The following is a 139622-nucleotide window of genomic DNA, read 5'->3' as shown; positions in this document are numbered from 1 at the left end:
ACAAGGATATGAGAGGGGGCTCCAGCACTGACTAGAAGGCCTGCCCCCTGCCCTCCCTGAGGGCACCTCCATTATAGACCCTGAAGACAGGGAGAGCAGAACTCCTAGGTCCCAGAACAGTCTCTTTAGAGCTATTCAGAACTACCTCGCTCCCCACCACCCTTCCCACAGGCACAGCCACCAGGAGCAAGCACCTTCTGCACCCAGCAAGCATCCAGGCAGGGGACAAACTCCCAAGGGGAAGGAGGTTTTGGTGGCCAAAACAGACCCTGAGTTAGCTTAGCGGCCAGAGAAACTGAGATCTGCAGAAGGCCAGGTGGGCCTGGTCAGCGCACCTGAGCCGCCACAGGCCTTGCCGAGGTCACCCCTTCAACTTTTGAAATACATTTTCTGCATCATCATTGTGAAGACCTCTCAAAAGTGACGATAGCTTCAACACCTGTTTTTTTTGTTTGTTTTTGTTTTTGTTTTGAGACAGAGTCTTGCTCTGCCGCCCAGGCTAGAGTGCAGTGGCCGGATCTCAGCTCACTGCAAGCTCGGCCTCCCGGGTTTACACCATTCTCCTGCCTCAGCCTCCCGAGCAGCTGGGAACTACAGGCGCCCGCCACCTCACCTGGCTAGTTTTTTTGTGTTTTTAGTAGAGACGGGGTTTCACCATGTTAGCCAGGATGGTCTCGATCTCCTGACTTCGTGATCAACCCATCTCGGCCACCCAAAGCAACGCCTGTTTTAGTTGATGTGTTTTGCTTGCAGAAATGTGAAAGTTTTCTGCCTGAATATCACAGTGTGCCATTCTCAAGTGCTATGATCAGACTAGCTCTCATGCTGGCTGAGTCAGGGTATTTAACTCTGGTATTAAATCTGGATAAAAGCCATCCATCATCTCAGTTTGGGGCTCTGAAGAATCGGATAGAAAACAGCCCTCCCTGGCCGGGCGTGGTGGCTCACGCCTGTAATTCCAGCACTTTGGGAGGCCGAGATGGGCGGATCACGAGGTCAGGAGATCGAGACCATCCTGACTAACACGGTGAAACCCCATCTCTACTAAAAATACAGAAAAAATTAGCCGGGCGCGGTGGCGGGGGCCTGTAGTCCCAACCACATGGGAGGCTGAGGCAGGAGAATGGCGTGAACCCGGGAGGCGGAGCTTGCAGTGAGTGGAGATGTCGGCACCGCACTCCAGCCTGGACAACAAAGCGAGACTCTGTCTCAAAAAAAAAAAAGAAAAGAAAACAGCCCTCCCATGCCCTGTGACAGCCTCCTGGGCAAAAAAGCAGTGGACTCAGTAAGCCAGCTGGTAGAGCTCCCGCCTGGAACCAGGGCTCCTTCTGTTGTTGCTCATGAGTGGGTTTCAGGTTGTGACCCCCTGAAACGGAAATGTATAGGTATTTACTAGGGAGAAGTTTCCCAACTTTTACTGGCATTTTCAAGGAATCTATATACAAACCAATTTGGAACTACTTCCCTAGGAACTCCCATTACCCACGAGTAAAATAGTAAACCGATTTTTCCTGAACTGTAAAAGGTTCATCACGAAACTAGAATTGTTAGCAATGAAAGCAAAAGCTTTAAACTTGACAGTGCTCGATTTCCCAAGCTGGGCCTTGAAATTCCTGTCAAGGTTACATATGTGGATTTATAAAGTGCAGTCTGAGCCCCTGTGATCACAAAATGGCAAATGATTTTGTCCTCAGGGGCCTGGTGTCTCTGATGGGTACTCAGTAGTAGGGGTGTCTATTCCCTTAGGGAGGAGGGTGGACCTTGGTGGATCCATGGACTTGGTCCCAAGATTGTTAGAGATGTTAGATTTGTCCCTTAGAAGGTCACCTCTATATGTCGGAGGTAGTGGCTCGTGCCTGTAATCCCAGCACTTTGGGAGGCTGAGGTGGGCGGATCACTTGAGCTCAGGAGCTCGAGACCAGTCTGGGCAACATGGTAAAACCCCGTCTCTACTAAAAAAAAAAAAAAATAAATAAATAAATAAATAAATAGCCTGGTGTGGTAGCACACACCTGTAATCGCAGCTACTCAGGAGGCTGAGGCATGAGAACCATTTGAACCTGGAAGGCGGAGATTGTAGTGAGAAGAGATTGAGTCACTGCACTCGAGCCTGGGCACGGAGTAAGACTCTTGTTTCAAAAAAAAAAGAGAAGGTCACATCTATAGAAGGTTTTTGTTCACTTCAGCCAGAGCTAAGTGATGGCTGACAATTTCCACTTGGCTGACGCACTCATAATATTTTTTTGTTTTTGTTTTTGTTTTTGAGACGGGGTCTTGCTCTGTCACACAGGCCAGAGTACACTGGCACAATCTCGGCTCACTGCAACCTCCGCCTCCTGGGTTCAAGCAATTCTCCTGCCTCAGCCTCCTAAGTAACTGGGATTACAGGTGCCTGCCACCATGAATGGCTAATTTTTGTATTTTTAATAGAGGTGGGGTTTCACCATGTTGCCCAGGCTGGTCTCGAACTCCTGAGCTCAAGTGACCTGCCCACCTCAGTCTCCCAAAGTGCTGGGATTACAGATAAGAGCCACTGTGCCCGGCTTCAAGATGTTTTTGATTAGGACCCAAACTGTCCAACTTTCTCTTTCTCCCATTCATCTGACCCTAATCCTCCTCTACTCTTCACCCTTAAAATATTTATATCTGCTTAGACTTCAGCAAAGCGAAACTCTGCATCCTGAAAACCTCAGCAGGCGTTTTGGGCCACATGTTCATGGCAACATAATCTGGATCCTATTCGTGGGGTCTGCGGTAGGGAACATTCTCACTTTGCATTAAGAAAAGGACAACCAGATACCAACTTTTATAGAATGAAATTAGGAAATTTTAGCAAAGCATTTAAACTATTTTCTTTTCTTTTTTTTTTTTTTGAGATGGAGTCTTGCTCTGTCACCCAGGCTGGAGTGCAGTGGCGCAATGTTGGCTCTCCACCTCCCAGGTTCAAGCAATTCTCCTGCCTCAACCTCCTGAGTAGCTGGGACTACAGGCGTGTGCACCACGTCCAGCTAATTTTTTCATATTTTTAGTAGAGATGGGATTTTACCATGCTGGGCAGGCTGGTCTCGAACTCCTGACCTCAAATGATCTGCCTGCCTCGGCCTCCCAAAGTGCTGGGATTACAGGCATGAACCACCGCGCCCGGCCTAAACTATTTTCTGAAGTAGATTTCCCCTGAAGCCAGAGGCTCCTCATCAGACATTTATTCTTCTCTAACTGACGAATGTGGCTTTTACTCTGGGGAGAAAAGCCTCTTTGTGGGCTGTGACCATCTGCCTCCAGCCACCTGGCTCCTCGTATTTGACAGGCTGGCGATCATGTTATGCTTGTACCACAGAGGACTGTGCAGATATCTGACCAGATAGTCTCGCTGCTTGGAAAGCGCATGTCTGACGCAACCCCGCCTGATGCCGTCATGAACCCTCCTCCCCAGCCAAGCCGTATGCATGGATGTTAGTGTTGGTGTGCTGTAGTGTCATTGTGTGCCCCCAATCTCCCTTAAAGACCACGGTTATTGCCAGAGTTATTAACCTGGGCCAAGGAGGAACTCCTACAACTCCCACTTCCAGGGCAGTGAGGGAATTTCAGGCTTTTTCTGGGCCACAGTTGATTTGCACCCTTGAGGGTGGTCCCAACAGGTACAGAAGAGCTTGGCACAAAATGCCCATGGATAGCAAGTCCTGGCTGGGGGGTTCTCCCTGCCATTGCCAGTTTTGGGTCAATAGGGGCACGGAGGGCTGGATGTGAGGCGGGAGGCAGGATGTGACCCTGAGCCCCCAGAGAAAAAGGACACATGGTTTGGATTAAGGCCCAAAGGAAGATCTGGCCTTGAAGTGTGCTGGTGTCACGGCCTGCAGGACGGAGTGACTGCGATTTGGGAGCAGGGTGTGGAGAATACCTGGATTCTAGGGCTGCTCCCTTTTGGGGTGTGTGAGTGTCCCTGGAAAGGCACGGTGGTCATGTGAGCTCCCTCCTCTGTTTCACATGGGCAAGTCCTTGAGTATTCAGGATCCTCCCAATATCCGACAGCTCTCAGGAAGCATCCCCTCCTGTCCTGAGGTGGGCAGAGGAGATGGAGAGAACAGGTGAAGGCAGGTGAGAGGGAGCCGTCACAGAAGCAAGACAGGATTGAGATGCACCAGGGCCTGGCCGGACGGTGGACCTCAGACTGAGGACAGGCAGAGGTGACCAGGCCAGTTCAGTCCCGATAGAGCCAACGCCGGGGCCCAAGAGACCGTCAGGCAAAACTGAACCCTGGAGAGCTGTGGCGCCGCTGAGGCTTTGCGTCTACCCTTTAATCCGGGGTAGCCCAGACTGCTGGCTGCCTCCAGCCCTGCCATCTAGCCTGACATCCAGCTTTACTGCAGTGGACTGACTTCCCTGGGAGGACCATGCTCTTAGATCCAGGTGGAACCAGAATCTGGTGGGTTTGAAATGGATTCAATCTCTTTGTCCTCATTGAGCTCCACATAGTCAGGCCAAAGTGGGTAGCCAGGATCTTGTGAGGAGACCCCCAGGTCTTCCTCTGCAGTCTGGCAACCCACTGGGGCCCGGGCACAGGCTGTAGGAGAGGGGCTGTTCACCAGGGCTGTGCATTCAGCAGAGCAGACTGTGGGCTGCTTAGCCCCAGAGAGTGCCATTCACCCGATGCAGATGTGAATGACATCCCTGGAGCTGAGCCACTCATCATCCCCGCTCCTGACAGTGACAAAAACACCCCGCTGAGGGCTAGAGAGAGTCTGGTTTAAAATTAGCCCTTTCACTTTCCTATTGAGTCATTACCCAAAAAAAGAGAGATTTTCTGCTTCCTTCTCTGAAGAGGGCAGTTGAACTTTTTATCCTGAAAATGGAAGTGTGCCTAGCCTCAGGGGAGAGTTGAGTGTTTTGTTTTTAAAAGCCTAGACTTATAAAATAATAATAATACAGGAGGTTTGGAATCAAGGAAGCCTCCGTGGACTGAGACCTAAAAATAGCCCAAAGATGGAGGAGGCTGATGGGACAGGTGTTCCCAGAGGGTCTGGGGAGGCGGCAGGCCCCCAGACTGTGGAGGGTGTGAGTGAAGGCTGCCTGTAGGGGGTGGCCCTGAAAGTGTGGGCAGGTGCAATGGCTGTCAATGCCACATAAAGGGCATCTACATCCTAAAGAGTGAAAGACTGGTACCCAGAAACTACATCTACATCAGGCAGAAGAAGCAGCAAAATTCTGACCCACAGCCCAAGAGTGAGCATCCTTTTTCAGGACGTGAATAAGCCCTGGGGTCCTTGTTTACTCTCTTGGGAAGAGGTAGCACCAGAATGCACACATTGTGGAGTTCTCATGTATCTTTATAAATGAGGTCTGGAGCTGGATACAGTGTAACTCGGGGAAACAGGGAAGGTGACATTTCTCATACCTGAGTGTTAAGAAGCACATTGCTACTCATCAGTGACTTTTAGGAGCCCTGTCCACCTAAGGGACAACAGTAATGCAGAAATAGGAGAGGAAGTTGATAGGATTCAACCAACAAATAGTTCATCTCCAAAGCTGTTTCCTAAGGTTCGGTGGGGTTGGACTTTAAAGAAAGTGAGGTTGGGGCCGGGCGCGGTGGCTCAAGCCTGTAATCCCAGCACTTTGGGAGGCCGAGACGGGCGGATCACGAGGTCAGGAGATCGAGACCATCCTGGCTAACATGGTGAAACCCCGTCTCTACTAAAAAATACAAAAAACTAGCCGGGCGAGGTGGCGGGCGCCTGTAGTCCCAGCTACTCGGGAGGCTGAGGCAGGAGAATGGCGTAAACCCGGGAGGCGGAGCTTGCAGTGAGCCGAGATCGCGCCACTGCACTCCAGCCTGGGTGACAGAGCCAGACTCCGTCTCAAAAAAAAAAAAAAAAAAAAAAGTGAGGTCGGGAGCCAGGCGTGGTGACTCATGCCTGTAATCCCAGCCCTTGGGAGGCTGAGGCAGGCAGATCACTTGAGGTCAGGAGTTCGAGACCAGTCTCGCCAACATGATGAAATCCCGTCTCTACTAAAAATACAAAAATTAGCCGGACATGGTGGCACACGCCTGTGCTCCCAGCCACTCGGGAGGGTGAGGCAGAAGAATCGCTTGAACCCAGGAGGTGGAGGTTGTAGTGAGCTGAGATCGCGCCACTGCACTCCAGCCTGGGTGACAAGAGCGAAACTCCGTCTCAAAAAGAAAGTGAGATCAGGGACATCAGGGATAAGCACGTTGCAGACATGATGGTTGAGCTAGGAGATCTCCCTTTAAAAACTCTCCCCTGGCTGGGCAGGTTGGACAATACCTGTAATCCCAGCATTTTGGGAGGTCAAGGTGGGAGGTTCGTTTGGAGGCCAGGAATTTGAGACCAGCCTGGGCAACATGACCAAGACCCTGTCTCTTAAATTAAAAAAAATAAATAATTAGCCAGGCATGGGCCAGGCGTGGTGGCTCACGCCTGTAATCCCAGCACTTTGGGAGGCAGAGGCGGGCGGATCACAAGATCAGAAGATTGAGACCATCCTGGCTAACATGGTGAAACCCCGTCTCTACTAAAAAATACAAAAAAATTAGCCGGGCATGGTGGCGGGCACCTGTAGTCCCAGCTACTCGGGAGGTTGAGGCAGGAGAACAGCGTGAACCCGGGAGGCAGAGCTTGCAGTGAGCCAAGATCGCGCCACTGCACTCCAGCCTGGGCGACAGAGAGAGACTCAGTCTCAAAAAAAAAGAAAAGAAAAAAAATTAGCCAGGCATTGTGCTATGTCCCTGCAGTCCCAGCTACTCAGGAGGCTGAGGCAAAAGGATTCCTTGAGCCCAGGAGATAAAGGCTGCAGTTATTATGATTGCACCACTGAGCTGTGATCACACCACTGCACTCTAGCCAAAGTGACAGAGCAAGACCCTGTCTCTTAGACATAAATTTAAAAATAAATTTTAAAACTCCCTTAAAAATCTCTTGCTTAAAAAATGAAGCACATGGGCTGGGCACAGTGGCCCACGCCTATAATCCCAACACTTTGAGAGGCGAAGGCAGGTGGATCATCTGAAGTCAGGAGTTCAAGACCAGCTTGGCCAACATTGTGAGACCCCGCTGTACTAAAAACACAAAAATTAGTTGGCAGTGGTGGCACGCACCTGTAACCCCAGCTACTTGGGAGGCTGAGGTGGGAGAATCACCTGAACCTGGGAGGCAGAGGTTGCAGTGAGCTGAGATCATGCCACTGCACTCCACCTGGGTGATACAGCAAGACTCTGTCTCAAAACAAAACAAAACAAGGCCAGGCACCATGGCTCACGCTTGTAATCTCAGCACTTTGGGAGGCCAAGGTGGGCAGATCACTTGAGGTCAGGAGTTCGAGACTAGCCTGGTCAACATGGTGAAACCCCGTCTCTACTAAAAATACAAAAATTAGCCAGGCATGATGTCGCACGCCTGTAGTCCCAGCTACTCGGGAGGCTGAGGCAGCAGAATTGCTTGAACCCAGGAGGTGGAGGTTGCAGTGAGCCAAGATCACGCCACTGCACTCCAGCCTGTGTGACAGAGCAAGACGCCATTTCAAAAAAAACAAAACAAAAAAGCCAAAGCAGATGGTCACCAAATCACACATATATCCAAATACAAGATCATTCATATAAGGTGGGGGAGATACTGCAGCACGGCCTCTCCTTCTACCTGCAGGGAGTTTTCTGAAGGGAAGAAAGAGCCATGATTAGGCGGAAGAGGAACTGGAGAAATCACAATAGATGAGGGGACCCCAGTATGAGGCAGTAGCACTAAGATTACAGGAGAATAGTAAACTCTAGACCAAGCAGGCAGGATCCCGTCTAAGGGGCAAGATTGAGTGGATGGTTTTCAATGGCAGGTTTTCACAGCAGGCTAATGGATTCAGCTTTAAATGAGAGGGAAAAAGGGAAGGGAATGGCCAGGAACTATGTTGGGACAGACAACTGGGCCAAGCTTCAGGTGAGACTGACCTAAGGAGAGTCTGGCAGGATATGGAGTCCAGGACCTGGGCAGACTGGCCCTATGCTCAGGGGTTAGACAGGGAAACTGCTGTGTGTTGAATGTATTCACCAGAATTCATGTGTGGGAAATTTGGTCCCCAACGTGGCAGTGTTAGGAGGTGAGGTTAGTAAGAGGTGAATAGATCATTAAGTGAAATCAATGCCTCTCTTGAGAGCATAAATGGGTAAATTATTCACTCACTTGCCCTTCGCCTCTGCTGCCATGTTATGGTGCAACATGAAAGCCCTTACCAGAAGCTGCCGCCATGCCCTTGGACTTCCCAGTCTTTAGAACTATAAGAAACAACTTTCTTTTCTTTTTTCTTTTTCTTTTTTTCATTTTTTTGTTTTTTCGAGACAGAGTCTCACTCTGTTGCCCAGGCTTGAGTGCAGTGGCATGATCTTGGCTCACTGCAGCCTCTGCCTCCTGGGTTCAAGTGATTCTCCTGCCTCAGCCTCCTGAGTAACTGGGATTACAGGCATGCGCCACCACACCAGCTAATTTTTGTATTTTTAGTAGAGATGGGGTTTCACCATATTGGCTAGGCTGGTCTCGAACTCCTGACCTCAAGTGATCTGTCTGCCTTGGCCTCCCAAATTGCTGGGATTATAGGCATGAACCACTGCACCTGGCCTTTTCTTTTCTTTATGAATTACTCAGTCTCAGAATACCTGGCAGGTGTTCTGCTAAAGCAACAGAAAATGGACTAAGACAGAAGCAGACGAGAGACTCCCAGCCACCTGCACATTAGTGGTGAAGGACCCCTGATACTTCCCAGGCCAGCTCTCCCTCCCATATTGGCTTAGGGCTTCAGTGTTAGGAGCCTGGCAGTGGGTGGCATGGATCAGGCATGGGTCCCCTGCATCTCAGGGAATCAGAACATCTTGTGTCTCTCTATCTTAGGCAGTGCTAGAGAAACTTGCCAAGGTCTTGTTATTTCGGAGACCTTATATTCTACTCTTTTCTCCACTGCTCCCCACTTTTCCCTGAAAATGATTGCTTCATGGCTTTTTTCCTGATTATATAAATAATTACCACCTTTGTCTTAAAACACATATGAACACATATCTATTAATATATTTGATTAGACTACAATTTTCTAAATTTAGTCATGACTTTCTGGTGGTGTGTTCTAGGCCCTTTAATTAGATGTTTGCAAGGCCTGTTTGATATGGGGGATCCCTAGGCCTCAAGACTCTTGGACTAGCAAATCTCATTCATAATGATTTAGTTCAAAGGAGAAGAGAATACTATTATCCTTAAATCTGGGGCCTCTTCACCAAGGTGCTCCTGGGCACTTGTGTCTCCTCCCTTTGCTACCCTCAGTCTCTGGTGACAGGAGTCCCACACAGCCTGGCAGGAAAAGTCTGTTACATACCTGTGATGCGAGGAAGTGCTTTTCCTGGTCTTGTATATCCAAGCCCAGTCCTACTCCATTGCTCCCCCGGGTCCCCTGGTCCTTCTACCTGCTCCCATCTAAGTCTTTCCAAGTGCTGAGCCCCAGACTCAGCAAAGTCAGCTAAGGCTGGGGACACTAATCCAGAGGAGAGCTAGGTCTGCCCCCCATATCCCTGAGTCACAGCTGTCTATCCACACCATTATAATCCCACAAGTGCTGCATTGGACAGGAAAGGATTCTGGGGATGGAGTTCCTAAAAGGGAGGGTTTTGTTTTGTTTTGTTTTTTCTTTCGATATGGAGTTTCACTCTGTCACCCAGGCTGGAGTGCAGCGTCACCATCTCGGCTCATTGCAACCTCCACCTCCTGGGTTCAAGCGTTTCTCCTACCTCAGCCTCCTGAGTAGCTGGGATCACAGGCGCCTGCCACCACGCCCAGCTAATTTTTGTATTTTTAGTAGAGATGGGGTTTCACCGTGTTGGTCAGGCTGGTCTTGAACTCCTGACCTCGTAATCTGTTTTGGTTTTTTGGGGTTTTTTTTTTGTTTTTTTTGTTTTTTTTCGAGACTGAGTTTCACTCTTGTTGCCCAGGCTGAAGTGCAATGGCACAATCTCGGCTCACTGCAACCTCTGCCTCCCGGGTTCAAGTGATTCTCCTGCCCCAGCCTCCTGAGTAGCTGGGATTACAGGTGCACGCCACCACGCCCAGCTAATTTTTGTATTTTTAGTAGAGATGGGGTTTCTCCATGTTGGTCAGGCTGGTCTCAAACTCCTGACCTCATGTTCCTTTTTTTTTTTTTTCTCGAGATGGAGTTTCCCTCTTGTTGCCCAGGCTGGAGTGCAATGGCGTGATCTCAGCTCACTACAACCTCCACCTCAAGGGAGGGTCTTTGTTTCAACATGCAGATGTCTCAGGGAGCTGTTTTCCTGCTGGGCCACGGCTCTTTTCCAGTTCTCCCAGGATAAGCTTGCGTGCATTCAGGTGGAATGTTTTCTTAGTCCCTGCCTTACCCACACTCTCGACTTAAAGCCACCTTTTGTTCCTCTCCTAGAGCTGCCTAGCTCTCTCCTCTGCCTCGCCCAGCTGCAGGTGGATCCTTCACTAAAATGAGGTTGCCTCGTCACTCCCAATGGGTGACTGATGTCTCGGAAAGTTACAGGGGTGTGGTGTGGCTGAAGGAACTGGAAAGCGAGGCTTAGTCTGTTGAGTAACAGGAGCAACATCTATACCTCTGCCCCAGCCCATGACCTGCAAGGACTCCATCAGTGGGAGACGGGATGAAGCATTCGGGGAACCAGGAGAACTAGGGGAGCATAAAGCAGCAAAAGGGAGAAAAGATGTGTTTGGGAGCCAGAGCTGCCCAGTGACGTGCTGGCGTTCCCACTTAGGAGCCATGCAACCCTGCACGAGCTCCTCAACCTCTCTGAATCTCAGTTTCCTCACCTATGCAGTAGGGATTTTGTTATTATAAAGAGTAAATGGACCTAACAGTCAAATGTAATGCGTGAACCCTGATGGGAACCTGGTTGGAAAAAAAAATAGAAAAATTTAAATTTGGTTTCTAGAATATCACCTAGCTTGGCGTTACTGTTAATTTCTTTGGTGTGAGAATGGTATTATACTTCAGGAAAACACGTGTATTCTTAGCAGATGCACGCTGAAATACTGAAGGGTGAGGGTTCATGAGGTCAGCAGCTCACACTCAGATGGTTCCATAACAACATACAGAATGTTTGTACAGAGATGGAGAGAAGGACAAGAACAAGGTGTGAAATGCTAACTGTTGAATCAAGGCGAAGGGTGTTCATGTGATCACTGTTTATTCTTTCCATTTTTCTTAATGTTTAAAAATGTGTCAACTAAAGATTAGGGGGGAAAAGATAGACCAGGTGTGTGAAGCACTCTGTGCAATGCCCCATTCAGCGTAATTTATTTAATAAATATTCACTAATTTCCTGGCGGAGATGTCAGTCAAGAACCAGGAACGGAGTGCCAGATACTGATCTGGGGATGCAGTGAGGATTTCTAGGGGGCCAGAGACAAGCATTAAAGGATGAACAACCGTGTGCACGTGTTGACCACAGACAGCGGAGAGTGCTAGAAAGACAGCTGACAGGTGAGAGACCAAGGTGGGGGCTTAGGCAGGGTGGGGGATGTCATACTGGCTTGGGTACCCTCTGAGCCTCTGAGCAGGTAGAATGTGAGCTGGGGATGGGCCTTGCCAGGGAGATGGCTGTGCGGAAACCTCTCTCCTTTCTCATGTGTGTCTCCAGGGCCCCTAAAGGGGCCCAAGCTACCACGGGATGACATCAGCCAAGAACCAGGAGTGGGAATGTTTGCCTCCTCTCTGGGGAATTAAGCTGCAGTTTAATTTATGCTTGTAGAACTCCTCAGTCTGTTCGGGCAGACCAGATACCATCAGCCACCCTTGACCAGTGAACTTCATGGTGTGGGGCAGGAAAAATAACGATGATTCCTGCAGGGCCACCTCCTGGAACCAGCCAGTGATCTGGAACTGGCATTAGAGGAAATTTTAGTGATATTTTACCCAGGTCCTGACAGTGTCCAAGATACTTCTCAGTAGCACAATTAACAAACGAAATGATGTTCAGCTTCATTCATAGTTAAAGAAATGCAAGCTGGAATTCAATATTTGTGCCCATCAGATTGGTAAGGACTAAGAAGATTGATGATACGGAGCGATGGGGCGGCCATGGGAACAGCCCTCTCATCCTTTGTTTGTTGAGACTCTTGCGGGTAATTTACCAGTACCCATCACATCCGAAATTCTGACCACCCTTTGGCTCAGCAATTTCATTTTAATGATTCTATTCTGAAGATATTATCAGAGATGTGATTTTTAAAAACAATATATACAAGGATGCTCACTGAATTATACCTATATCATGTACAGCATTGCAGTAATTATGTCACCCAAATGGAAATAACTCAAATATCCATCAATAGGAGACTTCTTAAATAAATTACATATAGGAAAATGTTTAATGTGAGTGAAGTTTTGGAAATAAAGATATTTTTATATATAATAACAGTACAGGTTAGCATATACATTTGTTTAAAAATCTTGAATACTGCATACCAAAATGTTAATAACAGGGCATAGAAAACAGGTGACCTTTATTTTCTACAGTATACACTTTTGTAATATCTACATTTCGTATTGCAGGCATGCATTGCTGTTGCAAGCAGCAAACAGGATTTTAAAAGCGAGGGAAAGCGAGAAAAGATGAAAGGAAGGATCACAGTAGGTATTTGTTCCCTTTTGCCAGCCAACATCTGAACCCCCTTGAAACATTTGGGTAATTCACCTCTCTTAGGATGTCCACTTTAGAAGTTGTAAATGGCCTTCTGGTGCCAGGCTGCTGTGCTGTGTCACAGGAGGTACCGAGAGACGTCATCGAAGCCTGGCCCTCACCCCAAGAGAGACGTGGAGCCCAGTGGGACTTGGGTTTTCGGCCACTTGCAATCAGAGTCCTCCTTCCTTCCTTTTATCCACCTTCCCTTCCCTCCTTCTCGCCCTGCGCTTCCCTTCCCCCTCCCCCTCCCATTCCCTTCCCCCTCTGCCTCCTCCTCCTCCTCACCTTCACCTTATCCTTACCCTTACCTCCCCCTTCCCTTCACCCTTCCCTTCCGCTTCCCCTTTCCCTTCCCCTTCCCCTTCCCTTCCCTCCTCTCCCCTTTACTCTCTTTCTGTCCTTCCTTCCTTGCCTTCCTTTCTTTTTTTTGAGACAGGATCTCACTCTGTTGCCCAGGCTGGAATGCAATGGCACAATCACAGCTCACTGCAGCCTCAAACTCCCAGGTTCAAGCAATCCTCCCGCCTCAGCCTCTCTAGTAGCTGAGACCACAGGTGCATGCCACTGCACCCAGCTAACTTTTTGCTTTTTTAGTAGAGACAAAGTCTCCCTATGCTGCCCAGATTCAAACTCCTGGGCTCCAGTGATCCTCCTGCCTTGGCCTCCCAAAGTGCTGGGATTACAGGTATGAGTCACCATGCCTGACCCAGTCTTAAATGATAAGGCAAAAAGTGGAGGAGGTATGGGAAGGATACTCAGGGTCTCATGAAATCCACAGAATTGAACAAACAAGCTTTAGGAAGGGCTGAGACTGGACAAACTCTGGGGCCCAGAGCCGGAGTTTCTGGGCCTTCTCTCTAGGGAGCTGCCCTACTAGGAAATCTGACAACATTCAGCTCTGGGTCTTTCAGATCTAGTGTCAAATTCCTGCAAAGAAGAACCTAAGCTCAGGAGAAAGATCTGGGCTTGAAGGTCACTCATATATGGTGGGTGAGAAGCTCTGCAGCAACTTTCAAAGGAACAACCAGGGAGGCAGAAGGAGAGCTGGTAGAGGTGGTGTCAGGAAGCCCACAAGCCACAGATGAGTGGGTTTTGAGAGGAGGAAGAAATGATCATAATGTCAAAACCTGAGATAAAACGAGCACTGAAGAGCATCTGCAGGCCGAGCACAGTAACTCACATCTGTCAGCCCAGCACTTTGGGAGGCCGAGGCGAGAGGATGGCTTAAGGCCAGGAGTTCAAGACCAGCCTGGGCAACATAGCGAGACTCCCCCATCCTTATAATGTGTGTATATATATATGTATTTTTTTTTCCAAAAAGGGAAAAAAAGCATTTGCTGGGTGACTGGTACCCTTGCCAAGGAAAATTTTGGCAGACAAATGGGGGCAATTACCTTGTTAAAGAAGGTTGGTCATGGCCCGGTGTGGTGGCTCGCGCCTGTAATCCCAACACTTTGGGAGGTTGAGTGGGCAGATCACCTGAGGTCAGGAGCTCAAGACCCTGTCTCTACTAAAAATACAAAAATTAAGCAGTTGTGATGGCGCACACCTATAATCCCAACTACTTGGGAGGTTGAGGCACGATAACTGCTTGAACCCGGGAGGCCATGGTTGTAGTGAGCCAAGATCAGACCACTGCACTCCAGCCTAGGTGACAGAACAAGACTCTGTTTCAAAAAAAAAAAGTTGGCCATTGTCAGGCCTCTGAGCCCAAGCTAAGCCATCATATCCCCTGTGACCAACACATATACATCCAGATGGCCTGAAGCAACTGAAGATCCACAAAAGAAGTGAAAATAGGCCGGACGAGATGGCTCACGCCTGTAATCCCAGCACTTTGGGAGGCTGAGACAGGCAGATGACAAGGTTAGGAGATCACGACCATCCTGGCTAACACAGTGAAAACCCGCCTCTACTAAAAATACAAAAATTAGCCAGGCGTGGCAGCGTGCGCCTGTAGTCCCAGCTGCTGGGGAGGCTGAAGCAGGAGAATGGTGTGAACCCGGGAGGCGGAGTTTGCAGTGAGCCGAGATCGTGCCTCTGCACTCCAGCCTGGGCAACACAGCGAGACTCTGTCTCAAAAAAAAAAAAAAAAAGAAGTGAAAATAGCCTTAACTGATGACATTCCACCATTTTGATTTGTTTCTGCCCTACCCTAACTGATTAATGTACTTTGTAATCTCCCCCACCCTTAAGAAGGTTCTTTGTAATCTCCCCACCCTTGAGAATGTACTTTGTGAGATTCACCCCCTGCCTGCAAAACATTGCTCCTAACTCCACCGCCGATCCCAAAACCTATAAGAACTAATGATAAGCCCACCACCCTTCGCTGACTCCTTTTTCAGACTCAGCCCGCCTGCACCCAGGTGAAATAAACAGCCTTGTTCACACCAAGCCTGTTTGGTGGTCTCTGTACATGGACGCATGAGACTGCCATGACAAGGAAGAATAGAGAGGGTGTTAGCAGGAGGAGGGTGTTGGGCCCAAAGAGGCATTTAAAATTTGAGCATGTTGAATGATGCCCTTGACTGATGAGGAATGAGCAGAAGCCTTGTGGTGGTGGAGAAGGACCCTCCTCCCTGGAGGTTTTCTGCTAAAGCTTTGACTTTCTCAAAACACTCTCATAATAAGCAGATGGTATTGCTCTTTGGCCCTCTAGAAAGCCAACAAGCAAAATGCCTTGAGCCACCCAAAAAACTGTTGCCGTGACTGTGACTTCTGCTCTTGACCTGTCCACTTTTGCTGTGACTGGGCCACTTCCACCTCTTGGGAGCCATTGCTTTGTGCTTTGTCTTCAGGATCCTACTGGTAAAGCCATGTTCCCATCTCCTGTTACAAATCTTCAGAGAAATGCTTCAGGATCTTGATCCTCCTTGTTTTAAATTTCCATTGAAAGTTCTGCTCTTGGCTGCAGTTGATCTGGACACAATGGTTTTCCATAGAGTGGAAACTTTGCTCAACTTTAATCTTTCAGTCAGAAAAGTGTAAGCTGAACCAGCTGAGACGTCTCTGGTGTTGGCTGTTGTTTGTGCTGTTAATCATTGGTCCTCTTCATTAGGGCACAAACAAGATTAATTATTTTACTCAAAAATTGACATGGATGGTCTGCCACTGAGGGTTTTATCCTCAACATTGTCTCATCCCTTCTCTTTTTTTTTTTTTTTTTTTTTTTTTTGAGATGGAGTCTCCTTCTGTCACCCAGGCTGGAGTACAGTGGCACAATCTCGGCTCCCTGCAACCTTTGCCTCCCGGGTTCAAGCAATTCTCCTGTCTCAGCCTCCCAAGTAGCCAGGATTACAGGCGCCCACTATCACGCCCAGCTAATTATTTGTACTTTCAGGCACCTGAGTAGCTGGGACTACAGGCGCATGCTACCACGTCCAGCTAATTTTTTGTATTTTAGTAGAGACAGGGATTCACTGTGTTGCCTGGGCTGGTCTCGAACTCTTGAGCTCAGGCAATCCACCTGCCTCAGCCTCCCAAAGTGCTGGAATTACAGGCGTGAGCTGCAGCGCCTGGCCTAATTTTTGCATTTTTAGTAGAGACAGGATTTCACCATGTTGGCCAGGCTGGTCTCAAATTCCTGACCTCAAGTGATTCACCCACCTCGGCCTCCCAAAGTGCTGGGATTACAGGCTGAGTCACCGCACCTGGCCTCATCCCTTCTTAAAATGAGTTATCCATTTGCAAACTGCTGGTTTCTTCGGGGCATTGTCCCCATGAGCTTTTCATGAAAACATCACTGATTTCGCCATAAATGTGATGGCTATTCTTGTTTCAAATTTAGCAGAATTCTTGTTGCTCTGACAGGAGCTCTTTTCAAACTGATATCTTATCCTTCTTAGTGCTTCAAACTAGATCTCGTTCAGACATGTGATAACAAGTTAGTACAAATTTATTTTGGTGCCAAAAATTTTTGAAATCCATGCATAGTTTTGCATTTTTCATGCATGCATAATATGCATTTTCCATGAACCTTTTGAAGACCACTTGTATAGAAAAAAAACAGTATATATAGGGTTTGGTGCTATCCAAAGTTTCAGGCAATCACTGGGAGGTCTTTGAACTATCCCAGTGGATAAAGGAGGACTACTGTGCTAAAAACTATCCCTTGTTTAACTGAAATTCAAATTTAACTGACTGACCTGCATTTTGTCTATCAACCCTATCCTGGGGGCACTTAAAAATACCAGAGGACAGGCCGGGTGCGGTGGCTCATGCCTGTAATCCCAGCATTTTGGGAGGCCGAGGCGGGTGGATCACGAGGTCAGGAGATCGAGACCATCCTGGCCAACATGGTGAAACCCTGTCTCTACTAAAAATACAAAAATTAGCTGGGCGCGGTGGCGGGTGCCTGTAGTCCCAGCTACTCAGGAGGCTGAGGCAGGAGAACCGCTTGAACCTGGGAGGCAGAGGTTGCAGTGAGCTGAGATTGCGCCACTGCACTCCAGCCTGGGGACAGAGCAAGACTCTGTCAAAAAAAAAAAAGAAGGAGGAGGAGGAGGAGGAAGAGAGGAAGAGAAAGAGGGGAAGAGGAGGAAGAAGAGGAGGAAGAGGAAGAGGAAAGGAAGAAGAAGAAAAGAAGGAGAAGGAGAAAAGAAGAAAAGGAAGAAGAAGAAGACAAGGAAGAAGAAGGAGAAGGAAGAAGAAGAGGAAGAGGACGAGGAGGAAGAGGCAGAGGAGGAGGAGGAGGAAGAGGAAGAAAGAAGAAAGAAGAAGGAGAAGAAGAATTGCTTATCTTTTATCTTAGCGTTACTCAGTGGAGGGAGTCCTCCCAGGTGTGATGGAGAGTCCGTTCGAAACTCCACTGGATTGTTAGGACAACCAGGTGAGCTACTTTTCCACAGGCCGCCCCAATTCCTTTGGGTTCTGATTTCTCTGAGGTCCCAGGATCCAGACAGGCTTGGCCAATCCTTCCCCGCCCAAACTGTAACTCTCAGAACCAACACCCTGGCATAGGGCTGGAGGGGAAAATAGGTGAGGTCAGAGACAAAGAAGAGGGAAAGGTCAGGTGGGGCTCCGGGTTCCCTGCCACACGCCTCCGCTCACGTTCTGCTTTTCTCCGGAGAGCTCCCGCCCACCCTGCAACCCTCGCCTAGCCCGGCCGCCCTTGCCAGCTCCCTCCCAGTGCCTTGTGGAGGCGGGGCAGCAGAACCGCAGCCACAGCCAATCACAGCGGGGGCCTTCGAGGAGGGGCGTGGCCTGACAACTTCGGCAGCTCGGCTGGAGCAATCTGGACGCTGGAGAGCAAAGCTCCTCTGCACCTGACCCCAGGTGCGCCCCTCAGCGTCCCCGGCTCGCGGGGCGCGCGGGATGGAGCGGGTTTGGGAGGCTGCGCGCGGAGGCCAAGCCGGGGCGGAGCTCCCAATGGAGACCGTGGGAAGCCTGGTCCCCGGGCTGGAGCAGCCGCAGGTCCTCGAGAAGGCGCGACAATCTGAAGGTCCCGAAAGCAGCCCGAGTCCGTCCAGGGCCATGAAGAAGGCGGCGGGCGCAGGCCGGGAGCCCTCGAGCGAGAAGCAGCTGCCTTCGCCTCGCCCCGGGACCCCGCGCGTGCCGCCGCTCAGCCTGGACTACGGCGCCTGCCCCGAGCCACCGTCGCCGGGACCCGCCTCGGTCAAGCTGCCCCGGAATGGCGAGGCGCCCGGGGCTGAGCCTGCGCCCGGCGCCTGGGCGCCCATGGAGCTGCAGGTAGATGTGCTTGTGAAGCCCGTGGGCGCGGCCGGTGGCAGCCGCACGCCGTCGCCCAGGCCCTCCACGCGCTTCCTCACGGTGCCGGTGCCCGAGTCCCCCGCCTTCTCCCGCCAAGCGGACCCAGCGCACCAGCTCCTGCCGCGCGCATCGTCCCTGAGCGGCACGTGGGGACGCGGCTCGACGCTGGCTGCAGCCGGGACGGAGAGCGGCCGCGACGCTGAGGGCCGGGCCAGCCCAGTGGAAGGAAGCTCCCCGGGCTCCCCAACGTGCTGCCGCTGCAAGGAGCTGGGGCTGGAGAAGGAGGATGCGGCGCTGCTGCCCCGCGCGGGGTTGGAGGGCGACGAGAAGCTGCCCCGGGCAGTAACGCTTACCGGTGAGTTGCTCACCTGCGCCGGCAGCCGGCGCCGCCAGGTCGGGTGGACGTAGCCGAAACCCCCACACGCGCCCAGTCCTGGACCGCTGGGTAGCTGACCGACTAAGGGACCCAGTGGGCCATCCGGATCCCCCACCCGATCTGGCATCTCGGGCTTACAATCAATAACATTCCTGCCTACGTAACTGTAATCCACATTGTTGCGGTGGCTCACGCCTGTAATCCCAGCACTTTGGGAGGTCGAGGCAGCTGGATCACCTGAGGTCAAGAGTTCGAGACCAGCCTGACCAATATGATGAAACCCTGTCTCTACTAAAATTACAAAAATTAGCCAGGCATGGTGGCAGGCACCTGTAATCCCAGCTACTTGGGAGGCTGAGGCATGAGAATTGCTTGAACCCGGGAGGTGGAGGTTGCAGTGAGCTGAGATCATGCCACTGCACTCCAGCCTGGGTGATAGAGTAAGACTCGGTCTCAAAAATAAATAAATAAATAAATAAATAATAAAAGGGCTTGGCGCGTTGGCTCACGCCTGTAATCCCATCACTTTGGGAGGCTGAGGCAGGCAGATCACAAAGTCAGGAGTTCGAGACCAGCCTGGCTAACATAATGAAACCCTGTCTCTACTAAAAATACAAAAAAAAAATTAGCCAGGCATGGTGGCGTGCACCTGTAATCCCAGCTACTCGGGAGGTTGAGGCAGGAGAATTGCTTGAACCTGGTAGGCGGAGGTTGCAGTGAGCCGAGATCGCATCACTGCACTCCAACCTGGGCGACAGAGCAAGACTGTCTCAAAAAAATAAAAAAAAATAAAGAATATCTGACTTCTTTCTCCAGAATATAAAGTTGGAACTTAAATGTTGCGGTTTATGTTGGCATCCCAGGCTGAGGGGTTGGGTGCTGGGGTGAGGTGGGTGCGATGCTGGTGTGCTATGTCTGTGGTTCTGAGTTGGGTTGGTTGGGATGGTCTCCGCTAACCTGACTGTCCTGTTTGCCCCTGTCCCAGGGCTGCCCATGTATGTGAAGTCCCTGTACTGGGCCCTGGCGTTCATGGCTGTGCTCCTGGCAGTCTCTGGGGTTGTCATTGTGGTCCTGGCCTCAAGAGCAGGTATGGTGTCTCCCGCAGTCCTCATCCCTTCTCCCTGCTGCTCCACTACTGGGACTGTGTTTCCAGCCCTTAAAACACCTTAGAATTCGAAAGAGACACTGGGAGAGGCAACATGAAGACATGGTACTTGATGAGCAAAGTTAAGGAAAATTGGTGCCTTCCTCCCACTGGACACAGCTTGTGCCCTGATAATCAGATGCCAGCCGTCACCCCAGGGACTTTGTGCACTGCACACACTATAAAACCTCCCTGGGGCCCTGCCCACCCTGAGGTTTGCCAGTTCCATGCCCCTTCATTTGAGGTGGCAACCAGGCTTTGTTTATTTAATGCAGCTTACCCTGCAGCTCACCAGCAGTCTCTGTGCTTGCAGGAGCCAGATGTCAGCCATGCCCCCCAGGCTGGGTGTTGTCCGAGGAGCACTGTTACTACTTCTCTGTAGAAGCGCAGGCCTGGGAAGCCAGCCAGGCTTTCTGCTCAGCCTACCACGCTACCCTCCCCCTGCTAAGCCACACCCAGGTGAGAAGGGGGTGGCCAATCTAAGGGGGTACAGATCCTTCTAGACCACAGAATCCTAGCACTGGAAAGAAGCTTAATGATTGAATCCAGCTCTTCATTATAGAAGTCACCAAGATATGGAGGAATAGCATGACCATAACTTCGTGTAGCCTCTAACTCCTGTGCTCAGGCGATCCTCCTGCCTCAGCCTCCCGGGTAGCTATAGGCATGTGCCACCATGACCAGCTTTAAAAAAAAATTTTTTTTTGGCCACGCACAGTGGCTCACGCCAGTAATCCCAGCACTTTGGGAGGCCAAGGCGGGCGGATCACAAGGTCAGGAGTTCTAGACCAGTCTGACCAACACGCTGAAACCCTGTCTCTACTAAAAATTAGCCAGACATGGTGGCGGGTGCCTGTGATCCCAGCTATTTAGGAGGCTGAGGCAGGAGAATGCTTGAACCCGGGAGGCGGAGGTTGCAGTTGAGCTGAGATCACGCCACTGCACTCCAGCCTGCGCAACAGAGCAAGGCTCCATCTCAAAAAAATAAATAAAAATAAAAATAAAAATTTTTTTAAGAGACAGGGTCTCACTATGTTGGCCAGGCTGGTTCAAACTTATGGCCTCAAGTGATCCTCCTTCGTTAACCTCCCAAAGTGCTGGAATTACAGGCATGAGCCACTGCGCACAGCCAAGCACTTATGTTTTAATCGTTGGTCTCTGGGTCATCTTTTGATGGGCTGGGTTTGGCTGGACAGCTTAGCTTTAGAATGCAGATTGCCGGGCTTGGTTTGAGGCTGCAGGTTGGGTTTGTGTTTGCCCCAGAAGCCTCTCATCTTTCTACCTGAGAGAAACTCTTCATAAGAAAGATGGCAGACGTCTGAGAAACAAGCCAAACTGTGCAAGCATCATTTGAAGCCGCCACTCCTGTCACACAGGCCAACGTTTCAGTGGTCAAAGCAATAACATGGCCAAGCCGAATATCAAAGGGCAGTGTAGAATAGTCCATTCCCATGGGAGAGGGAGAGGAGTGGATAGCTGAACAGTAATCCAGTCAGTGGGTTTGAGAGCACCTACAAAAAGGGACCAATAGACAGGATCCAGCCCTTGGCATAATTTTTATTTTCATTTTTATTTATTTATTTATTTTTTGCGACAGAGTCTCACTCTGTTGTCCAGGAAGGCTGGAGTGCAGTGGCATGATCTCGGCTCACTGCAACCTCCACCTCCCAGGTTCAAGGGGTTCTCTTGCCTCAGCCTCCAAAGTAGCTGGGATTCCAGGCATGCGCCAGCACACCTGGCTAATTTTTAAATATTTAGTTGAGACAGGGTTTCTCCATGTTGGTCAGGCTGGTCTCGAAATCCCCACCTCAGGTGATCCGCCCGCCTCGGCCTCCCAGAGTGCTAGGATTACAGCATGAGCCACTGTACCTAGCATTTTCCTTTTTTTTTTTTTTCTTTTGTTTTTTGAGACAGGTCCTCACTCTGTGGCCCAGGCTGAGTGCAGTAGTGCAGTCATGGCTCACTGCAGGCTTGAACTCCCAGGCTCAAGCAGTCCTCCCACCTCAGCCTCCTGAATAGCAAGGACTACAGGCATATGCCACAACCGGCTACCTTATTTTTTGTAGAGACACAAGTCTTGCTATGTTGCCCAGGCTGGTCTCAAACTCCAGGACTCAAGCAATCCTCCCATCTCAGCCTTTCAAAGTGCTGGGATTACAGGTGTGAGCCACTGTGCCTGGCTTTTTTTTTTTTTCCCATTTAAAAAAATTGTGTTAAAATACACATAACATAAAATTTACCATCCTAGCCATTTTAAGTGTACAGTTGAGTGATATTAAATACATTCATAATGTTGAGCACCCATCACCACCATCCATCTCCTGAAATCTTTTCATCTTGTACAGCTGAAACTCTAACGCCTCTAAACACTAATTCCCCATTGCTCCCATCCCCAGTCCCTGGCAGTCACCATGCTGCGTTCTCTCTTTCTCTTTGGTTTGGATTACTCTAAGAACCTCATACAAGTGGAATCACACAGTATTTGTCTTATTGTGACTGGCTTATTTCTTTTTTTTTCTTTTTTGAGACAGAGTCTTGCTCTGTCACCCAGGCTGGAGTGCAGTGGCACAATCTTGGCTCACTGCAAGCTCTGCCTCCCGGGTTCACGCCATTCTCCTGCCTCAGCCTCCCGAGTAGCTGATAGTATAGGCGCTCGCCACTACGCCTGGCTAATTTTTTGGTATTTTTAGTAGAGACGGGGTTTCACTGTGTTAACCAGGATGGTCTCGATCTCCTGACCTCGTAATCCACCCGCCTCGGCCTCCTAAAGTGCTGGGATTACAGGCATGAGCCACCATGCCCGTCCATGACTGGCTTATTTCACTTAGCATCATGTCCTCAAGGCTCACCTGTGTCATAGCCTGTATGAGAATTCGCTTCCTTTTTAAGGCTGAATAATATTCCATTGTATGTATGTGCCACATTTTGCTTATTTATTCATTGGTCAGTGGACAGACCCTTGGGTTGCTTCCATGTTTGGGCTGTTGTGAGTAACGCAGCTATGAATTTGGGTGGACAAATATCTCTTCAAGACCTTTTTTTTTTTTTTTTTTTTTTTTTTGAGATGGCATCTCGCTCTGTCTCCCAGGCTGGAGTACAGTGGCACAATCCCGGCTCACTGCAAGCTCCGCCTCCCGGGTTCACGCCATTCTCCTGCCTCAGCCTCCCGAGTAGCTGGGACTACAGGCGCCCGCCACCTCGCCCGGCTAATTTTTTGGTATATTTAGTAGAGACGGGGTTTCACTGTGTTAGCCAGGATGGTCTCGATCTCCTGACCTTGTGATCCGCCCGTCTCGGCCTCCTATAGTGCTGGGATTACAGGCGTGAGCCACCATACCCGGCCTGTTTTCAGTTCTTAGAGTATATACCCAGAAGTGAGAATTACTGGATCATATGGTAATCCTATTTTTAATTTTTTGAGGAATTGCCGTACTGTTTTCCACAGGAGCTGTGCAATTTTACATTCCCAGCAATCCTTGGCTTAATTTTACCTGGGGGCAGGTGCCAGGAGTTTATATTAGCTGTTCTGGTACGTATGAAAACGCAGCATTCCTTCTTTCAGTGCTTTAAGGAGTGTGTATTAAGCACTTACTCCGTGTTTGGCATGGGGGATTCAGTAATGAGCCAGAATAGCACAGCCCCCACCTTGACAAAGCTAAGAGAGCAGTGAGGGAGGCAGACATCAATCAGGAAATCATAGAAATAGATGTTTAATGACCACACTGATCTGTGCTGTGAAGGGGCGGTGCACAGTGCTATGAGAGTAAATGACAGGAGGATGTGTCCTGAAGGTCAAGGTGAGCAAGGCACCAGGTGCCTTTCAAAACACTTTCAAGAAAAGATAGTGAGGCCAGGCGCAGTGGATCACACCCATAATCCCAGCACTTTGGGAGCCTGAGGAGGCAGGCGAATCACCTGAAGTCAGAAGTTCAAGACCAGCCTGGCCAACCTGGTGAAACCCCATTTCTACTAAAAATACAAAAATTAGCCAGGCGTGGTGGCATGCACCTGTAGTCCCCACTACTTGGCAGACTGAGGCATGGGAATTGCTTGAACCCAGAAGATAGAGGATGCAGTGAGCCAAGATTGCGCTACTGTGCTCCAGTCTGGGTAACAGAGTGAGACTCGATCTCAAAAAAAAAAAAAAGATAGTGACACTGGGCCAGACAGCCTCCTGGAATCCTCTCTTCTCTGTTCCAGTCTGGACCAGTTGCTCACCAGGTCTGCTGCACAGCTGTTCCAGAATTTCTATTTACCTGCATCCTCATTATGCCTTTTGCCTCTCTCCTTGGTGGGATTCCCTGTTTCACAGATCGCTTGTCTTTTCATTGGTTTCACCTCAGTCTCCTGAGTAGAGTCAGGGTTTTGCCACCTTGCCGAGGCTTGTCTTGAACTCCTGGGCTCAGGCGATCTGCCTGCCTCAGCCTCCCAAAGTGCTAGGATTACAGATGTGAGCCACCGTACCCGACCTCAATTTCTTGAGACCTTTTGTGCTTAAAGAACTTTTATTCTAACCTCCAAGCTACCAATCACTTGGCTGGTGTGTAGGAAAAACACTCAAGCTGTCTTTCCTCTGCTCTCACACAACAACCACCATCAACCCAGAAGGCTTCTGTGACCACATGTGTGTTTTGTTTTGTTGTTTTTTCTCTTATGCACCAAGCAGTGGGCACCAGCTGGGTGTCCTGTAATTTAATTCAACTCCGATGCTGTCTTCCTGGAGATAGCTTCAGATCCCACAGTTTGAGGGCTCAGTCCCTAAGGCTGCCCAGCTTCAGACACCAGTCATAAGTCCAGGCCTCTGGAACTTCTGACTGGCTGGCTTTAAATTTGGGCTCCCACGTTCCCCCTTTGGGTTTGATTAATTTGCTCTAGCAGAGATGGGCCAGGACCTTCCCTGGAATAAGGTCTTATGACCCACAGCAGATTAGAGTCCTGCCTTGGGCAGAAGGTCGGAGAGAGAGATTCTATTTCCTAGGCCTGGGACTGCGTCTGAGGCCTGGAGCACCACAGCATTATAACAAATCATGTGGCAAGGGCTATGGGAGTTATGAGCCAGGAACTGTGGACAAGAACATTATTTTATTTTATTTTATTTTATTTATTTATTTTTGAGATGAAGTTTCACTCTGTCACCCAGGCTGGAGTGCAGTGGCGTGATCTCGGCTCACTGCAACCTCTGCCTCCTGGATTCAAGTGATGCTCCTGCCTCAGCCTCCCAAGTAGCTGGAATTACAGGCATGTGCCACCATGCCTGGCTAATTTTTTTGTATTTTTAGTAAAGACGGGGTTTCACCATGTTGGCCAGGCTGGTCTTGAACTCCTGACCTCAAATGATCCACCTGCCTCGGCCTCCCAAAGTTCTGGGATTACAAGTGTGAGCCACCATGCCCAGCCAAAAACATTATTTTAGTTAGAGATATGGAGATAGAGACATAGATATCATAATATCACATCTGAGTATAGAATTCTAGGTAGAAAACCGCTTTCCCCCAGAATTCTCCGTGACTGTCAGCTCTTAGTCTTGCCATTAAGAAATCTGAGCCAAGGTCAGGCACAGTAGAAAATTATTAGCTAGGCATAGTGGCGCACACCTGTAGTCCTAGCTACTCGGGAGGCTGAGGTACTAGAATTGCTTGAACCTGGGAGGCAGAAGTTGCAGTGAGCCAAGATTGTACCACTTGCACTCCAGCCTGGGCGACAGAGCGAGACTAGGTCTCAAAAAAAAAAAAAAAAAAAAGAAGTATGAGCCACTCCGATTCCCAGTTCTTTGTATGTCACTCATTTTTATTTCTTCTCTGGAAAACTTCAGTGTCTTCTTTGTTCTCAGTGTTCTGAAATTTAATAATATGCCCTGTGGGTCTTTTTCTTCATTTACAGTTTTGCTGCTTTGTTTCTAATTTTCAGAACTCTTTTGACCTTCCAAATGTTCCTTTTTTATGCTGTCCTGTTCCTGTTTCATGGAGGCCATCTTTTCAGTCTTGAACTCCCAACCTCAAGTGATCTGCCTGCCTCGGCCTCCCAGAGTGCTAGGATCACAGGTGTGAGCCACCACACCTGGCTGATGCCATCTTTTCTTATTTCATTGTGGATGCTGGTGGTTTTGAAATTTTCCTCTGCTCCCTGCATTAGCTCTGATTTTTTGTGTGTACTTTTTATTCTGTTTATTGTCTTTTTCATGTTAGAAAATTTCCTCAAATGTTGCGATCCCCAGCTGCTGTCATTGAGAGTAAAGCACTAAATTACAGATTAAGTGTTCTATGTCAGGTGGGAGGGTGGGGGTGAGGCTGAGCTTTTTTAGAGGCAGGCTTTACCATATGGAAATCAGGCAGGGACGCAGTCATTTTCTTAGTGAGTGCTGAGCTGTCATCATTCTAGGGGTAGGAGGGGGTGGTTTCACCTCTAAGTGTGTAGCACTTAAATATCCTTCCTATTTATTTATTTATTTATTTATTTTCCAGACAGTCTCGGTCTGTCACCCAGGCTGGAGTGCAGTGGAGCAATCTCAGCTCACTGCAACCTCTGCCTCACAGGTTCAAGTGATTCTCCCGCCTTGGCCCTCTGAGTAGCTGGGATTACAGAGTCGCACCAACACACCCAGCTAATTTTTGTATTTTTGTAGAGACGGTGTTTTGCCACGTTGTCCAGGCTGGTCTCAAACTCCCGGCCTCAAGCGATCCACCCACCTTGGCCTCCCAAAATACTAGGATTACAGGCACGAGCTACTGCATCCCCTTCCCGTTTTAGTATAAACACCTTCACCCTTAGCTGAACCTGATATCCTGGATTCTAAAAGCCTCTGTGGTTCATCTTTCCAAATAGCTCGCTCCATAGGGAAGATGAGTGGATCTTTGGGCTAGAGGTGGAGGATCCTAACTGCTTCTTTTACAGACTTTCAACCAGTCCTTTTTCCCATACTTTGGCCTTCAGAAGGACCCGTTGTCTCTAATACTTAAGCTTTGGGAGCTTCTCAATACACATTGGGGTATTTCTTGGCTTTCTCCCAGCTGTCTATCTGTCCTTTCCTTGAAAACCACTGAGCTTTCTCAGCTCTGAGGCTGTTACGGTTGTCCAGCTTCCAAAATATTGATGTTTCTCATCTGATGTTGGCTCTTCCCATTCTTTTTTTTTTTTTCTTCTTTCTTTCTTTTTAATAGACACAGGGTCTTACTATGTTTCCCAGGCTGGTCTTGAACTCCTGGGCTCAAGTGATCTTCCTGCCCTGGCCTCCCAAAGTGCTGGGATTACAGACATGAGCCAACCCACTCAGCCTCTCTTCCCATTATTTTTGTCCTTTTTTCTTTCTATTTTTATCATTTAAAAAAAGTTCTACTCTTATTTAAGGTTTTTAAATATGAATGAGTTTAAATCATTGAATGCTTTTTATGCATCCAGTGGGATGATAATATCTTTTTTGTTTCTCCTTTTAATCTCTTGTGGTGGTTTGTTTTATTCCTGGCTTCTTGTGATCAAGTCTACTTAGTCATGATTTTTTTTCCCCAAATATTTCTGGACTTGACTTGTTAATATGTCACTGAAGATATTTACATGCATGACATTTTGTCGGACTGTCCCTACCTGGAGTCAAAGTTGTTCAGCCCCACACAGTGGGGAGGGGAGGGAGTGCCTAGCTTTTTATTCCTGTGGGATTGTTCCTGCAAGTGCCTGCCATGCATTACAGAAGGATTAGGGGTCCAGGCTTTGCCCGGGGATAGGGGTCAGGAACTGCCACGTGTCAGGTGACAGCTCTGAAACAGTCTGCGGTCTGGTATCCCCACCTTCTGTATTGGGCTTCCCAGCCCTTTATCCCACCCACTTTGGCTGTCATATCCACACCTCTCTGAGACACACGCCTCCTCTGAGACTCACCTCTGTTCGTGCCGCCTCGCCTGGGGACAATGAGAGTGAGAGTGGAGGGACAGAGCCCTGAAGAACTGGCCACTGGGCCTGTCCTGTCAGCTGCCTGGAGTGCCTGATGTCTCTTGCTCTGGAGGAGCCAAGAGGAGCCCTCCTGAGAACCCCTGAGGACCCTTGTGAGAGCAGGACAGGAAGTGAGTTCCTTTTGTTTTTTTTTTTTTTTTTGAGACAAGAGTCTTGCTCAGCCGTGCAGGTTGGAGTGCAGTGGCGCAATCTTGGCTCACTGCAACCACCGTCTCTCAGGTTCAAGCGATTCTCCCATCTCAGCCTTCCAAGTAGCTGGGATTACAGGCACCTGCCATCATGCCTGGCTAAATTTTGTATTTTAGCAGAGACGAGGTTTCACCATGTTGGCCAGGTTGGTCTTAAACTCTTGACCTCAGGTGATCTGCCCACCTTGGGCTCCCAAAGTGCTAGGATTACAGGCGTGAACCACTGCTCCCAGCCAAGAAGTGAAGTCTTGAACACACATACCAGTATCTCTTATTGCTATATATTTTTCTCACTATTAATATGTTCACTGCAAAAAGTTTGGAAAACATAAACATTTAGAAAATAAATTTTACTCATTATCTCATATCTAAAGATAAGCACTAACAAAATACTTTGGAATAGCTACTGCCAGGCTTTTCTATGATATGTAACTTTTTTAAAAAAACAAAAATGGAAGACCGGGCCTGGTGGCTCATGCCTGTAATCCCAGTGCTTTGGGAGGCCGAAGCAGGTGGATCATCTGACGTCAGGAGCTCAGGACCAGCCTGGCCAACATGATGAAACCCTGTCTCTACTAAAAATACAGAAATTAGCCAGGTGTGGTGACGGGTGCCTGTAATCCCAGCTACTCAGGAGGCTGAGGCAGGAGAATCACTTTAACCTGAGAGACAGGGGTTGCAGTGAGCCGAGATTGTGCCATTGCACTCCAGCCTGGGTGACAGAGCAAGACTCCGTCTCAAAAAAAAAAAAAAAAAAAAAAAAAAAAAAAAAAAGAAAAGAAATGTACTGTTTCATAATCTGGTTTTATTTTGTTTTTTTGTTTTGTTTTGTTTTGTTTTTAGAGACAGGTCTCACTCCGTTGCCCGGGCTAGGGCGCAGTGGTGCCATCATAGCTCGCTGCAGCCTCGAACTCTCCTGGGCTCAAGCAATCCTCCTGCCGCAGCCTCCCGAGTAGCTGGAACCACAGACATGTGCCACCACACCCAGCTAATTTTTTATTTTTTGTAGAGATGAAATCTTACTGTGTTGCCCAGGCTGATCTCAAAATCCTGGCCTCAAGCGATCCTCCCACCTCAGCCTCCCAAATTCCTGGGATTGTAGTCATGAGCCCCTGTGCCTGGCCAATTCTTTTTCTAACTTTTGTTTAAATCTTTGTCAGTTTGACAGGGGAAAAAGAAGACTGGCTTTGCATTTCTTGTATTTCCACATAAGGCCAGACCATGGCTCATACTGGTTCGGCTGTCTGGGAATAGTCTTAGAATTGCTTATCCATAGCTGGGTGCGGTGGCTCATGCCTGTAATCCCAGCAATTTGGGAGGCTGAGGCGGGCAGATCATGAGATCAGGACATCGAGACCATCCTGGCCAACATGGTGAAATCCCATCTCTATTAAAGATACAAAAAAATTAGCTGGGCATGGTGGCATGCACATGTAGTCCTAGCTACTTGGGAGGCTAGGGCAGGAGAATCACTTGAACCTGGAAGGCGGAGGTTGCAGTGAGCCAAGGTCACACCACTGCATTCAAGCCTGGCAACAGAGAGACACTCCATCCAAAAAAAAAAAGAATTGCTTACCCATGCCCTGTTTCTTTTCTCTTAGCATTACTCAGTCTTTTTCTTGTTGGTGTGTAGGAACTCTTTCCTTTGGTTGTCCGCTTGTTATATAGGGAATATCCTTATGCCCTTAGGCACACTTGTGCCATAAGGAATCTCTACTCCTTATACCCCACAGTGTCCTGACGTTGTGCTGGGGACTGGGCATGCAGGGGTGCGGAAGGCATGGCCGGGCCTCACGGTCCAGTGGGAGCCCTCAGATCTTCCTCCTAGTCCTGTAGTCTTCCATTTATTAAAGAAGTAAAACCTTTTTTCAAATCTTATTGTATTAGCTGGGCGTAGTGGCTCACACCTATAATCCCAGCACTTTGGGAGGCTGAGGCGGGTGGATCATCTGAGGTCAGGAGTTTGCGACCATTCTGGGCAACACGGCGAAACCCCATCTCTACTAAAAATACAAAATCAGCGGGACATGGTGTCACATGCCTGTGATCCCAGCTACTTAAGAGTCTGAGGCAGAAGAACACTTGAACCTGGGAGGCAGAGGTTGCAGTGAGCCGAGATCACGCTACTGGGTGACAGAGCGAAACTCTGTCTCAAAAAATAAGTAGGCTGGGCATGATGGCTCACACCTGTAATCGCAGCACTTTGGGAGGCCGAGGCAGGCAGATCACTTGAGATCAGGAGTTTAGGACCAGCCTGGGCAACATGGTGAAACCCCATCTCTACTAAAACTACAAAACTTAGTTGAGCATGGTGGCACATGCCTGTAGTCCCAGCTACTCGGGAGGCTGAGGCAGGAGACTCGCTTGAACCCGGGAGGCAGAGGCTGCAGTGAGCCAAGATCGCGCCACTGCACTCCAGCCTGGGTGATAGAGCGAGACCCTATCTCAAAAAAATAAGTAAATAAACAAATCTTATTGTATTAGTTTACTGGGGCTACTATAGCAAAATATTGCAGACTGAGTAGCTTCAACAAGCTGACGTTCTCACAGTCCTGAAGGCTGGAAGTCTAAGATCAAGGTGTCAGCAGGTTCCGGGTTTCCAGAGGCCTCTCCTTGGCTTTCAGGTAGTGGCCCTTCTCCCTGTGTCCTCACCTGGCAGTCCTGTGCCCTCCCATCTCTAGTGTCTCTTGGTATGTCTAAATTTACTCCTCTTGTAACAACCCCAGTCACATTGGATTAGGGGCCACCTGAACAGCTTTATGTGCATTTAAGCACTCTTTAAAGGCGTGACTCCAAGTACAGTCACATTCTGAGGTACTGGGGGTTAGGGTACCCACGTATGAATTTTAGGGTGACAGAATTCATCCCGTCACACTTATGGAATCCCAACACTTAAAAGACTGACACACGTGACATTTTGATATGTATCAAATTGTTTTATAAGTTCAAAAGAGAACACTATCCTTAAGTTCAAAGGAGAACACTATCCTTTTCACTCGTGTCCGTGTGAAGAGACCACCAGACAGGCTTTGTGTGAGCAGCAAGGCTGTTTATTTCCCCTGGGTACAGGCGGGTTGAGTCCGAAAAGAGTCAGCGAAGGGAGATAAGGGTGGGGCTGTTTTACAAGATTCTGGTAAGTAGTGGAAAATTACAGTCAAAGGGCGTTGTCCTCTGGTGGGCAGGAGCGGGGGACACAAGGTGCTCAGTGGGGGAGCTTTTGAGCCAGGATGAGCCAGGAGAAGGAATTTCACAAGGTAATGTCATCAGTTAAGGCAGGAACAGGCCATTTCCACTTCTTTTGTGATTCTTCAGTTACTTCAGGCCATCTGGATGTGTATGTGCAGGTCACAGGGGATGTGATGGCTTAGCTTGGCCTCAGAGGCCTGACATTCCTGTCTTATATTAATAAGAAAAATAAAACAAAATAGTGGTAAAGTGTTGGGACGGCAAAAATTTTGGTGGGTGATATGGAGAGATAATGGGCGATGTTTTTCAGGGCTGCTTCAAGCGGGATTAGGGGTGATGTGGGAACCTAGAGTGGGAGAGATTAAGCTGAAGGAAGATTTTGTGGTAAGGGGCAATATTGTGGGGTTGTTAAAAGGAGCATTTGTCATATAGAACGTTTGGTGATGGCCTGGATGCGGTTTTGTATGAATTGAGAGACTAAACGGAAGACACAAGGTCTGAATAAGAGAAGGAGAAAAACAGGTATTAAAGGACTAAGAATTGGGAGGGCCCAGGATATCCAATTAGAGAGTGCCTAAGGGGGTTCAGCCTAATTAGTTGCTTGGTTAGCAAGTTTTTAGGCTCTATCTTTGAGTTTTTTTTGTTTTGTTTTGTTTTGTTTTTTAATGTTGTCATATACCAGGCCAGATTGATTTAGGTAAAAACAGCACTCTTCATTTAAAAATATACAGAGTCCCTTTTTTTTTTTTTTTTTTAGCAGTAAGTCAAGGCCTTGGTAATTTTGGAGGAAAGAGAAATGCAAAGCCAGCAATTGTTTGTTAAAGAAGGATTAAGGCCGGGCGAGGTGGCTCACGCCTGTAATCCCAACACTTTGGGAGGCCGAGGCGGGTGGATCACAAGGTCAGGAGATCAAGACCATCCTGGCTAACACGGTGAAACCCCATCTCTACTAAAAATACCAAAAAATTAGCCGGGCGTGGTAGCAGGTGCCTGTAGTCCCAGCTACTCGGGAGGCTGAGGTAGGAGAATGACATGAACCCGGGAGGCGGAGCTTGCAGTGAGCCGAGATTGCACCACTGCACTCCAGCCTGGGCAACAGAGACTCTGTCTCAAAAAAAAAAAAAAAAAAAAAAGGATTAAAAAACGGCTAGGAGGCCGGGCACAGTGGCTCAAGCCTGTAATCCCAGCACTTTGGGAGGCCGAGACGGGCGGACCACGAGGTCAGGAGATCGAGACCATCCTGGCTAACATGGTGAAACCCCGTCTCTACTAAAAATACAAAAAACTAGCCGGGCGAGGTGGCGGGCCCCTGTAGTCCCAGCTACTCCAGAGGCTGAGGCAGGAGAACAGCGTAAACCCGAGAGGTGGAGCTTGCAGTGAGCTGAGATCCGGCCACTGCACTCCAGCCCGAGCGACAGAGCGAGACTCCGTCTCAAAAAAAAAATGGCTAGGAGAGAGTGAGTGAGATTGATAGTGTGGTGGAGATAGTTGGGGCGAGGTAGAGGGTGGCATAAGAACGGGAATGAGAATAAGAGAATATAAAAGTAAAGAATAGGACTTCATCAGGGTGAAAGTATTGGAGTGTACTTTGTCACTGAAGATCTTCTATCCACTTAAAGAGAGACTTAAGGGTGGCAGTTTGAGGTAAAACCAGGCACCACTGAATACCAGGAGCCTGAGAAACGGCTTGGGTGGTTTGACTAATAAAGGCCGGTCCGTTATCAGACTGTATAGAGGTGGGAAGGCCAAACCGAGGAATTATGTCTGACAGAAGGGAAGAAATGACAGCGGTGGCCTTCTCAGACCCTGTGGGAAAGGCCTCCACCCATCCAGTGAAAGTGTCTACCCAGACCAAGAGGTATTTTAGTTTTCTGACTCAGGGCATGTGAGTAAAGTCAATTTGCCAGTCCTGGGCGGGGGCAAATCCCCGAGCTTGATGCGTAGGGAAGGGAGGGGGCCTGAACAATCCCTGAGGAGCAGTAGAATAGTAGATGGAACACTGAGATTTTTTGAGGATAGATTTTTACGATGGAAAGGAAATGAGAGGTTCTATGAGACGGGCTAGCGGCTTGTAACCTACATGGAAGAGGTTATGAAATGACGACGGAATAGAATGGGCCTGTGAGGCTGGAAGGAGATATTTTCCTTGGTCCAAGAACCATTTGCCTTGTGTGGGAAGAGATTGATAGGTGGAAGTCTGAGTAGGGGAGTAGGTGGGAGTGGCCAGATGAGAAGGAGAAAAGCTGCCATGAGGGATAGAAGTTGGAATGCTAGCTGCTTTGTTTAGCTACATTATCAGCGTATGCATTGCCCTGAGCGATGGGATCTGATGCCTTTTGATGGCTGCTTGCAGTGAATGACTCTAGCTTCCTTTGAAAGTAAAGTGGCTTTGAGAAGAGTTTTTATTAAAGAGGCATTAATGATGGAGGACACTTGCATAGTGAGGAAATTTCTTTCTGCCCACATAACAGCATGGTGGTGCAGGATATAGAAGGCGTATTTAGAACCAGTATAAATATTGACACATAGTCCTTTTGCAAGAGCAAGGGCTCAAGTTAAGGCAATGAGTTTGGCTTGTTGAGAGGTAGTGGAGCGGGGCAGAGCAGTAGCCTCAATGATAGGTGTGGAAGATATGATAGCATAGTCTGCCTTTGCTGGTGAGTGGCAATTAGGTCTGGTGGAACTGCCATCAATAAACCAAGTGTGTTCAGGGTGAGGAACAGGAAAGAAGGAAAGATGGGGAAATGGAGTGAATGTCAGGTGGATCAGAGAGCTACAGTCATGGGGGGTCAGGTATGGTATCAGGAATAATATGGGAGGCCGGATTGAAGTCCAGGCCAGGAACAATGGTAATTGTGGGAGACTCAACAAAGAGTGAGTATAGCTGAAGGATCCAGAGGGCAGAAAGTATATGCGTCAGGTGTGAGGAAGAAAATAGATTTTGGAAGTTATGAGAACTGTAGGGAGTGAGTTGAGCATAGTTTGTGATTTTGAAGGCCTCTACAAGTATTAAAGCAGCGGCAGCTGCTACATGCAGACATGAGGGCTAGACTAAAAGAGTAAGGTCAAATTGTTTGGACAGAAAGACTACAGGGTGCGGTCCTGGCTCTTGTGTAAGAATTTGGACCACAGAGTCCTGCACTCAGCTGTGTGTAATGAAAAAGATTGGGATGAGTTAGGGAGAGCTAGTGTGGGTGCAGCTTTTAGGGCTGTTTTTTAAGGAATGGAAAGGGGAGTGGGGAAATGATTTAGGATTTATGGGGTCAGCTAGGTTTATCTAGAATAGAATAATGGCTTGTGGAGGGAGGTATTGAGGATAGGAGAGTATATGGGTTTGGCACCACAGGGAGGATAGACGAAACAATTTGGTTAAGATGCAGATCCTGAACTAACCTGTAAGCCTTGTCCTGTTTTTGGACAGGTAAAATGGGGGAATTGTAAGGAGAGTTTATAGGCTTTAAAAGGCCATGCTGTAACAGGCGAGTGATAATGGGCTTTAATCCTTTTAAAGCGTGCTGTGTGATGGGATATTGGCGTTTAGTGGGGCAAGGGTGATTAAGTTTTAATGGGATGGTAAGGAGTGCATGATCAATTGCCAAGGAAGGAGTAGAGGTGTCTTATACTTGTGGATTAAGGTAGGGAGATCCAAGGGCAGCAATGAGGTGTGACTGTAGCCCAGGAATAGTCAGGGAAACAGATAATTTAGTTAAAATGTCTCGACCTGATAAGGGAGCTGGGAAGGTGGGGATAACTAAAAAGGAGTGCTTAAAAGAATGTTGTCCAAGTTGGCACCAGAGTTGGGGAGTTTTAAGAGGTTTAGAAGCCTGGCCGTCAATACCCACAACAGTTATGGAGGCAAGGGAAACAGGCCCTTGAAAGGAAGGTAATGTGGAGTGGGTAGCCTTTGTATTGATTAAGAAGGGGATGAACTTACCCTCCACTGTAAGTTACCCAAAGCGTCTGTGATGGTCTGGGAGGCTTCCAAGGTGATGGAGCAGCGTCAGTCTTAAGCCGCTAAGCCGAGAAGATCTGGGAAGGAGTCAGTCAGAGAGCCCTGGGCCAGAGTTCCAGGGGCTCTGGGAGTGGCTGCCAGGCAAGCTGGACAGTCTGATATCCAGTGGGGTCCCGTACAGATGGGACATGACTTAGGAGGAATCCCAGGCTGCAGGCATTCCTTGGCCCAGTGGCCAGATTTCTGGCACTTGAAGCAAGATCCTGGGGGAGGAAGTCCTGTAGGAATCCTTGACTGCTGCAGCTTAGGCATTTTGAAGTTCTTGTGTGCTGGAGGTGCGGCTGGGTTTTTTCTCACAGCAGAGGCAAGTAATTGTAACTCAGAAATGCGTTGCCGTCTGGCTGCCTCTACTCTATTATTGTACACCTTGAAGGTGAGGTTAATGAAGTCCTGTTGTGGGGTTTGAGGGCCGGAATCTAATTTTTGGAGCTTTATTTAATGTCGGGAGCGAATTAGGTAATAAAATGCATATTGAGAATAAGACGGCCTTCTTTTTGACTTTTCAGGGTCTAGGGCTGTAAACCGTCTCAGGGTTGCTGCCAAACGAGCCATGAACTGGGCTGGGTTTTTATATTTGATGAAAAAGAGCCTAGGCCAGGTGTGGTGGCTCACGCCTGTAATCCTAGCACTTTGGGAGGCTGAGGCAGGTGGATCACGAGGTCGGGAGATCAAGACCATCCTGGCTAACATGGTGAAACCCCGTCTCTACTAAAAAAAAAAAATACAAAAAAATTAGCTAGGCGTGGTGGTGGGCGCCTGTAGTCCCAGCTACTCGGGAGGCTGAGGTAGGAGAATGACATGACCCTGGGAGGCGGAGCTTGCAGTGAGTAGAGACCGTGCGCCACTGCACTCCAGCCTGGGCGACAGAGCGAGACTCCGTCTCAAAAAGAAAAGGCCGGGCGCGGTGGCTCAAGCCTGTAATCCCAGCACTTTGGGAGGCCGAGGCGGGTGGATCACGAGGTCAGGAGATCGAGACCATCCTGGCTAACATGGTGAAACCCCGTCTCTACTAAAAATACAAAAAAAATTAGCCGGGCGTGGTGGCGGGCGCCTGTAGTCCCAGCTACTCGGAGGCTGAGGCAGGAGAATGGCGTGAACCTGGGAGGCGGAGCTTGCAGTGAGCCGAGATCGCGCCACTGCACTCCAGCCTAGGTGACACAGAGCGAGACTCCGTCTCAAAAAAAAAAGAAAAGAAAAGAAAAAGAGCCTAAACGCTAGCCAATTTGAGAGAGATTGGATAAAGAAAAAGGAGCATTAACCTTGACTATGCCTTCAGCTCCAGCCACCTTTTAAGAGGAAATTGCTGGGCAGGTCGGGGAGGGCTAGTTGCTAGTTGCAGAACGAAGCTGTAAGCCAGACCAGGTGTGAGGAGGGGAGGTGATAGAAAGATTATAGAGTAGGGGAGCAGAGGCTGAGAAAGAATTGGGACCTGGCTCGGCCTGGTGAGGAGCAGCCTGGGGAGGAGGGGAGAGGTCAGATGGGTCTGTAGAAAAGGAAGATTGGAAAGACTCAGCAATACTTGGGGTTGGGACTAAGGGGACAGGCGAGAGGGAAAGAAGGAGGATTTGGGACGAGTTGCATTGGGAACAGAGACTAGGGAGGGACCCATGTGTAAAAGAATGCCTGGACATCAGGCACCTCAGACTGTTTTCCCATTTTATGACAAGAATTATCTAGATCTTGTGGGATGGAGAAATTGAAAGTGCCATTTTCTGGCTATTTGGAACGATTGTCGAGTTTGTATTGGGGTCAGGCGGCATTGTGGAAGAAAATAAGGCGTTTAGATTTTAGGTCAGGTGTGAGTTGAAGACGTTTTAAGTTCTTGAGAACACAGGCTAAGGGAGAAGAAGGAGGAATGGAGGGTGGAAGGTTGCCCATAGTGAAGGAGGCAAGTCCAGAGAAAAGAGAGGGTGGAGACACAGAGAGAAGGGGTGGGGGGTGCTTGCCCCCCAGAAAAGCAGTACTTGCTGCTAAGGGTGAAGGACCAAGGCAGGTGTCCCCACATGATCAGACACCTCTGAAACGTGGGTGAATAATCAAGCAGGCGTCCCCACATGATTAAACATCAGGGGAAGACTGTCTTCCCGAGTCCGTGACCGGCGCCAGAGTTTTGGGTTCACAGATAAAACGCGTCTCCTGTCTGTACCAGAAAAGCAAAGGAACTGAAATTAAGAGAAAGGAGAGATTGAAAGATAGCGCCAAGATTGAAAGGAGAAAGAGGTTGAGGAATAGTGAGAGAGGTTGGAGAAAAGAGTAAAAAGAGGCTGCTTATCCGATTTAAAATTGGTGAGATGCTCCTGGGGCTGGTTGTTCTGAGGACCAGAGGTCGTAGGTGGATCTTTCTCACGGAGCAAAGAGCAGGAGGGCGGGATTGATCTCCCAAGGGAGGTCCCCCGATCCGAGTCACGGCACCAAATTTCACTCGCGTCTGGGTGAAGAGACCACCAAACAGGCTTTGTGTGAGCAGCAAGTCTCTTAATTTCACCTGGGTACAGGCGGGCTGAGTCTGAAAAGAGTCAGCGAAGGGAGATAAGAGTGGGGCTGATTCGGGTAGGTAGTGGAAAATTACAGTCAAAGGGTGTTGTTCTCTTGCAGGCAGGGGTGGGGGACACAAGGTGCTCAGTGGGGGAGCTTTTGAGCCAGGATGAGCCAGGAGAAGGAATTTCACAAGGTAATGTCATCAGTTAAGGCAGGAACAGGCCATTTTCACTTCTTTTGTGATTCTTCAGCTACTTCAGGCCATCTGGATGTGTACGTGCAGGTCACAGGGGATATGATGGCTTAGCTTGGGCTCAGAGGCCTGACAGTTCAAATAGCCCTGTGATGTGGAGATGATGGTTCCTTTTTCTCTTTCATTGATAAGGAATCTTGTGGCAAAGAAAAGCTGAGTAACTTGTGCTTGATCAGAGTGTCAGAGAAGATATTTGCACCAAACACCTGGCTCAGAAGCCCCACCCCAACACTGCTGCTATGGTTTCAGTGTGTCCCCCACATTTCTCTTTCTCTTTTTTTTTTTTTTTTTTAAAGATAGAGTCTGGCTCTGTCACCCAGGCTGGAGTGCAGTGGTACGATCTTGGCTCACTGCAACGTACCTCCCAGGTTCAAGCAGTTCTCCTGCCTCAGCCTCCTGAGTAGCTGGGATTACAGGTCCCACCACCACGCCTGGATAATTTTTGTATTTTTAGTAGAGACAAAATACAGGCTGGTCTCGAACTCCTGACCTCAGTTGATTCACCTTCCTCAGCCTCCCAAAGTCCTGGGATTACAGACGTGAGCCAACTTGCCCAACCTCTTTCTCTTTTTTTAAATTGACACAGAGTCTTGCTCTGTCACCCAGGCTGGAGTGCAGTGGCAGGTCGCCACTTGGTTCACTGCAGCCTCTGCCTCCCAGGTTCAAGCAATTCTGGTGCCTCAGCCTCCCAAGTAGCTGGAATTACAGGCTCCTGCCACCACATGCAGCTAATTTTTGTACTTTTAGTAGAGGTGGGGTTTCGCCATGTTGGCCAGGCCGGTCTCAAACTCGTGATATCAAGTGATCTGCCTGCCTCGGCTTCCCAAAGTGCTGAGATTACAGGTGTGACCCACTGCACCCAGCCCTCTTTTTTTCAGACAGGGTCTTGCTCTGTTGCCCAGGCTGGAGTGCAGTGTGGTGATCATGGCTTGCTGCAGCCTCCACCTCCTAGGCTCAAGCAATCCTCCCATCTCAGCCTCCTGAGTAGCTGGAACCACGCCTGGCTAATTTTTTTGATTTTTAGTAGAGGCAGGGTCTCACTCTGTTGCCCAGGCTGGTCTCAAACTCCTAGCCTCAAGCAACCTCCCCATCTTGGCCTCCCAAAGGGCTGGGATTACAGGCATGAGCCACTGCACCTGACCCAGCCTCCAAAACTGTAAGAAGTAATTTATTTTCCTTATAAATTACCCTTTCTGTGGTAATCTGTGACAGCAACAGAAAACAGACTAAACAGACCAAGACGATGACATTGGAGCCACCACCAACACTGGGGCCAGGTCCCCTCACGACCCCCATGGCAGGCTCAGGAAAGGGTGGCTGGTATCTTCCCATTTTTCCCATATAAAAATCTGCTGGAGGGCCAGGCGCAGTGGCTCACGCCTGTAATACCAACACTTTGGGAGGCCAAGGTGGGCCGATCATCTGAGGTCAGGAGTTCAAGACTGGCCTGGCAAACATGGTGAAACCCAGTCTCTACTAAAAAAATGCAAATATTAGCCAGGCGTGGTGGCACGTGCCTATAATCCCAGCTACTCAGGAGGCTGAGGCAGGAGAATCGCTTGAACTCAGGAGGTGGAGGTTGCAGTGAGCTGAGATTGTACCACTGCACTCTAGCCTGGGCAAGAAGAGTGAAAATCCATCTCAAAAAAAAAAAAAAAAATCTGCTGTAGGTAATTTTTTGTTTTGTTTTGTTTGTTTCACCGTGTTAGCCAGGATGGTCTCGATCTCCTGACCTCATGGTCCACCCGCCTCGGCCTCCCAAAGTGCTGGGATTACAGGTGTGAGCCACCGCGCCCAGCTGGAGGTGATGTTTTACAGTAAGCACAGATTACTGTGTAACCAGGAATAACATTTATTTCTAAATGTTCCACAAATAATATAGGCTGTGACTGGGGGAATATGCCAGGGCACCAGTAGCCCATGAGGGCAAGAGGAGCTCAGTAGAGAACGGTTTCTGCTCAGCTCCTGGGCTGGGCCCTGAGGTGTTGTCGTTGAGATGGGAATGGGCTGTGCAAAGAAAGCACCCCAGGCTCCTGTACCAAGACTGTACAGACCCAGACTGGTTGTATCTGCAAATTGAAGGCCTATAGGAATGTAGGTGGGTCCAAAGGTGGTCTCCAGAGTGCCTGGAGTTGGGGCCAGGAGCCAAGCAGGGCACGGATCAGATTGTTGCAGGGACATAGTTCATCCCATTACTTACTTATGGAATCCCATCGCTTAAGACTGATGAACATGGCATTTTGTCCTGAGACAGACCAACTGAGCACAGCAAATGCCAGCAGGAAGCCAGTAAAACGGGCCTCGCGTCAGACAGGTTCACCTCAGATGATTTTAGACCTCCTTGTTGCCAGTGTGGGGAGGTGGGTTTAACTATCCAAATTGGAAACAGAACCTGAGATAAAGAATTTAACAAAAAAAATGCATACAGCATCAATCATTTGAAACATAAGTAAATCTACAGAAAACATATCACATTCTGGGTAAACCCCTTCCCTGCAAAAAGAACAATGCTAAGATTCAAGATCCAGGCAGTTAAAATCTGGAATATAATGGTTGTGGAACTCTGGAATTTTCCTGAGTTCTGGACAAGGACCGGAAGCTCCCGAAGGTGCTAAGGCAGGGTGGGGAGGACAGGACACACACATAGAAGCAGCGCACACAAACCCCAGGAACACACCAGGGCCAGGGCGCCCGGGGGTACAGGATAGACGTGGCTCATCTTCCCCAGAAGCCTGTTTTGCTCAGGATTAGTGAAAAGTAGGAAGTTGTAAGTGCTCACCATTAGTTTACTAACAGCTTTGCTTTGCAGAGTGGAGGAGGGAGGAAGCTACCTTAACAGCACATGCTGAACTCGAGCCCGATCCTAATTTCAAAAAGTTTAAACCATGAATACATATACATCCTAGGATTAAGAAAAGTAATTTGAAACATTTTAATATTAAAACAGACATGGGTGAAGATAGAGAGTAGAATGGCGGTTGCCAGGGCAGCGGGGGATGGGGAGTTGTTTAATGAGGACAGCTTCAGTTTGGGGAGGTGAAAAAGTTCAGGAGATGGATGGTGATGACCGTTTCACAACAATGTGGATATACTTAATGCCCTTGAACTCAACACTTACCATAGTTAAAATGGTAAATTTTATGTCATTAAATTTTTTTTTTTTTTTTTTTTTTGAGTCAGGATCTTGCTCTGTCACCCAGGCTGGAGTGCAGTGGTGCGATCATGGCTCACTGCAGCCTCGACCTCCCGGGGTCAAACCATCCTTCGGCCTCAGCCTCCTGAGTAGCCGGGACTACAGCAGTGTGCTGCCACACCTGGTTAATATTTGTATTTTTTGTAGAGACAGGGTCTCACTATGTTACACAGGCTGGTCTCAAACTCCTGGGCTTGAGTGATCTGCCCTCCTCAGCCTCCCAAAGTGCTAAGACTACAGCTGCGAGCAGCCATGCCTGGCCGTGAATCTTTTATCACAATTTTTTAAAAAAAAAAAATGTATGAAGGCATAGGAAATAATTTTCTATAATTTTAAGATGTAAAAGATGAGATTTTCAGTCCATTCTGCACAGGATCACATTCCCTCTTCCCATATTAGTGGGAAAGTTGGAGAATCCACAGTTTAAGGAGGCCTCAGAATCTTTTGCACAGAGCAGTCCTTTTAGCCACAAATTACTTAGTAGTTCCTGGAGTTTATTTATAACTCTGAACAACACCTTCCCCACACCACCATTTTTGCTAACAATGAGATCAGGAGTCTCAACTGCAAGGAAAAGAAGAATGGAATGGAGTGGGTGGGTCTAGGCGGGGTTGGGGCTGGGGGAGGCCTTCAGCTCCTGTCACCAGGAGGCCCAGAGGGGAAGGGAGAGAGAGGCAGATGGCTTGGGGCTCTGACAGAAGGGCAGGGTCCTCTTGAGGTTGCTGTAAGCATCAAAGGGGCTCATGTGTGTCGGAGGCAGGTCACAAGCTTTGCCCACCACACATCAGAGGCAAGAGGACTGGGATGAGTGTGTACTAGGTAGCCCTGGCTTTATGTTAGTATCTCAAGCCTCATCACAAGCATCCTCATTTTACAGAGGACCACCCAGCGGCTCTGAAAGGTTGGGTAACTTGTCTAAGGTCATGTGGCTCACAAGTCATGGAGCCAGAATTTGCATATGGGGTAGCCTGGCCCCATCTCAGCCCTGGAGAGGCACTGAGCCCTGGTGTGCCTTCCCAAACAGGCAGCTGAGGGCTCCCAGGAAGACGCTGTTGGGCCGCTCAGCCCTCTGACTCACACCTCAGAGCAGCTTGGGGCCCTCCCATCCTCTCTAGGGTTCCCCGCCCAGCCCCATCCTGGGCCCCAGTGTGTCCCCGAAGCACCAGCCAAGGAACAGCTGCCCAGTGTACCTTCTCTGTTCCGCCCACTCACCACTCTCCATTTTCCTGTGTGCTCTTTAGGATTCAAGAAGGGTAAGATTAGCAACCTTCAGCCTGGAAGTTGCCCCTGGCTTCTCTCTGGGCTGCTGACTGACTGGTACTAACCTTGAGGGGCAGAAGATGGGTTTTCTGTGACACTTCTGGGACACGCAGTGGCCTGATGGCCTGGGTTCACTGTGGCTCTTGCTGATTTTTGGCAGTGAGCACGGGGAGGCAGTTTCACTGAGCTGACCTACTGTGTGCTGGGCTGTCATAGTGCAATGCTGAGTAAGACGAGCTCCTGGCCTGCACCAGGTTCACCATCTAATACAGGAAAGTGACAAGGAGGCAAGCCATTAGGAGGTAGCACATGAGTGCTGGCACGTACCAGCAGTCCCAGCTACTTTGGAGGCTGAGGTGGGAGCATCGCTTGAGCCCAGGGGTTCAAGGCCAGCCCGGACAACGTAGTGAGATCCTGTCTCTTAAAAAATAAAAAAGAGAGGCTGGGTGCGGTGGCTTATGCCTGTAATCCTAGCACTTTGGGAGGCCAAGGCGGGTGGATCACCTGAGGTCAGGAGTTCAAGACCAGCCTGGTCAATATGGTGAATCCCCATCGCTACTAAAATGGGCATGATGGCAGGTGCCTGTAATCCCAGCTACTCAGGAGGCTGAGATGGGAGAATTCCTCGAACCTGGGAGACGGTGGTTGCAGTGAGCCAAGATTGTGGCACTGCACTCCAGCCTGGGCAGCTGAGCAAGACTCCGTCTCAAAAATAAAAATAAAAAAGAGGCAACTTTATTCTGTGAAAGTTGTGGAAACCAAGGGGAGAGAGGAGCACCTAGTTCACCTTGGAGAGGGTCAGCCCAGTGTCCGTAAAAAAAGCAACCTTTAGCTCAGATCTGAAGGATGGAGGAGGTGGCAGCAATGGGACAATCATCAGTCCAGTGCTGGCTTTCTGAGTCCCAGGGCTTGTCTTTGTTGACCTACACCATTTTCTCAGGGAAGAAGAATTCAGCGTACACGAAATTCACGTATACCACTCTGCTCCTAACCTGCCTCAGAGGGAACATGTGCTTCTTGACGTTGTGAGCGATATGTACTTTCTAGTATAGTCTTTTTTTTTTTTTTTTTTTTACTTGGCATGATTTCATATTTACATTTTCCTGCATAATGACATTTTCTATACACTTGTCATTTTTAATAGCACTATAATTTTCCGTCACGTCGACATCCTATAATTTGCCTTGTTATTTCTCGGTTGCTGAGCGTTTGGGGAGTTTCCGGTTTTTCTTCACAAATGGCACCGTGTTATCTTTAGATAAGTTCATTTTTCCCCTTTATATTCTCGGATTTATTTCCCAGCGAAATCACCCATTGGAGCAGGAGCGGTGGTGCTGCTCTTGTTACATAGCGCCAAACGACATTTCAGAAAGAACAAGCTGATGCGGGCTGTGCCGGCATCGCTGCCCCTCCACCACGTCCGACCCTGGGGCTTAAAATATTTAAACTTTTTTTTTCCAAGTTAAAAAATCTTGGCCGGGTGCAGTGGCTCACACCACTAATTCTACACTTTGGGAGGCTGAAGTGGATAGGTACTTGAGGCCAGGAGCTCCAGACCAGCCTGGGCCAACATGGCAAAACCCATCCCTACTAACAATATGAAAATTACCTGTGCCTGGTGGTGCATGCCTGTAGTCCCAGCTTCTCAGGAGCCTGAGGCAGGAGAATCGCTTGAACCTGGGAGGCGGAGGCTGCAGTGAGCCAGGATCGTGCCACTGCACTCCAGCCTGGGTGACAGAGCAAGGCTCTGTCTCAAAAAAAAAAAAAGAAAAGAAAAAATCTTAAATATATACTTTAAAACATTGTCTTTTTTGCTTTAATTCATTGTTAAAAATAATGTGACACTGAGGGTAAATATTTAAAAGAAAAAAAAAGTCTCCTCTAGTACCTCTCCAACATACTTTGGTTTTTGTTGTTCCTGCACGTCTGCATGCATTATTATTATTATTATTATTATTTTTTTTTTTTTTTTTTTTTTGAGATGGAGTTTCCCTCTTGTCAGCCCAGGCTGGAGTGCAGTGGCACAATCTTGGCTTACTGCAACCTCTGCCTCCTGGGCTCAAGCGATTCTCCTGTTTCAGCCTCCCAAGTAGCTGGGATTACAGGCACCTGCCACCATGCCCAGCTTTTTTTTTTTTTTTTTTTAAATAGAAACGGGGTTTCATTTTGTTGGACAGGCCTGTCTCGAACTCCTGGCCTCAGGTAATCCGCTAGCCTCGGCCTCCCAATGTGCTGGGGTTACAGGCATGAGCCACCGTGCCTGACCACCTCCCTCATTTTCTGAGCTTCCTTGTTTCTTTGCCCACTCAACGCCCATTGAGCATCGCTTAGTAGTGTTTGGCGTTCACATCCCTTTGGCTGAGACAGGGTCACCCCCATTCTGGCCCCCAGCCCTGAGCACAGCGCCTGGCACCCGGCAGGCATCCAATCCAGCTTTCAAGGTGGTTTTGTTCTGCGAGCACTGGCTTGAGCGGATCCTTCTGGATTGGCCAGGTGGGACCCTGTGGAACCCATACGCCCCAGGTGAGCCACACCAGTGTCCAGGGGAGTGACCATCTTACTTTTCTCCCTCAGGACTTCCTGGGCAGATACCCAGTCTCCAGGCACTCCTGGGTGGGGGCCTGGCGAGGCCCCCAGGGCTGGCACTGGATCGACGAGGCCCCTCTGCCGCCCCGGCTGTGAGTGACCATGGGCTTTTCTCCCTCCTCTGCTGTTCTGGATCCTCCATTTGTCCAGGGTCCACCTCCTTGCTGCTCCCCTAACCTGGAATGCCACTCGGAAAGCAACCCACGCCCATCCTCGCGGCCTGGTGCCTGATGAGTCCCTGTCACTTCACTCCTTATTTGGATTCCCAGCACGTTCACCCAAGCAGGGTTGTCACCCCCGTTTTACAGATGCGGGTTCAGCTGCCCAGGGAGGTTTGGGGATTCATCCAGTGCCACGTGGCTGATCAGTGCAGTGACTCACTCAGTGCGCAGGCCGGTAGAGGTGACAGGCACACAGGCTAGAGGGTCTGTCTGGGAAGTGAGGCCCCGGCACCCTAAACACCTCTCCTCTTTCCCCTCCCACCCTTCCCCAGACTCCCTGAGGACGGCAAGGACAACCCGGATATCAACTGCGGGGCCCTGGAGGAAGGCACTCTGGTGGCTGCAAACTGCAGCACTCCAAGACCCTGGGTCTGTGCCAAGGGGACCCAGTGATCTGGGCTCTGCCTGTCCTCAGCCTGCCAGGCGGATGCAGCACCCCTACAGGGGAGGCCAGTTGAGAGCTTGGGCAGCCTCTTCCTGGACCCAGGCATCCAGGTCTCCCTGCTCTGTTCAAGGGGGCACACACGAGCGAGTCTAGGAGCTGGACTTCAACCCAGGAAGATGCATCCGAGGGAAAGGAGATTTTCTGTGGCCTCAGGCCTGAGTGCCAATATTAGTCTCCAGCTTCTGTGGATGATTCGTTTGATGACATTGGGATGGTTGTTTAGCATTTCTGTGCCTTGGTTTCATTAAAATGACAATTTCTCCCTAGAGGAAAAAGACAGGGTTAGCAACCATAGCTGATTCCAATCTGGGTTCTCATTCCGACTCATGGAAACGAGTCTGCTGTTGTTCGGTGGCAGTGGGACTTGGCAGGGATAACGTCATTGCTGTGAATTCTATTCCAGGCAGCTGGGTGTACGTCGGACACAGCCTACCGGCAGCCTCTGTGGGAAATTAACCAAGGAAAAGGAGCGGTCAGGCCTGGGAGGAGTGGGGAGAAAGGTTTTCCTTCCCCGCCCTGAGAGTTGGCAAAGGGTTGGCAGACAGGAAGGTTCTGGGTGGAGATCCCGCATGTGGGCTGGCCGGCTCCTGGCAAGTTGATGCCCAAGGGTAAGACAAGACAGAGAGGACAGGGCCATCTGGCAGGAGAAGCCAGGAGAGCACCCCAGCTTGGTAAGTGGAAGCTGAGAAGTCTGAGTGAGAAAGGAAATCAGAGAAATGGGGGCAGGTTCCAGGCAGCTCTTCCACCCACAGCTGCAGAGACGACCAGCCTGAACAAGCCTCTGTGCTGGGGTGCGGTGAAGACCTTCAGGCTGGAGGAAGTGGCTGACAGAGTTGTGTAGTCCCTTGAGTCCAGCTAGACCTCCAAACAGCAGGAGCCTGGGCCTGCGTCTTAGCTTGGTGCTGGGCACGCACTCAACTGGCCCTTGCAAGCCAGCCTTCCCTCTAAAGTCAGACCACGCACCCAGATCCCTCCTAAACAGAAATCCTTATTGGTGCATCTGAGCCAGTAATGGGCTGTCTGGGAGAATGGGATGGAGAGTCCTAGATGGAAGAAATTTCTCACACTTTTTTTTAACTAGTATTATTATACTTTAAGTTCTGGGGTACATGTGCAGAACGTGCAGATTTGTTGCATAGGTATATATGTGCCATGGTGGTTTGCTGCACCCATTAACCTGTCATCTACGTTAGAAATTTTTCCTAGTGCTATCCGTCCCCCAGCCCCGCACTTCTCACACTCTTGAGATGTAACAACAAAAAGGGAAATGGAGACCAGGTGCAGTGGCTCATGCCTGTAATCCCAGCACTTTGGGAGGCTGAGGTGGGCGAATCACAAGGTCAAGAGTTCGAGACCAGCCTGGCCAACATGGTGAAACCCCATCTCTACTAAAAACACAAAAAATTAGCTGGGCATGGTGGTGGGCGCCTGTAATCCCAGCTACTCAGGAGGCGGGGACAGGAGAGTTGCTTGAACCCAGGAGGCAGAGGTTGCAGTGAGCCAAGATTGCACCACTGCACTCCAGCCTGGGCGACAGTGCAAGACTCTGTCTCAAAAAAAAAAAAAAAAAAAAAGGGAAATGGAAATTCCCTGGCTGGAGGTGAAATGGGTGTCTCAGGTGGGGCAGACACCAATCAAAATACATCCTATGTGGGCAAGAAGCTGTGTATGTTACCACTCCCACCCCCTGCCGTATGTTCCCAGGGTCTGTGCCTGGAGAAATGACACATCTGTAGGTTATGAGTATACAAAACCTTATCTAGCCTTCTCAGTACCTTTTAGAGAAGGGAAGTGTTGTACTTAAAGTCACCCAGCTAGAAAGTGCAAGGTCTAGAATGGAACCCACTTGCTATCTGACTCCAAAGGCCATACTCTCCATCCCAGCACACAGTAGAGGAATCTAGAAAGGTATTAGTGGCAGCCGAGTGGGAAGCCATCAGGTGGAGTGAGGGAGAAAGGAGGTACCAAGTTACTTCACACTTGTGATAATCCACACCCTCGGTTATCTGTTGCTTTATAACAATCTTTTTTTTTTTTTTTTTTTTTTTTGAGACAGAGTCTCGCTCTGATGCCCAGGCTGGAGTGCAGTGTCATAATCTCAGCTCATTGCAACCTCTGCCTCCCGGGTTCAAGTGATTCTCCTGCCTCAGCCTCCTGAGTATCTGGGACTATAGGCATCCACCACCATGCCCAGCTAATTTTTGTATTTTTAGTAGAGATGGGGTTTCGCCATGTTGGCCAGGCTGGTCTCGAACTCTTGACCTCAGGTGATCTGCCTGCCTTGGCCTCCCGAAGTGCTGGGATTACAGGAGTGAGCCACAGTGCATGGCCTGCTTTATAACAAATCGTTCCCAAACTTAGCAACAACTATTTGCCCCAGACGACTATTTTCCTCCCCCTCATTCTGTGGATTGACCAGGCAGTTCTGCTTTAGATGGTATTGGATGGAGTGCTGGAATGGCTGGAAAGTCCAAAATGGCCTCACTTGCTCAGCCAGCAATGTGGTGCAGGCTCCTAGCTGGGGCCCTTTGTTCTTAGTTCTCCTGTACCTGCCGCTCTCCACGTGGCTGCTTGAGCTTCCTCATAGCATGGCAGATGGATTACAAGGAGCATTCCCAAATAAAGGACAACATAAGCTGGATCTCTGGAGGGCCAGCCTCAGAAATCACCCAGTGTCACATGGGCCACATTTTATTGGTTACAGGGACAGCCAGTTTGAAGGGGAAGAGAAATATGTCTTTATGCTGTATCCAGTGCTAGCCCTTGCTACCTGCTCTCGCAGCCCCAGTGCTCAGGGCAGCACTGGCAGAACCGAAGTACTTGTGGAGTTAAAAACAGCAACATCCAAGAAAATCATTAACTTTTAAAACTGTTTCCCATCCCAGTAGGTATAGCTTAAAAAGTAATAATAAAAATAAAACTGATTGTGTCTGAAATATTTCACAATTTAAAAATGGCCTTGTGCCGGGCGTGGTGGCTCACGCCTGTAATCCCAGCACTTTGGGAGGCCGAGGTGGGCGGATCCCAAGGTCAGGAGATCGAGACCACGGTGAAACCCCGTCTCTACTAAAAATACAAAAAATTAGCCGGGCGCGGTGGCGGTCGCCTGTAGTCCCAGCTACTCAGGAGGCTGAGGCAGGAGAATGGCGTGAACCCGGGAGGCGGAGCTTGCAGTGAGCCGAGATCGCGCCACTACACTCCAGCCTGGGCGACAGAGCGAGACTCCGTCTCAAAAAAAAAAAAGGCTTTGTAAACCTGTAGGACTTCTGAATTCATCAAGACAATCGTTAATTATGGCCGGGCACAGTGGCTCACGCCTGTAATCCCAGCACTTTGGGAGGTCAAGGTGGGCGGATCATGAGGTCAAGTGTTTGAGACCAGCCTGGCCAACATGGTGAAACCCCATCTCTACTAAAAATACAAAAATTAGCCAGGCATGGTAGCGCACGCCTGTAATCCCAGCTACCCAGGAGGCCAAGGCAGGAGAATCACTTGAACCCGGGAGGTGGAGGTTACAGTGAGGCAAAATCGCACCATTGCACTCCAACCTGAGTGACAGAGTGAGACTCCATTTCAAAAAAAAAAAAAAATTGTTAATAGAATTTTAAAAGTCAAGAATAAGGATATAAAGAAAATATTTTTGTACAGGTGTATAATATTTGTGTTTTAAGCTAAGTGTTATTACAAAAAAATCAAAAAGTTAGAATTATGAAGTTACAGTAAGCTAATATTTATTATTGAAAGAAAATTACTTTTCATAAATTTAGTATAGCCTAAGTGTGCAGTGTTTATAAAGTCTCCAACAGTGTGTAATGTCCTAAACCTTCACAGTCACTCCCCACTCACCCAGAACAACTTCCAGTCCTGTAAATGCCCCATACAAGTGTACTGTTTTTATTTTTTTTTTTTTTGAGGCGGAGCCTCTCTCTGTCCCCCAGGTTGGAGTGCAGTGGCACAATCTCTGCTCACTGCAACCTCCACCTCCCAGGTTCAAGTGATTCGCCTGCCTCAGCCTCCCGAGTAGCTGGAATTATAGATGCCTGCCAACATGCCGGGCTAATTTCTGTATTTTTAGTAGAGACGGGGTTTCATCATGTTGGCCAGGCTGGTCTTGAACTCCTGACTTCAGATGATCCACCCACCTCTGCCTCCCAAGGTGCTGGGATTACAGGCGTGAGTCACCACACCCAGCAATTTTTGTTTTTGCTTTTTTTTTTTTTTTTGAGACAGAGCCTTCTGTCGCCCAGTCTGGAAGGCAGTGATGCCATCTCGGCTCACTGCAACCTCCACCTCCTGGGTTCAAGCAATTCTCTGCCTCAGCCTCCTGAGTAGCTGAGATTACAGGTGCTCGCCACCATGCCTGGATAATTTTTGTATTTTTAGTAGAGATGGGGTTTCACCATCTTGACCAGGCTGGTCTTGAACTCCTGACCTTGTGATCCACCCGCCTCAGCCTCCCAAAGTGCTGGTATTACAGGCGTGAGCCACTGTGCCCAGTCAATTTTTTTTAAATTTAATTTTTAAACAGCGGCCATGCTAATCTCTGTATTGTTCCAATTTTAGTATGTGTGCTACTGAAGAAAGCACTATTTCTCTGTTTTTAAAATTTATTTTATTTTATTATTATTTTTTTTTTTTTGAGAAGGAGTCTTGCTCTGTCGCCCAGGCTGGAGTACAGTGGCGCAATCTCGGTTCACTGCAACCTCCGCCTCCTGGGTTCAAGCAATCCTCCTGCCTCAGCCTTGAGTAGCTGGGATTACAGGCGTGAGCCGCTGTACCCAGCCTATTTCTCTTTTACACCGTATTTTACTGTACTTTTTCTATGTTTAGATACACAAATACTTACCATTGTATTACATACAGCTGCCAACAGTATTCAGTGCAGTATATTGAAGTCAAAATTAAAATATAGAGATGAATCCCTAAATTTCTCATGTTATTTGGGATACCAGAATTGCAACTTCAGGCATACACACAGACTGACTGGTCTTTAATATGTCCAAAGAACAAAGAGGAGGTTTTATAAAAAGGAGAAACGTTGGCCAGGTGTGGTGGCTCACACCTGTAATCACAGGACTTTGGGAGACAGAGGCAGGAGGATCGCTTGCGCCCAGGAGTTTGAGACCAGCCTGGACAACATGGTGAGACCCCATCTCTACAAAAAAATAAAAAATAAGCTGGGTGTGGTGGCCCCCAGCCTGTAGTCCAGCTGCTTGGGAGGCTGAAGGTGGAGGATCGCTTGAGCCTAGGAGGTTGAGGCTGCAGTGAGCCTTGATTGTACCCCTGCACTCCAGCCTGAGTAACAGTCAGACCTGTCTGTCCGACAAGAAGAGAAAGGAGAAATGCTATGCATTGTTTTTCCAGAAAGTCCATTAGCACTAGTAGAGTGTTGGGGAGCTGGCACGCTCTGATTGGTAAGTGGCTTCAGTAGGTAAAACTAGATTTAGAGCGGTAGCAGGATGTTTCAGAAGCCATTAGATAAAACTGGTTTCAGGTGAGAGCAGGCCGTTTTGGCCGCCAGGCTTGCAGAGAATTGCATTCTGGGAGCTGTGTTATGTGCTCTAAGTGCTTTTTCCCCCCAGCTTCTCAACTGTTTTAATTGGGTCCGACAAGAACGACCCAATTCAAAAGGCCGGTCGCGGTGGCTCACGCCTGTAGTCCCAGCACTTTGGGAGGCTGAGGTGGGCAAATCACTTGAGGTCAGGAGTTCGAGACCAGCCTGGCCAACATGGTGAAACCCCCCCCCCCCAGTCTCTACTAAAAATACAAAAATTAGCAGGGTGTGGTGGTGGGCGGCTGTAATCCCAGCTACTTGGGAGGCTGAGGCACGAGAATGGCTTAAACCCAGGAGGTGAAGGCTGCAGTGAGCTGAGATCGTACCACTGCACTCCAGCCTGGGTGACAGAGCGAGACTCTGTCTCAAAGAAAAAAAAAAGAAAAAAAAGAATGACCCGAGTCATATAATCAACTTTCACAAGTAACATGCTGTACAGGTTTGTGGCCTAGGAGTAATAGGCCATACCATAGAGCCCAGGTGGGTAGGAGGTTCTACCCTATAGGTTTGTGTAATTAAATGATGTTTGCACAATGATAAAATCGCCTAACAACAAATTTCTTAGACATTTCCCTGTTGTTAAGTGACACATGACTATTTAAAATGTATTTAATCTGAAGCTATCTCTTTCGAATGCTATTTTATCGGATTTTAATGTTATGCTGACTTCATTAAAAGAATAAGGACTCTCTGTCATCTGAGCTCTGCAGGAAACACCACTGATGTGTGTGGCAGGGTAGGCAAGGAAGTGCTTAGAGTCTTCCAGGTCCTGTCAAAAGAACCGAGGACGAACCTGAAGAGGCTTTCACTGACCAAAGGCAGTTTTCTTTTTAAATTAATTAATTTTTGCTTTAAAAAATCTTTTTTCTTAGGATTACTGTGATTAAATTAAGGGTCTTCAGATGAGAGGAGCCTGGGTTACCCAGGTGTACCCAGTGTAATCACAAGCGTCCTTATAAGAGGGAGGCAGGTGGGTCAGAGGGCGCTGGAGGAGGAGGAGGAGACTGGATGTCAGAAGCCGGGGTGGTCGTCGTCGTCGTCGTCGTCGGGACTCAAAGATGCTACACTCTGGCTTTGAAGGAGGGGACCAGGAGCTACGGACTGCAGGAAGATTCCAGAAGCTGAAAAAGAGGCTGGGCGCGGTGGCTCACGCCTGTAATCCCAGCACTTTGGGAGGTTGAGGAGGGTGGATCACTTGGGGTCAGGAATTCAAGACCAGCCTGGCCAACATGGCGAAGCTCCTTCTCTATTAAAAGTACACAAAATTAGCCGGGCATGGTGGCAGTCACCTGTAATCCCTGCTACTCAAGAGGCTGAGGCACGAGAATCACTTGAACCCAGGAGGTGGAGGTTGTAGTGAGCCAATATTGCACCACTGCACGCCAGCCTGGGCGACAGAGGGAGACTCTGTCTCAAAAAAAAAAAAAAAAAAAGCCTGGAAAACTCAAAGAATGGATTCTCCCCTCAAGCCTCCAGGAGGAACGTGGCTCTGCCGACACCCTGATTTTGCCTCAGTCAGACTGCAGACTTCTGGCCTCCCAGAGGTAAGGTACACATTTTGCATTCTTTTGAGCCTCTAAGTTTGTAGCAACACTATCAACTGTATCACAACTTTAAAAATATTTTAGACCGGCCATGGTGGCTCACACCTGTAATCCCAGCACTTTGGGAGACCGAGGCGGGCGGATCACCTGAGGTCAGGAGTTCGAGACCAGCCTGGCTAACACGGAAACCTCATTTCTACTAAAAATATAAAACATTAGCTGGGTGTGGTGGTGCACACCTGTAATCCCAGCTACTCGGGAGGCTGAGGCAGGAGAATTGCTTGAACCCTGGAGGCGGAGGTTGCAGTGAATTGAGATCATGCCATTGCACTCCAGTTTGGGCAACAAGAGCGAAACTCCATCTCAAAAAAATAAAAAATTTAAAGAGCAAAACTGTCTTAAAAAACATATATATTAAGGGTCTTCAGATGAGAGGAGCCTGGGTTACCCAGGTGTACCCAGTGTAATCACAAGCATCCTTATAAGACGGAGGCAGGCAGGTCAGAGGGTGCTGGAGGAGGAGGAGGAGACTGGATGTCAGAAGCCGGGGTTGGAGGAAGGACTCTATAGGCAGATTACCAAAGGGGTCCGTGAAACCAAAAAAGGTTAAGAACCCGTGATCCATCTGTCCCCTGTGATTTCACCCTGTCTCATGGCATTAAATACCATCAATAAGCTGATGATTTCAGAAAGGCATCTGTAGGCTGTGCCGCTCTTCTGAATGTCAGATCTGGTCCCCAGCTGCCTGTCAGGCCTCATGTCCCTTCTTCCCTGGGCTCGCTCCCCTCCAGCTGTTTCTCAAGCCCGCCTGTCACTTCTCCTTCCCTCTTCTCCTTCCATGGCTGAAATTCACCTGCTTGAAATCATCTGTGTGCTTGATTATGCGTAAGCTCCACATGGACAGGATTTGTCTATGCATGAATCCAACCTTGGTGCTTAGAATGATGCCAGCCCAGCCTCACGCCTGTAATCCCAGCACTTTGGGAGGTCGAGGCAGGCGGATCACCTGAGGTCAGGGGTTCAGGACCAGCTTGGCCAATGTGGGGAAACCCCGTCTCTACTGAAAATACAAAACATTAGCCCAGCACAGTGGTGGGCACCTGTAATTCCAGCTACTCGGGAGGCTGAGGCAGGAGAATCACTTGAACATGGGAGGCAGAGATTGCAGTGAGCTGAGATCACACCACTGCACTCCAGCCTGGGTGAAAGAGTGAGAGACTCCAACTCAAAAAAAAAAAAAAAAAAGGAAATAGTGCCAGCCCATAGGAAATGCTTAATTCCCCTTAGTGGAAAGGAGGAAGGGATGAACCTTCCTGAATCTCTTTGTGTTTGGGTGAATCTCGTCTCTTGTCCACAGTTTATGATGGATTTGCTTCATTATTCAATCTAAGACTTCATAGGAAGATCAGCCTATTTTTATACTTATGGATAGGAGAAAATATGTTTGGTTTTAGCGCTGTCTGCATATTTATGTTCAAAATATCTCACTATTTAATCTGTTTGCTCTGTAGGGTGTGTATCTTAGAGTTTGGGAGTTTTGTGTCATTGACTAGTGACTATTTTTATATTGCATTGGCTGCTCATGGTACCATAACAATATACCATAGACTGGGTGCAAGGTAAACATAAACCACAGAAATGTATTTTCTTCCAGTTCTGGAGGCTGGAAGTCTGAGATCAGGGTGTCCACAGGGTCCGTTCCTGGTGAGGGCTCTCCTCTTGCCTTGCAGATGGCCACCCTCTCGCTGTGTCCTCGTGTGGCACAGAGAGGAGGAGCAAGCTCTTTAGTGTCTCTTATAAGGTCACTAATTCCATCACAGGGGCTCCTCTTCTTGACCTCATCTAAACCAAATTACCGGCTGGGCACGGTGGCTCACGCCTGTAATCCCAGCACTTTGGGAGGCCGAGATGGGCGGATCACGAGGTCAGGAGATCGAGACCATCCTGGCTAACACCGTGAAACCCCGTCTCTATTAAGAAATACAAAAAAACTAGCCGGGCGAGGTGGCGGGCGCCTGTAGTCCCAGCTACTCGGGAGGCTGAGGCCGGAGAATGGCGTGAACCCGGGAGGCGGAGCTTGCAGTGAGCTGAGATCCGGCCACTGCACTCCAGCCTGGGCGACAGAGCGAGACTCCGTCTCAAAAAAAAAAAAAAAAAAAAAAAAAAAAAAAAAAAAAAAAAAAAATTTCCTGTTCCATTATTTTTGTTTTTGCCTCCAGGAATATTAATTAAATGTATATAGTACTTCTTGGATCTTCATGTCTATCATTTTCTGTGTATCCATTTTAAACTTTTGTCTATTCTACTTTGTTCTTTACTATTTTTCTCAATCCCAGTGTATTGGTTTTTTTCTTGCTCTTTTTATGATTTCAGGATTACTTCTTTTCAGTTGTGCTGCATCCACTGTGCCTGGCTGTCTGTGATGGCTTTTGTTTTGTTTTGAGGTGGGGTCTGACTCTTGTCACCCAGACTGGAGTATAGTAGCATGATATTGACTCACTATGACTTTCGCCTCCTGGGCTCCCTTGATCCTCCTGCCTCAGCCTCCTGAGTATGTAACTACAGGTGTGTGTGCCACAATGCCTGGCTCATTTTTGTATTTTTTGTAGAGAAAGTTTTGCCATGTTGCCCAGGCTGGTCTTGAACTTTGGAGCTCAACTGATCCGCCCACCTCAGCCTCCCAAAGCGCTGGGATTACAGGCGTGAGCCACCGTGCCTGCCCTATCAGTCATCTTTGAATGAGGCAGCTCTAGACCACCAGATGTCAGGAGTTGAAGGGCCTGGGCTATGCTCTAGGAGAGCAGCATCCGCATGAGTGGATAACCTTCACTCCACCTGTCCGCCGAGCTCATCGGATGCAGGCTCATGGTGGACAGTTGCTCCCCTCTGCCCAACCTCACCTGCAGATTCCTTCCTTCAAACAAGGCTTGTCTGTGTGACTCCACATTCAGCCTCACCTCCTGTGTTCACTCCAGCTCCCTGCCTGGGTCGGGGCAAGTCCCCACCTGAGCATCCTGTCATGCTTCTCTCCCTGGCGTGTCACTGACTTTGGAGAATTATGCTCAGCTGGCTGCCTCCAGGATGCACCCCTCTCCTTGCACCCATTTAACATTCAGGGCAGTTGGCATCCCTTCCTCAGACTTTCGTGGCTGAGGGTTTCAGATGTCTCCCAGTTTCCTTAGTGCCAAGGTCTGGATTTCTGCTGCTTGTTCTCCTTGCTGCTTTGGGGTAGATTTGGAGAGAAGCAGCATTATTCTGACATTTTTAAACAGGAAGTCTTCTGCTGTGTGCTGCAGCCTGTCTAAACAGCCAGCCTCGGTTCAGAGCGTGGCAGCCAGGGGAGAGCCCTATTCAATAGATGAATCAAGAGATTCAGTACACTCATTTTTGCTCTGTTGCCCAGGCTGGAGTGCAACGGCACAATCTTGACTCACTCCAACCTCCACCTCCCTTGGCTCAAGGGATCCTCTTGCCCCAGCCTCCCAAGTAGCTGGGACTACAGGTGTGTGCCCCCATGCCCAGCTATTTTTATTTATTTATTTATTTTTTATTTTTTTATTTTTGAGACGGAGTCTCACTCTGTTGCCCAGGCTGGAGTGCAGTGGCGTGATCTCGGCTCACTGCAAGCTCTGCCTCCCTGGTTCATGCCATTCTCCTGCCTCGGCCTCCCTAGTAGCTGGGACTACAGGTGCCCACCAACATGCCCAACTAATTTTTTGTATTTTTAGTAGAGACGGGGTTTAACCATGTTCGCCAGGATGGTCTCGATCTCCTGACCTCATGATCCACCTGCCTAGGGCTCCCAAAGTGCTGGGATTGCAGGCGTGAGCCACTGTGCCTGGCCTATTTTTTTTTTTTTTTTTTAATACTTTAAGTTCTGGGGTACATGTGCACAACGTGCAGGTTTGTTACATAGGCTTATGTGTGCCATGTTGGTTTGTTGCACCCATCAACTCATCATTTACATTAGGTATTTCTCTTAATACTATCCCTCCCCCAGTCCCGTACCCCCGCCCCCCACCGACAGGCCCCAGTGTGTGATGTTCCCCTTCCTGTGTTTTCACTGTTCAACTTCCACTTATGAAAACATGCGGTGTTTGGTTTTCTGTCCTTGTGTTAGTTTGCTGAGAATGGTGGTTTCCAGCTTCATCCATGTCCCTGCAAAGGACATGAACTCATCCTTTTTTACGGCTGCATAGTATTCCATGGTGTATATGTGCCACATTTTCTTTATCCAGTCTATCACTGATGGACATTTGCATTGGTTCCAAGTCTGCTATTATGAATAGTGCCACAATAAAAATGAGTGTGCATGTGTCTTTATAGCAGCATGATTTATAATCCTTTGTGTATATACCCAGTAATGGGATTGACGCCTAGCTATTTTTTTGTATTTTTTGGTAGAGACAGTGTTTTGCCATGATGACCTGGCTGGTCTTGAACTCCTGACCTCAGGTGATCTGCCCACCTCAGCCTCCCAAATTGCTGGGATTACAGGCATGGGCCACCATTGGCCGGCCTCAAGACATTTATAAAAGAAATATAATCTGCACAGCTGATGGTTGTCAGTTGAAGCTGACAGACTGCTAGATGAAGGTCATATAAATAAATAATATTAAAATAGAGCCTACTGTTATAGATTGTGTCCCCCAAAATGTTGAAGTCCTAATTCCCAATACTTATGAATGTGACCTTATTTGGAAACGGGGTCTTTTAAGATGAGGTCGTGCCAGGCACTGTGGGGCATGCCTGTAGTCCCAGCTACTAGGGAGGCCGAAGAGGAAGGATCACTTGAGCCTTCGGGTCTGAGCCCAGCCTGGACAACACAGTGAGATCATATCTCTATTTAAAAAATAGATGAGATCATTAGGTTGGACCCTAATCCAATTTGACTAGTGTTTTTATAAAACACACAAATTAAGTCAGCTCTGGTGGCTCACGCCTATAATCCCAACACTTTTGGGAGGCTGAGGTGGGAGGCTCACAGGAGTTCCAGATCAGCCTGGGCAACATAGGGAGATCCAGTCTCTACTAAAAATACAAAAAAATTAGCCAGGCGTGGCGGCACACGCCTGTAATTCCAGCTACTCAGGTGGCTGAGGCACAAGAATCACTCGAACCTGGGAGACAGAGGCTGCCGTGAGCTGAGATCATGCCACTGCACTCCAGTCTGGGCAACAGAGTAAGACTCTGTCTTGTAAAAGAAAAAAAAAAAAAGGCAGAAATTTGAACACAGAGGCAGACATGCCCATAGAGAGCACATTATGTAAAAAGACAAAGGGAGAAGACAGCCAAGGGACGCCTGACGCTACCAGTAGCCAGGAGACAGGCCTAGAAACAGATCCTTCCTTGGCACCATCAGAGGGAGCACGGGCCCTGCTCGTGCCTTGGTTTTGGACTCTGACCTCCAGAACTGTGAGAATAAATTTCTGGGTTTTTGTTTTTTAAAATTATTTTTAATTATTATTTTTTAAACAAAAGCATCAGGTTGGTAAAAAGATTTCTGTTTAAGCCACCCAGTCTGTGATACTTTGTTACGATAGCCCTGGGAAACCAACCCGTCACCTTTGTGTCCGCTATTCCCAACCAACATCCGCATCCCCTCCTGTGCCGAGGCGGGGGTCCAGGAGGTTTATGTTACCCCTCAGGCTTTAATGTTTCCAGAGTATCACGTGCCGGAAATTGGGGAGGAAGCGGGGAACTACTAAGTGTCTTGAGGGATGGCAGCTTGGGCAAAAAGAGGAAGACTGAGTCTCTGGCCCAGCCTGGAACCCCCATGAGTGTCGCCGCCGTTCTCGGGATAACAGCCGAATCAGATCATGCGCACAAGGCCCTTGCCGCTTGGCCTCGCCCACCTTTCAAACCTGGTCTCCAACTGCACGGCCTGGTCTCTCCCTGCTCCAACCATCTGAACTGTTTCCCCTTAACAGCACCCCAGAAAGCTCCCTCAAGGCCCTTCCCCGTGCCCCCCACACCCACTCCAGAGACAAATACTGTCCTGATGTGTTCCACCGCATCCATCTTCCCTGTCGTAGAGTTCGTAGAAGTGGAGCCACAGAGCATGTATGTTGCATGCGGCACAATGCTTCTGGAAATTCACGTTGCACTTACCAGCAGCTCATTCTGTTGCATGGATACACAGTACCACAATGTGTTTATCCATTCACCAGTTGATAGACATTAGTCTTGTCTCCAGTCTGGGGTGGTTATGAATTAAGCTGTTATGAACATGTCAGTACAAGTACTTATATGGAAGTGTTTTCATATCTCCAGGATTCCTGGGGATTGGATCACTGGGTCATATGCTAAGTACATAGTTTGCCTTTTAAGAAATTGCCAAGCCGGGTGTGGTGGCTCACGTCTGTAATCCCAGCACTTTGGGAGGCCGAGGCGGGTGGGGGGGTGGAGGGGATCACATGAGGTCCGGAGTTTGAGACCAGCCTGACCAACGTGGAGAAACCCCATCTCTATTAAAAATACAAAATTAGCGGGGTATGGTGGCACATGCCTGTAATCCCAGCTATTCAGGAGGTTGAGGCAAGAGAATCACTTGAACCTGGGAGGTGGAGGGTACAGTGGGCCGAGATCGTGCCATTGCACTCCAGCCTGGACAACAAGAGCGAGACTCTGGGGGGGGGAAAAAAATGGCCAAAATGTTTCCCAAAGAAGGTGTATCATGTTCTGTTTCCACCAACAATGCATGAAAGTCCAGGTGCTACATACAAGTCCTCACCAACACTTGGTGTTGTCTTTTTACTTTCAGCCCTACTGATCAGTGTATAGTGGTATCTCATTTAAAATTGCATTTCTGGTCCAGTGTAGTGACTCACGCCTCTAATTCCAATACTTTAGGAGGCCAAGGCAGGAGGATCTCTTGGACCCAGGAGTTCTAGACCAGCCTGGGCAACAAAGCAAGACCCTGTATATACCAAAGGAAATAGGGCATGGTGGCACATGTCTGTGGCCCCAGCTACTCAGGTGGGAGGATCACTTGAGCCCAGGAGTTCAAGGCTGTAGTGAGCTACAATGACACCACTGCACTCCAGCCTGGGTGACAAAGTGAGACCCCTCCATCTCAAATAAAAATAAATAAAATTGCACTTCTGAATAATACATGTTTATTTGGCTGGCTCCACCAATCTCAGCTGGGCTCCCCCACATCTGCAGGCTGGCTTGGGTGGGGCAGCCCTGTTCTGTGTATCCTTCATTGTCCTCCAGTTACCGGGATGGGGGGGGCATAGTCTTGTGACAATGGCAAGAGAGCCAAAAGAAACACGCAAGGCCTTTTGAGGCCAAGTCAGAACTGACACACCATCCTTTCCCCAACAGGCCACTGGCTGGAGCCATGGAAACAGCCAAACTCAGCAGGCAGGGGTGGGGGGTCCAGCTGGTCCTGGAGTAGATGGAGCTGCAGGCTCAGGTGGAAAGGGCATGGATGCGGGGAGAGGCAAAGAACTGGACCAGAGATGATCTCACACACAATCCATTCTGCAAATGTTTCACAATTTATGCCTAATAACTTGTAGAAAAATGACTAATGATGGCCGGGTGCGGTGGCTCATGCCTGTAATCCCAGCACTTTGGGAGGCCTAAGAAGGCGGATCACCTGAGGTCAGGAGTTGGAGACCAGCATGGCCAATGTGGCAAAACCCCATCTGTACTGAAAATACAAAAAATTAGCCAGGTGTGGTGGTACATGCCTGTAATTCCAGCTACTCAGGAGGCTGAGGCCTGAGAATTGCTTGAACCTGGAAGACGGTGGTTGCAGTAAGCTGAGATCATGCCACTGCACTCCAGCCTGGGCAACAGAGCGAGACTCTGTCTCAAACAAAAGACTAATGATGAATTTTTTTTCTTTTTTTGGATGGAGTCTCCCTTAGCTGTCCAGGCTGGAGTGCAGTAGTGTAATCTTGGTTCACTGCAACCACCGTCTCCCAGGTTCAAGTGATTCTCCCATCTCAGCCTCCCGAGTAGCTGGGATTACAGGCACCAGCCATCATGCCTGGCTAATTTTTGTATTTTAGTAGGGATGGGTTTCACCATGTTGACCAGATTGGTCTTGAACTCCTGACCTCAGGTGATCCACCCGCCTCAGCCTCCCAAAGGGCTAGGATTACAGGCGTGAGCCACTGCGCCCAGCTGAATCATTCATTTCTTGAATGTAGGAAGAGTCTAAAGGCTGCGTCAGTCAGTTCTGCACAATGGCGTCTTTCTCACAGACGGCATTTCCCACTCACAGGGTCTTAGTTGTTCTTTGTTCCCTGTCAGGTCAAGCTCCAGCCTTGCCTCAAACCCCTAAGGTCCTTGCACACACGGTCCTGGTGAGGCTGTGGCTATCCAAGGACATTGAGTGAAGTGAGGGCAGCAGGACCCAGTGCCTGGTCATTCTAGCTGGCACTGCTAGAATGTAGCCACCAAATGTGGCAACTCTGCCATGCCGCAGGTAGTGTGTGTGAGCAGTTTATGTACAGAGTGCGTGGAATTCCCACAATGACCCAGTACATTAGTGGGTTAGTTTGGACTCTTTGGGCTTTTAGTGACAAAAACCCAATTCCAAGCTGCCTAAGCAAGAAAGAGAAATGATTAGAAGACTCGGGAGGGCCTCAGAGAGGCCAAGAGTAGGGATACAACTGGGCCTGGGACTGGCTGGAGCCGGGCTCCTTGCGTCTTGCCTCGACCTCTCTTCCTGTGTCTGGGTCACTCTCTTCTGTGGTGGCCAGCTTTATCTGCTCCTGGAGAACATGGCGGCACATGGCCACTAACAGCTTTCAACTTCCATGATGTCTTCAGTTCAAGAGAACAGCCAGTCCAAGTTAGAAACTAATCCCAAGGAAGGACTGGGATTGTTTTAAACAGGCTCAGGCACCCACCTCTGGACCACTAAGCTGTCACTGTTACCAGTGTGGAAAGGTCGACATTGACTAAAACATTCATGTGACTGCAGAGGTGTGTGTGTGGGGGGGGGTTCCCCAGACAGTGGGGGAAGGGCAGATGGAACAACAGCAGTCTTCTTTCATGCTTGCGTTTTTATTTCCACTTAATAGATGAGACTCAAGGAAAACGCGCAGATAGTGTGTGCTGGTTAAGAGTACAGACCTGGTCAGGCACAATGGCTCACGCTTGTAATCCCACCACTTTGGGAGCCTGAGGTGTGTGGATCACCTGAGGTCAGGAGTTCGAGACCAGCCTGGCCAATATGGTGAAACGCCATCTCTACTAAAAAATACAAAAATTAGCGGAGTGTGGTGGTGCGCACCTGTAAATCCCAGCTACTCGGGAGGCCTGAGACAGAAGAATCACTTGTACGTGGGAGGTGGAGGTTGCAATGCAATGAGCCAAGATTGTGCCATTGCACTCCAGCCTGGACGACAGAGCAAGACCCTATCTCTCAAAAAAAAAAAAAAAAAAAAAGATTACAGACCTTATATAAGATCTGAATAGACACTTCACCAAAAAGATATACAAAAAGCAAATAAACACGTAACGGTAAGTGGATAAGCAACGAGACACCCTTACAATGGATTCTACTCAACGTGAAAAGGTGGGATGTGCTGATGCACACAGCCCGGGTGAGTCTCAGCAGCATCATGTTAAGGGAAGGAAGCCGGCACAAAAGTCTGTATGTCAATAACTCCATTTATATAAAGTTCTAGAGAAGATAAAGCTCATGCTAGAGAGATCAGTGGCTGCCAGGGCCAAAGGTTTGCGGAGAGGATTGGGAGAGGCCAGGAGAGAATTTGTGGGGAGATGGAACTATTCTATATCATGATTGCAGTGGTAGGATACACTTGTCAACTTACCATATGCTTAACATTGGTGATTTTTTTTTTTTTGAGATTGAGTCTCGCTCTGTCACCCAGGCTGGAGTGCAGTGGCGTGATCTTGGCTCACTGCAACCTCCACCTCCAGGATTCAAGTGATTCTCCTGCCTCAGCCTCCTGAGTAGCTAGGATTACAGGCGCCTGCCACCATGCCGGCTAATTTTTTGTATTTTTAGTAGAGATGGGGTTTCACCATGTTGGCCAGGCTGGTCTTGAACTCCTGACCTCAAGTGATCCACTCCCCTCGGCCTCCCAAAGTGCTGGGATTACAGGTGTGAGCAATTACAATTGTGCCCAGATGAAATTGGTGAATTTTATTGTGGGAAAATTACATTTCAAAGCAGTTTTTTAAAAGGTAGCCATTATCATTTTTAGGCATCTCTTATAGGTTTTTGCCTTTGAATAAACGCAATAAAAATAAAGTAGTAGGTCTTGGGGTTAATCCAAACTGCATTCAACTCCCCCAGACCCTATCATGACACCCTAAGTACCTTTTTTTTTTAAGCCTCAGCAATCTCATCTGTACGTCTGGAGATGACAACTTCTAGCTCATAGATTTACTGTTGTGAAGGATGAAGAGATGATGTGGATAACTCCTCGGCGCTGGGGTTATCTAGTCTGACTTTGGTAAATGTATTATTGCTGCCCAAGGGCACACAGCTTCTAAGCGGCAGATTCAGGGCTCAAACCGGTCTGTTTCCAAACTCTAGCTCCTGGCCGCCCGCGCCGCCTCACTAGCGCCCTCTTGTGCTAGTTCTATGCTCCCAAGCACACTTTGGATTCTTCGACTTCCCCTGTAAGAACACAGCGTGCTGATCAACAAACAAAAGCATCTGCTTCTATTTATAACTCTAACAAGAAAATTGACATTCAGCTTTTATAAATACTTTTGAAAAACAGGAACAGGCTGCAAGTCTTCTGATTTGGAAACTCTGAGTAGCAAGGAGAGGGCTCAGAAGGCCACAAGGAATCCATACGGCTTAGGGAGGGAGGGCAGACTTTGGCCCCAGCGACTCATCAAGATGACCGCCGTGTAAAGACTATTGATGCCCTCAGCCAAGGAAGCAAGGTAGATGGCCAGTGCCTCCAGCTGTAAGCAGAAGCCCGGGTGTCACTGGTTGGGAGTAAGAGAAGGAGAATGAGAACAAACCATGATGATAAATTGGTTCTGAATTATGACCAGGCAAAGAGTGGGAGAACTGTGGCCACATTTGAGCTCTGATAAGAGCAAAGCTGGAATCTTAAATATTTAGATACGGAGCCTTAAAGGATGTACTTGACAAGCAATAAAAATCTTAGAAACACTTTAGTGATTCTCATGGCTTGCCGCTGATTTCAACTGCAAATCAACCTGGCAGTCTGAGAACATACTCGATTTTAACTTCCAAGCTCCTCAGCAAACATCCTGTGTCTGGGACATCAGGAGCCTTTTAGCTCCTCTCAGCCTCAGGGCCAAGTACCGCAGGCTCAGGGCTCCCCAGGGCCAGGTGCCCGCTGGAATCGCCTGAGGTTAAAAAACGCAGGTGATGCTGGGCACGGTGGCTCACACCAAAGTGCTACCAGCACTTTGGGAGGCCCGCGGGGGCGGGGGGCGCGGATCACCTGAGGTCAGGAGTTCGAGACCAGCCTTGCCAACATGGTTGAAACCCTGTCTCTACTAAAAATGCAAAAATTAGCCGGGTGTAGTGGCAGGCACCTGTAATCCTGCTACTCAGGAGGCTGAGGCAGGAGAATCACTTGAACCCGGGAGGTGGAGGTTACAGTGAGCCAAGATCGTGCCACTCACTCCAGCCTGGGCAACAGAGCAAGACTCTGTCTCAAAAAAAAAAAAAAAAAAAAAAAAGGGTGCAGCAGCTAATGCCTGTACTCCCAGCACTTTGTGAGGCCAAGGCAGGCGGATCACCTGAGGTCAGGAGTTCGAGACCAGCCTGACCAACATGGAGAAACCCCGTCTCTACTAAAAATATAAAATTAGCCAGGTGTGGTGGCACATGCCTGTAATCCCAGCTACTCGGGAGACTGAGGCAGGAGAATTGGTTGAACTCTGGCGGTGAAGGTTGTGGTGAGCCGAGATTGCGCCATTGTATCCAGCCTGTGCAACAAGAGCAAAACCACATCTCTTAAAAAAAAAAAAAAAACAAAAAAACCCGCGGGTACCCAGACTCCTCCCAAGTGCAGGATTCAATCTGAGTAAGCCGAGGTGGTGGTAGGAGTGACCACGGGGCCTGTAAATCTGGAACGTTTTTGCTTTACTTGGTGAGGATGGAGACTGAGTCAAAGTCTGGTCTGCCGTTTGAGAAAGTTACTATTGTCCCAAGTTGGCAAGCCAAGAAACAGCAGTATAAGCATTATTTAGAACTATGAAAACAAATACAAGAAGGAACCGCAGAAAGCACCCAAAGTTATTCTAACCAGTGGTGTCTGAAGTTAGAATAGTGATTATCTTGAGAAGCGGGGACTATTAGCTTGGAAGGAGCATCAGGGAACTTTCTAGGTGCTGGAAATGGTCTGTATCTTGATCTGGGTGGGAGTTGGGTGTTGGCCCTCCCCATCCATGGATTCTACATCGGTGAATTCAACCAACCTTGGGTTTAAAGTATTTGGGGAAAAAAAGCATTCAAAAAAATACAAATAATATACAAACAATGTAACAACTGTTTACGTAGCATTTACATTATATCAGGTGTTATAAGTAGAGGTGACAAAGTATATAGAGGATATGCATAGGTTATGTGCAAATACCACACCATTTTATATGAGAAACTTGTGCACCCTCAGATTTGGTGCTTGAACCCCGGAAGCAGAAGCGGAGGCTGCAGTGAACCAAGATCGCGCCATTGCACTCAGACCTGAGGAACAGTTAGATTCCGTCTCAAAAAAATTGGGGGATCCTTCAGTCAATCCCCCATAGATACTGAGGAATGACTGTACATATATAAAAACCCATGAAGCTGTACTCTGAAGATTGTGTATTTCGCCTACATATAATTTAAAATTTTTAAATGTCTCCCTCCAAAGAGGAATCAGTTCACAGACAGACTAGGCTGCAGGCAGACTTTTTTTTTTTTTTTTTTCTATGTTTTCAAAGACAGAGTCCCTCTCTGTCGACTGGGCTGGAGTGCAGCGGTGTGATCACAGCTCAATGCAGTCTCAACTCCTGGGTGCCAGTGATCCTCCTGCCTCAGCCTCCCAAGTAGCTGGGAGTACGGGCACAGGCCACTGTGCCTGGCTAGATTTTAAATATTTTGTAGAGACAGGATCTCCCTTTGTTGCCTGTGCTGGGCTCGAACTCCCGGGCTCAAGCAATCCTCCTGCCTTAGCCTCTCAAAGTGCTGGGATTACAAGTGTGAGGCACTGTGCCTGGTCAGGACTGATTTTTTTTTTTTTTTTTTTAAACATACATTTACAAACTTAAAACCATATCCACCTTTTTAAAAAACACCATATTCATGTCTCCTTTGATAAAAATAGAAATTAGATGTTTTAAAAGGTCCACAAGAGTCTGGTATACAGCCTGGGTTGAGAAGTTCTGACTTCAGAAATGCTTCCTGCGATTGCTTTTTAAAAATAGCTTCTAACCCTTTCTTTCACCAAGGTAAATTCTCATGAGTTTCAACCTTACATTAGAGCGTATCTTTTGCTTTCTACAAGCAGAAGTTTAAAGAGAAGAGCTACACAGCAGGTTGGTCTGCATGGAATTCCTCTACTAGTCTCTTTCCACCACGCACTGCCAGCTATTGTTTGAAACTGACGCTCAACATTACCACCAGCCCCAGCTTAGGCAGTGGAGCTTTTGAGGTCAGGCTCTGACACTCAGGATGGCCTAGCGGATCTCTGGCCACAGAAGAGCAGCTCTGGATATTTGGTTTTTCAGTAGCTCAGGTGTGGGATGGGGGTCCCCAAACAAGGTCTTTCCCGGTTTTCCTGGCAATTCTGATGCTGGTTGGTGGTCCAGAAGCCGTATTTTGAGCTACCCTGCCTAAAAGAGTCCATACTGCCAACAGGAAAAAAAAAAAAGTGTATATATTTTCAATCAGATTTACTGAGGCACAATGAAGAAAGTGCACCCATTTCAAGACTGCCTTTTGACAAATGTAGACACCCATGTAACCACTGCCAGTCAAAATATGGAAGATTTCCAACACGCAAGAAAGTTCCCTTGTATCCCTCTGCCGTCAATCCCTGGTCCTCCCTGAGCTCTGGCCCCAGGCAAACCTGCTTTCTGTCCCTAGAAACCAGTTTTGCCTGTTCTAGGATTTCACATAAAGAGAATTGATTGTACAGTATGTGTACTCTTTTGTGTCTCATTCCTTTAGCTCAGCTTTTGATTTATTAGCTCAGCTTGTTGTAAAGGTATTCATGTTGCTGCTTGTGTCAGTAATCCCTTCCTTTGTAGGAATATATCACAATTTATCTTTTTTTTTTTTTTTGTGAGGCAGGGTCTCACTCTATCACCCAGGCTGGAGTATAATGGTGCAATCTCGGCTCACTGCTGCAACCTCCACCCCCCAGGTTCAAGCGATTCTTCTGCCTCAGTCTCCCAAGTAGCTGGGATTATAGGCACCTGCCACCATGCCTAACTAATTTTGTATTTTTAGTAGAGACGGGGTTTCACCACGTTGACCAGGCTGGTTTCGAACTCCTGACCTCAAGTTATCCACCCGCTTCAGCCTCCCAAAGTGCTGGGATTAGAGGGGTGAGCCATCACGCCTGGCCTGTTTTATCTGCTTTCTAATTGATGGATATTTCTGCTCTTATAATACAGCTGCTATGAATGTTCAAATACAAGTGTTTGGATGTAAGTCTTCATTTCTCTTGGGCACCAATGAGGACTGTTGGGCCATATGGTAAGGATATGCTTATTTGCAAAAAGCTGCCTGTTTTCCAAAATAGCTATACCCTGTAACACGACCACTAGCAAATGTGAGTTCCAGTTGCTCCACATCTTCATTCACACTTAGTGCTGTCAGTCTTTTTACTTTTGGACATTCTAGTGGATGTATAATGGGATCTCATAGTTTTAACTTTTTTTTTTTTTTTTTTGAGATGGAGTTTCACTTTTGTTGTCCAGGCTGGAGTGCAACGGCGTGATCTCGGCTCACCGCAACCTCCGCCTCCCGGGTTCAAGTGATTCTCCTGCCTCAGCCTCCCAAGTACCTGGGATTACAGGCATGCACCGCCACACCTGGCTAATTTTGTATTTTTAGTAGAGACAGGGTTTTTCCATGTTGGTCAGGCTGGTCTCGAACTCCCGACCTCAAGTCATCTGCTCACCTCAGCCTCCCAAAGTGCTGGGATTACAGGAATTAGCCATCATGGCCGGCAGTTTTAACTTTCATTTCATAATGACTGATGATGTTAATTCTTCTTTGATGTGCTCATTGGCCATTTGAATATTTTTTTTTTTGTGATTCTGATTCAGAATGTTTAGAGATCGTATTTTGAGGAACCCTGCCTTAAAAACACCCATATATATGGCCTCCAGAAAATAACAATGTAAAGTGATGATTTATTTACTTATTTTTTGAGACAGGGTCTTGCTCTGTCACCTAGGCTGAAGTGCAGTGGCAAAATCTCAGCCCACTGCAACCTCCACTTCCAGGATTAAAGCAATTCTCGTGCCTCAGCCTCCTGAGTAGCTGCAACTACAGGTGCGCACCACCACACCTGGCTAATTTTTGTATTTTTAGTAGCAATGGGGTTTCACCATGTTGGCCCGGCTGGTCTTGAACTCCTGAGCTCAGGTGATCCACCCACCTCAGCCTGGGATTACAGGCGTGAGCCACCACGCCTGGCCTAAAGTGATTATTTAAATGGAAAATCTAAGAGTTCCTCCCCCAACTTTGTGAAAATTTTCAAAAATACATAAAAGTTGAAAAACCAATGATCTACTTAGATCTAACAGTGAACAATTTGTTATACTTGCTCTGCATATGTGTTTAGCAAATTGTTGAACCATTTGAAAGCCACAGACATCCAGATGCTTCATCCTTAAATACTTTAGCACTTATCTCCTAAGAGTATTTTTCTGTGTAATTGCAATTCCACCATTATACCTAATAAAATTAGCAATAAATTCATATTCAATCCATATCCTAATTTCTCCAGTTATTCCAGCCTTTTAAACAAACATCCAATCAGAGTTCAAGCCCTTTTACTGATTATCATCTCTTCAGTCTCCTTTATATTTCATTACCCAGTAGATTTTTGTATTGATTTCAAGCAATTTGTATTAAACTTTCTGAACAAAAATTTCAAGAAATCAAAAAATGTAACTGGCCAGGCAGGGTGGCTCATGCCTATACTCCCAGCACTTTGGGAGGCCAAGGTGGGAGGATCCCTTGAGCTCAAAGGGTTTGAGACCAGCCTGGGAAACATGGCGTGATCCCATCTCTGCAAAAAAAATTTAAAAATTAAAAAAAAAATTAGCTGAGTTGGGAGGGTGGTGGGTGGGGCTGGGGCTATTCAAGAGGCTGAGGCAGGAGGATTACTTGAGCCCAGGAGGTCAAAACTGTAGTAAGCCATGTGCACCACTGCACCCCAGCCTGGGCAACATGGTAAGACCCTGTCTAAAACAAAAAACAAAAAATGGTAACTCCTATATACCATGTTATTTGGATAACTACGGGTTTATCTGTTACAATCAGCTTGAGATACTATGAGACTAGAATAAAAGGTGCTGGAAATGGGACAGTACTTGCAGTTATCATCCTGCTTCATTCATTTCAGTCCTTTTTGTGATGGACATTTCTGTTGCTCCCTTCTTGCCACTCCCAGCTGAGACCTACCTATCACAAAACTTTATGCCAGGAAGAGCCTTGGACTTAGAATCAAAAAGCTGTCGGCTGACTGTGTCCTATTAGTCACTCAGCATGGCTCAGCTTCCTACTCTGGAAAACAGGCATGATGGTGATAGAATATGGTCCCTTCGAATAACCACAGGATTGCTGTACAAATCAAATGAAATCGTGTGGGTTAACTTATGTTGGGCACAATGAGGCACTTCATTAATTCATTCCACATTCGAGCATCGTCTACGTAGGTCTCTGTGCCAGGGACAGAGATGTGAGAAGGCGGCTGCGAGAGGTCCTGGGAAAAGTTGCCCTGCTTTTAAGAGACACAAGATGGAATGGTTTCTCTTCATATGGATATAGGGCTCAGGTGCTAGTCCAAGATATGGAGCTGGCATGCAACTCAATCACATGAGCTGCTAAGGTCCCTTCAGAGTTTAAGTCCATTTGAGCGTATTTTCTTTTACAGGTGGCCAACAGCATCCAGACAGGTGTGAACAGCATTTGAGACTTGAAGAATCAGTCTCCCAAAGGATCGTCAGAGCAGATTTTGATGCTGGTACCAGCCTTTGACTTCTGCTTGGCTGGCCCCATCTCTTGGATCCTTGCTTGACTGACAGCCCAATTCTGTGAGTCTCAATGCCTTGCTTCAGCCTAAACCCTCCAATGCTGGCCATTAGCTTGTTCTGATCCCCAGATATGCCTACAGACCCCAAACCTCTAACACCCTGTTTCTGCTGCTACCTGGAGAACATGCAGGTGTGCTGCCTGCTGACCCTAGAGCCTCCAAGGCCCCACTCACGCATGGCCCCAGTCACGCATGGCCCCAGTACTACTCTGCTGACAGAACCCTGCCTGCTCTCCCCTACTTAGCCTCTGCCTAGGGAAACCCTGGTTCTCTCAGTTCTCTAACCTTTCCTAACTCCCCTGAGGGAGAAAATGCTTTTTCAAATAACAGGCAGTACAGAGAAAAGTACTGAGAAAGGGCAACTTTGTATTGCCTTATTTATACCCCAGGAAATTTTAATTATCAACAGTCAAGATATAAAATCATGATGTAGACCGAGGCAGGCAGATCGCTGGGGCTCAGGAGTTGGAGATGAGCTTTGCCAACACGATGAAACCCTGTCTCTTAGACTACAACTAGCCAGGAATGGTGGTGGTACACGCCTGTCGTCCCAGCTACTCAGGGGCCTGAGGTGAAAAGATCGCCTGAGCCCAGCATGTTGATGAGACTGTAGTGAGCCGAGCTTGCGCCACTGCACACCAGCCTGGGCAACAGAGTGAGACCCTGTCTTAAAAAAGAAAAAAGAAAAACAAAACAAACCCTACAGCATTTATTTGAAAAAAACTTAAAAGGTAGATAACCATTACCTAAAAACCATTTTTGAAAGAAAATCAGTATTACATCAAATAGCTTCTGCTTTTTCAGATACAAAACAGACAAGAATGTGTTTGAAAATATTTAAGTCAGTATAGCATGTGGTAGTGAACTAATGCTGGAGGTTCCTGGCTGTGCTTGCTGGTCTTGCGTTGGGGGCAGGCACTCAACTAGCCCAGGGCAGCAGGTAATTTACCAGTTGAAAGGACGTTTCAATCGTTTCACAACTGGGATAGCCGTAACAGCTGAACACCCACATTAGGTATGTGTGGTTTTTTTTAGATATGTAATATTTGCTTAGAATTTTAAAGCTAAAAAATCAGTAAATGGGCTGGATGTGGTGGCTCATGCCTGTAATCTCAGCACCTTGGGAGGCTGAGGTGGGAGAATTGCTTGAGCCCAGGAGTTGGAAACCAGCCTGGGCAATAAAGCAAGACTCCATCTCTACAATTTTTTTTTTTTTTTTTAAGATGGGAGTTTTACTCTTGTTGTCCAGGCTGGAGTGCAGTGGCGCCATCTCGGCTCACTGCAACCTCTGCCTCCAGGGTTCAAGTGATTCTCCTGCCTCAGTCTCTGGAGTAGCTGGGATTACAGGTATGTGCCACCATGCCCAGCTAATTTTGTTTGGTTTTTTTTTTGAGACGAAGTCTCACTCTGTTGCCCAGGTTGGAGCATCTTGGCTCACTGCAGCCTCTGCCTCTGCCTCTTGGGTTCAAATGATTCTCGTGCCTTAAGCCTCCCAAATAGCTGAGACTACAGGTGTGTGCTACCACACCCGGCTACTTTTCTTTTTTTTTTTTTTTTTAGTAGCGATGGGGTTTCACCATGTCGGCCAGGCTGGTCTTGAACTCCTGACCTCAAGTGATCCGCCTGCCTCGGCCTCCCAAAATGCTGATATTACAGACATGAATCACCACACCCGGCCTGTACAAATACTTTTCTTTTCTAATTAGCTGGGCATAGTGGTTACGTGCCTATAATTCCAGCACACTGGGAGGGTGAAGTGGGAAGATCATTTGTGCCCACGACATTGAGGTTGCAGTGAACTAAGATCATGCCACTGTGCTCTAGCTTGGTAACATAGCAAGACCTTGTATTAGAACAAAACAAAACAAAACAAAAAAAACTATAAACATTTAACAATTATAACCAGCATTTATTTGAAAAAACTTAAATGATATACATAATCATTACCTAAAAACCATTTTGAAAGAATTTACTACATCAAATGGCAAAAGTTTTCGTGGAAATTGTAATGCATACTTGGTGATGGCTCAAAAGGCCAATGTTGAAAGTTATCACTAAAAATAGATTCTTAAAATGTAACATGGAGGGGAAAGAGGGAACTTGGAAAAGATAAAGGTATATTGGTTTTAGGTCTAATAATCACAGGTAAAGTCTTTGTTTAAAAAACAAGCCTGGCAGGGGTAGGGTGGGGAGGGTTGCTCATGCCTTATACTCCCAGCACTTTGGGAGGCCGAGGTGGGCAGATCACGTGAGGCCAGGAGTTTGAGACCAGCCTGGGCAACATGGTGAAACCCTGTCTCTACTAAAAATACAAAAATTAGCCAGGCATGGTGGTGGTGCACGTCTGTAATCCTAGCTACTTGGGAGGCTGAGGCAGGAGAACTGCTTGAACCCAGGAGGCAGAGGTTGCAGTGAGCTGAGATTGCACCATTGCACTCCAGCCTGGGCAACAAGAGTGAAACTCCATCTCAAAATAAAATAAAATAAATTTTAAAACGTACCTATTAAAGGAGGCTTTTTTCCTTAGTTTTAGTTGGTGTTGATAAGCTCAGCAAAGGAGCTTTAGGGTAATACTTGATGACAGCAAAATGAAGGAAACCTTACTGAAGGTAAAAACCTAGCAAAACATTCCCCAGAGGAACAGAAGTTTTTTGCAAATACGACATACTTAGTTCTGCTTTCTACCAGTCACCAGCACAGAAAGACCAAAAACTGTATGAGATAGTGATATTAAGATTTGAGATTTTATTCTAATTCAGTGGCATCAATCATGTAAAGAGCCATGCAGTTGAAGTGGTCCAGTGTGGCATGCAGCCCCGCAGTGACGGTGCACTTCATGCCCTGTTCGTGCTGGGGCAGCCTGTACCACCTAGAAACCACAACTGCAGTAACCACTGATACACAGACCTGTGTTACTTCTACAAGTGTTCCATTCCAACTGTATATATGCTTTAGAGTTCAAAATCTAAGTCCAGATACACTATTATAATGGGCCAGGTCCCAGACATTCTTCCTCACACCAACCAGTTAGTCCTTTTGATTTTACTCCAAACCCCAATGTATGAAATCCGAAGTGCTTGTAAGGATTTAGAACAGCACAGACTACCAGGAACAAAGCAGATACAAAACATTTCTCAGCAACCAAAAATAAAAGAAGGGAAACGGGCCACTGAGGCAGATGGGTCTCTCAGATTAAATGTCATATAAATTGCATGTGTGGAACCAAAGCAGAAAACCCTCAGTTAATGAGGCATAGCTTGGTAAATTGGGAACTTGATGAGGGTTTTTTTTTTTTTTTTAATGTAATCTGGTATCACTTAGAATGGCCTTAGTTTCCCATTCTCTCACCACCTTCACACAGGCCCACATGCCTGTGACATCAAATCTGTCAAACTTGGGGACGAAGGACATTAACAGTTCTTGAAAGGTGACCTTACCCACAGATACTAATTTCATTACTTAAGGAATTTTTCTTCCTCAGAATTTCTAGAATCACAAGTGATACCTGCCAAGTACAGTTTAAGTTACTAGTAGATATACACCTCTTCAATGCAGAAACTTAAGTCTCATTATGTTGGTTACATATACTGTTTTTATTTGGGTTTGTTGAATGAGAATAAAAACACCCCGGTTTCTTCTGCAGGTCCAGTCCTTCTCTCTAATGGTCATTACAAACAACCCTTAAGTGGCTGGAATATAGTCAGCAAGGGGCCCACGTGAACAGCTCATCTGGAATCTTTGCAAGTACATATTTATGTCCTTTGGTGCCTTGCACAGTAAGGCACTGTTAATGATGTAACAGAATAGAGGAAATGCCCACAGCAAATAGTTCTAGTGACAATTTACTAGACAAGTTACAGTTTAATAATGGTGGTGGTGATTGTTTTTCATTTTATTATTATTTTTTACAATAAGGGTGTAGCCTTTATACTCCACACACACAAAATAAAACAAGTGCTTATTATGAAAAGAGTCCCTGCCCCCACCCCCCAAGAACATCCTGAACATAGCAATTCAACAGAACAGAAAAATCAAGACAAGTTTGATTTCAAAATTTCAATAAAAAAGCAAAAGTATGTAATGCAACAGCTGTTCAACTTCCAACTCTAAATAGGCACCATTAAACAAACCCCAGTATTTTAAATTTCTCCGGCACACATTCCAGGATCAATGCTCTGAACTGTAATCAGCTAGTAATTCATAACAGGAATACAGCCTTAGAATGGAAGCTATATTGCTTCCCTGCCCCCTTTCTCTTACAATTGGAGAGTGTAGGTATTAAGGGATACAAAGTCAGAGGAAGAAGAATTAAAAAGAAAAATGCCCAAAGCTGCAGCTGTTTGGACTAGGAAGACAGCATTTTACAAACGTTCAAAAAATCCCAAGGCAAGTAACACAATTTGTTCACTATCACTCTTACTTGAAAGAATAAAGAGATCAGCATCTTATTATATAAAACTGTACTTTCAGAACTGTATTACAGGTTCACCAGAAACTATGGATGTAGTTTTAGGCATCATCAAGGAAAACAGGTTCAGTTCAGATAAAGTTAGATACTGTACATCTAGCCTAGCTGGATCTGGTGTCTGGATCTGCTCACTGTCGCCCTGAACAGCTGTGAACTAAACAATAGTACGTAACTCCATAGGAAGCTTAAGGATTGAAGAAATGTACACAGCTAGTTAGATCTCCCCTGCTTCGCGCTCTTCAGAGCTCCTCCTGTCTTCTGATCTGCCATTAGCACTCTCATAGGACCGCTTCTTATCTTTCCGATCTCTGTCACGAGGTGATCTGTCTCTTGAACTCCTGTCTCTGTCACATGATGCTAAGTCTTGGTCTCTGAATCTTTCTTTTGAGGATCTGAAAAATATTAATTTGAGGAGCAAAATATGTTGGGTAACCCAAAAACCCAAATTAAAGAATAGGATAAATATTAAGCTCTTGATAGCTGAAGATATATAGAAGAATATACCCATGACAGAGGAGTCAGTTTTCTGACCAAATACTTAGCACTACCATAGCTGATAAGGGCATTAAAACAAGAAGACGGGTGAAAACAAATAGCTGAGGGTCAGAAGGCTAAAATAATTTCTTACAGGCTACTCTCATTATCTCAGAGACAACAGAGTTTCTCCAATTCATAAAAGGTATTTCAATATAAAAACTAATACATAGATAATAGCTTTAAAAAGTGAAAGAAAGGTATTGTCTAAATTTTAAAATGGCTTAGAATAGGGGCCAGATGGTGACTATCTGGGGTGCTGCAGGTCCATGCAATCTTTGTGGCAGTGTTCTGTTCTTTTTAGAATGTAAAAACCATCCATAGCTTGCTGGTTGTATGGGCTGCCGGCCAGATGTGGCCTATCGGCAACAGTTTGCCAACACCTGACTTAGATAAGAGAACTACTCAATTATTAATATGAATTTAAATAACCACTTTAAAAAATCGACTCATACTGAGTTAGCTTATTCAACCAACAAGGGGAAATAAAAAAAGACAAAGATGCTCACACTAATAAATCTTGATTAGCCGTAACTGTTTACTACCTTCTCCATTCCCATACCCAACTTCAATAAGAAAGATGTAAATAATAACAATCAGAAGGAAAACCAAGCATATTATGGAATCAGAATAAACATGGAATCTTCTATACTTCCAACACCTAAAATCCAACAAATTACATTTATTTGGTTCTTTACAGGTGACACAGTACTTTTACATAATTATCTCACTCAACCCATATTCAAAATTAGGATCTGAGGCACTACCAAGAACCTGAATAATTAATACTTTCAGGAAATAAAAACTATGACTGTTCAGTTTTAGAAATATAGTTGAGGGTTAAACAAAAAAAGGTTCTAAAATAATGTAAACTTTGAATATTCTACTTAATGTTTTAATAAACTTAATTTTAAAATGATATAAAAAGACTGGGCACAGTGGTTCACACCTGTAATCCCAGCACTTTGGGAGGTCAAGGCGGGCTGATCACTTGAGGTCAGGAGTTCGACACCAGCCTAGCCAACAGAGTGAAACCCCGCCTCTACATAAACTACAAAAAATTAGCTGGGTGTGGTGGTGCGCACCTGTAGTCCCACTTACTCGGGAGGCTGAGGCAGGAGATTCACTTGAACCTGGGAGGCGGAGGCTGCAGTGAGTGAGCACAGATCGCATCACGGCACTCCAGCCTGGGTGACAGGGCGACACTCCATCTCCAAAAAAAAAAAAAAAAAAAAAAAAAAAATACAAATCACAGCGCCAAGTCTACTGATTCCATGTCTACATCAGTCCTATCCATAGCCTTTGTTGGAAAAAAATATGAAAAGAGACGGTAAAAATGATACCTAAAAAGACTTACTAGATGCTAAACAGTCCCAGAGATCAGTAATAATAAATGAAAAACTATGATTATCAACTACTATGTCCCACACATAAGTGGTTTCCATATACTATTTTATTCAAACTGCCAATAATCTTAAAGCAGGTATTCTTACTATCTCCACTTAGTAGATGGGGAAAGACAGGTGAGATAATTAAATTACTTAGCCAAGGCAGGACGTGGTGGCTCACGCCTGTAATCCCAGCACTTTGGGAGGCCAAGGTGGGTGGATCACCTGAGGTTGGGAGTTCGAGACCAGCCTGGCCAACATGGTGAAACCCTGTCTCTACTAAAAATACAAAAATTAGCCAGGTGTGGTGGCCTGGGCCTGTAATCCCAGCTACTTGGGAGGCCGAGGCAGGAGAATCGCTTGAACCCGGGAGGCAGAGGTTGCAACGAGCCAAGATCGTGCCACTGCCCTCCAGCCTGGGTGACAGAGAGACTCGTCTCAAAAAAATAAATTACTTAGCCTAAACCAATGAACCCAAGTAATCTGACTTTGGAGTCTGCACTAAACGTGTTTGAACAGAGCAAAAAGAAAGATGCAAATGGTCCTCATTTACACGGGGTACTATTGCCAGGAAGAGGTCACAAAGACAATCTACTTATATCAGAGACCAGTATTCTACAGTAGGGAAAGGAGAACAGCAAAACATAAAAGGCTTTCAATAAGAACTTTTACCTTGAAAAATTAAACCCAAATATGTAGCGATAACTTGATGTTGTATGAAATACCAAGTAAGTTTTAGTAATTATCTGATAATTTTTAGTAAAAACAAAGAATGATGCTTTAGAAGAGAATAATTTCAATTCAAAGATGAGAAAGTGCTCGAGAAAAGCAAAATTTTAATAGTTTTACAAAAATAATCCTCCATGCTGACATCTTAGATATGATCATGTATCATGTATGGTGGAAAAATTCCTATACAACTTCATAAACGCAGGAAGCATCAGGGACTAAAATAACACAATCTCAGATGAGGGGACTTCACACCCATCCTTCCCATACCCACCACCAATAAAGACATTTAAGAGTTCAGCAACAACAATGACAACTGGGCAGATTGACACAAGAAAATGTCTAAACCCTCCATCACCTAGCAGGATAATTCTGAAAATTCATTGTGCAGATAAGACAGGTAACTTTTTAAAAAATGCTTATTTCTGAACACTGCACTGAGGGTGGACCCCCAAAATCAGTTTCAAGAGCGTGAGATAAGAGGCCTACAAATCACTCTGTCCTTTACAAACTCCCTGCTCATTCTCTGCATTTGCCTAGGATATTCACTCTATATGAAGTATCTTTTTCCTAGCTGATTCTACTTGTTCAAATTTTATCGACTACCTGAAGCCATTTTTGATTACTTTGTTATTTGCCTCATCTGAACTCTCGGATCACTTACTCTATGATATGCAGTTCAGCACTTTGTAACATGTGGTAGTCTTACGCCAGTCTAATTATTGTCAAAGATGTAGATCCTGTGTTCTAACTCACATAGGAACTTTTTTTTTTTTTTTTTTTTTTTTTTTTTTTTTTTGAGAGATGGAGTCTCGCTCTGTCACCCAGGCTGGAGTGCAATGGTGCGATCCTGGCGCGCTGCAACCTCCACCTTCAGGTTCAAGCGATTCTCCTTCCTCAGCCTCCTGAGTAGCTGGGATTACAGGCATGCGCCACCATGCCCAGCTAATGTCTGTATTTTAGTAGAGACGGGGTTGGTTGGCCAGGCTGGTCTTGAGCTCCTGATCTCAAGTGATATGCCCATCTCGGTCTCCCAAAGTGCTGGGATTATAAACGTGTGCCACCGTGCCCGGCCTCACATAGGAAACTTCTTAGAGCAACTTAAAGTTGTTCGACTATGTTATATGTCTTTCTTATGTTTTACTAAGTCTACTACGGTAAAACATATACAATTATTATTAAAATCACCTTAAGGACTACTAAAAACAAGGCCAGAATATAAGAAATAAAATATTGAGAGCCTATTAACAAACTCAGCTTGTGAGTGATTTCAGGGAATGGAAAGTTGAGTCAAAACAAGGAAAGATTTTAACAGCTTTCTGTGGATTTTATTATAGATTTTATGTGGAGTAATCCACAGAATATGTAAGACTAGTAGGCACTAGGCACTCAAAAAATGTTTATCATACATATACCTTTGAATAGTTGTCAAGAAAAAAGCAATTTTAAACATGGCTTACATTACACAGAAATTACCTGGTTTAAGGGCCATCATGTGACCTGAGAAGTTTTGAGAGCTTGATCTATACAGACTGAATGCTAAACTCTTCTACCACATTATAATCCTTTGTCTATTCTTAATAGATAGTCAAGTCCTCAAACATACCTTACCCTATGCCTGCACCTTTTGAATGTTCTCATTAAACCAAGGAAGTCTTCGAACTTCCTTAAGATTACGAGTCTGCCTTGCCAAGCTAAAGGTATGTAACAATACATATCTATAGTGCAGATAAAACAAGAATATACTAGAATGTGTCTGCTCTGAAAAAGCATCCCAGCTCAAATAAGTTTAGAAAACAATAAATCAAAGCTAAACAACTCTTTTAATGAAAGGACTTCTCAGAGCCCCTAATTTGCTGATCCATACTAAGGGCATTGGTATTTAATATTATTTACCTGTAAAGAACTTTTTTCCAAGACACACTAACCAGAGAAAAGCAATAACCTCTGCACATATTGGTTCCAATTTCTTGCTCTGGCTCATAAGTATATTCTTTCAAAACTACCCATATAATCACAGAAAAACGTTGTACACCCACACACAAATGTGTACATATTACCAGATGCAAAAGTTTCAAACCAATAATCTGAACTCTAAACATAAGTAACATAAGTAAACATAAACAACTCTAAAACATTAAGGGAGCTCCATATCCTCTGATTGACACATCAATACCTCCTCTTGGATCGTTCTCTGCTCCTATCTCTAGAACTGTGCCGACTTCTCTGGTGGCTACGGCTGCGGCTACGGCTGCTGGAGCGGGACCTGTGGCGATGGCGTTTCTCCCGAGATTTGGATCGAGTTCTCCTCTTGCGTTCACGTGACATGGAGCGAGATCGATGTCTGCGATGCTCTCTGGACCTGGATCTACCAGACAAGATTAGATTTTGTTTTTATCTTTGTAATTACTACATTTCTACATAATAATGTAATTACTACATTATTAAAGGCTTTTCTTTAAAGAGAAACTTTTTTTCAGTAGTCTTAATGTCAATTATATTCCAAGTCAGCTAAATCTACACTAAATTGCTGGTGTGTTAATAACTACATACTAGAATTCAAAATAAAAATTCTCAGCCAGGTGCCGTGGCTCACATCTGTAATCCCAACCCTTTGGGAGTCTGAGGCAGGAGGATCGCTTGAGCTCAGGATTTTGAGAGCAGCCTAGGCAACATGGCAAAACTCTGTCTCTATAAGACATACAAAAATCAGCTGGGCACAGAGGCACATGCCTGTAGTTCCAGCTACTCAGGAAGCTGAGGTGGGAGGATCACTTGAGCCAGGGAGGTCAAGGCTGCTGTAATGACCTGTGATCACACTGCTGCAGTCCAGCCTGGGCAACAGAGTGAAATTCTGTCTCAAAAACAAAAACAGGACACTGATAATTCTCAGAGATCAATCAGTAATGTATAAATTTATATCAGAAATAGTTTTTCAAGTGAAAGCAACTTTCGAACCACTACTATATGACAGGGACTATATTATCTAGATGTGTTATGAATTTAATTGCACTTAAATATCTTGAACATTTTTTGTATTCTCTAGAAATTAAAAATGTACCTGACAGACCTGGACAGAAGAGAAGAGATGAGGAAGCATACGTCAGGATAAATTACTCTCTCTCTCAATTAGAAAGGTGAGATAACCATAGAAATACGTTTTTAATGCCCACAATATGCATGCCTAGTCACAGTGTAATCAAAACAGAGTAAGGGCCAGGGGTGGTAGCTCACGCCTTTAATCCCAGCACTTTGGGAGGCTAAGGCAGGATGATCACCCAAGCCTGGGAAGTCAAGGCTACAGTGAGCTGTGTTCACACCACTGCATTCCAGCCTGGGCAATAGAGAGCAAGAAAAAACACAGTAAGACAGTTCTCTATTCAAGGAGCAAAGAGTTTGGGAGAAAGAAAACTTGCGAAAATCATTTTTGAAAACTTGACTCAGATTGCAATAACAAAATGTATTTCTAATGAATACACAGAAATAGAGACAAAAAACATTCTGAAAACCCAGAAGATCTACGATCAAGGTGCTGGCAAAATAAAAACATTTTTTGAAAAGAAACCCACAAGGTGTAAGACACTTTTATAGCCTCCACCAGGTCACAAACTAACTTGTGGGGTCGGTGGGGGTGCGTGGGGAGGGTGGAAATGGCATGCAGAGGACATAAACATTTGACGGGAAACAAAGGCATGCAATTTTGTTAGAAGAGTCACTTTACGATGGAAATGTTCTCAACTGGATTATGGTGATAGTGCACAGCTTTAAATTTGCTAAAAAATCACTGACTTCAGAGTAAATCATTTTTAATACCTCAATAAAACTGTTAAATTTAAGTCACTTTAAGAATGTGGGGTTTGCTCATAATTTGATACAGCAATTCAAAATCGTATTATACATATGAGATAGTTTACAAATACAGTTTATGTTCAACTGATTGTTATAAACAATGCTTAAAGACATTCAGCTTATATCGACATTATAGTCAAACAAAGGTACATGACATGGATGTAGTTTTAGCCACTCTTAAAAGGAGTATTTCTGGCTGGGTACAGTAGCTTGTGTCTGTAATCCCAGCACTTTGGGAGGCCACAATGGGAGGATTCCTTAAACGGAAGGAGTTCAAGACCAGCCTGGGCAACATAGGGAGACTCCATATCTACAATACATTTTTAAAAATTAGCTGGACACGGTGGCACACCCCTGTGGTCCCAGGTACTCAGGACAGAGTGAGACCCTGTCTCAAAAACAAAACAAAATTAAAACAAAAACAAAACGTATTTCCACAGCTGAAATAATTACAAAAGGAAGCAGAGGGAAAAGATATAAAACTCAATATAAGTTTTATCAAATTATATTTCGTTTAACCACTCATTTTGAGTTATTAATGAATGCTTTTTCTTCCAATGTGTAACTTTATTCATCTTTTAAAAAATTCTAGGTAATTTTTTCATCCAAAAAATACTCACTAGGTATTTTTGCACTGTTCTAGGTACTACGGGAGGTTGAGAAGCAAAATAAAGTTCTTGAACTAAACTTAGTGCTTATACTATAGAAAGGGATCTATACAGGTTTGTAGGCAGTAAATAAAGGTATGTCAGGTGGTTAAAAAAAAAAAAAAGATCTATTGCTGGACACGGTGACTCATGCCTGTAATCCCAGCACTTTGGAAGGCTGAGGCAGGCGGATCACTTGAGGTCAGGAGTTCAAGACCAGCCTGGTCAACATGGTGAAACCCCCTCTCTAGTAAAAATCAAAAAAAAAAAAAAAAAAAAAAATTAGCAGGGCATGGTGGTGCGTGCCTGTAAGCCTAGCTACTAGGGAGCCTAAGGCAGGAAAATCACTTGAACCTGGGAGGTGGAGGTTGCAGTGAGCTGGCATCGCGCCACTGCACTTCAGCCTGGGTGACAGAGCAAGACTCCATCTCAAAAAGAATTAAAAGAGGTATTACATAGGGTGGACAAAGAGAAAAGAGTGGAAATATTTATACGGAATAAGCAGGGAAGGCTTTTCTGATAGGGTGGCACTGAAGCAAAGCTAAAAGAAGAAAGGCAACAAGAGAATCAGCCATCTCAGAGAGGAGTGCTTCAGGCTGAGGGAACACAGATGCAAAGTCCCTGAGGTGGGAAAAAGCTTAGCATGTCGAAGGAAAAGACCAGTGTGGCTGGAATGAAGTGAGCAAAAGGAAGTAACATCAGGGTCTTACAGGCAGGATGACCAGATACTTTTATCATTCAAACCAGAAGGCTCTGAATAAGTTACTGAGTGTAATGAGAAGCTATTAATACATATTCTGAGATAAAAGACATAAACCAGAACTATCCCAGGGCAGTTTGGGCTATGCCAAGCTTGTCCAACCTGCAGCCTCTAAGCCGCATGCTGCCCAGGATGGCTTTGAATACAGCCCAACACAAATTTGTAAACTTTCTTAAAATATTATGAGATTTCTTTGCTATTTTTTTTTTTCCAGCTCATCAGTTATCATTAGTGTATCTGATGTGTGGCCCAGGGAAGCCAAAAGATGAGACACCCCAGACCACACCGTCACTCTATGTAAAAGCTTTGGTAAAGATGTTAACTTCTCTTATGAATGAGATGAAAAACCTTTGGAGAGTCAGAGGGCTGACGTGATGTATTTCATTTTTTTAAAGGGCTTATCCTGGCTGATGTGTGAAAAATAGAATGAGGTGAAGAAGGGGAGTGGGCAAGCACAGAGAAGTAAGGAGCCCAGTTACAAGGCAAACGTACTATCTAGGTAACTGGACTAGAGGAGTAGAAATTAAATATCTGGCCCAAATACCTAAAGATGTTCTATGTGCAATACTTTATGTTTTCAACAAAGGGACCAGCTTATATTAATCCAACAGTAAACAAGAACAGTATCACAGTTTAATGTTTCTACTTAGCATGCTAGATCAGAGAAATTCACCAATAATAGAAATTAACGGACACAACAAGCCCCACTTATTAATGTTCTTTAGTTTTTCTGTTTTAGGCAGAAACACCATTGAAAGATTTAGCTAACAGAACCATAAGTTTTTTGTTTTTCTTTTCTTTTTTTTGAGACAGTCTCACTGTCACCCAGGCTGGAATACAGTGGCACAATCTCGGCTTACTGTAACCTCCACCTCCTGGGTTCAAATGATTCTCCTGCCTCAGCCTCTCAAGTAGCTGGGATTACAGGGACCTGCCACCACATCCGGCTAATTTCTGCATTTTTAGTAGAGATGGAGTTTCGCCATGTTGGCCAGGCTGGTCTCAAACTCTTCACTTCAGGTGATCAGCCTCCCAAAGTGCTGGGATTATAAGCGTGAGACACTGCGCTCAGCCAGGTTTTTCCTTCATAAAAACAAATTCTCTACTTTTTAGGGAAAAGTTCTTGGGAAACTGTCTCTAGAGCTGAGAACTCAGAAGATTTCTAAAAGAAGATGTGATCTGAACAAGAGGAATGGTAGAATTTGGAAAAGACTGAGAAAGGGCATTCTAGGTGGGATTGGATCCATGAAGAAAAGCTCAACGACTGGAATGAGAGTGGCAAGTGAAGAACTGAGAAAGAATGATGTAAATACAACACATTTCCCTGCCTTTCTCAGACAAAAAAAATGTACCACCAACTAGCAAAAACGATAAAGAAAGGTTTCAAACCCCAAATATTAATGCTGAAAGTCAAAATAAAGTATTGTCTTGCTCCTTAAGGCTGCAAATGCCTCTGAAAGCTTTCTGTGATCACTGTATAAAGGAATGGGTAATAAACTCACATAAAGTCAAGACTGCAGGGTATACTCAATATTTTGGTTTTGCTTAACCTATCAATCAAAATTTTCTCCAACTATTAACCTACTTATGTTTTTAACAGCTACAACCTCTTAGAACATGTTTCCTAAATGTACCACCCAAATCGATTTTTAAAAAATTAATCCTTTTACATCTCTACTCTGAGCATCTAAACGACTTAAATTTTTTTTTTTTTTTTTTTTTAAAGAGTCTCGCTCTGTTGCCCAGGCTGGATTACAAGCGTGCATCACCGTGCTCCGGCCAAAAAAATATTTTTTTAAAGGACCATTTAATCTATAAAAACTACCGTTGAAAAAGACAACTTCACTACTTATACCTGTCTTATGTAATACACCTACCTTTTCGGATTCTTGCTGTGTGATCGGGACCTAAAAAAAGAGTATGTATTTTTAGAAAAGTGGCTATAAATAAGAAAACAGTACAATGTTACATTATATTCTTCCTGATTTCTAATGTTTACATTAATTTTATAAATACAAGGCATGTACCTATGCACATAAAATTTTCCAAAATACACCACAAACTCGGCAGATTTCTTCACCTTGCAGGGTTTGCTTAACTCAGAATACCTGGCTCTTAAAGAATATGCTCCTAGGAGATTAAAACAGTACAGGTTGAGTACTCTGAAACGCTAAGGATCAGAAGTATTTCGGATTTTTTCTGTATTTTAAAATTTTTTACATTTTTTGTTGCCCAGGGTGGTCTTGAACTCCTGGATGCAAATGATCCTACCACCTTGGCCTTCCAAAGTGCTGGGATTACAGGTGGCCGATTTTTTTTCAAAATTTGAAGTGTCTGCATTATAATTCACTAGTTCAGCATCCCTAAATCCAGAAACCAAAACCTGAAATGCTCTAATAAGCACCTCCTTTAAATGCTGTCAGCACTCAAAAAGTTTCAGATTTTGAGGCTCACTGGATTTGATTTTTTGGATTTGGGATGCTCAACCTATATATCACAACTTGCTAATTTTTCAGAAACCACTTAACTGCTTGGAAAAAATTATTTTATATCTGTCATTTCTTTTTTCTCTTCTGGGAAGAGTGAAATTCTATGGTCTGAGATCTATATACTCTCGGAGCTACAACCTCATAATATAATCTCTAGAACACCTAGTTCAATTTTACAACATGTTTCTTCAAATGAAATGAGATACTCTACATAAGGCACTTGTCACATTTCCTAGCACACAGTTAACACTCAATAAAATGTAAAGTGAATATTATGGTTAGTAGAACACCACAGGGATTATTTTTTTTTGGATGATACATAGCATTGTTGAAAGCATGGCTTTGAGATCAGCCAGATTTGAGTTTTATTTCTGGTTCTACAATTCACTGTCTGTGTGACCTGAGTAAGTTATATATCCTCTCTCAGCTTAGTCTGTCACTAGCAAAAGAGGGATACTAATATAAATTTTACCGGGATGAAGTGGGGGTGGGGTTTATAAAGATTAGATGAATATGGATAAATTCCTTACTACAGTGCCTGGCATACAATAAGCACCCAGTAAATGACTGATTTTTTTCGTTTATCCCATCTTGTATAATTTTATACTACTTTCTAATTTCCTCATCTTCCGTACTTCCGTATTTAAGCTCACAGATTCAACAACTTATTTTAACATTTCTGAAATTTGCATTGTATAATCACTGTCAAAAGAAACTTGCCATTTGGCAAACAAAGGAGTAAGATGTGATATACTTTTTCATCATCTACAAATGTGAAAATGTAGTCCTGCAAAGAAATTTTGTTCCATGTTACTGTCACCTCAATTGAATCTTAAAATGAGATTCCCAATTATTACTGAAAATTCCACTTATATATTAGAATAGTGGGCAACATTCCCATAAGGACTTAGTGTACACAAAAGAACAAGTAGATAAAAGCTCTGAGGTAAACTTTATGGTAAATGAAGAACTCTCTCTCTCTTAATAGAGGACTGACATCACTTCCCCTGAAAAGGAACCATATAGACATATAGTTTTGTTTCATTGTCATTATGGTGCAAAAAGATTACCTGATTATAAGCCATGTAACATAAATTCTGTTTAAACTTCTTGAAATATACTGAGTATAATATGCTCAAAGATTGAAGGAAGTGAGCATAACCTAATACTACAAAGGGTTTTAATTAGCTTAAGCACATCTGCTAACTCTGAAGAGAAAGTATTTAACTTTCAGACATTTAAATGTAATACGGGCCAGGCACGGTGGCTCAAGCCTGTAATCCCTGCCCTTTGGGAGGCCGAGACGGGCAGATCACAAGGTCAGGAGATCGAGACCATCCTGGCTAACATGGTGAAACCCCGTCTCTACTAAAAAATACAAAAAACCAGCCAGGCGCGGTGGCGGGTGCCTGTAGTCCGGGCTACTCGGGAGGCTGAGGCAGGAGAATGGCATAAATCCGGGAGGTGGAGCTTGCAGTGATCCAGCCTGGGCAACAGAGCGAGACTCCGTCTCAAAAAAAAGAAAAAAATAAATAAAAAAATAAATGTAATATGATTCAGGGAACACTATAAATTAGGACTACAGGCAAATCCTTTGTGATATAATTGTCCATCCTAAAGCTGCTGAAAAAGTTATAAAGATGAGTTACAAAAAAATGTTGCCACCATGATGCTATGTGATTTTAGCTGCCAATGGGTAAAAGTGACTCAGAAGAATGTTTAGACATTCCAAATACTAAGAATTATAAGATTTTATCAATTAATAAATACCAATGTAAGAGGAATTATATACATTGAGGTATTACTAATAGACTTTTTAACAGGTTATGGCTCCTAGAATTGAGGAAATAACGAACCAAAGATCAATGTAAAATAAACCCTTCAATGAAACAATCACCCTTAAACCTTTTATTCACAAAATACATCATAAAAAAATAATTCTATGCTAACCTGGTGCAAACCTAGCCCAATATGAAAAATCAAAGGGCTAGAAAAGGATTTTGTTATAAATCTTACAAGATATGAAGCATTCTTTATTCACTCTCCCACACATTTTAAAGGAAACCACATTCCGTTAAATGGCCAAGAGTTATGATACTTGTATAATTAAACATTTATATAATTCGCACAGTAATATTTTTTAAAGTAAGCAGAAGTTTCCCACATCCCATAACAGATTTATCACCATCTAAAATTTAAAATCAATTGTATCTCTTTTTCAAACCAGAGATTCAACTTCAATTACTTGGCCCATTACTCCATACCTCCTCAGCTTCTCCCTTTCTTCTCTTTCTCTTTCTTCTCTTCGTTTCAGCCGTTCCTGGTTTCTTTTCTCCTGCTTCTCAGCTACGACTCTCTTAAAAATGGTAATAAATGAGGAGCATATTTACTGAGTCCATTCTTAATCAGCTTTATCCTAAACTTTACAGTATCTGGTTTCTAATATAGTACAACTGCTGTCAAAATCTGTTTAATAACAATTCAATTTGAATTACTGCCAGAAATAATCATTAGGCTTACAAGTCTTCTTTCCATCATCTTTCCCCACTTTGTGGAAAATGTGTAAAATTTCACCTTTCTCCATGATTTCTATTTTTTTTTTTTTTTAATGAAAACAAATTATTTTAAAATAGAGACAGAAACTGGCTATGTTGCCCAGATTGGTCTACAACTCCTGGGCTCAAGTGATCCTCCGACCTCAGCCTCCCAAAGTGCTGGAATTAACAGGTGCGAGCCACTGAGACCAGCCTACGATCTTACTATTATTATTTTTTTAGAGACAGAGTCTTACTCTGTTGCCCAGACTGGAGTGCAGTAGCGCCATCTCAGCTCACTGCAACCTCCACCTGCCAGCTGCAGCTACCTGAGGAGCTGGGATTACAGCCGTGCATCACCACACCCAGCTAATTTTTGTATTAATATTTTTTAGTGGAGACAGGGTTTCACCATGTTGCCCGGGCTGGTCTCCAACTCCTGGCCTCAAGTGATCTGGCCACCTTGGCATCCCAAAGTGCTGGGATTACAGGCATGAGCCACCATACCCAGCTCCATGCTTTTTTTTTTTTTTTTTTTTTTTTTTTGAGACAGAGTCTCGCTCTGTTGCCCAGATTGGAGTGCAGGGGCACAATCCCAGCTCACTGCAACCTCCACCTCCCGGGTTCAAGCGATTCTCCTGCCTCAGCCTCCAGAGTAGCTGGGACTACAGGCACGCACCACCACACCCAGCTAATTTTTATATTTTTAGTAAAGACGGGATTTCACCATATTGGCCAGGCTGGTCTTGAACTAATGACCTTGTGATCCACCTGCCCTGGCCTCCCAAAGTGCTAGGATTACAGGCGTAAGCCACCGCACCTAGCCTTTCATGATTTCTTAGTGACATTTCCAAGTCACTTCTACAAGATTTTCCTCCTCTGTCTTCTAGTATTATCTTGTATTTTTTTTAAAAAAATCAACCATTATAAATCATTACAAGTTCCCATGCCCTGTGAGTTCTAATATGGAAATATTTAGGTCACTTCCAATTACCATCCTGATGCTGCTGCTTTTAAAGATATGAGTAAAATGCTTGAGTTCTGTTGCTAGGTCTGTATGTGCAGATTCCCAAGTAGGAACCACTGGAGTTTTAACTTGGAGCCCAATAACTATTTGCTATAGTGACTCTTTTCGAAAATTTTTTAAAAATTACTTGAGATCACCCTAGCTACTCAGAATACTGAAAAGAGCCCACCGTAACCTGCGAATCTGGAGATGTCCATAGGCATTTTCTGATTCTACATTATTTTAAATGCTATGGACCTTGAGTTAATTCCAGTGATAACAGTTACAAAGAAAATGACTATCCCATGTTTCCCATCTGTCAGCTAGTCCTCAATTCATGGAAAAACACTACAGTGCCACAATTCTTAAAAAGTTATCAGCATATTAAAAGATAAATAGATTATATCCACGAACACTCATCTTTATCACTTCAGAAATACCACCAAATATGATAAAAATACCACGTTTATCCCCTCTAAATAAGAGTAAAAACTATGTTGTTTTCCTCACAAAAGCCTATATATTGAATAGTGATTGTCCCTTTAAAAAAAAATATAAATTTTTTCGTAAGTCCTTTCTGAAGTGGAAGCAGGAGCGTAAAATAAAACTAGAGATTCTGCAAGCTTGTTATTTAGTAAAGAATTGCAAAATATTTCAAATATTGGGCTCATTTTCTCAAACTTCTTATAAATATTGTATTAATATTACATTCTTATTGACCTTATTGAAAAGAACGATAACAATGAAATTTTACAGGACTCTATTAGAAACTAGTTTGAAAGATTCCTAACTCAGTGTCATATCTAATATAAAATAGTAACTCCCAAAATAACAGAATAATATTTAAGTCTGTTTCTCAGGCAGCATCCATTAAACCAACATGAATTTCCATCTGTAATCCTACACTGTTTAGTATTCATCATTAGATTACTATATTACTGAACCATAGTCAAGAATATTGTAAAAAAAGACAACTGATACAGATCAAAAGAACAAGAGGATAAAGTGAGGAATATTTTACCAATGTACCTTTAATTCTTCAAGCTTCTCTCTTATTTCAATAAATCCCAGGTGTAGTTTACCCCCAAAATGATCAGCCAGTCGTCTGTCATTATCATGAAGTCCTAAATAGGCAGAGCAGACTTCACAGACTCGAAGTTTCTGCTGTTGAAAACTGGAAGCTGGCATAGAATTCCGATAAACTTCCTAAACAAAAGTGAGAAAAACAATGACCATATAAATCTTACTAAAAGTCATCCAATTAAATACAATATACTATGCTTCTACCAAAATGTTTTCTAAAGAATACACAAAAGCAGCCGGGCATGGTGGCTCACGCCTGTAATCCCAACACTTTGGGAGGCCAAGGAGGGTGGATCACGAGGTCGGGAGTTCAAGACCAGCCTAGCCAACATGGTGAAACCTCATCTCTACTAAAGATACAAAAAATTAGCCAGGCATGGTGGTGTGTGCCTGTAATCCCAGCTACTTGGCAGGCTGAGGCAGGAGAATCGCTTGAACCTGGGGAGTGGAGGTTGCAGTGAGCCGAGATCATGCCACTGCACTCTAGCCTAGGTGACGGCGCAAGACTCCAGCTCAAAAAAAAAAAAAAAAAATTACACAAAAGCATGGATATTTTGTTATGAAAATTATAGGTTCCCTTTATCCCCATCCTCTATCCTTAGGGCCTCTCTCCACTGGAGTATAAGGAAAGAAATAATAAACATGAACAGAAATCAATGATATAGAAAACAAGAAAGCAATAAGATCAGAAGACTGGTTCTTTGAAAAACAAAATAAAACTGACCAGCTAGATAAATCAAGAAAAGAGAAGACACGAACTGCAAACATTCTACAGATATTAAAAGAGAACATTATGAACAACTTTATATCAATACATACAACTTAGAGAGATTTTGTGAAACACAAATTTACCAAAATTAATTTTAAAAACAACAACAAAAACCGGCCAGGTGTGGTGGCTCATGCCTGTAATCCCAGCACTTTGGGAGGCTGAGGTGGACAGATCACCTGAGGTCAGGAAAGCAAGACCAACCTGGCCAACATGGTGAAAGCCTGTCTCTACTAAAAATACAGAAGATTAGCCAGGCATGGTGGTGCACGCCTGCAGTCCCAGCTACACGGCAGGCCGAGGCAAGAGAATCGCCTGAACCCGGGAAGCAGAGGTTTCAGTGAACTGAGATCGCACCACTGCACTCCAGCCTTAGAGAGTGAGACTGTCTTTAGGAAAAAAAAAATGTCCTGGCACGGTGGTTCACTCCTGTAATCCTAGCACTTTGGGAGGCCAAGGCAGGTGGATCACCTGAGGTCGGGAGTTCAAGACCAGCCTGACCAACATGGAGAAACCCTGTCTCTACTAAAAATACAAAAATTAGCCAGGTGTGGTAGTGTGGGCCTGTAATCCCAGCTACTTGGGAGGCTGAGGCAGAAGAATCGCTTGAACCTGGGAGGCAGGGGTTGCGATGAGCCGAGATTGTGCCATTGCACTCCAGGCTGAGCAACAAAAGCGAAACTCCATCTCAAAAAAAAAAAAAGGCTGGACTTGAACTGAACTCAAGCGACTGCCTCAGCCTGTGGAATAGCTGGGACCAAAGGCACATACCACCCCAACCAGCTTTTTCCGTGTTTTGTTTTTGTCTTTTAGTTCAACTTCTCTTTAATAACTGTTCAATAATTTCCATTCAAATACATGTTCTTAGAGAAGTATAGATATTAAAGTTTCATCTACTACTTTTTTTTTTAAGTCTTACCAAATTAAGCAGAATTCGTCTACTACTATTAATAATTTACCTCTGCTTCTCTTTTCTTTGCCCGTGCTTTCTCTACTTCATCCATTACTTTCTGGGATTCTTCCACATTCCCTTCAGCTCCTAGTTGTTCCACCTTAGCTAACAATTTACCAATTTCTTCATTTAACTCATGAACACGTTCTGCCTAAAAAGAAATAAAAACAGGTCATGAATAAACAAGAGAATGAATTTTAAACTTCAAGATATTTCAGAACTGCTGAGAAGAGACTTGTTATCTAAGGCAATATGAGGTTAAAGAATGCTTTCGGAGCATATCCCAAATGAACTGAGACATCAGGATGTTCTGAGCCTGCCTGCCTTACCTCAATGAAGTCAGGGCTACTACTGGGCCCAATATAACTTTCTGTCCTCTGGCGAGGTGGTGTATTCCTAGTTTAAAATACCGTTTCTTCCATGATCTGGCCCTTTGTACTTTTCTAAACCATCTCTTGCTACTCCTCTACCTCACAACATAATCTATAGTTTCCCAAACTTACCCTGTTGTTTTCTACCTCTGTGACTTTGCATATACTCTTCTTTCTGGGATGGGATCCCTTACCTTTCGTCTGCCTACTGAATGTTCACTCATTCCAACAAGATCCAACTCAAGGGTCATTTCTGTAAAGCATTCCTAACATTCACTGCATCCCAGCCCCACTTAAACACATCAGCAAACATGGCCATACTCTCTCCTTTGTGTCACCTTTGTATCTTTTTTGACAGTTCCTTTCATAAATATCATACTACTTTAAGGACAGTTAGCTGTATTTCCCATCTTTGTATCTCTAGTGCTCAGCAAATAGCCTAGGCTCAAATATGAGTTAAAGAAATGAATTGGTGGATCAAGCTCAGGAGTCCAACAGATCTGACTTATTGCTAAACCAATTACTATTTGTGTAATTTTGGCCACATTACTTATACCTGAATCCATTTCCTCATCTAAGAAGTACAGACAGTACCTATCCCACAAAGTTGTGAGAAATGAGAAAATATGCCTTGTACGTACACTGCATAGCACCTTACTGATTTTCAGCATACTTGCCTGGCAACTCCACTCTGAGTCCTTAGCTTTCCACTGAGATTAACTCTTGCCTTGGGAAAGAATACATTCCTCTTCCTTACCACTATTATCATCCTAGCAACTTAGTTCATTCTTACTGTTCTAATGGCACATAAAACATACATATAATCATTATCTTGGGCCACAAAGTCTTTGCTGTATGGCCAATTATGTTAGCAAAGAAGGTTTTAATTTTTTGTTGTTGTTATTGTTGTTTTTGAGATGGAGTCTTGCTCTGTCCCCAGGCTGGAGTGCAGTGGCACGATTTCAGTTCACTACAACCTCTGCCTCCTGAGTTCAACCGATTCTCCTGTCTCAGCCTCCCCCATAGCTGAGATTACAGGCATGCACCACCATGACTGCTAATTTTGCAGTTTTTGTAGAGAAAGGTTTCACCATGTTGGCCAGGCTGGTCTCAAACTCATGACCTTAAGTAGTTCACCCACCTTGGCCTCACAAAGTGCTGGTATTACAGGTGTTAGCCACTGCACCCGGCCGAAGGTTTTAGTTTGGTATGAGTTTCCTGTTCCAACAAACCTGTTTACTGGTTTAATTAATAATCTTTACTTCTCAAATATCCTTCAACCCAAGATATTTCTTCCCTCAGTGAGAGTCCTAATTCTATTATTACTATCCTTCCTCTCTACCAAATGGTATTTTCCTTTAATACATTACTGAACAACTAAACTGTTGTCCAAAACTCTTTTTCCCTGTATCCATGTCCTTGACCATGTAATTGTGTACCATCGTACTCTGACTCTGAATTTGGCCATGAACTTGTTTTGGTTATTAAGATGGTAGCAAACATGACCAAAGGAGAGGCCTGTGTGATGGGGCTTGATGCTTCTGCACCTCTGCCACCACCATGAGAACACGGCCAGGCTAGCCTGCTGGGCATGGCTCTGCATCCTCCAGCGGACTGCAAGGCATGTGAGTAAGCCCAGCTGAAACAAGAATAACTACTCAGTCAAGTTCAGCCTAAATCATCGACTGCAGAGTCATGGGCTAAATAAATACTTACTGTTTTAAGTCACTGAGCTTTGAGGTGGTTTGTTATACAGCATTTCTGTAGTGATGGATAACCAATACAACCAATACAACTCAGGCTCACTTACAGATCTCTTCCAACCATGAGATACTAGATCCTTTGTACTTCAGGATGCCCGTCTTTCCAGTCCCCATCTTCAGAGAACTTTTAAGAAAAGGCTGACTAAAAGCAACCCTCTTCTCAAACGATGGAATCTATTTTCATTTGCATATACATATCTGAACACCATATTTTAATACTGTCATCTAAACTCCACCTGGGTAACTTTTTCTCCCATTCTGCATTTTCATAAAACACACTAGATCATACTGGAATATAATTATGTTGTAATAAGTAATCAACAAAATGCAATATCGAAGACCTTGTTTGGATCCTAATAACAAATCGACTCTATATAAGAAAAATAAACATATACTGGATAACATTAAAAAATTACTGTTAACTTTATGTATGTATTACTGTGGTTATAATTTACAGGTGAAATATGACATTTAACATTTGCTTTTAAAAGCAAATAAAAATACTGTGGTATATCTGTACAATGGAGAAATAAAAAGGAATGAACTGATACAAACAACTTGAATGAATCTCAAGAAAGTTATATGGAATGAAAAAGGTCAAATCTCAAAAGAGTACACAGGATTTCATTTATATAACACTCCATGAAATAACATAACTACAGAGACAGAGAATAGGTTAGTGATGGCCAAGGTGAGAGATGTTGGATGGGGGTGAAGATGGATGTAGCTATCAAAGGGGTAACATGAGGCAGCCTTGTGGCAATGCTATAGTTAAGCATCCTAATTGTGGTTGCAATTACACGTGATTAAACTACAGAGAGCTGGCCAGGCGTAGTGGCTCATGCCTATAACCCCAGCACTTTGGGAGGTCAAGGTGGGCAGATCACTTGAGGCCAGAAGTTTGAGATCAGCCTGGCCAACATGGCGAAACTCTGTCTCTGCTAAAAATAAAAAAAATTAGCTAGGAATAGTGACGAACGCCTGTAATCCCACTTACTCAGGAAGCTGAGGCACGAGACTTGCTTAAGCCCAGAAGGCAGAGAATGCAGCGAGCCAAGATTACAACACTGCACTCAAGCCTGGGCAACACAGCAAAACTCTGTCTCAAACAAAAACAAAAACAAAAAAAAAACTGCACAGAGCTATACAAACAGACATGCATATACAAATAAATGCATGCATAACTGGCAAAATCTGAATCAAATATAAGGATTAGACCAATGTCAATTTATTTGATATTGTACTACATTGTGTAACATGTTAACACTGGGGCAGACAAGAGAGTATACAGAATTCTTCGTATATGTCTTTCCAATCTCTTGCAAATCTAATTATTTCAAAATAAAAAGTTAAAAGGAGTCGAAACAATACTTTGTACTAATGAAATGATTAAAATTCTTACCTTTGCTGCTACTTCAGCACTAATCTCTTCTTGAGTTTCTGCTAATCTTTTCTTGGCCACTTCTGTTCTACGATCACAATCTGCAATGAATGACTGCAGATGATCCATGGCCTACAAAGTTTAATTAAAGACAATTACTGTCAGAAAGTCGACTTTATTCAGAAATATCTTCATACAAAAATCACATTTTGCTTTTTAAAATGCTACCATGGTGGGGCACGGTGGCTCACATCAGTAATCCAAGCACTTTAGGAGGCTAAGGCAGGCAGATCACTTGAGGCCAGCCTGGCCAACTTGGCGAAATCCTGCCTCTACTTAGAATACAAAAATTAGCCAGGTGGGTGGTGCACACCTGTAGTCTCAGCTACTCGGGAGGCTGAGGCACAAGGAACACTTGGGCCCAAAGAGGTTGAGGCTGCAGTGAGCCCTGATGATGCCATTGTACTCCAGTGTGGGTGACAGAGTGAGGTCATTAAAAAAAAAAGCAGCAGCAGCTGGGCGCAGTGGGTCTTGCCTGTAATTCCAGCACTTTGGAGGCCGAAGCAGGTAGATCACCTGAAGTCAGGAGTTTGAGACCACGCTAGCCAACGTGGTGAAACCCCGTCTCTACTAAAAATACAAAAATTAGCCAGGCATGGTGGTGTGCGCCTGTAATCACAGCTACTCAGGAGGCTGAGGCGGGAGAACCACTTGCACCTGGGAGGTGGAGGTTGCACTGAGCCAAGATCGCACCCCTGCATTCTAGCCTGGGTGACAGAATGAGTGTGTGTCTCAAAAAAAATCACTTGAGGACATGGAGAAATGTTCAGGATTCATTTGTAAATAAAAAGCAAATTACAAATGTTATGCAGTAAGATCCCAATTTTGTAAAATAAAGACAGAAAAATCTGCTGCCAAGTCTAGATCTGAATGGACAAAAACACGGAAAAAATGGAAAACTATACAAAATGCTAACAAAAAGCATTTCTGACATTTTTACCCTTTTTTAATTCTCCAAACTGCTTTATAATTTTTTCTTTTTTGAGACAAGAGTCTCACACATTAGGAAAACTTATCTTTTTTCAGAGAATAAACCATTGAGAATTTTAGCAATATCTACACTATAAAAATTCAATATTTATATAAACGATATTTGTGAGGCACATATTAATGTGTATAATTAATAGTTCATTTAAAAGTAAACTTTAAGAATTCATTCTCAAGTTTGGACTTCCAAATCTTACTGTACAGAAATATAACTAATTCAAGATACAAATGTTTAACTAAAAATACAAATTTATTCAGCACACACTGAATTCCAAAAACAGCTGGATAACCCAAGAATTTCTTCAATGTGAAAAGCAATAAGGATCAGGTTTTAAAAAGCTTTTATCTGTGATAACATAAAAATAGTTAATTAATTTGAAATTTACTTTTTAAATCACAACAGAAATCTATTCAAATTTCCTTATGTAAAGATAAAGGTGGCATCTCAAAGCACTGAGAGAAAAGATGGACTAATTAGCAAATAGTGTTGGGTGACTAAGTAGCTATGTCACGTTGGGGGGTGACTAGATCCATATCTCAATTCCTTAAACCAGAATAAACGCGAAAAGTCTATAAAATGAAGCCAAAATATGCCAGAAGAAACCACGGGAGAGAATTCTTAGCACCTCAGAAAAAGAAAAGCCTTTAGAATTAATGAAATAGATTTGGTTTTTCTGTTTGTGTTTTGAGACGGAGTCTTGCTCTGTCCCCCAAGGTGGAGCACAGTGGCACATCTAGGCTCACTGCAACCTGACTCCCGGGTTCAAGTGATTCTCCTGCCTCAGCCTCCCAAGTGGCTGGGATTACAGGCACCCACCACCATATCCAGCTAATTTTTGTATTTTTAGTAGAGATGGGGTTTCACCATGTTGGCTAGGCTGGTCTCAAACTCCTGACCTTAGGTGATCCACCCCTGCCTTGGCCTCCCAAAGTGCTGGGATTACAGGCATAGGAGCCACCATGCCCATGTGTTAAAGATTGATAAATCAGACAATATAAATATAAAAGTACTCCGCAAGGCCAAAAACCACCAAAAAAGTAGGGAAAATTTGTTGTAAATTGTATTTCCAAAAACAATTTCATTTCCATTAGCAGAAATTGTTGGATATTCAGAAGACAGGAGGACCTGTTTACTGGTTTATCTCCTAAAAACTAAATTTAAAACATCTATTATTTCACTAATAAAATATATCATAAGATTATACACATTAGTATGTTTTACGTAACGCTGATTGTTATGCTTTATATATATGCAAAAAAGGTTTATTTTTATGCAAACGATTTTCATGTAAAAGCAACAATATAAAGTTACATTTCAGGCTCTTTTAGATATCTAAATGGTGTCTTCCATTGCTTGGTTTTTCATTATAAACATTGTCCTTGATATCCCTCAAACGGCCGGATGCGGTGGCTCACGCCTGTAATCCAGCACTTTGGGAGGCCAAGGTGGGCAGATCACGAGGTCAGGAGATCGAGACCATCCTGGCTAACAAGGTGAAACCCCATCTCTACTAAAAACACAAAAAAATTAGCCAGGCGTGGTGGTGAGCACCTGTAGTCCCAGCTACTTGGGAGGCTGAGGCAGGAGAATGGCACGAACCCGGGAGGCGGAGCCTGCAGTGAGCTAAGATGGCGCCACTGCACTCCAGCCTGGGCGACAGAGCGAGACTCTGACTCAAAAAAAAAAAAAAAAAAAAAAAATTCCCCCAAACACCCGTACGCATGTCCCTCACTATCTGTGCAAGATTGATTCCAGGATACCCAGTGGATACCAAAATCCATGAATGTGCATTTTTTAATATAAAATGATGTAATACTTGCATATAATCTCCCATTACACAACCTCTCATATACTTTAAATTGCCTCCAGATTACTTATAATACCTAACACAATGTAAATGCTATGTAAACAGTTATACTGTAATGTTTGGGGAATAACAACAAGAACAAAATGTCTGTACATGTTCAGTACAGATGCAACAATCCCTTTCTTCTGCACTAAATATTTACAATCCCCAGTTGGTTCCTTCTACAGATTCCACGACAGATATGGGGGGCCAACTATACATACATGTATATATATAAGTAGATATAAAAATAAATATGAATGTAAAAACTCAGTATATTACTAAAGATACGTCCTTATATACACTATTAATTAGTTGCTTACATTTGCTTGATATTTCCTTAATCATTACTACTTTGTTGGGAAGAATATGCTTAATTTTCAAAAGAATATATGAATCATATGACTTTTACACATTTTCTTAAAATACAGTCTCACCTCATATTTTTAAAAGAGTTGTCAAGAAAGTACATGATCTTACTTGAGTCTTACCCTTCATATAACCACAGAGGATAAACTGCTAAGAGTTTTTCTTATTAAGAGAGATTAATCCACATGTTTTACAGCAAAAGATAACAAACCATTAAAGCAAAATCACATACATCAAGTTCAAAGAAAAAATCTTGTTCTTTGGATGCAATTTCATAATCCGCTCTTAAAGCCAGGTCATGGACTTTCAGACATTCTCCAAGATCCATTCTCTGGAAGGGAAAAAAGACATAATATTGAAACAAAAAAACACATTTTTAAAAAAAATATATCAACAACCACAGTTCTTTTCAGAATACATATTAAGTCATACAGAGATGCTTTTTTATGTAGGGGCTCCCAAATTACAAAATTTCATAGACAAATAAAAAACGTGGTGTCAGAAGAAGAAAATGGCACCAATTCTGTCTACCAACAGATGGGAACAGGGATCACTTGTACTTAACAATAAATGGATATGGAAAAGCTTTTCAGAATCTGAGAAAAGCTTCTAGCTTCTATATCACAACATAGTTCATTTAGCTCCACAACACAAAAAAGATAGTTAATTTTAAACCAAACTAAAAGAATATATAAATTGAATCGTTGCGATGTCAATGCGCTTTGAAGAATATCTTATTTTTCAAATAAAGATGGAGTCCTCAAAAAACAGACTGGTGGCTGGGCATGGTGGCTCATGCCTGTAATCCCAGCACTTTGGAAGGCCAAGGCAGGAGGATCGCTTGAGCCCAGGAGTTTGAGACCAGCCTGAGCAACACACTAAGACCTGTCTCAATTTTTAAAAATAAAAAATAAATTTAAAAAAACCCAAAACAAAACAGACTGGTGACTCTGATAGTCTTGTCTGGGGACAAGACTAATAAACTAGTAAAGAGATGATTTACTAATAATACCCAATATAAGTGCACAGAGAACAAGCATTTAACCCCACTTACAATAAACATGTATCAGGGAAATAAATACTCTTACTGAACCTAGGGTCCTTCTACTTGGAAACTCCAATTAGGTGTTATTTACCAAACCAGAGGCTTTTCTCGTATCTGAGACAAAATATCTAAAAATCTATCCATTTTTACATGTATCTAGGCAACTTTCATGAAACTTTTTTGGGGGAAAATATAAAGGAGAAAAAATTGGCAAGATGCAAGATCATTACAGTTATGATTAATCGGTGATCAAAGCAAGGCAGAGATTTTCCAACTGGAGGTGTGACCACCCTTGGAATACCTCAAAATCTCTGGAGGGTTGGTAAAAAGGGAGTACAAGTCATTCTCCTTCCTTTGACTATTAAGGTCCCACTGTGGTAAGCACTATCTTAGGTGCTAGGGATATAGAGTTAAGTGACAGAGACAGTCTGACTTCATGGAGCTTACATTCTATTTGAGGGGAAACAAATAACAAGAATCATGTCTATGAACAAAGTTAGATGATGTAATAAAATAGCAATGCTCCCCATTACTATGGGGGGCTACTTGGGATGAGCTGGTCAGAGAAGACCTTTCTGAAGAGGATACAATTAAACTGGATCTCAAGAGGGAGAAGCAAATGAATCTTAGGAAAAGGCAAAAAGTAATGTTCCAGGTTGTACAGAAGATTTAGAAGGCAGATCTTTAAAGTATTTTTTTATTTATATGCCACTGTTAATCACAGGGAAGTTCATGGTAACAGGGAACAGGAACAGAGTATGGCACACAGGTCTGAGTCTTAGCTTTGTATACAGTATCTAAAAATGAGTCTGCCTATTTAACTTGTCAACAATCTAAATATGTATAATAAGTATGATAATTAATTTTGTAAAATATCCCAACTAAAAAGCATAGTTAATTCACGAGATCAAGATTCAAAAGTATTAAGAGACCAGATAAAATTTAAAAGAAACAAATATGAAGTCCTATAGTTACATATCCAAGATAATAAATTTACAAATAAGTAGGTATGAGCAGAGAATCAGACAATTTAAAAATTTAAGTAGTCAAGAGTAACGGTTACAGTATGGCACAACTGAGAAAAACTTATATTGTCTAAAACTAACTCAAAGAGGACACAGTATAAACAAAGCAGGAATTCTCTACTGAACGCTGGTTTTAAAAGCAAACCACTGCTCTCCAAAACACATTCTATGTACTAACACATTTCAAAAGGAATATGAGAAAATTAGACATAAGTCCATCCTGGCTAACACGGTGAAACCCCGTCTCTACTAAAAAAAATACAAAAAACTAGCCAGGCGAGGTGGCGGGCGCCTGTAGTCCCAGCTACTCGGGAGGCTGAGGCAGGAGAATGGCATAAACCCGGGAGGTGGAGCTTGCAGTGAGCTGAGATCCGGCCACTGCACTCCAGCCTGGGCGACAGAGCGAGACCCCGTCTCAAAAAAAAAAAAAAAAAGAAGCCGGGCGCGATGGCTCAAGCCTGTAATCCCAGCACTTTGGGAGGCCGAGACGGGCGGATCACAAGGTCAGGAGATCGAGACCATCCTGGCTAATCCGGTGAAACCCCGTCTCTACTAAAAAATACAAAAAACTAGCCGGGCGAGGTGGCGGGCGCCTGTCGTCCCAGCTACTCGGGAGGCTGAGGCAGGAGAATGACGTAAACCCGGGAGGCGGAGCTTGCAGTGAGCTGAGATCCAGCCACTGCACTCCAGCCTGGGCGACAGAGCCAGACTCAGTCTCAAAAACAACAACAACAACAACAACAACAAAAAACCAACAATGTTTCTGGCCACAGTGGCTAATGCCAGTAATTCCAGCACTTTGGGGGGCCAAGGTGGGAGGATCGCTTGAGCCTAGGAGTTCCAGACCAGCCTGGGTAACATAAGAAGACCCCATCTCTACAAAAAGTAAAAAAAAAAAAAAAAAATTATCCAGGCATGGTGGCCCATGCTTACAGTCCCAGCTCCTCAGGAGACAGAGGCAGGGGGATCACTTGAGCTCTGCAGGTCAAAGCTGCAGTAAGCTGTGATCATGCCACTGCATTCCAGCCTGGGTGACAGAGCTAGACCCTGTCTCAAAAGTAAAAACAAACAGAAAATGTTTTTCTGTAAAACTATATTACCTTTGGTTCTTAATTACATAATGGAATGAATGAGAATGTATAAATTCTGCCCTCAAAGTTATCCTTTGGGAAATAATGAGGACTCATCACTGTTATAAAAGTCCTCATCATGCTTAGTGGTATTAAAGTACTGTACTGTTACTGAGTATGCTGAGATTTTTCCAGGCTCCAATCCTTACCTCCAATTCATTAGTCTGGTTTAACAAGCTAAGGAGTTTTTTCAGTGACAATAAACAAAAAGTAAAGCTTTCTATGAATGTGTAGAAATTCAAATTTAAAAGGTGCTCATTAAACAACAATTATTAAGAAAATGCAGAAAAACTTAAATATTCCTAAGAAAGAATTCCAGAAAACATGATAGGAATGAAAGAAGCTAACGGCAGAAGGAGGCTGTCATTGTCTTTGATATGCCAGGAAGTAGGTTTCTGAAATTAACAATTTCTAAACATCAATCATGCCAACAACTTCCTTACTATTTTATTTCCACAGCTATAGCTGTTCACACGCTAAATTTTATTTCATAAAATGCAAGATGTCACAGTTGGAAAGGCTTTTTGATCCACTGTAGTTCTCAAACTAGACCTGGGGAACTTTTACATAATATTGATGGAAGCTTTTTAAAAAGTCCCAATTCCTACCTCCCAAAGACTAACTCAATTGTAAAAGCCTTCTAGGTACTTTTAATGTGCAGTGTTGAGAACCACTCACTGATCTAGTTTTATTCCCATTCTTTGCACAGAAAGAATGACTTGCTCAGGGTGCTTATCAGAAAATCTCGTTAGACTGATTCCTAGTCTAATATAGCTTCCACTTTACCATGCTAGTTCCCGTTATTTCAGTACTAACTTACCTTCCAATATTTTTCAGCAAGTCATTCCCCACAACATCTAAAAAAGCTCACAGCAGAGATTCAAAGCAGCTGTCTACTTTCTTTCTTCTGTATCTCCTTTATCTTACTTTCATCAGTTCCCTGATCAACTACATTTCCAATCTGTATTCAACAAAAACTTAAAAGTAACACATAAATTTTGCCTCATTGTTTTTAACCTAAACATCTGTCTCTATTGCAAGAATTCTAGGCTCCCTGCCTCCACATCTTTAAAGTTACATCTCACAACCAACCAAAGGAAGAAAAGCAACTATGTAGACCAAGAACAAAATGAACACAAGAAAAGATACAATTTTACCACTATAGTAGAGGTGGACTTCTTGGTGAGAGTAGCCTTTTGGGGAAGGCATGCCATGGGGAAGATTCATGAGAGGGGTAAGATTAACTCACTAAAATGTGACTTCCATAGAGCAAGAATTCTTCTGTTTTATCTACTATGTGCCTATGCTGAACAAATCAAACTGAAAAAAGGGCAAAGAAGAACTTTTGGCACAGGGGGGCTTATTAACAAGCCAGAGTGTTCAAGATGAATTACAGGACAAAACTAATCTGAGTTCCTGGAGGGGAGGTTCTCCTTAGCCTCTCCTTGGATTATCTCCTTTGCTTGGACTCCTTACCTTCTTAAGTGTTTTGAGCTACTCTTCTTTTTTCCTCCAAGAGGCAGGGCTTGTCATAGTCTAGCCTGCCTCACCACAAGCCCTAGGACCAAGGGCCTAATTGTAACAAAGAAGGCTTTTTTGTATGTGGAATATCTTCAGTGGTTATCTCTTCAGGGACCTAGTGGGACAGTAGGTATAGCCAAGGCAGATTTTCAGAATACTAGGCATCTATGTTCCTCTGTCCATACCATGATGACTACTAAGCATCTGCTCTGGCACTGTGCTACGCACACGAGGAGTATTTAAAATTTAAAACAAGGTCAGATGCAGTGGTTCACTCCTGAAACCCCAGCACTTTGGGAGGCCAAGGCAGGCAGATCACTTGAGGTCAGAAGTTCGAGACCAGCCTGGGCAACATGGTGAAACCCTGTCTCTACTAAAAACACAAAAAAATAGCTGGACGTGGTGGCAGGCACCTGTAATCCCATCTACTCAGGAGGATGAGGCACAAGAATCACTTGAACCCAGGAGGCAGAGGTTTGCAGTGAGCCGAGATCGTGCCACTGCACTCCAGCCCGGGAAACAGAGTAAGACTCTGTCACAAAATGTGAGTGTGTGTGTGTATACGTGTGTGTGTATATATATATTATTTATTTTTACTTTTTTAGAGACAGGGCCCCACTCTGTCCCCCAGTCTGGAGTACAGTGGCATGATCTCAGCTCACTGCAACCCTGCCTCCCAGGGTCAAGCAATCCTTCCGCTTCAGCCACCTGACACCTGAGTAGCTGGGACCAATAGGCACACTCACCATACCTGGCTAATTTTTTGGAGATGGAGTCTCACTCTGTTGCCCAAGCTGGAGTGCAGTGGCGTGATATCAGCTCACTGCAACCTCTGCCTCCCAGGTTCAAGCGATTCTCCTGCCTCAGCCTCCCTAGTAGCTGGGATTACAGGCATGCACCACCACACCCAGCTAATTTTTGTATTTTTAGTAGAGATGGTGTTTCACCATGTTGACCAGGCTGGTCAAACTCTTGACCTCAGGTGATTCAACCACCTCGGCCTCCCAAAGTGTTAGGATTACAGGCCTGAGCCACCACACCTGGTCTTAAACTATTTTTTAATTTAACAAGCAGCTGCTGGGAGTGGTTGCTCACGCCTCTAATTCCAGCACTTTGGGAGGCCGAGGCGGGCAGATCACTTGAGATCAGGAGTTCGAGAACAGCCTGACCCAACATGGAGAAACTTCATCTCTACTAAAATAATACAAAATTAGCCGGGCGTGGTGGTGCATGCCAACTACTCGGGAGGCTGAGGCAGGAGAATCGCTTGAACCCAGGGGGCAGAGGTTGCAGTGAACCGAGATCATGCCACTGCACTCCAGCCTGGGCAACAAGAGCGAAACTCCATCTCAAAACAAAAAACAAAAAAATCAGGTAGCTTACTTCATAATTAAATTCCTTCCACAAGTTTATTCTTGGTTTTTAATTTTTACATCTAAATGCTTAGATTGTAGATTTTTTTTTAAATGCTTATTTGTAATTAAGTTCAGCTCTGCATTTTGTCTTCTCCATTCTGAATCTATTACTCCATGAAATGTTGACCAAATAACTATACCTGATCCTGGTAACTTATAGCCCCACAGCGTTTTATACTGTTGTTTCACCAACAAGGTAACAAAGACAAATTGTCAAGAATTTTTAACTTTTCTTTTGAAATTCCAAAAGTGAGTGTTATTTCCCCAAATAAACTCTAAGCTTCGTTAGAAAAACCGTCTGTTTCTCTTACTTATCCCTCCCAGGAGACCAAGTTTTGCACAAACCATGACTATTGAATAAACCTGATAATTTGACTAAGGAATTCTATTTCTAAGGAATAGTGAAATAATTATAAAAAGATAAATGGAGAATAAAGTTTAACAATGTTTTCTAGAAAACAAGAAACATTTTAAGAGCTTCTCAACAGGGGTTTGGTTGATTCAGCTATGGAACAGCTATACAGTGTCTATTTAGTCTTTAAAAATGATGTTCTTGATATACCAAGTGGAGAAAAGAGAAGCTGGCAAAGAAAGATGTAATAAAATATGTATTTTGGAATTTACAAATCTGTATTACTATGAGGGTTGTTTGAACTTTCTGGTACCAGTTGAATTATAAGCAATGAGCATGTATTATTATTACAATTAGAACAATCAAAGAAGCCAGGCCAGGCGTGGTGGCTCACACCTGTAGTCCCAGCACTACGGAAGCCTGAGGCAGGCAGATCACTAGAGGTCAGGAGTTCGAGACCAGCCTGGCAAACATGGTTGAAACCCCATCTCTACCAAAAATATAAAAATTAGCTGGGCATGGTGACATGCCTGCATCCCAACTACTCGGGAGGCTGACGCAGAAGAATCACTTGAACCTGGGAGGCAGAGGTTGCAGAGAGCCAAGATCATGTCACTGCCCTCTAGCCTGGGTGACAGACTGAGACCAGACCCTGTCCCCTCCTCCAAAAAAAAGAAGCCAATTTAATTTTAGAGAAAAAAAAATTGAGAGGCATGTGAAAACTATACATTAAAATTAACGAATAGAAATAATTATGGTAGAGCAAATCAAAAGGTTGATTTATACATTTTGAGTGTACTGTTAAGTGTAAATTAATAGTAGCAATATGTTAATATATAAACGATAGAATTTGGCATAGTAATAGCTCCAAGTAATTGTAAATACACCTGCTTTGTTATGTGTTTGAACATTTGTTCAGTTCTATGAACCAGATCCTGAACAAAATTACAGAACAGCATGAGAATACAATTTCTACAATCAAGGAATTTATATTCACAATGGAAATCAAGACATTAAAGCAATAGCTGCAAATGTCTACAAAGATGTACATACAAGGATTTGACTGCCACAGTGTACACCAAAAACAGAAACAAAGACTATTATTAATACTCACTGCATATAAAAGATAAGAGAACAGCCACACTACAAAATATTATTCAGGCATTTTTAAAAATGCAGACAACTGATACGGAAACCTCTCCAACACAAGTGAAAAAAAATTCAAACAATTTAACGCCATCCGTTAAAACACATAACCTTGTGTAAATGCACAGAAAGGAGAGTGAAAGATGTACAGTAAATAGTTGACAAGGTTTAGATCTGAGAAGGAGGGTGAGGTATAATTGGAAACATTCATGTTTTATGCTTTATTCTCTTGTACTTAAAAACTACATTGTCTAAGTAATAAGACAGACTAGGCCAGGCGCAGTGGCTCACGTCTGTAATCCCAGCACTTTGGGAGGCCGAGGCAGGTGGATCACTTGAGGTCAGAAACTTTGAGACCAGCCTGGCCAATATGGCGAAACCCCACCTCTACTAAAAATACAAAAATTGGCCGGGCGCGGTGGCTCAAGCCTGTAATCCCAGCACTTTGGGAGGCCAACACGGGCGGATCACGAGGTCAGGAGATCGAGACCATACTGGCTAATACGGTGAAACCCCGTCTCTACTAAAAAATACAAAAAAACTAGCCGGGTGAGGTGGCGGATACCTGTAGTCCCAGCTACTCGGGAGGCTGAGGCAGGAGAATGGCGTAAACCCGGGAGGCGGAGCTTGCAGTGAGCTGAGATCCAGCCACTGCACTCCAGCCTGGGCGACAGAGCGAGACTCCGTCTCAAAAAAAAAAAAAAAAAATACAAAAATTAGGCGGGTGTGGTGGCATGTGCCTGAAGTCCCAGCTGCTCAAGAGGCTGAGGCAGGAGAATCACTTGAACCCAGGAGGCGGAGGTTGTGGGCCGAGATGGCGCCACTGCACTCCAGCCTAGGGGACACAGTGAGACCCTGGTCTCCAAAAAAAAAAAAGAAAAGAAAAGAGACTGGGAACTAGACCACATCAGAACACCTCCCTTCACCTTGTATTATCCATTTGATCCTGAGAAATTCACTTGAACTCTGAACTTCCAAGCTAGAGTGCACTGGCACGACCATAGCCCACTGTGGCCTTGAACTCCTAGGCTTAAGTGATCTTCCTGCTTCAGTCTCCTCAGTAGCTAGGACGACATGTGCATGCCACACCGAGTTAATTATTTTTTTGGTTGAGATGGAATCTTGCTGTGTTGTCCAGGCTGGTAACTCCTGGCCTCAAGTGATCCTGCCTGTGCCAGCTGAACTTCTGTTTTCTCAAGTACTTCAGGATTGCTGTTCAGATCAAGTAAGATGTTTATAAAAGCACTCTGAAGGCAGGCTGTCAACCTAGTTATTTTGCATATTGATTGCAATGGGATATAAGCTCAATGAGGGAGGAACACAGCCTTTCTTGATCATTCTAACAGCCCCAATCAGATAACACTGTTCACCACATAATAGGTACTCAATATTGTGTTATATAATATGACACAATATTATATTACAGCTCAATTATTTGTTCAGTGAAGAACTTATTTCCTTGGCTCATAACTTTACATACTTCTAATGCTTCCATTTTCAAGTGAATTCACAAAAGAGGGCTATCTTTATTAAGTATCAGTGTGTATGAGGAAGTTTCTAGGACAAGTGAAGATAATTTACACAGAAGACACAGAATAGAGGGAAAGAGCCAGAGCAAATGCTTCAAGGGAGAATGCAATATTTCCTATCAGGAAAATAAAGAGGAACAACTTAACTGGAACGAGATGATTTCTACTAGAAGATAAAGGAAAATGATGGGGGGGAAAGAGGATGTAGGATTATACTGGCCCACAGGCCACTAGTTTACAGCCTCTGACTAGATTGTGAAAGAGTCTGAAAATGAGTCAAAAAAATGCAGAATTTATTCTGTAGGAAAAGAATACTTGACTACTTAGGCAGAAATATGACACAATGAAATCCATGTTTCAGAACAATTAACACTAGACAGATTGACTAGAAGAGACAAAGGGCAAGAGAAGATATTACAAGAACCTAGGAATAAAGCCACTGGGGTCAAATTAGAACAGAAAAGAGAAAGCAGGTGATAGAGGTATATCAGACTGCCGAAGAATTAAAAAACAAACAAACAAACAAACAAAAAACCCACACACACACACAAACCAACAAACCAACAAAACCATTTAAAAAATGTGAAGTGTCTCTGGAATAATGAATCCCATCACACCTTCTTACAAATGTGGAAATCAAGACTCAGATCAACATTTGCCTAAGATCATAAGCTAATGGCAGCAGAGTAAAAATCTCAACAGGTCTTTAATATAGCTCAATATTCTTTCAATAACACAATCACTTTCAACCTACAGGTATTAGCTAAATGGAAATTAAGTGTGGAAAGAAAGAAAAAGTCAGGAGTCTTTTCAGGGTTTCAAGCATTTCAAACATGAGAAAACAATGATGCCACCAAGAGAACTGACTAAATCAAATGGGAAAACTGTTCTATGAGGAAAAACGTCTTGCTCTGGACAAGATGATTTTGAGGAATAACAGGAAATCTAAGTGGCAGCATCTAGTATGATACAGATATATGACTACATTCACTACAGGCTTTCTTTATTCAAGTTTTCCAGGGTGAAAGTTTTACATATTCCTCCCCAGAGTTACAGCTCAAGCATTTTTCCAGAAGACCGTGTAACAAATTACACAAGAACACAGAGTCTGACCTCCATGTTAACAACTATACCTTAGACATGAGTATAGGGTGAAGAGAAATGGGGCACACATTGTGCATATATAACGTTGTTGGTTTTCTACCACTTCCCAATTTCTTAACTGCCTCTTTCCACTTGTGTATGTTCCACCTCCAAACCCATTTTTCCCAGAGTAAAGATAAATCATGATATTTTTCTACTTTTTTATAATTTTTTTAAGAACGTAGGAAATATTTTTGTATCCATTTCTGACCCTAGATGTGCAAAGAAAACTAGGAAAAGTTAAAACAAGAGGTCTTGTCGCACAAAGACTATGGTGTACTACCTAACTGGAAAGAGAGAGAAAATGAAACTATATACACAAATGAGATAAATAACACATTTTTTTTCAGTAGTACAGAAAGCAGGTGTTATACTGGGGTTGAGAGGCTAAACTGCTACAGGGTAAGGCAATCACATATAGTAAGCCAGACAGAATTTAAATTTTTAGTGAGAAGAAAGAATATTGCAAGCAGAGGAAAAGAGCGTAAACAAAAATGAGAAGCATGCGAGGGAACGAGGGAAAGAAAGGAGTGAGACGACAATAAGCAAATCAGTTTGGTCAAATGAGGGAACCAGCCAGGCACGGTGGCTCACACCTGCAATCCCAACACTCTGTGAGGCCAAGAGTTCCAGGCTCCAGTGAGCTATAATGACACTATTGCACTTCAGCCCTGCATGACAGAGCAAGATTCTGTCTCCAAAAAAAAAAAAAAAAAAAAGGAAAAGAAAAAACAACTTACACTATTTATTCATTCAAGGGAGAAGTACCCTGGGTAAGTATTTTAAATTTTTCAGTACAGGTATAAACAACAGAGGAACTACCACAAGTTTTGCGTAGGAACAAAATGGCAAGTTGATTCCCACTCAGAAATGACTACCTTCTTCTCCACATTCGGATCTCTTCAAATGTCACTTCATCAAAAATTTTCTCCATTAGGAAACAAGAGTTCTCATATAAAAAATAAAATAAAAATTTTCAGCCAGGCGCAGTGGCTCACACCTGTAATCCCAGCACTTTGGGAGGGGTGGGTCGCTTGAGGTCAGGAATTCAAGACCAGCCCGGACAACACGGTAAAACCGTGTCTCTACTGAAAATACAAAAATTAGCTGGATGTGGTGGCGCATATCTCTAGTCCCAGCTACTCGGGAGGCTGAGGTAGGAGATCACTTGAGCCCGGGAGGTGGAGGTTGCAGTGAGCTGAGATCGCACCGCTGTACTCCAGCCTGGGAGACAAAGTAAGACTCCGTCTCAAAAAAGAAAGAATTTTATTTTATTTACTTATTTATTTTTATTTTTATTTTTTTTGAGACGGAGTCTCACTCTGTCGCCCAGGCTGGAGTGCAGTGGCCGGATCTCAGCTCACTGCAAGCTCCGCCACCACCCAGGTTTATGCCATTCTCCTGCCTCAGCCTCCCGAGTAGCTGGGGCTACAGGCGCCCGCTACCTCGCCCGGCTAGTTCTTTTTGTATTTTTTAGTAGAGACGGAGTTTCACCGTGTTAGCCAGGATGGTCTTGATCTGTGTTAGCCAGGATGGTCTCGATCTCCTGAACTCGTGATTCGCCCGTCTTGGCCTCCCAAAGTGCTGGGATTACAGGCTTGAGTCACCGCACCCGGCCAAAAGAAAGAATTTTAAAAAGTAAATAAAAATTTTCTCCAACAACCCTGCCAGAGCAGCTCCTTGGCCTTGGCCCCCTCTCCCACCCCATTCCCACTCTGAATTACCAAACTATGCTTTTGTGTCATAACACTCATTACTACCTAAAATCACAGTATTTGTTTTCATATTTGGCTGTGTGCCTCCCACATTACAATGTAAACTCCCACCACTGGAACAGAAACCCAGATCCACATCTGTATTCCCACCACCTACCACAGTACACATAGTAGGTACTCAAGTATTTAAGTGAGTGAATGAATGATTGCTAACTTCCGCCATCAGCAATACCCTCAGAGAGAGAAAAAAATAACAAATTACTTCAATGAGTAATTTGAAGTAATTTGTTAATTTTTATTAGATTTTAAATGTAAAAGCTAATTTACAATTAGTCTTCATTTGTTAAAGTTACAGTCACATGGGTATTCGTTTATGATGTGACTTCAGAAATTACAAAACAAGTACCGTGAATTATCTTTACTTTCTCTATTCAGACCTTATTAATCTGATCCTTCTTGCTCACCCTTTTCTATTTCTTCCTCTGCTTAATTCCAATTATCACTTAAATTTGATCACTCTAAACATTTTTGTAATAAATATAAGGAGAAAAACACAAAAACTTATCTAAACTTAGAAGTTTTACAAGTCACCAGGCGCGGTGGCTCATGCCTGTAATCCCAGCATTTTGGGAGGCTGAGATGGGCGGATCACGAGGTCAGGAGATCGAGACCATCTTGGCTAACACAGTGAAACGCTGTCTCTACTAAAAATTCAAAAAAATAGCCAGGCGTGGTAGCGGACGCCTGTAGTCCCAGCTACTCAGGAGGCTGAGGAGGAGAATGGCGTGAACCCGGGAGGCAGAGCTTACAGTGAGCTGAGATCACACCACTGCACTCCAGCCTGGGCAACAGAGCTAGACTCCGTCTCAAAAAAAAAAAAAAAAAAAAGAGTAAGTTTTACAAGTCATATTATCTGAGTAAAATCAACACACATCTTTATTTTTGATCCTGTAAGCCAAAAAAGTTTATGAGACCATTTATTCTCAAAGTGCTTTGGCCAGGCACAGTGGCTCATGCCTGTAATTCCAGCACTTTGGGAGGCTGAGGTGGGCAGATCACCTGAGGCCAGGAGTCCAAGACCAGCCTGGCCAACATGGTGAAACCGTCTCTACTACAAATACAAAAAACTAGCCGGGCATGGTGGCATATGCCTGTAATCCAGCTACTTGGGAAGCTGAGGCAGGAAAATAGCTTGAACCCAGACGGAGGCGGCTGCAGTGAGCTAAGATTGAGCCATTGCACTCTAGCCTGGGGAACAAGAGCAAAACTCTGTCTCAAAAAAAACAAAAAAAAAAACCCAAAAAAAATAATCCTTTAATCCTATACAGGTTAAAGTAAAACACTAATGAGCTTTTAGAAGTTCCCTTAATGAGTAAGAATCAACTAGAAAGCATGTAGGTCCTGCCTAAAGGTAGAACTCATCACATGTTAAAAAATATTTCCAGTGACAGAGAATTTGTAATTCTTTGTAAATTTGCTTGATGTTTGTGGTTAATCGCCTGTATAAACAATATTTTTAGGCTGGGCACAGTGGTTCAGGCCTGTAATCCCAGCACTTTGAGAGGTCGAGGCAGGTGGATTACTTGAGGCCAGGAGTTAAGACCAGCTTGGCCAACATGGCAAAACCCCATCTCTACTAAAAATACAAAAATTAGCCATGCGTGGTGGTGGGTGCCTGTAAATCCCAGCTACTCAGGAGGCTGAGGCATGAGAATCACTTCAACCTGGGAGGTGGAGGCTGCAGTAAGCCAAGATTGTGCCATTGCACTCCAGCCTGGGAGACACAGCAAGACTCTGGTCTCAAAAAAAAATTTATCGGTTTCAAGTTTTCATTTCTTACTATTGTGTTCAATGAACTACATCCTCCAAATGATGCATTTACAACTCCACACTCCCTTTTGCAACAAACAGTTTCAGAGAACACGCTTGTTTCCTTAGAAGTGTTAAAATACAGTTAATAAAACTACTTATCTCTAAAAAACATCTGGAGGGTCCAGGAAATACTAAGAGAATAATTCCTGATTCTTAGCTAATAAGCATTTATTGAGACTCATCGTACAAAGAAATCAACGTGACACTGAAATATATTAACCAGTACTAGACTATGAAAAACAATCGACTTCAATGACTCCCAGACCTCCTACTTTATTTGGGAATAACTGGTCTTTACTACTCTCTTTAACTTCAAGAGTCATCCTACGGCTGAGTACAGTTGTTCACACCTGTATCCCAGCACGTTTGAGAGGCCCAAGCATTAGGATCCTTCAAGGTTAGGAGTTTGAGAAGAGCCTGGACAACATGGCAAGAGTTTGTCTCTACAAATATTTAAAAATTAACTGGGCATGGTGGCATGAGCCTGCTGTCCTTGCTACTTGGGAGGCTGAGGCAGGAGGATCACTTGAGCCCCAGAGTTCAAGACTGCAGTGGCTACGATTATACCACTGCACTCCAGCCTGGGTGCCCGAGTGAGACTGCTTCTTTAATTAAAAAAAAAAAAAAAAAAAAAAGGCGTCCTAACTGATAGTTTCAAGACTTTTGAAGATGTACTTCAAAAAAAAAAAAAAAAAGCTGCAGGGGGAATATACATGATTATAAATAAAATACAGTAGTCTGTGTGTAAAATATTTCCTGAAGCTGGCTGATGGGTACATGGAAATTCATTAAATAAACATCAACACAACAGTCTGCCATACCCATATGAACATATATCTGTACTTAATCATTAATACAAGTAATACACAAAAGTGCTGACAACCCTCAACTAGAAACAAAGACTAAACCAGAACAAGGTATTACTCTACATGGTTTATACATGGTTTATTACTATACACGGTCACCGTGGGGAAAAAAATTACCTACCTCCATAAGCCTGAATTGTACTATTTTAAATAGTATATAAAATGAATGATCTCAGATTATTCAGAACAGAGCCAGATATGGTGGTGTGCATCTACAGTAGTCCCAGCTACTTAGGAGGCTGAATTGGAAGGATCACCTGAGCCCAGGAGTTCAAGGCTGTAGGGCACCATGATTGCTCCTATAAATAGCCACTGCACTCCAGACTGGACAACACAGTGAGACCCCCTAACTCTTAAAAAAATAATTATTATTCAGAATGACAGAAATGGATTATTTCCAAAGGGCGTAAGTACCCCAAGTTGAATATTTCTGAGTATTCTTGTTCCTATTTGCCAAAAATGCTTTAAACGATTAAAGCGTTGGTTTTTAAGGTTTAATAGTAAAATTTTAATTATTCACTGACAATCTTTTAAAGCGCTGTTAATTTTCTGGGCACCAAATGCATTTTTTATTTAGACAGTCTCTAGAAACAGTTAAGAGAATGCATATTTTTGTAATAGACTGAGAACAATAAAATACAGCAAATCTGCTTAAAATAAGAATACAACACACTTCAAATCTAAATTTGGAAATTAGCTGGTCATGGTGGCACAATCCTGTAATCCCAGCTACTTGGGAGGCTAAGGCACGAGAATCGCTTGAACCTGAGAGGCAGAGGTCGCAGTGAGCTGTGATCTCGCTACTGCACTCCAGCCTGGAGTATATATGAAATATACATCATATATATATATATGACTAAATATTAAGCCAATAAACACGGTTAATGCCAAGAACATCAGATCTCCACATTCAGATCTCTTCAAATTTTAATCTTAGTTAAATAATACTTAAACCTTTAAATAATACCAAGGCAGCCCAAAATAAACTATTTATGGGAAAAGATGTAAACAATTTACAGATTGATTTTTCACACTTGCACAGGTAACCACTGGTGTCATATTTTGATAAGAAATCCAGGCCGGGTCAGGTGAGGTGGCTTACGCCTGTAATCCCAGCGCTTTGGGAGGCGAAGGTGGGTGGATTACTTGAGGTCAGGAGTTTGAAACCAGCCCGGCCAACATGGTAAAATCGTCTCTACTAAAAATACAAAAAAAAAAAAAAAATTAGCCAGGCATGTTAGCAGGCACCTGTAGCCCCAGCTACTCGGGAGGCTGAGGCAGGAGAATCACTTGAACCTGGGAGGCGGAGGTTGCAGTGAACTGAGATCACGCCACTGCACTCCAGCCTAGGCGACAGAGCAAGACTCTGTCTCAAAAAAAAAAAAAAAAAAAAGGAAAAAAAAAAAAAGACATCCAGGCCGGGCGTGGTGGCTTGCATCTGTAATCCCAGCCCTTTGGAAGGCCGAGATGGGTGGATCACCTGAGGTCAGGAGTTCCAAGACCAGCCTGGCTAACATGGTGAAACCCTGTTTCTACTTAAAATACAAAAAATTAGCCGGGCATGGTGGTGCGCAGCACCTGTAATCCCAGCTACTGGGGAGGCTGAGGCAGGAGAACTGCTTGAGTCCGAGAGGCCGAGGTTGAAGTGAGCCAAAATCCAGCTTGGGCAACAAGAGCAAAACTCTGTCTCAACCAAAAAAAAAAAAAAAAAAAGGAAATCCAATAAAACCAAGATACTCTCCAGCTCCATATCTGTAACCCTTTTGCCATTAATAATTGTTAACTTTTGAAATTCAAAGTTAGTTTTTGAAATAATTTATGTAGCATTCTACTTTTGGGTGGACTGATCATTCATCTGATACAATAAATAGACCCTGTTCTAGATGCTTTGGATATAGCAGTAAACAATACAATGTCCCCGCCCTTATGAACTTACATTCTAGTGGCTGGTTGAGAAAATTTTATGCAAGTCTACTTCTCAGCACTTATTCTGTATTTCCATATTCTCATGGCTTTTGCATATGTACTATCAAAGATACTTCAGGGCCAGGAGTGGTGGATCACGCCTGTAATCTCGGCACTTTGGGAGGCCGAGGTGGGCTGATCACCTGAGGTCAGGAGTTTGAGACCAGCCTGGCCAACCAACATGGTGACACCCCATCTCTACTAAAAGTACAAAAATTAGCCAGGCATGGTGGCATGCACCTGTAATCCCACCTACTTCGGAGAGGAAGGAGAATTGTTTATACCTAGGAGGCGGAGGTTGCAGTGAGCTGAGATCACAACAGTGCACTCCAACCTGGGCAACAAATCAACACTCCTTCTCCAAAACCAAAAAGACACTTCAGCAGTTTTTAAAGTTTGGGTTTGTATGTACCCACGTAGCTGATTTTCAGATTAGGCTTTAAAAGAGAGTCAGGGAAGCAATAAAAAAAGGAGTTTCAAATATAAAAGGTACACCTGGGATAAAACCTGGAACCTACTGGGGCACCATAAAATTCGGCTGGAATATCTGACAACCAATAATCCCATCCAATCACTTCAAATACGCAGGTAAATTTTTACTTTAATGACTTTCGGCTGGGCATGGTGCCACATTCCTGTAATCTCAGCACTTTGAGAGGCCTAGGCTGGTGGATCCCTAGAGCCCAGGAGTGTGAGACCAGCCAGGACAACATGGTGAAAGTAAAACTTTGTCTCTACAAAAATAACACAAAAATAAGCCGGGTGTGGCTGGGCTGTTGTTCCAGCTACTTGGGAGACTCAGGCAGGAGAATCACTTGAACTCAGGAGGCAGAGGTTGCAGTGAGCTAAGATAACACCACTGCACTCCAGCCTGGGCGACAGGGAGAGACTGTCTCAATAAATAAATAAATAAGACTGTGACAATATCAAAGTCCCCAATAAAAAATAATATTGACTGTGACAATATCAAAGTCCCTAACCCTATCTGTAAGTATTTTTCAAGATTGGTTCTTTTTAGGAGGCTGAGGCAGGCAGATCACTTGAGGTCAAGAGTTTGAGACCAGCCTGGGCAACATGATAAAACCCAATCTCTATTAAAAATACAAAAATTAGCCACGGGCGGTGGCTCATGCCTGTAATCCCAGCACTTTGGGAGTCCGAGGTAGGCAGATCATGAGGTCAGGAGATTGAGACCATCCTGGCCAACATGGTGAAACTCCAACTCTACTAAAATACAAAAAATACAAAAAATTATCCAGGCCTGGTGGCGTGTGCCTGTAGTCCCAGCTGTTCGGGAGGCTGAGGCAGGGGAATTGCTTGAATCTGGGAGGCTGAGGTTGCAGTGAGCCGAGACTGTGCCTTGTACTCCAGCCTGGTGTCAGAGCAAGACTCCACCTCGAAAAAAAAAATTAGGCCGGGCGCAGTGGCTCATGCCTGTAATCCCAGAACTCTCAGAGGGTGAGGCAGGCAGATCATCTGAGGTCAGCAGTTTGAGACCAGCCTGACCAACATGGCGAAACCCCGTTTCTACGAAAAATACAAAAGTAGGCAGGCATGGTGGCATGTGCCTGTAATCTCAGCCACTTGGGAGGCTGGGGCAGGAAAATCACTTGAACCCGGGAGTGGGAGGTTGCAGTGAGCCGAGATCATACCACTGCACTCCAGCCTGGGCAACAGAGCAAGACTCTGGCTCAAAAAAAAAAAAAAGATTAGCCGAGCCTAGTGGCACACACCTGTAATCACAGCTACTCGGGAGGCTGAGGCAGGAGACTTGCTTGATCCCAAGAGGCAGAGGTTGCAGTGAGCCAAGATGGCATCACTGCATTCCAGCCTGGGCAAGAGTGTGACCTTGTCTCAATAAAATAAAACAAAATATGTAAAATTCCAGTTGAAACAGAACGAACTAGCCTACTCCCAAATCCTTAGTGCATGAGATGCCTCCAAGTATGTTTCAGAAACATCTGAAAGTCACTGCCCTACGTAACTGAATTACCAAAAAAACTAACAAAAGATTGTTTTAAGTATTTCCAGATTTAAGATTCCTAAATGGTATAGAATACTGTGGTTTTTTTATTGTGAGACACTTAACAGCACAATTTCTCTAAGCCTTAGTTTTCCTCAACTGTAAAATGATGACTTTACACTAGAAGATATGAGGGTCTATCTACGGTAAAGTTACACTATGATGAGGTCTATAATAAAATTAGTGGTGCTGATTTCTGAATTTTGAACAGGCATACTATGACAGTATACATTTTCCACGTCCTAAGATCTTAATTTCAAGTTTCTGTTAACATCTTTGCTTTATATTTAAAGCCTACTATAAATTATTCGTCATGTATCTTTTTTCGAGATGACAAGGAACTAGATGGAAATATTTTTTAAAGCTATCAATTTCCTTATCTTTCCTCAGGGAAGATATGTACCAGAAGAAATGTGTTGGGGAAAAAAATGACAACTTGGTTTAGGTTTTCCTGTTTTGCTTAAATCTGAAAGGGCATACTGCCTACAGTGAATTTAGCAGGGAGAAAGTGGGCCAAAATGAGGAAAAGAGAGAGACTACAATATGAAAATATTCTAGAAGAATAGAAAAGTAATCCAAGCTTTTTATTTTTTCTTTTATTTATTTTTTTAAACAGAGTCTCGCTCTTTTGCTCAGGCTGGAGTGCAGTGGCACAATCTCAGCTCACTGCAACCTCCACCTCCAGGGTTCGAGTGATTCTCCTGCCTCAGCCTCCAGAGTAGCTGGAATCACAGGCACCCGCCACCATGCCCGGATAATTTTTTTGTATTTTTAGTAGAGACGGGGTTTCAACACATTAGCCAGGCTGGTCTCGAACTCCTGACCTCAGATGATTCCCCCGGCTCGGCCTCCCAAAGTGCTGGGACTACAGGCATGAGCCACTGCACCCAGCCGCAAGCTTTTGAAGTATAGTAACTTTCTGAGATAAAGAAAATATTCATATTTCTTATAAAAATCATTAAACATATAATTATTTTGATCCTCTGTTCTGTCTTACTTCCTCTGATTAATTTATTATTTATTTATTTATTTTGAGACAGAGTCTTGCTCTGTCACCCAGGCTAGAGAGCAGTGGTGTGATCTCGGCTTTCTGCAACCTTTACCTCCAGGGTTCAAGTAATACTCCTGCCTCAGCTTCCTAAGTAGCTGGGATTACAGGTGCAGGCCACCACGCCTGGCTGGTTTTTTACATTTTCAGTGGACATGGGGTTTCACCATATTGGTTGGTCAGGCTGGTGTCAAACTCCTGACCTCAAGTGATCGGCCTCCCAAACTGCTGGGATTACAGGCGTGAACTACCACACCCAGCCCTGATTAATTTATTTTAAGAATTAGTTATGCCAGACCAGGCACGGCGGCTCAGGCCCATAATCCCAGCACTTTGGGAGGCTGAGGCAGGTAGACCACCTGAGGTCAGGAGTTCAAAACCACCCTGGCGAACTGGGTGTGGTAGCACACGCCTGTAATCCCAGCTACTCGGGAGGCTGAGGCAGAAATCGCTTGAACCCAGAGGTGGAGGTTGCAGTGAGCCGAGATTGTGCCACTGCACTCCAGCCTGGCCCAACAGAGCGAGTCTCTGTCTCAGGAAAAAAAAAAAAAAGCATTAGTTATACTAGAGTAATGAAAGGTAAAACGTTTTACGTGCATTTTCATGAAACTCAATAGCAAAAAATTCCAAACTGTCAGTTATGAAGAGAATTTTTAGAAATCACACTCTCCATTTCTAAGTGCATGATATAAAGTTCCAACCTCTTTACAATGAAGAAAAGGCTTGGAAATGCATTTCTGGATACTTTTTTCCTTTGTGACAGTCTTACTATGTTGTCCAGGCTACATCTGAAATCCTGAGTTCAGGAAATCTTTCCCACCTCAGCCTCCAAAGTAGCTGGGGCTACAGGTATGTACCACCATGCCTGGCTTTTCTGTATTCTTTTTCTAAATAATCTAAAATACTGGTAAATCATATTCTGCTGCAAGTGACAGATCTTAGACACAAGGTCCAGAAAACTAAAGGGCAACCTTTAGTCATATGATCTTTAGGTACACAACAAAGAAAAAGCATCATAAAGTCAACAGTTAAGGCCAGACACAGTGGCTCCTGCCTGTAATCCTAGTGCTTTGGGAGGCTGAGATGGGAGGACTGCTTGAGTTGTAAACCTTTCAGAATTGAAGCAGAGATTTGAGGACTAGGTAAAGGACATTGTAAGACTCCAAAAGTGTCATACAATGGTGTACTTAAGGACCTGAAAAACTTAACAGCTCACCCTGCGTACAAATAGCTTATAATTACAGAGCTATGACTTGGTAGCAGTCATTCCCTATACAACAAATGCTTTTTGGGACAGAGTGTGATAGTTCACACCTCTTTATGTTCAAGATGCCTATTTCTACTCTGCTGTTCAAATGAAGAATGAAAAACACTGAATTATAACTGTTGATTCTTATTTCCTTTTTTGTTTTTTGTTTGTTTGTTTGTTTGTTTTGAGGCAGGGTCTCACTCTGTTGCCCAGGGTAGAATGTAGTGGTGTGATCATAGCTCACTTGGAAGTCTTGAATTCCTGAGCTCAAGCAACCCTCCTGTCTCAGCTTCCCAGACAGTTAGGACTTCAGGAAATACCACCATGCCAAGCTAATTTTTTTTTTATTCTTTTTGTAGAGACGGGGCTTCACTATGTTGACCAGACTAGTCTCAAACTCCTGGCCTCAAGTGGTTTTGTTAATGCTGTTCTCAAAATTTATCTCAAGTGGTAATTTAGCCAGTAAATAAAAATTAAAAGTAAATGTTTAAAATAACGTTAACAGTTAGATTTTATACAATATTAAACTCGGAGACTCACAGTATACTATAGACAACCATAGATTTTATAGATTTCAGATGCAATATAGCGCGGTATAAAATAATTATGAAAATGTTAGAAAGTAGACAAGGGAGTTTATTATGGCTGGGTGCTGTGGTTCACGCCTGTAATCCCAGTACTTTGGGAGGCTGAGGCAGGAGGATTACTTGAGGCCAGGAGTTGGAGACAAGCCTGGGTAAAATGGCAAGACCTAGTCTCTACAAAAAATACAAAAATTCGTCGAGCATGGTGGTGCGCGCCTGTAGCTCCAACTACTCAGGAGGTTGAGGTGGGAGAAACTCATGAGCCCAGGAAGTGGAGGCTGCACTGGGCAGTGTTCACAGCCTGGCTGACAGAGTAAGACTCTGTCTCAAAAAAAAAAAAAAGCCAGGCGCGGTAGCTCACGCCTGTAATTCCAGCACTTTGGGAGGCCAAGGCGGACGGATCAAGAGGTCAGGAGTTCAAGACCAGCCTCACCAACATGGTGAAACCCCATCTCTACTAAAAATACAAACGTTAGGGCTGGGCACGGTGGCTCATGCCTGTAATCCCAGCACTTTGGAAGGCCAAGATGGGTGAATCACGAGGTCAGGAGTTCAAGACCAGCCTCACCAACATGGTGAAACCCCATCTCTACTAAAAATACAAACGTTAGGGCTGGGCACGGTGGCTCATGCCTGTAATCCCAGCACTTTGGAAGGCCAAGATGGGTGAATCACGAGGTCAGGAGTTCAAGACCAGCCTGGCCAATATGACGAAACTTCAGCTCTACTAAAAATACAAAAATTAGCTAGGCATGGTGGCAGGTGTCTATAATCCCAGCTACTTGGGAGGCTGAGGCAGGAGAATCGCTTGAACCCAGGAGGCAGAGGCTGCAATAAGCCAAGATCATGCCACTGCACTCCAGCTTGGGTGACAAGAGCAAGACTCCATCTCAAAAAATAAATAAATAAATAAAAATAAAAATACAAAAATTAGCTGGGCATGGTGGCGCACACCTATAATCCCAGCTACACCGGAGGCTGAGGCAGGAGAATTGCCTGAAGCCAGGCGTTGGAGGTAAGAGTGAGCTGAGATCACACCACTGCACTCCAAGCCTGGGTGACAGAGCGAGACTGTATTTAAAAAAAAAAAGTTTAGAGTTCATTATATGTATTATCTGCCATAGTCCTTCCAAATTCCTGTTCTCAGAAACTGGATTTCTTGCCTTGTAGTATTACACCTTTTTTTTTTTTTTTTTTTTTTTGAGATGGAGTCTCGCTCTGTCGCCCAGGCTGGAGTGCAGTGGCGCGATCTTGACTCACTGCAAGTTCCACCTCCCGGGTTCACACCATTCTTCCGCCTCAGCCTCCCAAGTAGCTGGGACTACAGGTGCCCGCCACCACGCCCAGCTAATTTTTTTTTTTTTTTTTTGTATTTTTAGTAGAGACGGGGTTTCACCGTGTTAGCCAGGATGATCTCAATATCCTGACTTCGTGATCTGCCTGCCTCAGCCTCCCAAAGTGCTAGGATTAAAGGCGCAAGCCACCGCGCCTGGCCAGTATTATACTTTAAAATAAACCTAGGCTCTTTTTTTCCCATTAACATAACAGTTTCAACTCTCTTTCCTACTGGAAAAAGTCAAAGGTGTTTCCTGTTGCATATGCCTTGATACATATCTCTTTGGGGCACGTCCTTAATTTTAACTCTTCCTATCAAAGAAGAAACCACTCATTTGGCTAAGAAACTCATTGCTTCTGAAAAGGCAAGTCAGAAATCTTTCTTCATTTCAGTCATTTCTGGCAAATGAGAACTAAAGCCAGCTCAAGGTTTAGCCCCTACTAGCTCCCCACCAGCATCAGATGCAGCTATGAAGGGAAGCTACTTGTAATCATTTCAACCAAATCCAAAAGTCAGAGAATCAAATTCTTTGTTCCATATTCCAACAGGTCCACCTTTATGCAGTTTATCTTCCAAATTAAAACAATTATACTCTAAGATCAACATCTCTGCAGACATAGAATCAAAATTGAGCTTTACATTATTAGCAGGAGCAATATTTTAAGTGATAATACTCCCAAATTAAGCTGTGTGGATATAAGTATTTACTAATATATTTCCCCACTGATTCCACAATATAAGTGTGTAAAAATCTTAACAAAAATATATACTGTACTAGATAAAAGTCTACTGTTTAACAGTAAAAGGAACTACTTTAAAAATAATTTTATTTTTGAACTAAAAGTACAAATGCTATATAACTACCTCTGTATTCCAAATAAAACATGCTTTTAAAAAATTGCTGTAAAGAATGGAAAATATTGTAAAATAAAACATATCAACCACTTTTGTGAGGAAACCCATTACTGAAGATTTAAGTAATCATCCTGAATAAACAAACAATAAAGGATGCAAATCCCCCCCACAAGTCAATTCTTTTGACACAGAATTAAAACTTTATCAAGTAGTTCATTACTGCAGCATATCAGTAATCAAACAATACATTTAGTAAATACATACAGTTCCAGAAAGGACATCATGAGGACAACAGTTGAGAAGGTGACTCTTGCATACTCTGTCATCACTGAATTTGATTCGTTGACGAGTAGTATCTCCTGTAATATAGAAGAGTTAATAACATTCAAGGTTAGACAACTGGAAAGTATTATTCTGAGAGCCCTATTACTAGCTTTTTATGTGTGGCTATATACACACATTATAAATCAGCTCAAGAGGGATTAGTTTTTATATACATCCTATAGAAAAACTATTTTAGACAACATGCAGTTGCAGTAAGTGTACTGCATACATAATTCAAATAGTCAAAGTGAGAAAGCAATGCATTCTGTTAAATAGAGTACTTCAGAAAAGCATAGGATTTTAGAGCAGGAATGGACTTTAAAGATTATCGAGTCCAACTCCTTCATACTGCAGATGAGAAAACTGAGGCCCCGAGAGGTTAAGCAACTTGCAGACCCACTAAGAGAGTTTATACTGGTATACAATGTTCCCTTCTTGACACTAAGCATTGATATATTTTTATTTACAGTAATTGAAAAACATAAAAAATAATCTTGCAAACATTGCATACACACTGCGAATCCCCACTGAACCCCAGACGCCATTTCTTCCACTATTTTGTTCCAGCTGAAGTGTCTCCCTTTTGCTGCTGGGAGGAGTTAGAGAGGGTAGAATAACGCGTTTAAGAGCGTACAAACCTGGAAGAAGGACTTACACACCAGTCAAACAAAGGCACATTGCCTAATGAAACGTTAACTTTAATGCGTCCAAAGGTTCCATACCTCCAAGTTTTATGTAGTCTGAGCTTTTCTATGCTGCCAAACTGGGTATATTTAAATTCATTCTGTCTTCATATAACACAATACACCTACCTCCTAAGCAAAAGAAGCATCCAACCTGCTTATCAAATATGGCTATCTACTCAAAACGTTAAAGAATCTAAGAAAAAGAAAGGTAACTAGCTCCAATAACAAAATACAGATGTTAGTTACAATTTTTTTGCTTAGAATCTCTTCAGAAAGACAAAAGAAAAAACTCATAAGGATGTTTCCTTTCTATACAGAATAAGCCCTAAGAAATGTAGGTGTTTTATTTTAGCCTTAAACTGATACACTATTGATGAATGAAAACCTACTGGTGAAATACTGAAGCGAGAACTATTGGTGCCAAAAGAGATATAAATACCTCCGTACTTCACATGATATGCCTGGAGCACTCCAAAAACCTTCGTGTAGGATGTGATTCAATCATTTAGTTTCTGTATTTTCACATGTAAGTAACAAAAAAGATTAAAATTTTACCCCTTTATATGGTCATATACTAAAGAGCTTAACTTAAATTCAACTAAATACTATCATTTTTAGATGGGGTAAGATTTTGTTCAAATTGTTTTAACTTGGTTAAAGATATTTTCAAAACATTCTAATTTGCAACCAGGGTATATAAAATTTTAACAACAGTAATTTATAGTTAAAACGATGGCTTCAGAGCAGTTCAACAATAGGTTTTCTAGAAGCTCGTCTCTAGTAGGTTATTTTTGACACAATTTGGAATATTCAGTTTAGTGTTTACGCCTGCTACTATAATGAAAGTTATTTTGATGGTCCTTTTTCCTTTTAAACACAACTGCTTTTGTTCCACATTCATTAACACATCTGAAAAGTTAGCGATAACTCACGGCTTGGCGAATGCGGGGCCTTTCTGACACTCCCTTGCAGATTGAGGTAGGCAGGCATAGATACATTGAACCTTTACAAATAAAACAAGGGGCCAGATTGTTCATTTTGTATAGAATAAACTCTGCCAGCAATTTCAATACAGCATCTAGAAGTACATGTTGACTGTAAAGATTCTTTTATATAAAAACAAAAGTGAACAAAATCAGGGTGTTTCATTTTTAAAATACTGACTTAACAAGCATAACCCCAGATAATTGTTTGACTGACTACAGGTAAAAGTCCAAAGCTGGAGCTCTGGACAATGTCTTTGAACCAAGTGGGGTTTTAAAAAATTATGTCTTTAAAAAGTATGTTTCATCAAGACTTTGGTGAGGACCTCAAGCTCATGTTAGAATGGTACTATGATAAGCTCATATCAGAATGTCAATGCTATTTAATTACAGGCGTTTTGCTTCCTATCATTTAAGAAAAATATTTCATTTTAAATCTGTACCCTAATTATATTAAGGAATTTTAAAATGATAAAATTTTAAAGTTGAAACAAAAAAATAAAACAAAACAAAAAAACCCCTTATGTATCTATTAGTTTTCCTGCTAAAAGTATCTAAATGTTTTGGTAATGCAACAGCAGAATCATTTCAGTGCTCTGTTAAACTACTGGCTCAGGCCTTAGAATAAAATCAGTATTCATGAAGTTTACTAATCAAACATTTCATCAACTAGAGTAACTGATTTCTGCTTAACAACTTACATTCAAATATTAAGTTAATTGTGCCCTGAAGACACAGCTATCAGTTAAAATATGAACAATTCCTAATAGGAAAATAGCAAACCAGCAAGTATCCCTAGTGAGTTTTTTCGTGTTTTTTAAAATTTTTATGGATACATAGTAATTGTACATATTTTCCCTGGTGAGCTTTTAAAATCAGAATCTGTTTCTATAAATGCCAAAAAGCATTTTAAAATAACTTCTCACTGCAAATGAATGGGTGCTCCATAAATATTTGATAACTGTAGCAAACACAACAAATACAGCTATCAAACAGCAGCCTTATAGAAATCTTTAAAACAATGATATAATAAAACGCTTAATAATTTGAGATACAGAAATACTCTGAGAGAGAATAGCAACTGACTGTTTATTGATATTTTTAAAGTTCTGCTTAGGGGACTTTAATAAAGGTTGACATTTTAAAACAATCTGGCTGCATAACCATGCAGTACTTAACAAATTTATTTGGGCTTATTCCATGGAAGTACAATTCAGCTAAATCAACAATGATTTTTAAAAGAAAAATGCTGGTATAATTTGGTTTCTGTCAAGATATCTGGCCCAAACCATGTTTTTCGTAAGAAACTAGGTAAAACAGCGCCTACTTTATAAAAAGAAGAAGAAAGAACTGCAAATAGGAACCAAATCACCTTATAATAAAAGAAATTATTTTCAATTTAGTGTGTTTTATCTTTGGGTTTTGTGGGCATAAAGTCATATAAAAATAACCTAAATTATGGGGGGAAAAAAAGTATCCTGTCACACTGACATTGGATCCAAATCACAGAATCAAACCTATCAGTGACCACATCTGCTGTGCTAGGCAATGGAATTACAAAGGGGCATATAAGACAAGCTCTCTCCCCACAAGGAGCCAATGATTTTGCTAAAGAGATAGGACATACCAATTTTTAAAATTTTTTAAATTTTTTTTGTAGAGACAGGGTCTCACTACGTTGCCCAGACTGATCTCCAACTCCTGGCCTCAAATGACCCTCCCTCCTCGGCCTCCCAACATGCTGGGATTACAGGCAGGAGCCACTGCACCCAGCCGAGGATATATTAATGGAGTAATAAGTTATAATACAAGATAACATGATCCAAGTATCAAATGTATGTTTCAATTAGGTAGTACTTCAGGAATTCTTAGACTAAAATTACCACCAAGAATGGAGATATTGGGAAAAGCTTCATGCAGTAAGTAGCCAAAATTCGAAGGAAAGACAGGACTTAGATCAAAGGAAAGCAGAAAATCAAGCACTACAACCTGGAGTAATAGCTTTGACAAAGCTTATAGAAACAAGGTTTGGGGGGACAGTCCTAAGTAAACCGTATTTGGCTTTGGCAAATGGCTTCATGTAGAAGAACTGCAGAGTTGGGATCAGAACACTTTTTGAGTAACATTTGATTTCTTACAATTTTCATTTTTTAATCCAAATTTTTATTGTATAAAGTAAAAAAATAAAATAAAATAATATAATGGAAGAGAAATCAGACGAAGTTACTTCTGTCAACAACAAAAAATATCCCACCTATAAAACCATGGAGATCTCTCTGTCCTATAACCTCTATAATAGTTCATTAGGCCTTGTACATAACTACACAGCCAAGTTTTTAGAATTAGAAACTGGATTTAGAACTCTAGCAAGTGTTTTTCATTTTAATAGAAACATCAACTTTTCTAATAATTCCTATTTCTACCAAATTCTCTACCAAGCAACAACTCTCTTACCTCCCTCTTTTGTTCAACCCCTTCATGAGTTTCATGAATTATAATCTTTGAGAACACCTGAGTCACAAGTACACAATAAAAATGAGGATGCATATTATTCATCTCCAGGTCTGTCACCAATGTATCAGAACCTAAGGTGGTACTGAGGCAGTCAGTTCCATTCAGGGAATATGGACAGGTCACTTTAAAAAGAGGCCTCCTCTCTAAATTTGACTCAAATACTGCTATTCTCAAAATCCCCTTCCGTATGTCAGGAGGGAAAAAAATAAGCCCACTGTAATTCCCAACACTTCCATTCTATGGTCCTGCCTTTTCTGAAACTTAATATATTAACACTTAAATTTTATTAGTAACATTACAACCTTAACCTAGGTAGTATCCGACATGATTTTATACGTTGCATGCTATCTTCCCAATATCCACCCCCTCCCCCCAGTACTACCCACCCTCTCCCTCCCGTACAAACAAGAAACCAAATCAATTTTCATAGATTTAGGTGCTATTTTAAAAACATCAAAATTTTACTTTACCCATTCTCTCCGATGCTCCCTGTATTTTTTTAAGCTGTGAGTGGATGACCATGCTATGTGATCAACAACTGTGAAGGCTAAGCAAAAGTGAACTGAGTTTAGTATTGTAATTTCAAAAGAACCTTAAAGTTTGTAATATTTGACATATTTAATGGTATGCAGAATCCTATTTTACTGTACATTATCAGGCATTCATGGCAAGCAATTTATAAAAACAATCAGTATTTTGCACAGAATTAGCTTAGAGCTTAGCTTAGGAAAAACAAAGAGGGAGGAGAAAATGCAACAGCATACAAAGCAATGGAGACACTCCCATGTCTATAAATGGGGGCAGGGGAAGGGAAGCCCTCCCACATTCTCTAGTGTGGCAACTGAAGCCCTCCCCACAGGTACACTAGTTAAGGGTCACGTGTCACAGTGGGCTTGGGACAGGACAGTTTCCTTCCCTCTGAAATAAGATCCATAACCCTTCAGTGAAAGGAAAGCTAGAGCTCAAGAGATGTACAAGCAAAAGCTTAAAGCTTGTTTTTCTGACCCCTTGAATCCCTAAATGCAGAGAAATGTTCCTCCCTCTTTTTCCCTCTAATTTCCTCCCTCCATTTCTTCCAACATAAGCTGCTGAGTTCACATATAATAATGTGGGAACTGTACAAAGATCCACGGCCAATTTCTAGTCTAGCCCAGGGCAGGAAGAGATCTAAAGCAGTGCACAAGTAAAACCTTGTGTCACTGGGCACGGTGGCTCATGTCTGTAATCCCAGCACTTTGGGTGGCCAAGGCAGGCAGATCACCTGAGGTCAGGAGTTCAAGGCTAGCCTGGCTAACATGGTGAAACCCCGTTGCTACTAAAAATATAAAAATTAGCTGGGTGTAGTGGCACATGTCTGTAATATCAGCTACTCAAGAAGCTGAGATGGGAGAATCACTAGAACCTGGGAATTGGAGGTTGCAGTGAGCTGAGAGCGCCAGTGCACTCCAGCCTGGCCCACAGAGCAAGGCTCTCTCTCTGAAAACAAGCAAACAAAAAACCCTTGTGTCTTCATGTGGAATCAAAGTAAAAGCGATGACTACTGCTGCACAGTAACTATTATACTAAGGAGCCAATCTGATCATTTTTACACCTTCCTCAAACTTTCTCACCCACTCTACCAAATTCTCCCACCTACCTTTGTTGTTCCTTTAGAATTCAGCTTAAAATCCACCTATACAAATCCTTTTGTAATTAACCTTTTAAAAAAACATTACTCCCTTACTACATGTTCCCTTGTTCATACATACACTCAGTTTAACTCACTGTATATTTAAACAGTCCAAAGTATAGGGTTCATTTTACAAAAGGACTCATCACCATGTCTTAACATAATAATACAGATGCTTTGAAAACATTTAATATGTCTTGATCTATGTAAAACTTTCCAGGCATATATTTATTACATAAGGGAAGAAAGATTACTATGCCAAAGATGGCAATGGGAAAAAACAATTATGACAGTCTGCCTTCCAAATGTGACATCAAGTAATCTCTAATAAAACAAAGCAGCTTTCCTTTCCTCCAGAAAATGCAAACACAAGGGTGCCATACAGCTCAGAAAAGCTATCCTTCTTAATCTTCTGGTTCATATGGTCCCACAAGTTTATAATCAGAAATAAGTACTAGTATCACCCCCCACCATAATCCCCACAACAAGCCGAACATTTTAAAAATGCAATGCCCATTATAGAAGAAATTTCCAGAACAAGTTCATTCTTGCTGGATAAGATCAAAGATTAATAACATTTTTAAAATGTTAAAAATCTGGCCCACTTGTCTGTGAAAAATCCGTATCACAAGATTATAAAGAATGAGACTGGGAAACAGCCTTGATAGTAGAAGAAAAAGCTCGTAGGATCTTTTGAAGCTAATCAGAATAGTGATGATGAAAATGTGAGAACAGGAATACTAAAGAATCTCCATTCCAAGGGCTCTATTCCATGCCCTGCACCTATCTTCTCTCACTGTATTAATATAAGCAAAAGGTCTTGGCAGCTGGCAGGGATCAATGACATCATGTTTTGGGGGGTACCCTGCTTTAGGAAATCTATCAGCTTATTTCTCTTCCTAAATTTACAAGAGACACCAGAAAAGCCTGAATAGTTACTTTAAGTCCTAAAATGGGTTATAAAGAATTTAAGATACATGGCATAAAAAGTTGCAGCCTGCTAAATTTTTTATGTTGATACTTACTTGCAGAGCTGCAATTCTGATATAGTAACAACTGCACTCTGGATAGCTGATGCCTTCCTATCATCCAGAACTTTCTATATACAAAATTAGAAGTAATGAAAGCTATCTTTTGGCTACCAAGCAATAGTTGAAAAGATTCAAAGAAAAAGTGACCGGCTGATTTATCTATTAAAAAAGACAAGTGGCCGGGCGCGGTGGCTCAAGCCTGTAATCCCAGCACTTTGGGAGGCCAAGACGGGCGGATCACAAGGTCAGGAGATCGAGACCATCCTGGCTAACATGGTGAAACCCCGTCTGTACTAAAAATACAAAAAACTAGCCGGGCGAGGTGGTGGGCGCCTGTAGTCCCAGCTACTCGGGAGGCTGAGGCAGGAGAATGGCGTGAACCCGGGAGGCGGAGCTTGCAGTGAGCTGAGATCCGGCCACTGCACTCCAGCCTGGGCGACAGAGCGAGACTCCGTCTCAAAAAAATAAATAAATAAATAAATAAATAAATAATAAAAAAGACAAGTTCTCATGAGCTGGTGATAGTTACAGAAGCCAACCAGAGCCTCCCCAAATCTAAAAGAAAAGAAATAAAAAAGAAAAAAAAAGATGAGGATATCAAAGGACAGAGGTGATAGACAACCCAATGATAAAGGAAGAAGTTAAAATGAAAAACAGATTGCCATGAAGGAGACGTGCGCCTTAAAACTAAACAGAGCAGAAATACCGTGTCACAGTGAATATACAACAAATTTACGAAAAGGGTTGCCTCTGGGGAAAGGACTGAGACTGTGAAGGGGACCACAAAAGACTTTATTTGTAATGCTTTATCCACTTCTTCCTAGTTTTTGTTGCTTTTTTTTTTTCTTTGAGATGGTGTCTCACTTTGTCGCCCAGGCTGGAGTACACTGGCACCGTGTCGGCTCACTGCAACTTCCGTCTCCTGGGTTCAAACAATTCTCCTGCCTCAGCCTTCCAGGTGGCTGGGATTACAGGCACCCACCACCATATCCAGCTAATTTTTATATTTTTAGTAGAGACGGGGTTTCACCACCTTGGCCAGGCCGGTCTTGAACTCCTGACCTCAGGTGATCCACCCGCCTTGGCCTCCCAAAGTGCTGGGATTACAGGCGTGAGCCACAATGCCCGGCCGCTTTATCCACTTTTTAAAATTTGACAGAAATATGCAAAATAACATTTGTTCAATCATATAGATGCTTGTTTGACCTTTGTACTTTTTAAAACATTTTTTTCAAATGCAGACACCTATCATAGAACTTATTACTTAAAAATAAACATTCAAGTGTAATTATTCATTCCCAATAGATTTTCAGTCAAAAGATAACAGAAGCAAATTATGTCTATAATCTCTAAGAAAAGGAAATAAAGATATAACTAAAGCAACTCAGCAACCTGGGGATACTATGCAAAGTTAAGAATCTATTGCTATAAATAATTACTATAGGCCGGGCGCGGTGGCTCAAGCCTGTAATCCCAGCACTTTGGGAGGCCGAGACGGGCGGATCACGAGGTCAGGAGATCGAGACCATCCTGGCTAAAACGGTGAAACCCCGTCTCTACCAAAAAAAATACAAAAAAAAAAAAACCAGCCGGGTGAGGCGGCGGGCGCCTGTAGTCCCAGCTACTCAGGAGGCTGAGGCAGGAGAATGGCCTGAACCCGGGAGGCGGAGCTTGTAGTGAGCTGAGATCCGGCCGCTGTACTCCAGCCTGGGCAACAGAGCAAGACTCCGTCTCAAAAAAATAAATAAATAAATAAATAAATAATTACTATACCCTAAAGCACACCAACCAATACATATATAGAACACCATGTGCAGGGAAGCATTCCCTCTAACACCATGGAGTAAATTAAATTGTAACAGGACTTTTTCAAATACTCATACATGGTGTCCAGACTCAGGTGAATCGACTGCTTAGTCCTAGCAACATGCCCTGCCGCTCTGCTTCCATCCGTAATGCAGACTCACAGCCACTTCCCCTAGCATTTCTATCAGGCCTCTCTTTGCTAAGCAGCTTCTCCCACAGTCAGGCACCTTTTCACATTCCCATTGTGGAACCAGTTGGTGAAATCCTGCAGAACCATTGACCCCCGAGGACCAAAGCACTAAAGGAGAGGTGAGAAATCGAGCTAAATGAGGTAATTTCACCCTGGAGGTCTAGCTGGACCTCTCTAGAGATCTCCTAGATCTCTCTGTCTCACAGGCTTGTATCTCTGTCCAGTCATTTCTGCTTACTGGCTTGGGTATATATATAGTTCAAACAGCTTTCCTTTCACATGAATACTCTCTGGAACAGTAATTTCCAAAGTATGAGATCTGCACAGAAGATGACTTTAAGTGTTACATGATTTTGCCAACATGACGTTTAAATACCACTCACTTAGAAAATTATTAATCACAAGAAAAAAAGTTCCCATTTTGCAACAGTACTTGTTTAATAAATTTAACAACTTCTAATTTTTAGCACAGGGACCCTAAGTGTCAAGAGTCTAGTTAACAAAACACAATAATTACTATACTTTAGGGTATAGTAATTATTTTGTTCTCATTGTATTTATTTTTATGGTGGTATAAACTTTCATTTTAAAATTAACTTAAAATTTTTAGAAAGTGAGTTGACATAAAGGAAAACATTAAATAAATAGAAAACAGTAAAAAATAATAAAGGCAAGGCCAGGCATGGTGGCTCACACCTGTAATCCTAGCACTTTGGGAGGCCAAAGCAGGTATATCACTTGAGGTCAGGAGTTTGAGACCAGCCTGGCCAACATGGCGAAACCTCATCTCTACTAAAAATACAAAAATTGGCAGGGCGTAACAGTGCACACCTGTAATCTCAGCTACTCGGGAAGCTAAGGTAATCGCCTGAACCCGAGAGGTGGAGGTTGCAGTGAGCCAAGATCAGGCTGTTGCAGTGAGCCAAGATCAGGCTACTGCACTTCACGCCTGGGGGACAGAGACTCTGTCTCAAAAAAATAAATAAAAATAAATAATAATAATAAAGGCATTAAGTGTGACAAACATTTGGGAAACATTTATCTAGAAGAAGGTTTCTCAAACTTTTAATGTGTATCAATCACCTGGAAGGTTTCTAAAAACATAGATTACCGGGGCCTATTCCCAGAATTTCTGACTCAGTAGGTGGATCCAAGAATTTGCATTTCTAACAATACAAGGTGATGCTGAGGTGATGCTGAATTGCTGGTCCAAGGACCACACTTTGAGAATAACTAAACCAGAACAGTGACCAACAAGCTTTTTGTTAAAGAGTCAAATGGTAAATGTTTCAGGTTTGCAGGCCATATGACTCTGTTGCAACCATTCAACTCTGTTGTCATAAGCCAAAGCAGCCATAGACAATATGTATATGAATCGGCATGGTTGTGTTCCAGTAACACTTTATTTACCAAAAGCAGGAGGCCATAGTGCCAGTCCCTGATCTAAAACATACCCTCAAGTAACTTTAACTATTAGTTAAACTATTAAAGTTACTTTAAGAGAAGAGTCTACCGTTTAAACAAATAGCAGGGCAGAATACAGAAAAGAACAGCCAGGTAATTACTATAGATACTATCCAATAATTATCAATTAACTCTTAAAAGAAAAAACTGGGGTCTGCAGAAATCTAAGGTATTAAGAAGATTAAAAACAAAAACCATTTACCATATTCAGGAGACAAGATTCAGCAAGGGCAGCTGGTTAAATTCCTTTCATGTTGAGTCAAGTAAGTCAAACATCAGTTGTACATGGTTCACAACTACATTGGAACATATGGGTCAATACTGAGTGCTTTTTGGAAAAGAAGTTTTAAAGATTCTTTTCTATGCTAATAGAAAAATATGACATTCAGTTGAATGGACTTCATGTTACTTTCTGACGGCTTTGACTTCTCAAAGTCCTAAGTTATTTAGTTCAAACAAAAACATGGAGCTGCAGATGATTTCAGAGTTTTTACAAATTACTTTTCTCTATATCCTCAATAATCTTGCAAAACTGATCTATGTTGGCCCTGCCTCCCAATATCTACTCTAGCTGCTGCGAGTGCATGAGAACCTAAACAAAAAGGAAACAGAATAGCTTTTCTGCAAGTTGTGAATTCACAAGATTCCAGTCAGAAACTTACCCTCATTTACTCCCTCATTCTTTTTCCAGCAAGATGTTCCAACTTCATCTTCTTATAGTTTCTTAGTAGACTGATTAAGTTATGTCAAACTGCTTGTTTCCTCAAGAACTCTACATAGTAACAGCAGCAGGCTTAAGGATTCAGTCCTTTTCAAGCATTTTTCTGGAATTCCATCTTTGGGGAGTACCTGCCTCCTTTAACTAGTCTTGCCCACTTACTGACCTTTAGTTTTAAACCTGTCTTCTCAATCCTCCTGCTTGCTGAACTCACAGCAACTTTAAGCTTCAATGCGTTGTATGAACCACCTGTTACTGAAGAGTACCTGATTCACTAAACCTGACCTTGATCCATGACACCTCATGGCCATTGAATTCCTATTGCCCATCTTGAACATGTAGAACACTACCGTCTATCCTTATATGACAACATCCAACCTAAACGAAAATAAAGAATTTACTTGCTCCTTATAGAACTGATGCAGAAATAGACAAAATGATTTTTCTTTGTTTTGCTTATATTTACCTGAAGTAAAAGAATGTCTCAGAAGCATATGCTTACTTGAGGAGAGCTAAACAACTGTAGAGAATCCAGGAACGATGCAATGTTATATGAAGTGATACTTTTATTGTTTTCTGGGCTGCTGTGTAGATAGAAATATTATTCAGAGTTCAAAATGCAAAATGAGGAAAATTTTTCTTTTTTCATTGATTCACTATGCAGGTGCTTTCAGTGTTTTGGATATGCCTGAAACTCTGATAAAGTTAAACAGTTAACTGAAACTCAGAGAAACTACTGTTTAATCCTATAGAATTCCTTATATTAAAGAATTTACAAGCTCTAGACTAAGAAATATCCTGTTGTTATTTCAAAAACGTCTGCTTATACATTAAAGGCTCCGCCTCCTTCACTTAAAATGAACAATCCAAGTGGAATAAAAGAATGGCTTATAACTCACCAAAAAATGAATATGGTTCATTATGTTAATGAGAAAAAAATTAAGAGAAAATGTTTTCAATGTTGATGAAAAGTCAAGGAACACAGATTACAGTAAAGATGATTTTATAAATAAAATCCATTAAAGAACGCACTACTTTAAACTTTGGTTTCGTAATTTTGCAGAAAGGCACAAATGTCATACTATCCTACAGATTATACGGGTATGTATTACTAATCTTACATTAGCAACAGGTAAATGGCTTTCCTAACTGTATTTTCCTGGGTATGAGATGAGTGTGAGTATCCTTTCAGTTTTATATCCCACAAACTATAACTACTGTACAACTGATCAGCAAAAATATTATGATTAATGTATTAACTGAGGAAGTATATCCTACAATTTAGAAAGATTACCTACAATTTAGAAAGATTAACATTTAAAATAGTTAAAATTATTGAAAGTTTTAACTTGCCCAAAACAGTCCCTAACCATAAGGGACAACTAATGATGCTATAAAATTCTATCTAACGTTCCTAGTCTACTTGTTGTTTTGGAGGGCAGGCTGCCACTCCTGGCCTATTTTAATCTTTCAAAGGTGGTCTCTGCTCCCATTTAAAGGTAAAAGCAATTAAGAGATACAGAACCCTCAGAATTACCTTCTGTAACTTACCCAATTTCTAAGCTTAAAATGTAATCTAGGCTGGGAGTGGTGGATCACCTGAGGTCAGGAGTTCGAGACCAGCCTGGCCAACGTGGAGAAACCCCGTCTCTACTAAAAATACAAAAATTAGCCAGGCATGGTGGCGGCCACCTGTAATCCCAGCTACTCGGGAGGCTGAGGCAGGAGAATCACTCGAACCCAGGAGGTGGAGGTTGGAGCAGTGAGCTGAGATTGTGCCACTACATTTCAGCCTGGGCGACAGAGACCCTGTCTCAAAAAAAAAAAAAAACAAAAAAACAAACAAACAAAAAAATGTAATCTAAATCCACAGCCTCAATTTTATTTAATTCTTATTGCATGCATCTTCCTAGACTTTGCTGGGATCAAGACCAGAGACTTCTGACCAAACCATATTCGTTGGCACAGGGGCTTTAGCTAAGGAACATCCTTGCAATTAATCCAACTGAGCAAAAATGATCCTAGTCTGTGTGAGGGGAATGGGTTCTTCCAATCGTCACACAGACAATTCTCAAACTGTTTCTTGGATTTTCCTGTGCACCTCTTCCCTGCTTTCAAATAGAATGAATATGTTTAGGGAAAACAAATTATCCCTCTCCCCCGTGCTAATACTAACAACTAAAACAGAAAGATATTTATAAAACGTAATGAAGCATAAATAAGATAAAATAAGATACCAGTAATTACTATCTACTTACAGCTCCTCCTTTCTAAAAAAAACTTAAAATATATTTATTTTTTAACATTTCTGAGTATAACATAGGAAATTATTTGGTTTCCCATATAACAAATTACAGATTTAACTTGAGGCAAAAAAGGTTAAGTAAGTGACTTACCCAAGGTTACAATTAGAGGTACAGCTGGGGCTAGAAACCAGGTCTCCTGAGTCTCAGCCCAGTGCTCTTTTCCTTAGCCCATGATGCCTTATCAGAAAAATCCAAATACAGTCAGACCCCCAGTTATATGGGTATGAGTTACACTGATTCACATATACAAACTTTATATAGTGTGACCAATGTTTCAACTCACGCGGTACCCTGCTTCCATTTATGCAGTATGCCAGGCATCGGCACGATTTTCAGTGGCACACAGGCGGTTGCCACCACCAGGGCCCTAGGCAAAATTGCAAAGAAGGCAGAGTTTGTCTTTGGCCCTCCCACTTCCCTTATGCATTCCTCTCCCACCTCCTGGCAGTCCCCCTGCCCAGCCTCCCGGCACCATCATGCTGCCCTCAGATCATCTAAAGCCCCCAACTTCCACCACTCACCCAGGAATGCCCTTTCTTGAAGTGCCCAGTGATCCAAAATTACCTCTCCAATTCCCTGCTAACAAAATTCCTACTCCTAAGGATTCCAGTGAAGTTTAGGTAATCTAAATGATTAACTGCTTTATGTAATTCAAGTTAAGGTATATTTAACTAACAGACTTAAATCTCCAATGAATTTTAAAAGGAACTAATTAAAAACTGTTGGGAAGGGGAGGAGGAAGAAACCTTGAGGGGGTGAGGAGGTAATGTTTTCCCAAAGCCCCAGGACTCTGTGCCACTTCAGATTCCTTCACAGACAGGACACTAAGGGCTGAGGGGGTCACTGCCACCTTGAACCCCACTACCAAAAAAGAGAGTAGCTGCTTTATAGTCTCTGGAATTTTTTTTTTAAAAAAGGACAGAGTTGCCTTAAATACCCTCCTACCTACCTTTTCCATCTCTCTCCCACCTCCTGGATCCCCATTTCCACCTCTTAGTGCCAAAGACACCCAACAGCATTCCCATAAGCTGTTTGTGTGTCCAATACAAGGCTTCCCATTAAATGGTTTCAAATTACATGGTGTTATTCAGGGGACGTTTCCATGTTCCCCTATCCCTGGGTAACTTGAAGTTGACTGTACTCTAAAAAAGAACAATCCTAATTATTAAAAGTCCTGAATCATAAAATGATATATATAAACTCATTAAATGGTAAGAAAAAAAAAGTTCTGATTCTTACTTTGCATATATAGGATTTTGATATCTAAAAAAAACTCCACTCAATTATTTTTCCTTGAAAGTAGAATACTTTTTACTTCTGACCCAATACAACAGTGAAAATCCAGTCATTTCAGCTAAACAATACTGTGGACTCGTAAATATGAGTTCAATCACATAAATCCTCTAAGTCTGAAGGTCAAAAAAAAAAAAAATCCAGTAACAGACACATAAAAAAATACACAAAGTGGATTTTAAGAAATCCATGTTTCTGCTGACTACACACACAGAAATATATATATTTAAATTTAGCTTTGCAATACTAGACGGGCTGCCTAATTCAGAAACTTATCAGGAGATGGTTTACCTTGATTCAACTACCCTCCCAGTAAAACTAAGAAATCCAATCCATGAAGAAGATCCCAAAAATGGTATCCATCAAGGATTAAAAGGATCATGTAAAGCAAGTCTTAAATAATTTCTTTAATTTTATTACACAGATTATTGTTAGCTAGGATCCAATGAAGCCCGTTCCCAATACCCTCTCTCATGTTGGAAAAGGAGGAATGTTAAGACATGCTGCAGTGATAAAGCAACCATTCTTATTTAAACGTGAGAAATGGTAACAGTTAAGTTTCTCCAGTGGCATTTTTAAGTTAATGTTAACTTTCCATACAAAACTAATTTCCTTCACAATCTTTCCTCTCTACACAACAAGTAGGTTTGCCATCTATACCTATTTGTCCATATGTTCTACAAAGAAAAGTTCCCAATATGGGTTTTTATTAAAACTGAAAATGTGAACACTGAAAAGCCACTCTATGCGCTGCTGAAAGATTTGAATGCAATGAAGTTTTTAAAATCTACTCATATTTTGCTGTAAAGCACTCATGTAAATTAAAAGAGTAACTTAAAAACTAAATTTAAGATGTGCCTTTTCTCTTAAATCAATACACTTAAATAACTTGTCAAGAAAAAAGCATTTCCTAAGTGGCTAAGAAACTATCTGCCTCAACAAACAACACATAAAAACTACCAAAGATTTTGCTGTGTTAAGAAAGTAATGAACTAGACCTTTCCTACATATTTAAATGGATTTAAGTTGAATTTGAGAGTACATTACTAATTATCATCACCAAAAAAGCAATAGCATTTCATCATTTTATTCCGATATTCTCTTTATGACAAAGGATAATCCAGCAATCAAGGGCTTTCTATACAGAATCTAAACTAAGCGCCTGAAAGGATCTTTGTTCTCCTCAATTCTACTTCACTGGGTACCAAATTTTCAAAATCGTTCTATTTGGGGCACATGCAAGATTTGTCAATATTTACTGAACAAAGCCTCTATTAAATTGTCTAACAAAATGGAGGTCTCTCGGAAAAACAGGCCATAACATGTTCCTTCTCACAAAATGGGGCCAAACACACCCACTTAAGAAACCATGGTTTGGGTCAGATTTTCCATAAAAATGGTTGTTTCTGTGGGGCTCGAGGGTGCATCTCTGGGACTGGGTTAGTAATAAAGGTTTCCTCCTGACCCAGGAAGAGGAGGAGGGGGAAGCTTCTCTCTAGGTACTCTGGAGGACGGCGGCGAGGGATGATCCCAAAGCTCTGAGTTAAGGAATCAGATCGGGGGTGGAGGCCTTAGCCGTCCGCAGGTACCTAACCAGCGACAAAACTGGCCCCCCACTACGCAAGAGAGACGCGGGCTCTCCCGTCCCAGCCAAGTCAACATTAAAAGCACAAACTCTCCTTTCTGCCTCCAGGCCCCGCCTCACCCCATTGGCAGCAGTTCCCGCCAATCCGCATGGTCACCGCCCCCCATGCCCGCCTGCCAAGCCCTGATTGGATGGGACGGGGGCCGGGGACCTCGTGTTACCAATCTGGGAGCCCCTTACTCAGCCACACGCGCGCGCCCAGGTGCGCCCTCAGAACCCCTTCCCTTCGCCGTCCCCGTCCCCTCCCCCACCCCCAGGGCCCTGGCAGAGACTTACCGTCCCGGGAGGTGCCCATCAACTGGTCCAGCATCGCGCGCATCTGGGCCTGCGCCGACATGGCGGCGGCGTAGCGGGCGGACGGGCGGGGGTGGGGCGCAGACCGGGCCCTTTTGGGCGGGGGAATAAGGGGAAGGGATGGGGGAAGGTGCGCTGCTGTCTCGGTGGCCGCCGCCGCCTCGAGGCGTGCGGAAAGGGAGCCGGAGGGGTTGCGAGAGAGTCCGGACTGCGCTCCTCACGACGACGTGTACGTGGAAGACGACAGCCCCCGACAGCGACCCTCGTGCCCTCACTCTCCGTCCGGTTCTTGGGACAGAAGCGACACGGGCCAAGCGAGCTCTCGCCTTCAACACCGCCACCCGCCAGAAGCCGTCAACCCCCCCTCCAAGCTCTGACGCTGCTCGCCGCCACCGTCGCCACGACGGGAGCGCGCACGCTCCTCGCGCTCAGTCGTTTCCCGCGGGGGCTCCACCAACTGGCATCCAGCTGTATCGCTCCGCCCGCCCCTCCCGAGTGGAGTTCCACCCTAACGGCTCTGGGCGCGTGCACGCGCGCTCCTCCCGTCCCTTTACCCTGGATCTCGCGATATTCTGGTTCCTTAACTGACTGTCCAAGCCGGATCCGCCCCGAGGCGCCAAACCTTAGGCTCCCTCCGAGCTGTAGGACTGGCGGCTAAGGCTGCGCGGCCCGCGGTGATGGCTATTCAGACCCAAATTAGCAAAATGCGCTAGAGGCTTAGCCTGGGCAGAAAGTAAGTAGAGACCATGCCCATTGCAGACCCGACTGCGGTCAGCCTCCTTGGCGTCTGAGGTGGGCGTGCTCGGGGCGAACGCCCGCCCCGAGTGGCGTGGACGCGTCCTGGTTCTCGTGCCCTTTTTCCGGCCG

The 139622-nt window shown here is 44.1% G+C and overlaps 2 protein-coding genes and 1 non-coding gene across 54 annotated transcripts; 1 reads left to right on the top strand and 2 right to left on the bottom strand.

Moving 5' to 3' along the window:
* The first annotated feature begins 17939 nt into the window (after positions 1 to 17939).
* KLRG2 (killer cell lectin like receptor G2) lies at positions 17940 to 45955 on the top strand. 3 transcript variants are annotated; one of them, XM_005550917.5, is made up of 5 exons: positions 17940 to 18761; positions 19768 to 19869; positions 20240 to 20385; positions 45012 to 45115; positions 45517 to 45955. In XM_005550917.5, the coding sequence occupies exons 1-5, from the start codon at positions 18011 to 18013 to the stop codon at positions 45635 to 45637; spliced, it is 1224 nt and encodes a 407-aa protein (XP_005550974.2). In that variant the 5' UTR covers positions 17940 to 18010; the 3' UTR covers positions 45638 to 45955. The 3 variants fall into 3 exon arrangements, with proteins under 3 accessions (XP_005550974.2, XP_073892223.1, XP_073892224.1); XM_074036122.1 differs by lacking the exon at positions 20240 to 20385; XM_074036123.1 differs by lacking the exons at positions 19768 to 19869; positions 20240 to 20385.
* Positions 45956 to 50172: 4217 nt separating this feature from the next.
* Positions 50173 to 50276, bottom strand: LOC123572612 (U6 spliceosomal RNA). Its single transcript, XR_006697174.1, has one exon. It is a non-coding gene; the product is annotated as a U6 spliceosomal RNA (small nuclear RNA).
* Positions 50277 to 73601: 23325 nt separating this feature from the next.
* On the bottom strand, positions 73602 to 139166 carry LUC7L2 (LUC7 like 2, pre-mRNA splicing factor). Of its 50 annotated transcripts, none has more exons than XM_074036103.1 (18): positions 138738 to 139166; positions 135614 to 135890; positions 133684 to 133801; positions 133162 to 133595; positions 132702 to 132795; positions 126810 to 126886; positions 123775 to 123845; positions 123282 to 123354; positions 122668 to 122745; positions 122097 to 122191; positions 98246 to 98344; positions 94772 to 94882; positions 91243 to 91386; positions 89461 to 89637; positions 87156 to 87247; positions 84280 to 84309; positions 79323 to 79514; positions 73602 to 74887 (listed from the first exon to the last, which is right to left on the bottom strand). In XM_074036103.1, the coding sequence occupies exons 11-18, from the start codon at positions 98339 to 98341 to the stop codon at positions 74710 to 74712; spliced, it is 1020 nt and encodes a 339-aa protein (XP_073892204.1). In that variant the 5' UTR covers positions 98342 to 98344; positions 122097 to 122191; positions 122668 to 122745; positions 123282 to 123354; positions 123775 to 123845; positions 126810 to 126886; positions 132702 to 132795; positions 133162 to 133595; positions 133684 to 133801; positions 135614 to 135890; positions 138738 to 139166; the 3' UTR covers positions 73602 to 74709. The 50 variants fall into 50 exon arrangements, with proteins under 50 accessions (XP_073892204.1, XP_073892186.1, XP_073892213.1 ...); XM_074036085.1 differs by lacking the exons at positions 122668 to 122745; positions 123282 to 123354 and adding an exon at positions 126280 to 126336 and having other exon boundaries at positions 135614 to 135700; positions 135807 to 135890; XM_074036112.1 differs by lacking the exon at positions 123282 to 123354 and having other exon boundaries at positions 122672 to 122745.
* Positions 139167 to 139622: the final 456 nt, after the last annotated feature.

The sequence above is a fragment of the Macaca fascicularis genome, chromosome 3 (assembly GCF_037993035.2).
Source record: "Macaca fascicularis isolate 582-1 chromosome 3, T2T-MFA8v1.1".
Classification (NCBI taxonomy): Eukaryota; Metazoa; Chordata; class Mammalia; order Primates; family Cercopithecidae; genus Macaca; species Macaca fascicularis.
Note: the sequence above shows the minus strand (reverse complement) of the source record. Positions and strands in the feature narration are given on the sequence as shown.

Bases quoted from the DNA above. Each gene is read 5' to 3' on its own strand.
- KLRG2 (XM_005550917.5), top strand. From the start codon at position 18,011: ATGGAGCGGGTTTGGGAGGCTGCGCGCGGAGGCCAAGCCGGGGCGGAG. The intron at 18,762-19,767 runs GTGAGTTGCTCA...CCCCTGTCCCAG, and splicing joins CCGGGCAGTAACGCTTACCG to GGCTGCCCATGTATGTGAAG. The intron at 19,870-20,239 runs GTATGGTGTCTC...CTGTGCTTGCAG, and splicing joins GGTCCTGGCCTCAAGAGCAG to GAGCCAGATGTCAGCCATGC.
- LUC7L2 (XM_065542634.2), bottom strand. From the start codon at position 126,381: ATGAATAATATGCATCCTCATTTTTATTGTGTACTTGTGACTCAGGTG. The intron at 89,638-91,242 runs GTAAATTATTAA...ACTTTTGTTTAG, and splicing joins CAAAGAAAAGAGAAGCAGAG to GAAGTTTATCGGAATTCTAT. The intron at 87,248-89,460 runs GTACATTGGTAA...ACCATTTTTAAG, and splicing joins AGAAGCTTGAAGAATTAAAG to AGAGTCGTAGCTGAGAAGCA.